Source organism: Micromys minutus, assembly GCF_963924665.1.
Source record: "Micromys minutus genome assembly, chromosome: 1".
Lineage (NCBI taxonomy): Eukaryota > Metazoa > Chordata > Mammalia > Rodentia > Muridae > Micromys > Micromys minutus.
This window is the reverse complement of record NC_137969.1, coordinates 231,310,490-231,422,454: the sequence shown is the minus strand read 5'-3', so window position 1 is coordinate 231,422,454 and position 111,965 is coordinate 231,310,490. Positions and strand designations below refer to the sequence as shown.

The 111,965-nt window shown below is 42.5% G+C and overlaps 4 protein-coding genes and 3 pseudogenes across 9 annotated transcripts; 4 read left to right on the top strand and 3 right to left on the bottom strand.

Annotated features, from left to right (window-relative positions):
* Positions 1–1,991: 1,991 nt before the first annotated feature.
* Positions 1,992–3,766, bottom strand: LOC308438333 (WW domain-binding protein 11-like; annotated as a pseudogene). Its single transcript has one exon. The product of its transcript is annotated as a WW domain-binding protein 11-like (transcript).
* A 20,881-nt stretch (positions 3,767–24,647) lies between these two features.
* Positions 24,648–47,766, top strand: SNW1 (SNW domain containing 1). Its single transcript, XM_080918569.1, has 14 exons — positions 24,648–24,688; positions 29,533–29,686; positions 32,889–33,050; positions 35,168–35,263; positions 35,353–35,459; positions 36,459–36,563; positions 37,758–37,827; positions 38,355–38,420; positions 40,254–40,370; positions 41,514–41,655; positions 43,393–43,489; positions 44,847–44,964; positions 46,702–46,865; positions 46,950–47,766. The coding sequence occupies exons 1-14, from the start codon at positions 24,675–24,677 to the stop codon at positions 47,146–47,148; spliced, it is 1,611 nt and encodes a 536-aa protein (XP_080774695.1). The 5' UTR covers positions 24,648–24,674; the 3' UTR covers positions 47,149–47,766.
* Positions 28,261–28,976, top strand: LOC308413802 (ATP synthase mitochondrial F1 complex assembly factor 2-like; the record flags this gene model as incomplete). 2 transcript variants are annotated; one of them, XM_080908886.1, is made up of 2 exons in its annotated part: positions 28,261–28,284; positions 28,431–28,976. In XM_080908886.1, the coding sequence occupies 2 exons, from the start codon at positions 28,261–28,263 to the stop codon at positions 28,974–28,976; spliced, it is 570 nt and encodes a 189-aa protein (XP_080765012.1). The 2 variants fall into 2 exon arrangements, with proteins under 2 accessions (XP_080765012.1, XP_080765013.1); XM_080908887.1 differs by lacking the exon at positions 28,261–28,284 and having other exon boundaries at positions 28,393–28,976.
* Positions 47,767–47,779: 13 nt separating the features above from the next.
* On the bottom strand, positions 47,780–53,734 carry SLIRP (SRA stem-loop interacting RNA binding protein). Its single transcript, XM_080918563.1, has 4 exons — positions 53,620–53,734; positions 50,046–50,104; positions 48,289–48,396; positions 47,780–47,891 (listed from the first exon to the last, which is right to left on the bottom strand). Exons 1-4 carry the CDS (start codon positions 53,705–53,707, stop codon positions 47,820–47,822), a joined length of 327 nt encoding a protein of 108 aa, XP_080774689.1. The 5' UTR covers positions 53,708–53,734; the 3' UTR covers positions 47,780–47,819.
* Positions 53,735–53,813: 79 nt separating this feature from the next.
* ALKBH1 (alkB homolog 1, histone H2A dioxygenase) lies at positions 53,814–72,000 on the top strand (the record flags this gene model as incomplete). Of its 2 annotated transcripts, none has more annotated exons than XM_080918552.1 (6): positions 53,814–53,996; positions 56,740–56,848; positions 59,857–60,019; positions 64,927–65,017; positions 66,688–66,881; positions 68,693–72,000. In XM_080918552.1, 6 exons carry the CDS (start codon positions 53,814–53,816, stop codon positions 69,120–69,122), a joined length of 1,170 nt encoding a protein of 389 aa, XP_080774678.1. In that variant the 3' UTR covers positions 69,123–72,000. The 2 variants fall into 2 exon arrangements, with proteins under 2 accessions (XP_080774678.1, XP_080774679.1); XM_080918553.1 differs by having other exon boundaries at positions 53,824–53,996; positions 56,727–56,848.
* An 8,843-nt stretch (positions 72,001–80,843) lies between these two features.
* LOC308417690 (E3 ubiquitin-protein ligase RNF115-like) lies at positions 80,844–88,883 on the bottom strand (annotated as a pseudogene). Its single transcript has 3 exons — positions 88,799–88,883; positions 86,995–87,279; positions 80,844–81,648 (listed from the first exon to the last, which is right to left on the bottom strand). The product of its transcript is annotated as an E3 ubiquitin-protein ligase RNF115-like (transcript).
* A 9,837-nt stretch (positions 88,884–98,720) lies between these two features.
* Positions 98,721–99,153, top strand: LOC308436875 (mitochondrial import receptor subunit TOM20 homolog; annotated as a pseudogene). Its single transcript has one exon. The product of its transcript is annotated as a mitochondrial import receptor subunit TOM20 homolog (transcript).
* The last annotated feature ends 12,812 nt before the right edge of the window (positions 99,154–111,965 follow it).

Below are 111,965 nucleotides of genomic sequence, written 5' to 3'. Positions count from 1 at the left end.
CACAGATATGTAGACCAAAAGCACTTTTCCATGCTCATGAGGTTTGTAAAAGGCCAGAGGGCTTAACCAATAAGCTTCTGTTCCCTCACATTCCTCCTTGAAAAATGTATTTAATCTCAGGCCTACCCTCAGAGGTGGGCTAAGGTTTTGTGCATCCACATTCTGCCCTAACAATAAACTTGTTTAGAACCATGGGATGTCTCTTTTCACCAGGATGGGGAGTCATGAAGAAGGCCTTCCCACAGCCCATGGAAGGATTCTCTGTGCTCCCAGCCACATATGCCACTGAGGCTGCATCCAACAAATTAAGGACAATCATTTCTGCTAGGAAAAGCCATTGGCCGCCTTGTAACCTGGCTCTGCCAGGGCTAAACGCTGTCCCTAGCCTCAGCCCCTGGACTCCAATCTCTGCACTTTCAAGACTCCCAGAGGACCCTGGCCTTCCTCCTTCTGAAGCTGCTCCTGCTCTTCCTGCTTCATATGGTGCTGCCTTGCCTCTCAAAGTTGTAGGTTGAGAATCTTGACTCTGTGCTGATGCTCAGCTTTCAGCTTCCCCTGACGGCCAAGGCCTTCTCTAGTGTTCTTCCCCATCATTTCCTGGAACTCTGTACTGGCTCATTTTATGTGTCAAATTGACACAAGCTGGAGTTATCACAGAGAAAGGAGCCTCAGTTGAAGAAGTGCCTCCATGAGATCCAGCTGTAAGGAATTTTCTCCACTAGCGGTCAAGGGGTGGTTGCCCAGCGCATTGTGGGTGGTGCCATCCCTGGGCTGGTAGACCTAGAATCTGTAAGAAAGCAAACTGAGGACTAGAGAGATGGCTCAGTGGTTAAGAGCACTGATTGCTCTTCCATGGGGTCCTGAGTTCAAATCCTAGCAACCACATGGTGGCTCACAACCATCTGTAATGGGATCTGATGCCCTCTTCTGGTGTGCGTCTGAAGACAACTACAGTGTACTCATATACATTAATTAAATAAATCTTTAAAATAAAAGAAAGTCAGGGGAAGCAAGCCAGTATATTAAATCCCTCCATGGCCTCTGCATCAGCTTCTGCTCCCTGACCTGCTTGAGTTCCAGTCCTGACTTCCTCTGGAGATGAACAGCGATATGGAAGTGTAAGCTGAGTAAACCCTTTCCTCCCCAACTTGCCTTGGCCATGATGTTTTGTGCAGGAATAGAAACCCTGACTAAGACACACTCCTTATGCGGCTTCAGCTCTTCGGCTTCTCACACCTCTTTAGCTGTTCAGATGCTATTTCTGAGAGGGCTGGCACCTTCCTCTCTTGCTCCTCCTGCCACTGCCTCAGACCTCTGTACCTCTCATTCTGTACATTCTGATGCAGCCTTGCCCTTTGATCGCCGGAGAGGACTGGGGTGCGATGGGTTCTAGGAATAGCGACTCATGTGTGCTCAGGTTCAACACCTTTGAACAAATAAAATTTTAAATAAATTTCCTTTGAAATCGATTTTGGATAAAGTTTTGAACTTGGTAGAGAACATTTTATTTCTTCATGAAATAATCAAGAGTTTAGCTTGTGGAAGTGAACTTTAATCCCAGAACTACATATCATCTTCCTACATATCCAGCTTTCAACTAGGAAAGGATATTGTAATCCATTTCACTATGAGGAAAATATTACAAAATATTTACGGGAAAATATTAAAAATAAACACAAAGGTCAAGATGAAATAAACTTTTTACCTCCAGAATTCTCTACTCTAGTGCCCATGGCACATGAGTCAAAACAAGTAACTTAAGACCTCACTGAGAGAATTCCCAAATAGAGAGGGAAGAGAGGCGGGAGATGGTGGTGTCGAAGGGGACAGAGGTCAAGCAGCTTCCCAACCTGGTCTATTGTAAAGAAACACATGTGTGGGGATCCCAGCAGGCAAATATTAGGAGGATCCTGGAAGTGGACGTTGCTCCTCACTCCTGTTCCACAGCCCAGTACTCTGAACAGAAGAAGCCAGTCCTGCAGGACAATCTGTCACAGCAGCCCTTCCATCTCTTTCACAAATGCTTCATAAACCTCATCCTTAGTATGTACTGGAACAGGAACCGAAGGACCAGGTCTTGAGGTTGCTTTGGTAACGGACACAACAGAGTCATCCTCTGATCTTCGGGAAACAGCAGTAGCCCCCTTAGTCTTGCAGGACACCCTCAGTGCAGTGGGCACAAACCGAGTGACCTCTACCTTGGGATTGGTGCTCTAGGGCTTGGCACTGAGGGTTACTGTCCCTTTCTTCTCAAAGGTGGCTGAACTTGAATCCTCTGCTTCCTGTGGCTTAATGAGGCTGGAAAGGGCACTCAACACCCCTAGGTTGGGCAAGGGAGCTGGTGGGAAGAGGTCAAGTGCAGATGGTCCAAAAGGAACCCTCAAGATTGGGTGCATCATGCTAGCCGTAGGAAGTATACCTGGAGGTGCAGGAGGAGGGAGCCTTGGTGAGGGTCCTTGAGCTGGGGGCACAGGAGGAAGACCTGGAGGAGGTTGTGGAGTTGAAAGTCTTGGTAAAGGCCCTGGGATTCCTCTCAGGAATGGAGAAGCCCCTGCAGGTGGACTAGGAGGCCATAGGGTGGGGTAGGAGGTGGTCCAAGAGGTGGTCATCCTGGAATGAAAGGCGCTTGTATCAGAGAAGTAGGAATGGACGGTGGAGGAGTCTGCTGCTGTGAGGAGGCAGCAGATGTGCCATCAGAGTGAAAATCTCTTTTAGGTTGCTTTTGATATTGCTTTTCTCCTTCAGAATCAGGGTAGTTATTACCCTCCTCTGAAAACTCCTCCACTTCTTGTCCTTCCTCAGCAACTTCCTGACCTGCCATTCGAAGCATCATGGCTTGAAAAAGAATCAGCTTCTTCATGTTCTTCTTCTTTATCTCCTTTAGTTTCCCGGGTATATCAACAAATCGGATGCTCAGACCTGACTTCTGCTCAGTGTTGTCACACTCACTGTCATCTGCGTGCCTGAGCTCATTCATGTCACCCTCTGCATTGGGTCTGTCAGTGTCATTGTCCTCAGTGCTGCCATCATGCTTATCGTGATCCCTGTCCTTAGGATTGTCCTCGTCTTCACTGGTGCTGGACTTGTCATCATGACCCCGCTGAGCAAGTTCTGGACTAGATAGCATGTCTTCATGTGGCCTCCGAGGGGGAAGACCTACAGCCGAGCCCACTTGAGGAGGTGGGCCAGGTGGAGGGCCGATGGTTTTCTGCCAAGAGGCAAATGTGGAACACCGTGTCCCAGGAGAGAAAGAATAGAAACTGCTCCAGTTGCAGGCCCATATGCTGAGGTTTTCTTCAGGCTGGAGGGTGGCAGGGCACCAGGAAGAGGAATGTTCTGGATCCAGATGTTGGAAGAAGCATGGGGCATGTCTGGCAAAGGAATGCTCTCTACGTCCACATGCTGAGCATTCTTGACGGCATCAAAGTCCTGGATCAGTTGAGCTCTCTTCTGTTTATTTTCTACTTGTAGCTTTCTCAATTTTTGGTAAATATCTGGGTTTTCTTTTTCATAGAGTCTTAGAATTCTCTCAAAGGTGTCCCGCAGCTTTTTTCGCTTGTCTTTCAGGACTTTCTCATTCAGCTGTGGCTGTTGCGTTGGGTTAAACTCCATTTCATCCAATTTCTCCATGTACTAGATAATGTTTTGGATCTGTCATCTTCAAAACCGCAGCTTGGACCATCAGCCGCTCTCTTTTGTTCTTTTTCAATTCCCTTCTCTGGGCTTCCTTTCTGGCTTGGTCTGTGGGGTTCATAACCTTCCCACTCTTGGTATAGAATATTGATCTTCATCCCATGTTGACAATTGATATGATTTACTTCTTTATTACAAAAAGAATGCCTTCAAAGCTCCTAGCGGGCTCTCCCCCGAGTACTTTCTGAAATGTGGCCTTCACCTCTAGATCTGGGTTAACCATCAAGGCACCGACAACTTGAAACCTCACGCTAAGCAAGTGAAGGACCTGTATGACAAGAACTTCAAATCTCTAAAGAAGGAAATCAAGGAAGATCTGAGAAAATGGAAAGATCTCCCATGCTCATGGATTGGAAGGATCAACATTGTAAAAATGGCCATCTTACCAAAAGCAATCTACAGATTCAATGCAATCCCCATCAAAATTCCAACCCAGTTCTTCATAAAAACCCTTTCAACTCCTCAGTCCTTTCTCTACCTCTTTCATTGGGGTCCCTGTGTTCAGTCAGATGGTTAGCTGCAAGCATTCTCCTCTGTATCTATATAACTCTGGCGGAATCTTCGAGGAGACATCCATATCTGGTTTTTGTATCAGTAATAGTGCTTGGTTTTGGTAGATGCATGTGGGATGGTTCTCCAGGTGAGGCAGTCTCTTTTTTTCAATCCCTGCTCCTTTATTTGACCTTGTATTTCCTCCCATGAGTGTTTTGTTCTTCCTTCTAAGAAGGACTGAGGCATCCACATTCTGGCCTTCCTTCTTTTTGAACTTCATAAATTCTGTGGATGGCTTCTTGTGTATTCTGAGCTTTTTGGGTTAGTATCCACTTATAAGTGCGTACATACCATGAGTGTGGTCTTTTGTGACTGGGTTACCTCATTCAGGATGATAGCTTCAAGTTCCATCCATTTGCCTAGGAATTTCATGAACTCATTTTTAATAGCTGAGTAGTACTCCATTGTGTATATGTACCACAATTTCTGTATCTATTCTGCTGTTGAAGGGTTCTTTCCAGCTTCTGGCTATTATAAATAAGGCTGCTATGAACATGGTTGAACATGTGTCCTTGTTAGATGTTGGAGCTACATTTGGGTATATGTATATCCCAGGAGTGAGATAGCTGGGTCCTCAGGTAGTAGTATGTCTAATTTTCTGAGGAACTGCCAGATTGATTTACACAGTGGTTGTCCCAGTTTACAACCCCACCAACAATGGAGGAGTGTTCCTTTTTCTCCACATCCTCGCCAGCATCTGTTGTCACCTGAGTTTTTGACCTTAGCCATTCTGACTGGTGTGAGGTGGAATCTTAGGGTTGTTTTGATTTGAAATTCCCTGATGACTAGGAATGTTGAGCATTTCTTTAGGTGCTTCTCAGCCATTCGATATTCCTCTATTGAGAAGTCTTTGTTTAGCTGTGTACCTCATTTTTAATAGGATTATTTGATTCTCTAGAGTCTACCTTCTTTAGTTTTTTGTATATATTGGATACTAGCTCTTTATCAGATGTAGGATTGGTAAAGATCTTTTCCCAATCTGTTGATTGCCATTTTGTCCTTCTGACAGTGTCCTTGACCTTGTAGAAGCTGTGCAATTTCATGAAGTCCCATTTGTGTATTCTTGATCTTAGAGCATAAGCCATTGGTGTTCTGTCCAGGAAATTTCCCCTATGCCTATGTGTTCTAACCTTTTTCCCACTTTCTGTTCTATTAGTTTCAGTGTACCTTGTTTTATGTGGAGGTCTTTGATCCACTTGGACTTCAGCATCCTACAAGGAGGTAAGAATGGATGGATTTACAATCTTACACATGCTGACTGCCAGTTGAACCAACACCATTTGTTGAAGAGGCTGTCCTTGTTCCATCAAATGTTTTTAGCTCCTTTGTCAAAGATCAAGTGACCATAGGTGTACAAGTTCATTTCTGGATCTTCAATTCCATCCCATTGATCTACCTGCCTGTCTCTGTACCAATACCAGTCAGTTTTTATTACAATTGATCTGTAATACAGTGCGGTAAGAAATGATGATTTTCCCGGACATTTTTTTTTATTGTCGAGAATGGTTTTTGCTATCTGGGCTTTTGTTATTATTATAAATGAATTTGCAAATTGCTCTTTACAACTCTATGAAGAATTGAGTTGGAATTTTGATGGGGGTTACATTGAATTTCTAGATTGACATAGGCAAGATGGCCAATTTTACAAGGTTGATCCTTCCAATCCATAAGCATGGGAGATCTTTCCATCTTCTGAGGTCTTCTTCAATTTCCTTCTTCAGAGACTTGAAGTTCTTGTCATACAGATCTTTCACTTGCTTGGTTAGGCTTACACCAAGGCATTTTTAATTCATTGTGACTATTGTAAAGGGTGTCGATTCTCTAATTTCTTTTTCAGCCTGTTTGTACTTTGCATAGAGGAAGGCTAATGATTTGAGTTAATTTTATATCCAACCACTTTGCTAAAGTTGTTCATTAGCTGTAAAAGTTCTCCGTTGAAATTTTTGGGGTCACTTAAGTATACTATCATAGCATCTGCAAATAGTGATATTTTGATTTCTTCCTTTACAATTTGTATCCCTTTGAACTCTTTATTGTCTTATTGCTCTGCCTAGTACTTCCAGTACTATATTGAATAGTTAGTGAGAGAGTAGACAGCTTTGTCTAGTCCCTGATTTTAGTGGGATTGCTTCTCACTATTTACTTTGATGTAAGTAAGTTTCTCACCATTTACTTTGATGTTGGCTACTAGTTTGCTATATATCTCTTACTATGTTTAAGTATAAGCCTTGAATTCCTTAACTTTCCAAGACTTTAAATGTGAAGGGGTGTTGAATTTTGTCAAATGCTTTCTCAGCATCTAGAGAAATAATCATGATATTTTTTTCCTCTGAGTTTGTTTATATAATGGATGACATTAATGGATTTCTATATATTGAACCATCCTTGCATCCCTGGGATGAAGCCTACTTGACCATGGTTAATGTACATTTTGAAATGTTCTTGGATTCGATTTGCAAGAATTTTATTGAGTATTTTTGCAACAATGTTCATGAGGGAAGTCGGTCTAAAGTTTCTTTGTAGGGTCTTTGTGTGGTTTAGGAATGAGCGTAATTGACAGATGACCAGACAGAATCATCATCAATCACTGTAATATTGCAAGCATTGTATCACTAATTTGCACAATTAACATGTGCTAATAATAAATTATTGATTAACTAAATTTACAAGCACAAAAAAAGGAATGAGCATAATTGTGGCTTCAATAAATGAGTTGGGTAATATTCCCTCTGTTTCTCTTTTGTACAATAATTTGGAGAGTATTGGTGTTAGGTCTTCTATGAAGGTCTGATAGAGTTCTGCACTAAACCCATCAGGTCCTGGGCTTCTTTTTGGTTGGAGGTTTTTGATGACTAGTTTTATTTCTTTGAGGGTTATGGGGATGTTTAGATTGTTTATCTGATCCTGATTTAAATTTGGTACCTGGTACCTGTCTAGAAAATTGTCCATTTCCTCTAGATTTCCTATTTCTTGATTATAGGCTTTTGTAGTAGAATCTGCTTATTTCCTGAATTTCCTTCATTTCTGTTGTTATATCTCTCCTTTCATTTCTGACTTTGTCAATTTGGATACTTTCTTTGCATCTTCTGGTTAGTCTGGCTAAGGGTTTATCAATGTTGTTGATTTTCTCAAAGAACCAACTCTTTTGTTGGTTCTTTGAATGGTTCTTTTTGTTTCTATTTGGTTGATTTCAGCTCTGAGTTAGATTATTTCTTACCATCTACTCCTCTTGGGTATATCTGCTTCTTTTTGTTCTAGAGCTTTCAGGTATACTGTCATATTGTTAGTGTATGTTCTCTCCAGTTTTTTGTTTGTTTGTTTGTTTGTTTTTGTAGGCACTCAGAGCTATGAGTTTTTCTCTTAGCACTGCTTTCATTGTATACCATAAGTTTGGGTAAGTTGTGCCTTCATTTTTATTAAATTCTAAAAAGTCTTTGATTTCTTTGTGTATTTCTTCCTTGAGCAAGCTATCATTGAGTAAAGCATTGTTCAGCTTCCATGTGTATGTGGGCTTTTGTTATTGTTTTTATTATTAATAATAATAATATTAATATTAATAAAAACCAGCCTTAGTCCATGGTGATCTGATAGAATGCATAGGATTATTTCGATGTTCATGTATCTATTGAGGCCTGTTTTGTGACCAACTATATGGTCAATTTTGGAGAAGGTGCCATGAGGTGCTAAGAAAGTATATTCTTTTGTTTTAAGATGAAATATTTTATAGATGTCTGTTAAATCCATTTGGTATATAATTTCTGTTAGTTTCACTGTGTCTCTGTTCAGTTTCTGCATCTGTGATCTGTCCATTGATGAGAGTGGGTTGTTGAAGTCTCCTACTATTACTGTGTGTGGTATAATATATGCTTTGAGCTTTAGTAGAGTTTCTTTTATGAATGTGCATACCCTTGTATTTGGAGCATAGATGTTCAGGATTGAGAGTTCTTCTTGATAGATTCTTCCTTAGATGAGTAAAAAGTGTTTTTCCTTATCTTTTTTTATGACTTTTCATTGAAAATCTATTTTATTTGATATTAGGATGGCGACTCCAGCTTGTTTCTTGGGACCATTTGCTTGGGAAGTTTTTTCCCAACATTTTACTCTGAGGTAGTTCTGTCTTTGTTGCTGAGATGAGTTTCCTGTATGCAGCAAAATGCTGGGTCCTGTTTATGTATCCAGTGTGATGGTCTATGTCTTTTTTTTTTTTTTTTTTTTTTTTTTTTTTTTTTTTTTTTTTTTTTGAGAATTGAGTCCATTGATGTTAAGGGATATTAAGGAATAGTGATTGCTGTTTCCTGTTATTTTTGTTGTTGGAGGTAGAGGTATGTTTGTGTGCTTTTCTTCTTTGGTGTTTGTTGCAAGAGGATTAGTTTCTTGATTTTCCTAGGATGAGGTCTTCCTCTTTGTTGTAGAGTTTTCCATGCATTATCTTTTGTAGGGCTAGATTTGTAGATAGATATTGTACATTTGTGGTTTTGTCCTGGAATTTCTTGGCTTCTCCATCTATGGTGATTGAGAGTTTTGCTGGATATAGTAACCTAGGGTGGAACTTGTGTTCCGTTAGGGTCTGTATGATGTCAGTCCAGGATCTTCTAGCTTTCATGGTCTCTGTAGAAAACTCTGGCATAATTCTGGTTTGTCTGCCTTTACATGTTATTTTACTACTTTTAGTATTCTTTTTTGTTTGTTTGTTTTGAGCATTTGTTGTTTTGACTATTATGTGTTGGGAAGAATTTCTTTTCTGGTCCATTCTATTTGGGGTTCTGTAGGCTTCCTGTATGTTCATGGTCATTTTTTAAATTTATTTATTTATTTATTTATTTATTTATTTATTTATTTATTTTGGTTAAGGAAGTTTTCTTCTATGATTTTGTGGAAGATATTTACTGGGTCTTTCAGTTGAGACTCTTTGCTCTCTTCTACACTTACTATCCTTAGGTTTGGTATTCTTATTGTGTCCTGAATTTCTTGGACATTTTCTCTTAGAATCTTTTTAATTTTTGCATTTTCTCTGACTGTTGTGTCAATGATTTCTATGTTATCTTCTACTCCTTATATTCTCTCCTCCATCTCTTGTATTCTGTTGGTGATGCTTCCATCTATGACTCCCAATGTCTTACAGAACTTACAGAGGGGCAGACAGGAACCAACCTCACCCCTGCCCCATCTCCACACTCACAGGCAGGGATCCAATCTAGAAACTCTTTTACTGGCCCAATCAGAGGTAGGCTAGAATCTCTCATCAGATAAGACAAGACTAAGGTAACAACTCTGCATACCCAGGGAGTGAACCAAAAGGTTTTTGCTAGTTTGCTTGTTTTATATATTTTTGGATGTGTAATTTATAAAACATGATCAAATCCTATATGGCTGCCTTTTGACTTTGTTCATTGTTTCCTGTGCTGGGCAGAAGCTCTTTAGTTTCACGTAATCCCATTTGTTTTCTGTTTTCAAGGCTGTGGTTGGTTTGCTTGGAGACAGGGTTTTATGTAGTCATGGCTGACTTTGGACACTCTATGTAGCAATGGATGATCCTGAACTTCTAATACCCCTGACATTTCTGTTCCTCAAGTGCTGGTAATTCAGGTGCATGGCATCCTATCAGTTTATGTTGGAGAATGCCAGCCTTATGGATGCTAAGCAAGTGCACCACAACCACAACTAAGTTACATCCTGTCTCTGAAGATTTTATCAAAAGTAAAAAATCAGTACTACATAAGCAACATCACTGGGCTATTCCTCATGTTCTCTTTCCTGATTTTCTTTTATGGTTTCAGTGACTTTGTTAGGACTACTATTGCTGTGATGAAACAACACAATCATAATCAAGCTGGGGAGGAAAGGGTTGATTTGGCTTACACTTCCACATCACTGTTCATTAATGAAGGAAGACAGGGAAAGAACTCACACAGAGCAGAAACCTGGAGGCAGGAGCTGATGAAGGGTCCATGGAGGCTGCTGCTTACTGGTTTGCTCTTCATGGGTTGTTCAGCTTGCTTTCCTACAAAACCCAGGATTACGAACCCATGAGGTATACCCCAAAAAGGCCTGGAGCCTCCCACTTTATTTGTTTGTGTATACACACACACACACACACACACACACACACAGTAATGGTTTGCATATGCTTGGCCCAGGGAGTAGCACTATTATAAGGTATGGTCTTGTTGGAGGAAGTGTTTCACTCTTGGGGATGCTCAGTTTGTTCCTGGCTTCCTTTGGATGAAGATGTAGAACTCTCATCTCCTCCTGCACCTACCTGCCTGGATGCTGCCATGCTCTTGCCTTGACGATAATGGACTGAGCCTCTGAACCTGTAAGCCAGCCCCAATTTATAGGACTTGCCTTGGTCATGGTGTCTGTTCACAGCAATAAAACCCTAACTAAGATGTGTGTGGGTGTGGTGTGTGTGTACACCATAGCTGTCTTCAGACACACCAGAAGAGGGCATCAGATCCCATTACAGATGGTTGTGAGCCACCATGTGGTTGCTGGAAATTGAACTCAGGACCTCTGGAAGAGTAGTCAGTGCTCTTAACCACTGAGCCATCTCTCCAGCCCCCACCCCATACCACTTTTTTAAGAAAATGCCTAAAGGTTAGCTTAAAGCCAGATCTTTTGGGGGCATGTTCTCAATTGAAGTTCCTTCCCCTTTGATAACTACAGCTTGTATTGAACAGACATAAAATTTGTCAGCATATTCCACTATTATATTTAAGTCCTTCTAAGAGAATATTTTTAACTACATGTATGTGTATGTGAGGGTGGGGATGCCCTCGTGACTGCAGTGCAGTAACCACCAGATGTGTGTGCTGGTAATGGAACCCATTCTTCCCGAAAAACATTTAAGTTCTCTTAACAGATGAATCACCTCTGCAGCACTACATTTAAATATTTTTTTACATTTAAATCTTTGAAGTTATCTGAGTGTTTTCTATAAGGAACAATAGAACAAGCTCATTTCATTACTGTGAATATGGATACCCAGTTTTCTAAGTACCATTTATTAAAGAGAATATCTTCCTCAACTCCGTCAGAGGTCAGTTTGTTGCAGATACATCGCTTCTAATTTTCTGCTGTGCCATAATCTAGTTTTGGTATTAGAATAATGTTGGCCTCGGGATGAGTTTAGAAATATTGCTCCCTCTTTCAGATCTAAAATGATGTTGCTGTGTCCATTAGTGTTTTCCTTTCAGGGCTCAGTAAACTGCTGTAGAGGAGGCAGAAAGATGTAAGAGCCAAAGGGGATGGAAGACACTAAGAAAACCATAGAATTGAAGCTCACATGAACTCACAGGGACTGTGGTAGCATGCCTGGAGACTGCACAGGTATAAGCCAGATACGGGTCCTAGCTGAGAGCAAGTACACACTAGGCCCCACCCCTAATCCAGACACTATTTCCAATAACTGCTCACAACGGAAAAGTTAGTTTTCTCCAAGGGAGTCTCACTTTGTACACAAACTACTCTTAAGGGAAGGCCCTATACCCAGAAGGGATGCCCAACAAAGATGTACTCAATAGTGTTCCTGGAGAGCTTTTGTTGTTATTGTTAATTTGTTTTGTCTAATTCTTGTTGGTTGGTTTGTTACTAAGTCTCCCTCACATCTTAAAGAGATGGAGATGAGCTTTCTGACTGGTCTTTGCTGTTATGTTTTCACTGGAGGCACCAGGACTTCATTAATTGTCATATTTGTCCATGTCAACTGCTTTCATGCATTATTTTTGTGTTTCGAACTAGAACTAAATAATAAAACCTATGGCCTCTTCAATTTTTCATTCATTTTATAAACTGAAAAAAAAGGCAATTTTTAAGAGTTATTTATATGAGTATACTGTAGCTATCTTCAGACACACCAAGAGAGGTCATCGAAACCCATTATGAATGATTATCAGCCACCATATGGTTGCCTGGAATTAAATCAGGACCTCTGGAAGAACAGTCAGTGCTTTCAACTGCTGGGCTGTTTCTCCAGCCCTAAAGTTGTTTTTATTATATATGCTTTGAGCATGTCAGTTCAAACTTGAGCAGTGCATATTTGTGAGTGTTCTTAAAATTCTATTCAAATGATATCTGATTCTATTAAGTGTTTTATAAAATCATAGATGCTATCATTCCTCGGAATGATAAGATGAAATTTTTATTAAGCTACAGAATTCAATATTATATGGAAGACACTTTGATAAGGAATTCTTCCCAAAATAGATTTCAAAGGACAAATTATTTAAATTTTTATTTATTAAAATTTTAATGTTTATTAACATAGAAATATAATGCTTATTAAAATACTTCTTAAAATATCTTATACACCTTAAAATATCTCAATATATTAAAATATATGTGATATTTTTTTAAATCTTCATTAAACTAATTGCTATATCCTTTATATGTAATTCTGACAAGCGTTCACTCATTCCAAACCCAGACAGTCCTCTGATACATATGTTAGGCCTCTTGAAACTAAATCTATCTACTCCTTCCTCTGCTTCATGTATTCATGCTGAAGTTCTTGGAGAAACTGCTTTCAGGGGTTTTTTTCCCAACGACCATAGCATTTTAATTCTTCAGAGAACTTGTCCAAACCAAGAGGATCATCTTCAAGCTGAACTGGTTCTTCTACGCCTCTGCCTCCAGTCTGAACCAGAAAATGCCTCATCAGCAAACAAATCTAGGAGAAAAAGAGAAGAGGTACAAACAGAACCAAACATCAACTGTCTGCATTGGTATTTGTTCATTTTTATCCTGGTTTCGAGGTCATCTCCAGCAGCCGGGGAAACCGGTAGAGATCTTAGTGTGTGTCTGTCTAAAACTCCCCTAGTCAACCAACTGCTGAGCTTCCAACTCAGTGACACCCTTTCTCAAAAGTACAAATAGGGATTGAGCAAGGACACTTAGTGTCACCCACTGACCTCTACATAAACATGTAATGGGTATGTTCATCCACATATCTACATCAAAATACATACACACCTATACCACACCACACAGAATTTTTAACAAATGAAAAGAAAAGAGAACCATGTTTAGGTTTTAGTTGGAGCTTGCTGCCCAGTCAGCCTAGCTTAAAGCAAGTTGTGAGCTTAAAGCAAAGAGCCTTTCTTTCAAGAACTAAGGTGACTGGCTGCTGGCCAGCTTTAATAGTGTCACAACAGCCACTGGGAATGGAATGATGGAATTCGTGGTTTATCCAAGTGCTGGACTCTGCACACCACAATCCCAACCGGTCTGGCATGATGAGCCCACTGGTGCAGTTGGGAAAGTTTGGGTCAGATCCCTAGCTATTCCGATACATTTCCTATGTTGAGAATCAGCTACACTGGGGCTAACTCCAGGGCTTTTGTAGTCATCTATATTTCCATCTGAAATATTTGGAATTTCTGCCTTTACCCATCAACATGAGTCATGGAGTAGGTCTCCAAGCCTATAAGTAACAGGAACTAGGACATGTACCTCATATTTTGCAGATCCTCGCTATTCTGGAAGCTCTAGCAGCTGAGATACATAGGATTTTTGTTTGTCTGTTTGTTTGTTTTTTGAGTCTCTATGTATTTGGGTCTCTCTATGCAACCTGGCTGTCCTGAAACTCACTGTTAGACCAGACTGGCCTCAAACCTACAGAGCCCCCTGCCTCTGCCTCAGGAGTCCCAGCAGGCCCTGCAACGCAAAGGTTTCATTTTTAGGGCTTATAATTTTAGGATCTTGCTATTCAGTCCAGAGTGGCCTTCAATCTGTTATCCTCCTGCTTCGTTTCATGTGTGCAGGAGTCACAAGCATGCAACGCCACTCCTGACAACACCGTGAACAGCAATGCTACACAGCAGAATAGCCAGAAATAACTAAAGCAGTGAATCCAGCTAACCACCTCCTTACCCATGAACACTCACTGCTGTCCTTTCTCATGTGAGCAGAGGTTGGTTCAATTATTTCTGGAAATATCTCTAACCTAGAAGTTTGACCTTCATGAAGAATTACATCTTCAACCAATAGAGTATCTCCTCCCTCTCCCTCTCCCTCTCCCTCTCTCTCCCTCCCTCCCTCCTTCCCTCTCTCTTTCTTTCTCTCTCTCTCTCTCTCTCTCTCTCTCTCTCTCTCTCTCTCTCTCTCTCTCATCTATGTGTTTCTGACAGCTATAATATACTAGAGAGATTTACATGGTAGTCAAGTGCCTGGTATAGCAACATTTCTTTATTTTTTTAAAGATTTATATATTTCTTATGTATGAGTACACTATAGCTGTTTTCAGACACACCATAAGAAGGCATCAGATGCCCATTACAAATGGTTGTGAGCCTCCATGTGGTTGCTGGAAATTTATCCCAGGACCTCTGGAAGAGCAGTCATTTCTCTTAACCACTGAGCCATCTCTCTAGCCTATTGTAATTTAAAATGGCCCATGGAGCTGTCTCTCCACTTCTTTGGGGGGTATACCAGAAAGTGCTGAATGTGTGCATTTTCACTGAGCTCTGCCCTCTGCAGTTGTAATTTCTTATTGGGAATGTTAAACTAACTTAGGAGCTAAGGCTTCAAGGAATGTCCCCAGGCTGCAACTCCTTTCTGAGCTATCTCCAAGGACAGTCTTAACAGACTTGTACCCCATACAGTGTGACAAGTAATCACCTTTCAGTTCTTCTACTTGGAAGTACAAGGAGCAATTTTCCACTCCTGCTGCTAGATTATAGTCTATGGAGGAGAGTTTATTATAGGTGCAGAAGGAGATGGTGGTTCAAGGAGTTTTATTAATTTTTGATTTCAGAGGCTCTGTTGGGTCTTTTAATATTTCTACTATCACCTGTTTCTCTCCAGAATTGAATGCTACTCCTTGCTGAGATTGTGTGTAACTAAAGAAAACAGATAAAAACTAAAGGTGTAATTAGTTTAAGCTTTTCGGTAGGTATTTATATTCTACTACAGTACAAAGTGAGCAGACTTTCTGTTCTTTGCATAAAGTTCTGATATAAAATCAGATTTTATACATTTAGGCAGGACACAAGGTACAGACCAGAAAAGCCAACAGAAACTGAATTACACACAAGATGTGCACATAAGTGCTTAGTGACATCTCTTCTTATCCTCTCTATATCCCACCTGGAAAGTGCACCTCAGCTTTGCAGGTCTAAAACTAGCACCTACTGTATATCTACATTATGGGGAAAAAATCACCAGGCTGTAAAGAGGGTGCCAGATTCCTAAATTGCAATCATAGATGGTTGTGAACTGCCATGTGGGTGCTGGGAACTGAACCAGGTCCTCTGCAAGAACAGCCAATGCTTTGAACCACTGTTCTCCAGCTCATGTTTGCTAGTTTTTATAAAGGACATTTAAAAACAAGTGAAAACTACCTGAAAGTTTGTAGTTTCCAAGCCTGGCCATTTGGAGACTTCATTTTCACTATTGATAAGATAAGCAAACAAGACACACTAGACCCCTGGAATTTTTCTTGTGTGCATTCATTTTTAATTCTACCGTTCCCCTCGTAGTCCAGAAGAAGACTCAGATGTTTGCTACTTGTAACCTTTAGTCAGCAATAACCAAGGACAGTTTCATAAAAGTAAGCAATCATCTGCTGGTTCTAGTTTCATTTCTGTTGCTGTTGTTCAAAAGCTCTAACAAAAAGAAAAAAATTAAAGCAGTGTGCATTTAGTAAACAGCAGCCCCACTGCTTGTCAATTTAATTTCTTTTTGGTAGGAGAAGAGTCACTGTACTCAGAGCATTTGGTAAGAACCCTCCCAAAGTCCCACAGCTGCCACTGGGAGCCCAATGGACTTGGGGACCCATCACACCCCAAAGCCCCCACCCACCAAATATCACTCCCCGTCTGCCTGGTCATTTTTGCTGGGACAGACAGCTAGCTAGTCTGATCCCCAGAAGAGGTTATATCCTGAGGCATACCATAAGAACCTCTGCACTTAGCATTTGATACCATATCCTGAGGCATCCTAGGAGATCTGCTACATCCAGGGCATCTGACAACACAACCAGAGACATCCCAGGAGATCCACTGCACTCAGGACACCACAGTTTGAAGGCATCCTAGGAGTGCCTCTGTACACAAGGAAACTGGACAACCAACACCACAGTCTGAGGACCATGCAGGGTCTCGATGGCATGCAAGGCAACTGACCCAAAAGACTGAAAGCCTCCCTGGAGTTCAGCTGCAAACAGTGAAACAGAAACCACAGTCCATAGGGCCCCCTGGAGAACAGCCTCGCACAGGACAACAGTTTGACTGCTCCTCTGAAGACCTAACAATCTGAAGCCCTCCAGGAGATTTACTGTAGCCAGGGCAACAAAGCAGCAGCTCTCTGCCCCTCTGAAGATCCTCAAGTTGGAAGGCCCACACAGGAGATCTGTTACAGCCAGGGCCACAGGCCTACCAAGAATGAATTGCAGGAAGCAGTCCAAGACTAAAAAGTGGAAGTAGAAACAATAAACACACACACACACACACAAATGGTGGCAAACCTGGAATTGGAAAAACCTAGGAAAGGGGTCAGGAATTATAGATATAAGTATCAACAGCAAATACAAGAAATAGAAGAGCATTTCCGGTATAGAATATATCATAGAAGATAGTGACACAACTGTCAAAGAAAATTCAAACATTAAAAAAAAAAAATCCTAACCCAAAACATACAGGAAATTCAGGACACAATGAAAAGACAAAATCTAAGAATAATTGGAATAGAGGAGAACAAAGATTCCAAGCTCAAAGGTCCTGAAAAAGTCTTCAACAAAATCATAGATGAAAACTTTCCCAGAATAAAGAAAGAGATGGCCATAAAGGTACAAGAAGCCTATAGAACACCAAACAAATGGGACCAGAAAAGAAAATACTCTTGTCGCGTAATAATCAAAACACTAAAAGCACAGAACAAAGAAAGAATATTAAAAGCTTCAAGGGAAAAGGGCCAAGTAACATACAAAGGTATTATTACATCAGATTTCTCAACAGAGACTATAAAAGCCAGAAATTCCTTGGACAGAGATCATGCAAACTCTAAGAGAACATAAATACCAGCCAAAGCTACTATACCCAACAAAACTCTCAATCAACATAAATGGAAAAATCAAAATATTCCAGGAAAAAACAAAAATTTAAACAGTATCTATCTACCAATTCAGCCCTGGAGAATCCTAGGAGAAAAACTCCAACACAAGGAAAATACCTACACCAAAGAAAAAACAAAATATTGAGCATCACGCAACAAAACCAAGGGGAGAAAACCACAAACACATAAAGTCACCTACGTGTAACAGAAATCAACAGTCATCTGTCTTTAATATCTCTCAATAGTAATGAACTCAACTCACATATAAAAGGACATGAGCTAACAGACTTGATACACAAACAAGTTCCAGCAATTTTGCTGCATCAAGAAACACACCTCAATGACAAAGACAGTAAAAGTTCTTCCAAGAAAATGGTTCCAAGAAACAAGCTGGAGTTGCCATCCTAATATCCAATAAAATAGACTTTCAACCAACAGTTATCAAGCATGACAAAAAACACTTCATATTCAAAGGGAAAATCAGCCAAGAGAAAGTCTCAATTCTGAACATCTATGCCCCAAATGCAAGGCACCCACATTCATAAAAGAAACTTTATTAAAGCTTAAAACACACATTGAACACCACATAATAATAGTGGGAAATTTCAACACCCCACTCTCACCAATTGACAGATCATTGAAACAGAAACTAAACAGAGACACAGTGAAACTCACAGAACTAATAGAACTTAGGAGCCAAATGAATTAAACAGATATCTACAGAACATTTCACTCTAAAACAAAAGAATACACTTTTTTCTCAGCACCTCATGGTACCTTCTCCAAAATCAATCATATAATTAGTCACAAAACAATGCTCAACCAATACAAGAAGATTGAAATAATCCTATGCACCCCATCAGATCTCCATGGCCTGAGGCTGGTTTTCAATAATAGCAAAAATAGAAAGCTCACATACATGTGGAAACTGAACAACTCTCTACTCAATGATAATTCAGTCAGGGAAGAAATAAAGAAAGAAATTAAAGACTTCCTGGAATTTAATGAAAATGTTGACACATCATACCAAAAGTTATGGGACACTATGAAAGTAGTGCTAAGAGGAAAATTCATAGAACTAAGTGCCCTGGTAAAGAAACTGGAGAGATCTTACACTAGCAACTTAACAGCACATCTGAGAGCTCTAGAACAAAAAAGAAAAAAGAAAAAAGAAAGAAAGAAAGAAAGAAACGAAAAGAAAAGGAAAAAAGAAAATTCACCCAAGAGGAGTAGAAGGCAGGAAATAGTCAAACTCAGGGCTGAAATCAACCAAATACAAACAAAAAAAACAATACAAAGAATCAACAAAACTAAAAGTTGGTTCTTTGAGAGAATCAACAAGATAGATAAACCCCTTGCCAAACTAATAAGCAGTATATAAATTCACAAAATCAGAAATGAAAAGAAAGACATAACAACAGAAACTAAAGAAATTCAAAAACTCATCAGATCCTAATACAAAACTGGAAAATCTAGATGAAATGGGTGGTTTTCTAGACAGATACCACATACCAAAGTTAAACCAAGAGCAGGTAAACTATCTAAACAGGCCCATATCCCATAAGGAAGGAAGAAGTCATTAAAAACCTCCCAACCAAAAAATACCCAGGGCCAGATGGAGTTAGTTCAGAATTCTACCAGAACTTCAAAGAACACCTGTTACCAATATTCCTCAAACTATTCCATAAAGTTTCATTCTATGAAACCACAATTACACTGATACATAAACTACACAAGGATCCAAGCAAAAAGGAGAACTTCAAAACAATCTCACTTATGAATATTGATGCAAAAATACTAAATAAAATTATTGCAAACTAAATCCAAGAACATATCAAAACTATCATTCAACATGATCAAATAGGCTTCATCCCAGGAATGCAAGAGTGGTTCAGTATACAAAAATCCATTAACGTAATCCACTATATAAACAAACTAAAAGAAAAAAATCACATGATCATTTCCTTAGATACAGAAAAAGCATTTAACAAAATACAACACCATTTCATGTTAAAAGTATAGGAGTGATCAGGAATTCAAGGCCTATGCCTAAACATAATAAAAGCAATTCACTGCAAACCAACAGCCAATATCAAATTAAATGGAGAGCTAATTGAATCAATCCCACTAAAATCAGGGAAAAAACAAGGATGCCCACTCTCTCAATATCTATTCAATATAGTACTTGAAGTGCTAGCTAGAACAATAGGACAACAAAAAGAGATCAAGGGATACAAACTGGTAAAGAAGAAATAAAGGTATCACTATTTGCAGATGATATGATAGTATACATAAGTGACCCCAAAAATTCTACCAGAGAACTTCTCCAGATGATAAACAACTTCAGCAAAATGACCAGATATAAAATTAACTCAAATCAGTAACCTTCCTTTATACAAATTATAAACAGGCTGAGAAAGAAATTAGGGAAAGAACTCCCTTCACAATAACCACAAATAATATAAAATATCTTTGGGTAACTCTAACAAAACAAGTAAAAGATCTGTATGACAATAACTTCAAGTCTCTCAAGAAAGAAACCAAAAAAGATCTCAGAAAGTGGAGAGATCTCCCATGCTCATGGATTGCCAGAATTAATAGTAAAAATGGCCATCCTACCAAAGGCAATCTACAGATTCAATGCAATCCCCATCAAAATCCAAAAACAATTCTTCAAAGACATGGAAAAAGCAATTCTCAAATTCACCTGGAAAGGCAAAAAATAAAAACAAAAAAACCAGAATAGCGAAAACAATTCTTAACAAGAAAAGAACAGCTGGGGGAATCACCATCCCTGACCGCAAGCTCTACTATAGAGCAATAGTGATAAAAACTGCATTGTATTGGTACAGAGACAAACAAGTTAATCAATGGAATAGAATGCAAAAGTATATGGAAAAATGTAAAAAAATGGAAAAAGAAAGCATCTTTAATAAGTGGTGTTGGTCTAACTGACTGTATGTAAAAAAAATGAAAATAGACCCATATTTTGTCACCTTACACAAAGCTCAAATCCAACTGGATCAAGGACCTCAACATAAAACCAGATACACTCAATATAATAGAATAGAAAGTGAGAAAGAGCCTTGAACTCATTGACACAGGGGAAATTTTCCTTAACAAAACTCCAATGGCTCACACTCTAAGATCAAGAATTGATAAATGGGACCTCATGAAACTAGAAAGCTTCTGTAAGGCAAAAGACAGCCAATAGAACAAATTGGCAACCTACAGACTGTGAAAAAAATCTTCACTAACCCCACATGATATAGAGGACTAATATTTAAAATATATAAAGAACTTAAGAAGCTAACCACCAAAAAAACCAAACAACTTAATCAAAAAAAAAAAAAAAAAAAAAAAAAAAAAAAAAAAAAAACTTAATCACAACAGAGGAACCTCAAATGCCTGAGAAGCAACTAAAGAAATGTTTAAAGTCCTTAGTTATCAGATAAGCAAGTCAAAACACCCTGAGATTCCACCTTATGCCAATCAGAATAGCTAAGATCAAAACCTCAAGTGATAACACATGTTGGCGAGGATACAGACTGGTACAACCACTCTGGAAATCAATTTGGAGGTTCCTCAGATATTTGAACATAGTACTACCTAAAGACCCAGCAAGAAAACTCTTGGGAATATACCCAAAAAATGCCCTACCATGCCACAGGGGCACGAGCTCCACTATGCTCATAGAGGTCTTATTTGTGATAGCCAGAAGCTGGAAACAACCCAGATGTCCCACAATAGAAAAATGGACACAGAAATTGGAGTTCCTTTACACAATGAAATACTACTCAACCATTAAGAATAAGGACATCCTGAGTTTTGCAGACAAATGGATTGATCTAGAAAATATCATCCTGAGTGAGGTAACAGACCCAAAAGGACACGGACTGTATGTACTCACTAATATGTGGATATTAGTTTTAAAAAAATTAAAAAAAACAAACCACATGTGGTCTACATATAAAGATAATCTTACCTCTTCTTTCCTAACATAGGAATCAAATCTCAGGTTTTCTTGCATATGTGCAATTGCATGTGTAATTTAAACTACACACGATATGTATGCATAGAGAGACATGAGAGCAGAAAGAGGATTATGGGAGCGGGAGGGTAGTGAGAGGAAGTGGAGAAGGGATGAGAGCAAAGAACAATCACTGCTAATTTCTTAGCTCCAGTTACCCATCAATTGTCCCAGTTGTCTCCATCTCCTCTTGACTATAAAGCCAGAGACACATGGCTGAAGCAGCCAAAGTTCTGCTGCTTGCTGGACTGGAACATGGCCCTTTGTTCTATGACGTTATCAGCACTACTGATCTCAACTACTAGACTACAACACGTGTGTTGACTCTAGACTTCAGTCAACTCTTCCAAGGCTTAGGCTATATCAAGGTTGTTATCAGCTGCTTCTGAACACAGAGAACTCAGGCTTTACCTGCCTGTGGATCATTGAGACCTCCACCTGCCAAAACCTGCAACACTGTCTAACACAAGATGCATTGCACATGTAGTTTTTGTTGTTCTGGGTTCCTCTGTTGAACTCTGCTTGTTCCAAGAACCAATGCTAATGATCCGATTAAAGTTCACTATGTATATGAAGCTATGTTAGTGGGGTTTGCTTATATTACATCCATCTTTCTTTTTTTAATTACGTTGAACTCAAGTCTTCCTGCTTGAGCAGTTAACACTGCACTGAGGAAGCTCCTGTTCAGCCCTGGTCAGCTCACTTTAAATTCCTCACAACTTCAAGTTTCCAGGGGGTAAACCTAAGATAGATGTTAGGTCTTTTTTTTTTTTTTTTTTTTTTTTTTTGTAAATTGCCAGGTGTGGGGGATTGGGGCTGAAACACAGACAACTTAGGTAACTTACCAAAATCCAGAACCAGGTAAGATAGGGAAGCTCATGAAATCCAGCACAAGTGAACCAAACCCACACCCACATAACTAAAGAAAAGCACTGCCTGTGCTAAGTCATTTAAACATAAATGTTATTTGGTTAAAGAGACCAGTTAAGAGCACTGACTACTCTCCCAGAGGACCTAGGTTTAATTCTAACACCTACATGGTGGCTAAGAAACATCTGCTACTTGAGTACCCAGGGGGTCCAATGGTCTCTTCTAACCTCCTTGAGCACCAGGCATCATGCATGTAGTTACAGACATACAGGCAGGCAAAACACCTTTATACATAAAATGAAATTATAAAATAAGTTTTGTTACATGTAGTGTGTGAGTGTGTGTGTGTGTGTGTGTGTGTGTGTCTGTGTGTGTGTGTGTGTGTGTGTAAAACTGCTACAACTGACCTGTGTGAAGGTCAGAGGACCACCTGAGAGAGTCTGTTTTCTCCATCTATCTATCTGAGACTGTACTCAGGTAGTCAAGCAGGGCACCAAGAGCCCTTACCCACTGTGTCACCAAATCCATTTTACAGATCTACTTTAATTGTGTTGTAGTAAAATTGCTGTTTTCTATATAACCATAGCACAATGAGGATCCATCACGGTACAAGCATCCCAAATGATTTGCCTCTGTGGAAAGTGACGCAAATGACTATAAGAACATTTATCCATTTCTTTCTCTCAATCCTACATCCCAGGTTTTGGTCTATGTTTGTATTAGTCGGGGTTATCTGGTCACAGAACTTATGGTAGTCTGTATATAGTTAGGTATTTGTTGGTGATTTACAGTCTGTTGTCCAGCTCTCCAACAATGATCAGCAGCAGTGAATGGAAGTCCAAGGATCTAGCAGATGCTCAGTCCCACAAGGCAAGCAGGGAAAGAACAAACCTTCCTTCTTCCAATGTCCTTATGTAGGTCTCGAATGGAAGATGTGTCCCAAATTAAAGGTGTGTACCATCACACCTGGATCTGGGACTTGATTTGTCCCAGACAACCTTAAGCTCAGAGACCTCCTCGCCTAAGATTCATAGCCTCTATGCCTCAAGATCAGGATCAAAGGTGAGCCTCCCAATTCTGGGTTGTGGTTCATTCCAGATATAATCAAGTTGACAACCAGGAACAGCCACTACAATGTGTTTCTGCTTTCCCACATTAATTATTTTAACATTGTCCTCAGCAGTTTCTTTTGTCTCTCATTACCATAGAAACCAAGTCTGCCTCAAGAACTGTCCTTTTCTTTGTTTTGTTGGTGTGGTGATGTGACTATGCTTGGCACAGGGAGTGAGTGGTACTATCCGGAAGTGTGACCTTGTTGGAAGAGGTGTGTCACTGTGGATGTAGGGCTTTGAGGAAATCTACATATGATACTCAAGCTCTGCCCAGGGTGAGAGACCCAGTAGTCTCTCCTTGCTGCCTTCAAATTGGGGTACAGAACTTTCTGCTCCTCCATCACCATGCCTTCCTGGATGCTGCTATTTGCTATGATAAGGAAGTGAACCCCTGAAATGTAAGCCAGCTGCAACTAAATATTTTCCTTTATAAAAGTTTACTTGGTCATGGTGTCTCTTCACAGTAATGGAAACCCTAACTAAGACAGTTTGCTTTTGAGACAGAGTTTCTCTGTATAGTCTTGACCATCCTAGAAGTAACTTTGTAGACCAAACTGTCTTGAACTCACAGTGATCTGCCTCTGGGATTAAAGGTATATGCCACCACTGCCAGACTAAGAATTGTCTTTCTTGAGCTGCATACAGTGGCAAACACCTTTGATCATAGTACTTGGGAGGTAGAAGCAAGCCAGTATCTATCTGATCTAGGCCAGCCTGGTCTATAGAAAGAGTTCCAGGACAGCCACGGATACACAGAAAAACCCTATCTCAGGAAGAAAGAATTGTCTTTCTAACATGTCTCAGTTCCACTTCGGCTCCAACTCATCTGCTGGATTAAATCTAAGCTCCTTGATACAAATGTCTAGCATCTTCTCTATGTGCCCCACCCCACACTTAATTTTTTAAATAATTCATTCATGAAGCAGAATTTAAAGTAGATGACTGTTGGCAGCACTTTTAACTATAAGCACGGAGGCTGGCTTATAGAAGGGGATCAACCAGACTATTCATTATACTTAAGCAGTACTAGGTGTTGCAGCCTTAAAGTGGAGTTAGATAATAGTATTAGCTTCCCAAATTAAGGCTTTATCTTGTATTATCACTACTTATATGTTAAACTCAGAGACCCTCTCGCCTGTAAAATCTACAGATGTGAGGAATTTCCTATGTTAAGGGAGTTGTTGGTGGCTTAGTTAACCCCACTTTCAACAGACTGACTGCCGCAATTCCCACACAAAGAACTACAAGACCCAGAAAGCTGTTCGGTCAGGACGCCTGCGCAATAAGCATTTTTTCATTGGGTTCCTTGTTCCCGGGCAAGACTCGCCCCGCGACGCTGTGGCCTGCGCAGGAAGAAGCGGAAGAAGATGGCGCTCACCAGGTGGGTTGTTGATTTGGGTCCTCGATACGGAAGGGTCTGGAGTACACATCTTTTCCCTTTTTCTGCCCGGACTCTTCGGGCTGTGACCTAGCCTGGAGCACAGAGTTAACCTGGCCAAGACCGTGGCTAGAACCTCTCGCGGGCCTCCTTGGCAACTAGGCCGCGCCGAAGCCGGGGTCTTTCCTTAAGGGTTTCGCGGGTTGAGTTTGCCCCCTCCCCGTTCCGAGAGCCGCTACGTAGCTTCGTCGCGAGGAGCTCACGTGTGCCTCGCGTAATCGGCGCGGTAGATTGGGGAGCGCCCGGTGGACTCCGGGCTGAGGTGGTTGCGATTCGAAGTAGCAGTTTATTTATGCTTACTGAGCAAAGCTCGCCAGTCTTGTGGGAGGCTTTCCCGCCGCTCGTTTGCTTTGGGCTTCTCATTTTCTCCAGTACTCTTTCTTCCGAAAGAAAGAATTTTGAAAAAAAAAAAAAAAAAAAAAACAAGAGTTGGAAACGTTCAAGAACCGACCAAAATTTTAAAATTTTGACAGCAGTAGGGCTGCTGTTTACTAAAATGCGCGTTGCGTTGTTCCGCGATTTAACTTTGGACCTTAGAATTACTTTTGTACTTAGAACCACCTCCGACTTCTGCTGTTCTTGGTTGCCCCGGTTACCGTATGTAAAGTGTTCCCAGCCTTTAAGAAAAAGATGCTAAGTGGGAGACTTCCAAAATGTTATGTAACTCCTAACTGCTCCAAGTGGAAAAACTTTCCATACGAACTCAGCTGGAAACGTCTGATTTTAAAGAAGGTGTAAAAAAGGACATTGGCTTGCACCTGTCAAATCCACTTCTCAGATTTTTTCCTGGCTCATTACAGTATGAATCCTAAAAATATTTTGGTCATGGGAATTAAGGTTCACTGTCCTGCTTTGCCCTAGAGGTTGTATATATAGAATTTCATTCATACATATATATAATTTATTTTCTTTTTAACCAGGAAGATGGACAAATAGATACACAGATGAAAATAGTACAGGCTGGAGGAATCGCTTGAGTTCCAAGGCCAAGCCATCTGTATAGGTAGTTTAAGGCCAGGATGAAAACAAACAAACCAGAATGCTGTCCTGGTTAGCTTTAACTGTCTGCTTAACACCTGGTAAAAAGATACCAGGCAAAAAAAAAAAAATTGCCTAGATCAGATTTGCTTATGGACATGTTTGTAGAGGATTGTTTTTCTTGCTGAGAGATGCAGGAAGATCCAAACCACTATGGGCAATCCCTAGGCAGGTGATCCTGAACAGTGTAAGAAAGCTAAATGGGCATTAGCCATTCTGTCAACCAGCAAGCAGCTTATATGGTTGGTGCCGTGCCTTGCCTGCTTCCCTCCCTCCTTCCTTCTCCGGGGAAAAAAAAAAAAAAAAAACAAGTCACTCTTACTTTTGATTGTGTGTGGGATTTCCCTAGCTGCCTTGACATCCCTTGATGGATTGTAACCTGGAATTGTAAGCCAAATGTACTGTCAGGTTTTGTGTGTCAATTTGACACAAGCTGGATTTATCACACAGATAGGAGCCTCCCTCCATGAGATCCACATACCTGGTGGCCTATGTTCTATTGATTGTTTGTTTTGTTTCATTTTTCTTTGCTTTTTAGGTTCATGAACTGTCCCAGCAAATGAAACTAACCCAGAAAGAGTAGGAAGTTGTTGGGTCCCAGTAGCTGCACCTGTAGAGATCTGCCACACCTTATGCTGTCACTGATAGGCTAAGCTCAGGAACGTCTCTATTAAGGGTTTTGGGTTTGTTTGGTTGGTTTTTTGAGATAGTGTCTGTGTAGTCCAGGCTGACTGGAACTTGCTCTGTAGACCAGGTTGGCCTGGTCATACAGATCCACCTGCCTCTGTCTCCCGAGTAGGATTAGAGTCTCCACCATGACCCCGCTTCTGTTACCTTTATTAAAGGAACTGGTCACCCAAAATTTATCTCAGCTCACCTCTGTACTGAAACTGAGGAGAATATTTAATATTTAAAAACAGTGGGGACCCCAGTTTGTAGTCAGTGGAACCAAAGTACTGGTGACCAAATCTCCAATTGCCATTGGAAGTAGAGGCAGTCCCTGAGAGACTGGGTCCTCAGTCTCTCATTGAATTCCTAATGGAATTAGGAAATGCCTAGCTACAGTCTTCTGGAATATCACATGTTTGCTTGGTGTGTAGGAAAAGTACTTCATATATAAGGTAACCTGTGTTCTATTGATTATTTGGTGAGATGGTAAGGTAAACTTCCTGTGTTCTTTTACTCAGTATCCTCATGAGCTTACTTCCCTTAGGAGAGAGATATGAGAAAATGCAATTGGTAATGCATTCAGATAATGAATGCTACAGCTGGAGTAGGCCATTAGAGTGTAACTTAGAAGTTTGGGGTACAGGGCCAGCAAGGGATGTCTTAGTGGATAGAGAAGCACTTGCTGCCAGGCTCAAAGACCTGAGTTCCATCTGTGGGAGCCACATGGTGGGAAGAGAGAACTGACTCCCACAGTTGTCTTCACCCTTCAACAGTGCCACCACACACACACACCTCTCCATACACAAACTAAATAAAAATGTGAGTCTGGCTGGGTGTGGTGCAGCACGCCTTTAACCCTAGGTCTTGGTAGGGAGAGACAAGCAGGTGTCTGAGTTTGAGGTCAGCCTGGGCTACATAGTGAGACCCTTAATAAGTAAGTTTAAAAACATTCCTGGTAAATCTTTAAATATTTTTTGGCAAAGGTTTTGAGATGGCTTGTTTAAGTAAAGGGAGAAGACTGCCCGTGATATAAAACCATGAATGCAAAGGGCAGAGTGAACCACTTGGAAATGTTACCAGACAGGGCTAGGACAGTTCCTATCCTCAGGTTGCTCAGTGTGGTAAATGAATAGTTAGTTAATCATACGGTAGAAAGATAGATGGTATACACATGGTCTAGAGAGCTTTAATCCCAGAACTGGGGAAGCACCTGGATCTGCTCAGTCTCCGTCTCCAGAAAAAGAAAAGAAATAAAACAGTAGCAAAGCACAGTAGCATAGTGCTCAATTCCTCTATGGTCTCAGGACTCTAGAGGGTAGCAAATCTAGATCTGCCCAGGCTTCCTAATTAGACCTTGTTAAACAAAAATTAGGAAGGATGCTTAGGAAACCCAGTACTGGAGATTGGTTTCTGTATAAAGTATAGAAAAACACAGAAATCTAGCTTATCAACTCTAGAGGCAGAGGCAGGCCCACAGACCAATTTTTAATCTAGTCAAACGTCATCAGGAAGATGGCGGCATGCTGAGGAGGCTGAGGGCTTTGAGCCCTTGGTGAGAGGTTTCTGTACGGAACCAGCGAGCAGTTTGGGAATCTCTTCGTTCTATTCCTGTACTCTCTTTTCATGTATGGGTACACCTATGCCCTTGGGCATGATATGGCGACTCTACCCTTGGCTGAGGGACCGATGGTGCGGTCTCTTGGATTGGCCTCTCAATGACTCCACCGTCTCAGTGTGGCCGAGGCCAGCTCTGCAGCTTCCGGCCCAGGCCTACATCCCGCCGACAGAAAGGAAGAGATTTTATCAGAATGTCAGCATCTCACAGGGTGAAGGTGGCTTTAAGATGAACCTGGACCACAGAAAGCTGAAAATTCCCCAAGCCAAGCTTTTTACCGTCCCCAGCGAGGCCCTGGCCATCTCGGTGGCCACTGAATGGGACTCCCAGCAGGATACCATCAAGTTCTACACCATGCACCAGGACACATTGTGCAACACATCCTTGGACAACCCAACCCAGCGAAACAAAGACCAGCTGATCCGGGCAGCTGTGAAGTTTCTAGACACTGACACCATCTACTACAGGGTGGAAGAGCCAGAGACATTAGTGGAACTTCAAAAGAACGAATGGGATCCCATCATAGAGTGGGCTGAGAAAAGGTATAGTATAGAGATCAGCTCCTCCACCAGCATAATGGGACCCAGCATCCCTACCCAGACCCGAGAGGTGCTTACCAGCCACTTGTCCTCTTACAACATGTGGGCCCTGCAAAGGATTGAGTTTGTAGTGGCCCAGCTCAAGTCCATGTTGCTGACCTTGGGCCTGATTGACTTGCGCCTGACTGTGGAACAAGCTGTGCTTCTGTCACATCTGGAGGAAGAGTACCAGATCCAGAAGTGGGGCAACATTGAGTGGGCCCACGACTATGAGCTCCAGGAACTGCGGGCTCCCACTGCTGCTGGCACCCTTTTTGTCCACCTATGCTCGGAAAGCTCTACAGTCAAGCACAAGCTCCTGCAAGAGTGAGGCCTGGGTGCACACGCTGACTGGGAGGAACTGCAGAGACACAGGCTCCCTGATGTGGGCCTCCTTGGCTGTTGGACCTCTGGATCCAGTGATGCTCTGTTGGCCAGTACCTATTGGGCTCCTTCAGCCTATACCTGTGGGGCTACCCAGCCTGTACCTGGGTCTTCCCTGACCTGTGTGGCTTGTCCTTAAACAGAAGCTCCATGAGATGCCCTGGGAACATAGTGTGTCTGACTTGAGGTCACACAGCTTCGAATGCAGGCACCCTTGGCCTGACCAGTAGTGAGGAGGGAGATGAGTGGTATAAGGATGGTCTCTTGACCCTGATGTTAATAAATATTTTTTCATTCTGGGGGAAAAAAAAAAGTCTAGTCAAGCATTTGCCCTTGCCCTTAAGGGGTTTTTACTGTTTGTTTCTGAGTAAATTTTTTCCTTTCACCACATAAGAATGTAATAAATATTGAATGCTTCTATAAATCATTGAAAAGTCAATGCTGGGCAAAGGAATATTGTAGCTGAATTTTGATAATTAAATTCTGACTTTGATTTCCTGTAGCTTTTTACCTGCGCCTACCCAGCTATCTCAGGACCAACTTGAAGCTGAAGAAAGGGCAAGATCTCAGAGATCGCGGCAGACCTCTCTGGTCTCCTCTCGAAGGGAGCCTCCCCCTTACGGATACAGGAAAGGCTGGATTCCCAGACTGTTAGAGGTAAATGTGGGCTGAAATGTATTATATAGACTTGTAAGATAAATTTGAACCCCCGAGGGACATTGTCTTTACAAAGACTTTCTTCTTATTGTTGAGGTCATCAGAGAATCACTGTTTTGCTTCTTATGGTGCAACTATTCAGCTTGAACAAAAGGGGCTAGCATACCCTTACTAATGTAGCTATACAAATGCAAGAAAGGGCAAATGGTCCAGCAGGCCGCAGCTCCTGATGCACAGACCTGACAACTTGAATTTGATTTCAGTGGAAACAGAGATTGGATTCCCAAAACTTTTTTACAAGCAGAGTGACGAGGACATGTGCCCTCATTCTTTCTGTCTGTCTCTTCCTCCCTCTCTCTGTCACACATATACTAGTAGTAGTAAAAATTTGAAATCTTTGTAAGAAGAATCAGAGTGGGTTTGCATTTGAGTTGTGTTCACTCCTACCCCACCTTCAACAATGAAAATAATACCATGTCATAACTGAAGAGATACCTTCTTCCAGGAAAGTCCCAGCAGTGTGTTCTTTGTGGGTTGATTTCTCTGTGTGCATTTTAAATCTTCAGTCTAAGAACATTAGCACATACCTGGTTATGATATTACACACATACATTTTCAGGAGTATGAAAGCTAAACTTTGATTTGGTGGTACCTCTGATCTGTCTCCAAAGAACAAATTTCTTTAACAACCCATATTTTCCTGATTACTCAGAAACCTGTGAGCATTTCATCACATATCTTTTTCCAGTTTCACATATTTGCCCATTGTCCTTACCTGGAAAGAAAAGTGAACATTTGAGGCTTAACCTGTCTGGGCTGAAGAGGTGGCGCTATAGGTAATAGACCTATATATTGTGTTTATATCAAAGGATCTCCCCTTGGTCTGGATATGGTGGTGCATACCTGTAGTCCAAGAACCCAGGAGGCAGAGGCAGGCAGATTGTAAATTTGAGGACAGCCTGGTCTACAGAGTGAGTTCCAGGACAGCCAGGGCTATACAGGGAAACTGTTTTAAAAAATAAAAATCAGAGTGAGGGACTAAAGAGATTAAGTTATTTTATACATCTGGGTGTTTTGCCTACACATACATCTGTGTAACACATTCATGCAGAGCCCTTGGAGGTCAGAAGAGAGGTCCTTGCAACGGGAGTTACAAGAGGGTCCTGGGAACCAAATTTGAGTTCTCTGCAAAGAACAGCCAGTGCTCTTAAGCACCGAGCCAACTCTCCGGCCCTGAGTAGCACTTTTATCTGGTTATGACATCTGCCTTATACATAAGGTCCCTGCCTTGTTTCGGTCTGCCTCTAGGTGTGTTTCTAGTGTCTTAGAATAAAAACATTGTTTAGCATCTTGCCCAAAGCCTTCTGCACTGTCTCTCCTGTGTTTGCCCTGCCTCTGTCCACTCTGTCAGGTCAAGAAACTGAGCACCTAACAAGACCCACCCTGCCTTACTGGAACATAGTCCTAGGTTTTGTTGACTTTTGTTTTGTCTGTGTTCTTATCTGGTCTTTATGAATCCTGATGTGTGAAGCCTGTCTTGCTGTTGTTAGGGATTTTGGTTTTTGTTTTGTGAAGTGCATGACAAGATAGGAAGAATTCCAACCTCCTGGATCATCTATTCCTGTCTACATCCAAAAGGTAGTGGTGGCAGGCATTATATAATTGTACTTAGTGTCCTTTTTGAGGGATTATAGTTATGTTTGGGGCATGGGACTCTCCCTGGATTACAGAGTGGGGAAAGCAGGCTTCATTTTTCATACAAGAAAGAGCTTTCTGACATCAGGTGGCTGTTAGCTTTTCTAGGCTTAATTGATTATCAGAGGTTTTATATATCCTGGCAGATCAGAGCAGTTCATTTGGAAATCAAACTCGAGTGACCAACTAATCTGAAAATGTCATGGTGCTTTTCGGGGAGTGGCTGTTCTCTGAAGAAAGCATTTTGTTCTAGTTTTCACACTAAAAGCTGTGATTTTCTGGCAGGGTTAATGACCACATAATGCTACAGCTACGGTCGTGAAGTGCTGATTACAGTCTAAGAACTCCAGGGAATCTGAGCTTGTGTCAGATTGATGGTCTGAGTACAGGAAGGCACTTTTCTTAGGAAGACTTTATTTCTGCGTAATTTACAAGAATATAGCTCCTTTTCACTCAGTTTGTTGGTTTTCAAAATTCTCAACCCTCTCCAGTAAATAAGCATACTGTAGCTAAAAATTCACATCCAAGATTTAATGAAATACTCTGTTGGGGCAGGGAGAGGGGGGCTACAAGAATGAGTCTTTTTTTTTCAGTAAACACCCTTTTGTTGATGAATTTCATTTTTTTCTAACATTCTTGGTAACAGGAGTTGAGTGTACCTTATATAATCTATTTAGTACCAAAAGAGGGTTTTGTTTTGTTTTGTTTTTCAGTTTTAAATCAACGAAGTCTATGTAAATCAATAAAGACTGTTGATTTAAAACTATTAGGGGTGCCAGATGTGGTGGTATATGCCTTTAATCTCAGCGTTCTCTCTCCCTCCTTCCCTCTCTCTCTCTCTTTCTCCCCCTCCCTTCCTTTTCTAGCTTATAAGAAAAAGAAAATGCTTCCCTTGTATATAAGTTTGGGTTTTGTTGCTGTGAAAAGACACTGTGATCACAGCAACTCTTGTAATGGCGAACAGTTACGTGGGGCTGGCTTACAGTTTCAGAGGTTCAGTCCATTATTATGGTGGGAAGCATGGCAGCGCCTAGGCAGACCTGAGAATTCTACATCTTGATCCAAAGACAGCAGGAGACCACACTGGGCATTGAGTGAGCAGAGACAAGCAAAGCCTATGTTTACAATGATAGACTTCAACAAGGCCACACCTACTCCGAGGCCACACCTCCTACTAGTGCCATTCCCTATGGGCCGTGCATTCACACACATTTGTCTATTCCAGCCATCACAGCTTGGATCTTCCTTTGTTTGCTTTTCTTGGTTGAGACTTTAGCTTGTTCTGTGAAAAGCCCTCACAGCCACTCCACTGAAAGTATGACAGTGCCTCTTCCCAGGACCTGCACATTCCTCAGGGTACTTCCTACACTCAGTCTGTTGCAGCCTGCACAAGATGAAAACTGTGCTTTGGTTTACTGCTGTCACTCATACCTAGCATAGATTTGCTAACTTGAATGAATTGCTACTTACTACTAAATGTTCTTTTTATTTCTTCTTTTATACACAGGATTTTGGAGATGGAGGTGCTTTTCCAGAAATCCATGTGGCCCAGTATCCTCTGGATATGGGGCGAAAGAAAAAAATGTCCAATGCTCTGGCCATTCAGGTAGATCCTGAAGGAAAAATTAAATATGATGCAATTGCTCGACAGGGACAGTCCAAAGACAAGGTAATCTCTCATTGGTTTTGTTTGTTTTTCTTATTGATAATATTTTTGTTGAGTGTATTACATCTTGTGGAAATGATAAACCACTTGCTGTTGTGGATTATGTAAAAGTAACAGTGAGGTTGGGGCTGGAGACATGGCTCAGTGGTTATAAGCACTTGTGTGTTTTTGAACAAACACTTGGTTTTACAAAGGATCTGAGTTCAATTCTCAGCACTCATATGTAACTCCAGTTCCAGGAGATCCAACAGTACTAGGCATGTACATGATGCCAATACATATGTGCAGGCAAAGCATTCATACACATGCAATAAAGTAAATAGACCTTTAAAAAAATAGCAGTGAAGTTAGGGAACTCACTGATAGTAAGTCACCTGCTTGGTGTATACAAAGCCCTGGGCCCAGAGGTAAAATCTTTATAAAGTATCAGTGACATTGTGCCTTGTAATTAAAAGAGTCTCAGCATATAGCCCAGGCTGGCCTTGAGCTCAGACATTCCTGCCTTTTACCTCCCCATGCTGTAGACCACACCCAGCAGTGACAGCTTTATACTTAGGTTTTTGTTTTATCTTTCAAAAGTAATGTTGTATTTCATAAGTGCTACCAAACTTTTAAAAGTCAGTAATCACAGACTCTTTTGAGAAAATCAGTTTTGGTTTTGATCTTGTTAGAGGCGAGACCCAGGGCCTCTTGTATGCTAGGCAGTTGTTCTGCACCTGAGCTGTGCCCCTGGCTCCAAATCAGCTTTTACTTTTGTCTGTAGACAAATATTCCCTCTGTGTGATTGAGGAAAACTCACACAGGTGCCCTCTACTTCTTCTGGATGGTATTAGTGATCCAACCCAGGATGTTTGTGTTATGCCAAGCTTAGGCTTTACCACTGAGCCATATCCCCAGTTCTTAATTTGGATATAACACAGACCACTCTTGGTAATCTCAGTGTTCTCTTCCACGGTGTTGAGAATTTTCAATTTGTGGTGGTGTAGATTTTTCTACCCTAAAAAAAGAAAAACCAAGACTCTTGAGTGGGTTACTGCTATGTGGTACCCATGTACTGATCCTTACTCTTCTCATTATTGTGTGCTCTGTGCTTCTTATAAAACGAGCACTCATAAAAGATGATGCTATTGATGGCTTGTGTGTCAGCAGTTAAACCTGGAATAATTCGTTTTTGTTGTCAATTTGCTATAACCTCAAAATGACTTGGGAAGGGAGCTTCAGTTAAGGAATTGTGTAAGTGGGGTTGGCCACATGTTTGTGAGGGACTATGTTGATAATTGATAGAAGTCAGCCCACTGTAGGCACCACCTTTCCCTAGACAGAGAGGTTCCTGTACTGTGAGAAAAGAAAAGCTAAAAGGGAGCAAACAGCAGAGGATCACTCATGTCTCTACTCCTGACTGCGTCTAATGTGACTAGCAGTGTGAGTTTCTGCCTTGATTTCTTTCTGTAATACTCTCTGACTTGGAATTGTAAGCAAAATAAACCTTTTCTTCCCTGAGTTTTTTTGGTCAGGTTTTCTCTTAAAAAGACAAAAATGAAACTAGAATACACATAGAAATATATTTGTTTTACTCTTGCAGAAGAAAATGTCCTGGTTTTTGTTTTGTTTACCTTTTTGTTCTTGTTTCCTTTCCGAGTTTGTAGATAGAATTGCTTCCAGAAAACACAGAAACATTATAATTAGGATGAGGTCAGTGGAATTTTCTAGGTTCAGTGAATTTGGAAATTACTTAGTTACCTGACTTAAATTCTGATGAGATTTTAATCCAAATAGTGGTGCCATAGGCAGTTTATATCATCATTAATCTCAAGTCCTAGTGAGCATCAAATAGAGATTGATGATGCATAAGATAATGTTGGCAGAATGTATGTGGATACAGGCTTGATTAGAAGATCTCAAATAATTTAAATACATGGGGTCAAGGGAAAGTGATTAGTTTGAAACCAAAGCAGTAGTTTGTGTTTTAAATAATTTTAGTTTTTAAATCTGAATGACAAAACTAGGTATCCTAAATGTATAAATATGCTACAAGGACGTGTTGACATCTAGACTGACTTAATGAGGCTGCTTTTTCCATTCTCTATATCCCTAAGCCTGCTTGTGTTTGAACACTCTAGGTCATTTACAGCAAATACACTGACCTGGTTCCAAAAGAGGTTATGAATGCAGATGACCCAGACTTGCAAAGGCCCGATGAAGAGGCAATTAAAGAGGTAACCAGGAGTTGATACATGTGATTATTTTAGATAACTTTATGTTCTTACTAGTTTCCAAACCACTGAACAAATGCTTCTCATTTCAGATAACAGAAAAAACAAGAGTCGCCTTGGAGAAGTCTGTGTCTCAGAAGGTGGCTGCAGCCATGCCGGTTCGTGCAGCTGACAAGCTGGCTCCTGCTCAGTATATCCGGTATGGAAGAGCTAGTTGCATGTCAGACTCAGTAGGTGGGGTTTTGACAACTGTCACCAGCCTATAAAGCCAGTTACAAGCACATTGTATTAATGGCTTTTAAAGCCTATTAATTCTTGCTTACAGAAGATCTTAAAAAGTATCCACGTTAAGATGATGACTGTTACAAGGTGGGTAGGATTGGACGTGTATAAGCAAGGTCGTGTGGATCTGTGAGTTGTAAAACTGCCAGGGGTATTTAGTGTGAGACCTGTCTCAAAAAAATTATGTTAACCATTGTGATCTTCAGACGGCTGTTTAGGGTTTTGATTTTTGGGGTGTTTTGTTCTGTTGTTTTTTTAGAGAATAAACTATTACCTGTGGTATATGACCCAGACCACAATTGTTTATCATTTTTATCACATTTAATAAGCCCTTATAATGTTGCTAAATGTTAAGGGCCTTCCATAGACTATGTGAGGAATGATTGGAACCAGATGTAAATAAATGAAAACTTGGAGTTAGTAGGGGTTTGCCTGCATGCCCAGTGCCCTACAAGGCCAGAAGGAGGGAGACAGATTCTTTGGAATTGAAGTTGCAGACAGTGTGATCTGACATTGGTGTTGGGAATTAAACCTGGGTCCTTTGGAAGAGCATTTAGTGCTGTTAACTGCAGAGACATCTTTCCAGCCCTGGCAATTTTTTCTGCCCATAATGTAGATATAAAGTAGGTGCTAGTTTTAGACCTGCAAAACTGAGGTGCACTTCCCAGGTGGGATATAGAGAGGATAAAAGAGATGTCACTAAGCACTTGTGTGCACATCTTGTGTGTAATTCAGTTTCTGTTGGCTTTTCTGGTCTGTATCTTGTGTCCTGCCTAAATGTATAAAATCTGATTTTATATCAGAACTTTATGCAAAGAAATGAAAGTCTGGTCACTTTGGACTGTAGTAGAAGACAAATGCCAACCAAAAAAAATCTTGAATTAACTCACCCTCAATTTTCATCTACTTTCTTTAGCTACACACCATCCCAGCAAGGAGTAGCATTCAATTCTGGAGCTAAACAGAGGGTTATTCGGATGGTAGAAATGCAGAAAGACCCAATGGAGCCTCCGAGATTTAAGTAAGTATATGGCTTCACAAGGGAGAGCTGCTGTTGGTTGGTTGGTTGGTTTGTTTGTTTGTTTTTTAAGAATTATTTATTTTAGGTATATAAGTACATTCTAGCTGTCCTCAGACATACTAGAAGAGGGCATCAGATCCCATTATAGGTGGTTGTAAGCCACCATGTGGTTGCTGGGAAATGAACTCAGGACATCTGGAAGAGCAGTCAGTTCTCATAACCTCTGAGCCATCTCTCCAGCCCCAAACTGCTGCTGTTTTTAAAGTATCAAACAAAAAGGAACTGGAGAGATGGCTCCATTGTTAAGAGTACACTGTGCTTCCAGAGGTCCAAAGTTCAATTGCCAGAAACCATATGGTGCTCTCAACCATCTGGGATCCAATGCCTTCTTTTGGTGGGTCTGAAGACAGCTACAGAGTGTGTGTGTATGTGTGTGTGTGTGTGTGTGTGTGTGTGTGTGTGTGTGTGGTGTGTGTGTCTGAAGACAGCTACAGTGTGTGTGTGTGCTCATGTGCGCATTTGCGTATGTGTTCATCAACAGGCGAATAGATAAGCAAACATGATATGTCGGTATGTGGAATGTTATTAGGCAGAGAAAAGTCTTTTCAGACTCATCTGAAAATAATTGTGCAACATGAAAGACAAAAACACATAATACAACGTTATGGTTCTGTGTATATATAAAACTCTAGATGGTGGCATCAGTTGGAAGGCTCAGAGGTTAAAGATACTTTCTGCCAAGTCCACTGACCAGAGGTCAGTTCCTTGCACTCATATGGCATAAGAAGAGAACCCACTCCTGCAGAGTTGTTCTCTGACCTCCATACTTCCCAGGGTACATGGATATCCACCTCACACACAGACAATAAATGAATTAATTTTAAAGAATTCTAGAAAATGTAAATTTACACTTAGTTACGGTCAATGAGGGGTACCCATGGAGAAATGGGTGGGGATGGAAGGAAATGGGAGGGACATGGGTCATGAACAAGTTGAGGTGATGATGAGCTTACTGTCTAGACTGTGACTGGATTGGATGTTTCATGTCTAATTAACTGAGTGTCAGTTACATTAAGCTGGGAATGTATTACACAGTGCTGTGTTAACGCTGTGAGGTGAGTAATGACAGTAGCCACATTTACCAACTGACAAAACCAGGCTTGGTGTTCTGTTTAATTCTGGTTTATTCTTCAGGATTAATAAGAAAATTCCCCGGGGACCACCATCTCCTCCTGCACCTGTAATGCATTCTCCTAGTCGGAAGGTAATCCTACTATAGTCAAGTATTCTCACTTTGGATTTCAGTTTTACAAACAGTCCCTCTGCCTTAGGTACATGTCACCATGATTATACTTGGATTTTTAGTGTATGAGACCAGATATGAACCCAGTTAGACTACAGTACAGTACAATGTGCTTATGAGAATGATTATGTGGGAGCAGCAGCTGATCTACCATCAGTTGCTTGAGCTCTGAATTCAGGGAAGTGGATAAGTGAACAGTGTGCATGTTCATCTGAAAGCTGCCACATTGCTCTGCTCCTCCAAGTCAGCCGTGTTTAAGTATAGAATAGTACTGTCCAGGATTTGTGATAATCTGAACTCTTCTTCACTGTTCACATTAGCGCTCCTGTGGCTACAGTCCATGCCAGAAACACAGTGTGCACTCTAGCAGAAATTTTGCTGCAACTGTCTGTCCTATGTCAGTGTATGTAGAGCTGCCCCTTGGGGAGGGTTTTATTTGAGGTTGGAGTTAGACTGTAATGAAAACGTCTCTTCTCACTTGTTTTCAGATGACTGTAAAGGAACAGCAAGAGTGGAAGATCCCTCCTTGTATTTCCAACTGGAAGAACGCTAAGGTGATTACTTTGGAACACTGTCTCTTAGGACTGTCCCTGGGGATTGCTCAGGGAGGAGTTGCAGCCTGGGGACATTCCTTGAAGCCTTATCTCCTCAGTTAGCTTAACATTCCCAATACGAAATTACAACTGGGGGCTGGAGAGATGGCTCCCTTAGTGGTTAAGAGCACCGACTGCTCTTCTATAGGTCCTGAGTTCAAATCCCAGCAACCACATGGTGGCTCACAACCATCTGTAATGAGATCTGATGCCCTCTTCTGGTGTGTCTGAAGAGCTCAGTGAAAATGCACACATTCAGCATCTGAAACCTGGTATACTCACAAAGAAGTAGAGAGACAGCTTTATGGGCCATTTTAAAATACACTAGATATGTTGCTATACCAGGCCCTTGAATACCATGTAAATCTCTCTGGTATATTATAGCTGTCAGAAACACATAGATGGGGGGTGGGGGGGATATCTTATTGGTTGAAGATGTAATTCTTCATGAAGGTCAAACTTCTAGGTTAGAGATATTTCCAGAAATAATTGAACCAACCTCTGCTCACATGAGAAAGGACAGCAGTGAGTGTTCATGGGTAAGGAGGTGGTTAGCTGGATTCACTGCTTTAGTTATTTCTGGCTATTCTGCTGTGTAGCATTGCTGTTCACGGTGTTGTCAGGAGTGGCGTTGCATGCTTGTGACTCCTGCACACATGAAACGAAGCAGGAGGATAACAGATTGAAGGCCACTCTGGACTGAATAGCAAGATCCTAAAATTATAAGCCCTAAAAATGAAACCTTTGCGTTGCAGGGCCTGCTGGGACTCCTGAGGCAGAGGCAGGGGGCTCTGTAGGTTTGAGGCCAGTCTGGTCTAACAGTGAGTTTCAGGACAGCCAGGTTGCATAGAGAGACCCAAATACATAGAGACTCAAAAAACAAACAAACAGACAAAAATCCCATGTACCTCAGCTGCTAGAGCTTCCAGAATAGTGAGGATCTGTAAACTATGAGGTACATGTCCTAGTTCCTATTGCCTGTAGGCTTGGAGACTTTGATGGGTAAAGGCATAAACTTTAAGCCAGGAATTACATATAAAATTTTATAGTCATCCTCCACTGGAAAGGCTCTAAACCATATAGGTTGATTCATATCTGTGTAACCCTGTGAGTTGTTGAGATGACTCTGAAACACTGTAGGTCTTCATTTATCTATGGATTCTTCTCAGACGAAAGGTTCTTTATATTTTTGCTTTGCAGCCAATGTCTCAGTCTGTAGCCTAGAACTTGCTATGTGGGCCAGGCTGGTCCTGAACCTGTAATCCTCTCAAGTGTTGTTGCAGACATGTAGCAGCACACCCAACTAGCACTGCTTCATGTTAGGAGGCAATGGACTTATGAGTAGTGTTTGACAGACGAGTTAGCAATCTGGGAAAATGAACCAGGCCTGAAGGATACAATTCCAACTGATGTTCAGCATAGTTCCTGGGTTCTAGCAGTTTGTCTGCATTCTTATGACTTCATTTTACTGTAGTTTGACTAATGGACAGTAGACATCTTTTTAATGCTTGGGATCTTGCATCATGTTAGTGATCCAGTCTTACTACAATGTACTGACTCCACCATCTCTTGGCACTCTAGCCCATCTTCCTGTGAGATGAAGAGTTGTGTTGCCAGCCTTGTGTGGTTACTAGGGTAATTAGAGCATGAACATAAAGCATTTCCTGTTAGTTGTTTCTCGTAATTGTTTAAAAGAATTGTGAGAAATAGAAATGTGAGTGGTTCTCAGAATGGGCATGCACCATTTAATGTTTCGTGATGACTGTGCTGACCTGTCTTTTGCTTTCATTTCAGGGGTATACAATTCCATTAGATAAACGGCTGGCTGCTGATGGAAGAGGGCTTCAGACTGTGCACATAAATGAAAATTTTGCCAAACTGGCTGAAGCGCTATACATTGCTGATCGGAAGGTTTGTCTTTTACAGTTTGCTGAATGTTCTTGCATTTGTGAGCCCACATTAATTTACCTTAGTTACCAGAGGGACGTGTGTGTGTGTGTGTGTGTGTGTGTGTGTGTGTGTGTGTGTGTGTGTGTATGCACAAGGGGGGTGGAGAGGGCTGGCAGCAAGGGCTAAGTGCAACTCTGAATGGACCTTTCCCTGCCCACACCCCCCCTCCACAGTGATAATCCCCTGTGCCAGCCTAACAGGTTCCTAGGTTGACCTAATTCTTTGAAGACTACCAGGTACTGTTGTGTGTTGCACAGTTTTCTTCTATTTGAGATGGAGGTGTTCCCAAAAGGACAGTTGTAGGAAGGAAGGGTAGGTAGACATTGTAATATAGTTCACTCCCATAATGGCACTGTTGACATTACAGATTTAGTGCTATATTGATATGCACATGCACACACAAATGAGTGGAGTATTTTTAGATTTTTTCTTTTTATTAAAAGTCTTTCATTTTAGGCAAAGATTTTGTTTTAGTGGACTTTGGTGTTTGAGACAGGATCTGAGTTTCAAGCTCAGGCTGTGCGAGAACTCATTGCAATCCTTCTGCCTCAACCTCCTGGTTTCTAGATTGCAGGTATTCTCTACCATGGCCAGCAACATTTATTTACCTAGTGACTTACTTTTTGAGGCTGGATCTCACCATGGTTCAATCTGGTTTCCTTCGTTGTGTTTTTGAGATGAATCTCTACATAGCCCTGGCTGACTTGGAACAAACACACACAAACTCAGCTGCCTCTACCTTCCAGGTGCTAATGTCATGCACCACCATGCCCAGTGGGTACCAGTCTGGCTTTGAACTGGTGGACTCAGATCTTCTTTGTGCTAGATGGTCACTATTGTGCTCAGCCAATTTCACTTTTGGATTGTTCATAAAACATCATTAATAATGTACTTGACTTATAGAAGTCAACTGGGCTTGCCCTGGTTGCACCATTTAAACATTCCCTAGAAACAAAAGACCAGCCTTCTAAAGTCAGTCTTTTTAGGAGCAACAAACTTGAAGTCTGGGCAGTTGCTTTTAGCAGACTTTAGTTAGGACTTTGAAGATAGCTGTAAATATATATCTCATTGTGAGTTCCACTTAACATCTCTCTTTACTAACAGGCCCGTGAAGCTGTGGAGATGCGAGCCCAAGTAGAGAGAAAGATGGCTCAAAAAGAAAAGGAGAAACACGAAGAAAAGCTCAGAGAAATGGCCCAGAAAGCCAGAGAAAGGAGAGCTGGGATCAAAACCCATGTGGAGAAAGGTATGACACTCTCATTTTGGAATTTACTTTGTGACAATGTGTATCTCATTTTAGAAAGTCTTCATGCACTGAGCATGTATGGGGGAGGGTATTTTACAGCATACAAAAGTAGTTTATTTGTACAAGAAAAATTGAGTTATATCGTAAATAATGAAGAACTAAGTAAGCTACCAAAATTGAAGAGGTACATATCTAAAAGAAGTCTTTAATGTGGCAGTAACTCACTTGATAATATACGTCTGCTCCCAGCACTGAGGAGTCTGAGGCAGGAGGATGGAAAGTTTGAGGACAGCCAGGGCTACATAGTAAGTAAGATCCTGTCTCCAAAACAACAACAACAAAAAGGCAAATGAAGTCAATCATATACTATATTATACAATGGATAAAGAAAAATAAAACACAGGGGATATAAAAATGCCAGAAGAAAAGGCCTGTCAGAAGAGACCTTGCTTGGGGACTGGAGAGATGGCTCAGTGGTTAAGAGCACTGATGCTTTTCCAAGGGTCCTGAGTTCAATTCCCAGTAACCATATGGTGGCTCACAACCATCTGTAATGGGATCTGATGCCCTCTTCTGGTGTCTGAAGACAGCTCAGTGTATTCATATATAAAAAATAAATAAACAACTCTTTAAAAGAGGAGGCCTTACTTTTAAAAGCTAGTATTAGTACAAAAACGTGGAAGTAAACCATGTGACTTTCTGGGAGAACATTCTAGATGGAAAGATAGATGACTACAAAAGCCCTTGAGTTTAACCTACTATAGCTGATGTGTCACAGTACTACATAGGAGATGTGTCAGAGTAGTTAGGGATCTGAACCAAAAGCAGGTCAGCCCCATGACAGTACTTAAATAACACCACTAATTCCCAAATTCTACCCAGTGGCTGTTGTGACACTATTGTAGCTGGCCAGCAGTCACCTTAGTTTTTGAAACACAGCCTCTCTGCTTGGAGCTCACAAATTTAGCTAGGTTGACTGGGCAGCAAGATCCATCAAAGGCCTGTGCGTGGTTCTCTTTTCTTTCCATTTGTTAAAAGATTCTCTGTGGTGTGGTGTGTGTGTGTATGTATGCTGATGTGGATGTGTGCATGTACATAACTGTTACATGTTCCTGTGGAGGCAAGGGGGGTAACATTGAGTGTCCTTGCTCAATCACTATTGTAGTTTTGAGAAAGGGTGTCACTGAGTCAGAAGCTCCCCAGTTGGCTTTCTAGAGGAGTTTTAGACAGACACACACTCCAACGTCTAGCCATCTACATGGCTGCCAGAGATCCACACTCAGGCCCTCATGCTTGAACAGCAGACACTCTACCAGCTGAGCCATTTCCCCAGCCCTTTCTTTGCATTTTATCCTGACAATGTTCAAGCACCAGGGGGAAGAGCTGAAAGCAATGAATGATGAAATGGACCTCTCTTCAGCTAGACTCTGGTTAATTTTGAAAAACAATTAAGGTGTCTGGATTTGCACCCCAGGCTCCCCTCTACTTAGGTGCATTTCAGTAACTGGCAGCTCATGGAGGAATCTCCAGTCCTGGATGTAAATTGACTGCAAGTAACTTTAAAGGGCTGGGTATAACCACAAAGAAGTGGTTGGGCACACTTGGAATCCCAGGTATAGGGTGAGACACGAGAGCCAGCCTAGGCATGTCTCAAGAAAATAGAAAAAGGTTCAAGAGTGTCCTGTGTAAACTGAATAGCTTATACAGTGACAAGCTAATTTTCAACTGTGTCCACAGAGGACGGAGAGGCCCGTGAAAGAGATGAAATCCGTCATGACAGACGAAAAGAGAGGCAACACGAGAGGAACCTGTCCAGGGCAGCTCCAGATAAGAGGTGGGTAGCTGTCTACATAAATGCAAGTCAGGAAGGTGGGCATTTCCTTACCTTGGTAATAAATTAGGAACTTTGCCAAAATCGGTTTGTCTTAACAGAATTGACACTCCTTAGAAGGCTCCCTGTTCATCCTACACCTTGTAGAAGTAGTAGTTAGGATTGACAATGTTGGGATAGGGACGGGCATCCAGATCCTATCTGCAGAAGAAGGAAAGGATAAAACTGTTCTGTTGTGTGCTTTTTGACTCCCAAGTGGTGCAATAAACTGCATGCCTGTGTGTAGACATAAAGTAGGAATCGTAGTTTGTGATTCACAAGTACCTGAGGACAGGATGCTTCAGAGTCCAGAAAATGCTGTGCTCCAAAAGTAGAATTTCGGGTTTGGGCTAAATGCAAATAAGAAAATTTCTTCCCATATGTGCAATTTTCCCATGCTACAAGCTGATGAAATCCAGTTTCAAGTTTAAATCTTGATTCTATCAACTTGGTTCCTTGTTTGACTGGCATAGTTCTCTCTGCAAAAGCTGAACCCATGGAGAAGAGAAATGAAAGAAATGTCAAGGTTGTCAATGAGTTGGGGAGTTGCCACATTATACGGTGACAGTGGACCTGTACAGAAATTGGGCTCTTAGAACTAGTAGAGTGACCCTGAACTTGTAATTGGATGGAAATAAAGTTGTTTACAGAAATTTTTTTTTCCTTAAGATTTATTTATTTATTATATATGAGTACACTCTAGCTGTCCTCAGACACCAGAAGAAGGAATCAGATCTCGTCACAGATGGCTGTGAGCCACTGTGTGGTTGCTGGGATTTGAACTCAGGACCTCTGGAAGAGCAGTCAGTGCTCTTAGCTGCTGAGCCATCTCTCCAGCCCCCTACAGAAATATTAAGACCTGCACATCTTGTAAAGTGTGACACTTACCACAGTTTCATAGAGATGATGATTGCATTGATACTAAAACAGCAGAGGAATGTACTCAGTGTCATGCTTCCTATGTCATGTCATAGAGTCCTGCTGGGGTAAAAATGGATAAAAACCAGTGTGTGTAATTAGGTCAGAGCTGAGTGTAGCCTGCTGAGAAAGCGTAGGTATGTGATGCATCCATTTGTATCCAAGAAGCAGTCCCTTGTGTTCTTCTGAGCTGAGAGGACCCAATTGTAGACTCACACCCACCTTTTCTAAGCATGCATCTGAAGTACTGTCAGGACTGCTCGTGTGATTGTGCATCATCAGACCATAAATGTTCGTGAGACATAACACATTCATTTCCTCTGCTTCCAAGAGTGGTTGTATTTATATTGCATATATTTCTCCTGTCTGTGAAGATGTCCTAATGAATCTGTATTTCAAATAGGTCAAAACTACAGAGAAATGAAAATCGAGATATCAGTGAAGTCATTGCTCTTGGTGTGCCCAATCCTCGAACTTCCAATGAAGTTCAGTATGACCAAAGGCTCTTCAACCAATCCAAGGTATGAGGAACTTAGGAAACACCTTTACCTTGTGTGTAGGTTTCTTGTGGTTTCTACTGCTGTGACAAAATACCATAACTAAAAAGCACATTGGGAAGGAAAGGGTTTGTTTTAAAGGCTTATTAACACTTCTGTATTGCTTTGATTAAAGAAAGTAAGTGCAGTGTTAGCTCTTTCTGTGGATAACTCGTTACTTAATGGTTTGAGACTTAGAGATAGCATGTGAGTAAGTTCTTCCAAGCAACACTACATTTTTTGATACTTATATTCCTGGCATTGTTCCAAGTCTATTCATTTCAATTCTTCAGACAAAATGGAGGGGGCCACACAACATATGAAGCTGGACTATTGTTTTGGGGGGGGTTCTTTATTTTTTCATTTTCATTTGTAGGCATGTTTGCATGTATAGACACGTGTGTGTATGCCTATGTTAAAAGTGGAAGTTCATGTTGGGAATTATCTTCATCACTCTTTTTCCACCGTAAACACTGACGCAGATGTCTCAGTCCATCCCAGAACTGAGAGTTAATTTTCCTACCCAGCCTGCTCTGAGATTTCCTGTCCAAGTCTTCAGAGGATGGAGTTACAGGCAAGCTTCCACATCCACCTATCATGATTTTACATGTGTCCTAGTGATCCAAGCTTGGGTCCTGAGGCTTATGTAGGAAATGCTTTAACACTGAGCCATCTCTGCAGCACCCTGTTACCTCTCATACATAATTGAGATAGGATTGAGTAATTGATGGAACTCAGATTCATCCTTGATGCTTTGACTCCAAAGCTTTGTTCTTAACTGCTGTGCAAAGTCAGCTATGTTGAGCAGAAGTCAGTCAGGGTAAAAGTTCCACTTAAGTAAATATTTCAAAATGGTCATCTCTTCTAACCTTAAGCTTAAACCTTTTAAGTCTGTATGAAAATTGTTAAGATTTTTATTGAGGACCATATTCTCTTGTGCTTTAGTTAATAGTGACATTCTCAGGCAGTTGGGGTAACATTTCTCAGCATCATTGTCCAGGGCCTACAATACAGTCCTTCAATTTTAATGATACTGTTGAGGTTGGGTTTTTGTTTGTTTTGTTTTGTTGGGTTTTTTTGTTGTTGTTTTGAGAATTTCATACAATTAAGTTTGACCATATTCACTCTCCTTCACCTCCTCCCAGATCCATCCCACCTTCTCTACACCCAACTTTCTGTTTTACTTTTCTTGGTTTGGCGTTTGTTTGTTTTAGTTTTGGGGTTTGAGTATGGGTTCTAGTTACATCCCTTGCTGTCCTGAATTCACTTTGTAAACTAGATCTGCCTACCTCTGCTCCTGAATGTCAGGATTAAAGTTGAGCACCCCCACGCCCAGCCATGTGTCCTTTCTTTTTTGGTTAGTCAAAACATTGTTTTAAGGAAGGGCGTATAATATAGCTCTGGCTGTCTTAGAATGTGATGTTTGGACAGGCTGACTTTAGACTGGGAGAGATTCACCTGCCTGCCTCATTAGCACTGGGATTAGAGGCATGCAATACCACACCCATCTTAAATCTAATGAATACCTTGATTTAATCTTAGGCTCCAAGTAAGACCTCAAATGTGTATGAACAATTTTATACTTGTCTATTATTTTACATAAATGTTGCAGTTGAAGTTTTTTTAATAAGCTATAAACATGGAACTATTAATTCCTAAGCATTCAGATTCAGCTCTGGGTAAGTATACATTTTTATTTGGTGTCATTCACTTTTTCCACAGGGTATGGACAGTGGATTTGCAGGTGGAGAAGATGAAATTTACAATGTTTATGATCAGGCTTGGAGAGGTGGGAAAGATATGGCTCAGAGTATCTACAAGCCCAGTAAAAATCTGGACAAGGACATGTATGGTGATGACCTCGAAACCAGGATAAATACCAACAGGTACCAGTGCAGACAGTTGATGCTTGGTCCTTTTAATGCCAGCAAAACAGAAATAGTTTGTGACCTCTTCTCTTCTTCCCCTAGATTTGTTCCTGATAAAGAGTTTTCTGGTTCAGACCGTAAACAGAGAACCCGAGAAGGACCAGTTCAGTTTGAGGAAGATCCTTTTGGTTTGGACAAGTTTTTGGAAGAAGCCAAACAGCATGGTGGTTCTAAAAGACCCTCTGATAGCAGCCGCCCCAAGGAACATGAACATGAAGGCAAGAAGCGGAGAAAGGAGTAGATGGGCTTCTAAATCTGATAGAGCAGAGACTGCCTGGTCTGGCCTCTCTGAGAGAAGATGTACCTAACCCTCAAGAGACTTGAGACCCCAGAGAATAGGGAAGCCTGGTTGGGGGGTGGGGTGGGGGGAGGACATCCTCTTGGAGGCAGGAGAAGAGGAATTGTTGGAGAGATGCCTGTGAGGGGGATAACAACTGGACTGTTTTTTGTTTTTTTTTTTTTTAATGGAGGGAAAAAACAGATTAAAAATTAAAAAAAAAAAAAAAAAACTGGGTAATATATCCCAGCACTCCTTTATTCCAGGAGATAGAAAGCTTGGACATTCTGTTTCGGAGTAGAGTGGGTTATGTTTGTGCTTCCTCAGTCTTGCAGCACTTATAGAAAATGCTTCCCCAGACAGAACTAAGACTACTTCAATGTGTGTATGTGTGTGTGTGTGGCACTTGCTAATCCAGGGGTAAATTTTCTGTAAGAACTTTATGAATAACATCACCTCAGGCGGTGAGTAGGATGTCCACACACTGGATCTATGCTAGCAGATGCATTTGCCCTCTTGTGCTCTTCTACCATGCAGTGGGGAAACCAAGGTCTCACTTACTGCCGCTCCTTTCAAATAAAACATTTAGACAAAGTCTAAGTTTTGTTCATTTAATGGATGGTACACTGATCATGTCAAAAATCTTTCTCTTCATCAGATGTTTGAGCCCCGTGAAAACTCTTTGGTTTTTGAGGTTGAACATGGATCTGTGGGAGGGAAAGTACTGTCAGAAAAGGCACTTTTTTTTTAAAAAGAAATATTAATAGCAGAATTTACCAATTTTTAAGATTGGAGACTCATACCCAGTGACTCAAGCCCCTGTTTTCTTCCTTCTACTCATTAACTGAAACTTAAGTCAATGGGAATTAAGGTTTTAGCCCCTCTGCCTACACTGCTGTTTTCACAGATCTGTGTTACATACACGCTGATAGGCCATGTGTGACTATAACTCAGAAGACCATGTGTATTTATATATGAATTCTGGATTCAGTCCTTAGCACCAAGACTCAAAAGGGGTCTTCATAGGCTTCCCTTTTCAGACCTTTTAAGACACCAACTACTCTTAAAAGGGGCACGAAACAAACATCAGAAAGAAATACATACTTTTACTCCATCAATAATATGATGTTCTTGTTGCAATGCATTCTGAAGTTCTTCCTGTGAAGAAAACTGAACCCAACCGATACCTTTGTGAAATCCAGTCTCTTTGTCCTAAAAATGGAAACAGGAAAGAATTAACCATGAACATCACATTTCCATAAGCTCCATTCACATAAAACTACCAACTTTGTCCCTTGCCAAAATCAGATCTCAAACAATACATGTCAGCAGTCCTTACTACATACCTTCCTAGTTGCCCAAGGCTAAATCTTAGTGTTACTATACTGGCAATTAAGGAAATACTAACATAGCTGTGTGCAAGTATATTTCTAAGACACAAACCACTGATAATTTTAGTTAAAAGAATCTCCACTGAAGTACTCATGTATCATTTTTTTCTTGTTTCTAATGAAGTATTATTAGAAAAGTCCCCAAAGGTGGGTGCATCTGAGCATTCCTAAGGTCAATGAATATCACCACAGCAGCACATGCTTTGTTCATGGATATCTGTCTGTGCAAATATATGCCGTGTGTATATAGGTCACCATGGAGGGCAGAAAAGGGCATAAGATACTGTGGAGCTGGAGTTAGAGGTAGTAGTGAGCCATCCCATGTGGGTGCTGGGACTCAAACTCAGATCCTCTGGAAGAACAAGTGTTCTTCACAACTCCCCTCTTCAACAAGTGCGCTTCACCAGCACCCTCACTGAAGAACGAGTAAAAGTAAAACCTCCAACATAGCTCCCAACTTCAGGTTAAACAGTTTGGTACCTCCCTTGTGGAAGAGGCAGAATGTTATCATTTAGCCTAGTATCAGGCATAGAAGAGACTAGTGTTTGGAGGCGCTCTCTCATACATCCAACCCTCTCTGAGAAGACACTGATGTATATTTAGTAAAGATGTATATTTGGCCCTTATTAGTCTTGCTTACAAAATTATACATTCCCAAAAAACAAACAGTTGAATATTACTCTGATACTTCAAAGGTAATTTTGTTAACATAAGATGTAGGAAAAGTTGGTGATCCAGACAATGATCCAGTCCTATCCATCTGATGCTCATCTGAGACCATTTTCACAAGCAAGGCATTAAGTTTGTGTTCAACCTGAGATGATAGTTGGATAGAATGGCACACTCCTGTAATTCTAGCACTGGGGAAGCAGCCAAGATCTGCAATGATTTAGGACCACCCCTGCTAAGCTAGTTGGAGTCCAGCCCAGGCTACCTGTCATCTTGTCTGCGCTAGAAGATTCCTTTGTGCTGTCTGGGTCTCATGATGCCATGTGGTACTATGTAGGCTGCTATGGGATAATCTGAACTATAATACCAACCTAAATTATAATATTAATGGGATACATGGGATGGGCTGGAAAGAGGAAGGGGAAGGGAGAAATTATGTAATACTATAATATTTTTCTTCGTTGTTTTCAAGACAAGGTTTCTCTGTAACCCTGGCTAGCCTCAACTCAGATCTACCTGCCTCTGCCTCCCAAGTGATGAGATTAAAGGCAGTTGCCCCTGCCTCTGCTGCCTCTATCACCACCACTGGATAGAACAAATTTTAATTAAAATGAATAAATATCTGTTGATTATTATATGCTTTAACCAGTATTACCCAATCAAGAATTAGAAGATCATTTTTTTCCTTCTGGCAGTCTCAATCTGAGGATCACAGATGCTCATACATACTAGGCCAGTGCTTTACCACAGATAAATGTCCCCACCCCACCCATGGTAGTTTTTTGGTATTTTAATACTCACAAAAGGTACAGTGCACCTTCTTACATGGCCAAACTGAGCAAAATGTTCTCTCAGCTCACCTATAAGAAGGGAGAGTGCATATTAAGGTCATGTATTTTGCATTCTGTATACTGTATTCTAGATTGTAGATAAAATCAGAAAGATTCCAGAATTCCTGAACTTCTCATGCACAAGAACTACTTTGCATTTCCTGAGTCTAAAGATTCCAAAAGCAGCTACATGAGTGAATGATGCTCTAAGGCACCAGACGTAAAGGTGGAATGTGACATGGACAGATAAACTGCTGACCTGGCTATAGTCTCCACAGTCGACTGATATCTCACAGCAGTAGGAACTGTGTACTGCACACTGGGTGTGTGAGTACAGTCCCTGTAACCAGAAGGCACGAATTGTGCCAGCCCAGTGTCCTACCAGACACATTAGAGATTTCCAAACAAGATCACAACTTACTGGTCTTAGGTGAGTCCTACCACTGCTGCCTGCATTATTCCTGTTGCTGGCCTAGTTACACAGCAAACTCAATTTTCTGGTTCTATCCTGTGGATTCCATCTTTGTGTTTGTGGGTGCTCTTCCATATGCCAGTACTCTCATCTCCTCTGACCTAAATTGTAAGATTTTTTTTCCAGCCTAAGCTAATATATTTACTATTATCTTACTGAGTTCATACTAAATAGAATATAATACTCTTCCCATGAGATCTCAAAAGGTTTCCAGTACCTGATCTTAAAGATAAAGCTACATGGTCCCTTTCTCTCTACAGTGGTTCTGCTTTGCAAATTTACATTTTAATGTTACTTCCGTCTCTGTGGCAGTTTGAATGAGGATATCCTTATAGGATCATGAATTTGAATACTTGGTCTACAGTTGGTAGAACTATTTGGGAAAGGTTAGGAAGTTTGGCCAAGCAGGAGGTATGTCACTGGGGACTGATACTGAAGTTTCACCAGCCCACACAATTCTCAGTTGTTCTTTCTCTCTTGATGGTTGTCTCAGGCTATAAGCTCTCAGCTACTATTCCAGTATCCTGCCATCCTGCCTGCCTACCTGCCTGCTGTCATGCTCCCCACCATGATGGTCATGGACTCATGCTCTGAAACTGTAGCCCCTAATAAATCCTTTTAAATTGCCTTAGTCACAGCATCTCATCACAACAACAGAAAGTAAGGCAGTTCTGAGTTCATCTAAGCATCTCTAGTCTAACTGCTTGTACTTCTTGTTTGTGAGTCTCCATGCCATCAGTACACTACAAGCTGAACAAGGAACTCCATGCTAATAGGGTGTTGTATAGTAAAGCTTTTCAATCCCGGCTGAATAAATGATTAAATATCAAATAATCCTTCAAGAATCAGAATCTAAATTTTGAAAGGCCCTAATGATTGGCAATATCAGAGCCTCAGAAAACATTAACTGGAGATTAGGCCAAATACCTAACCACCAAACAAACATGTTAAACCCAGACAGTAAACATTCTAGGAAACACTTCCAATCTTATGGTTTGGATCTTTTGTATCCTCCATTGGCCCCTTGGTTGTCAGCCTGAGGTGCTATTGGAGGTGGGAACCTTTTAGGATATAGGGCCTAGTTAGTGGAAGGATGTCATAGCAATGGGAGGGGCCTGCCCATGAAGGAACATTGGGGCTCACTTTTACTCATTCTCTCTTGAAATAGACAGCCTTCCTCCACCTTCTGCCACTAGTGTGATATACAATGTCGAGACAAACCCAAACAAACCTGGGTAAAAATGGACTGAAAGAAAGAATAAAACTATTTCTTCCTTTAAACTGTTCATGTCAGATATTCTGTCAGGGCAACAGAAAGCCAGCACAGTAAAGAAATGTTTGCTAATGAAAGGATGAACTGGAAAAAAAAAGCCAAATTGTTTCAAAGTTGCAATGTTAAGGAGTTTTAAAGGTTTCAAGCCAACCCTTGTAGAATAGAAATTTGAACCTTCCTGGTGGTGGTGAAAATCCTCAGGCTCTCTACAATATTTAATAGAATGTAAGGGAAAACAACACTACAGTGGGTTTGTCATTCACCAAGAAGGGACACAGGTCCTATTTCCAATCATATAACTACATCTGAGCCACAAAAAACTATATGCTATACTTTTAAGGGGGCTGATCTATACATTAATAATTACCAAAAATGCTCTTGGATTTTAAATCTTGATAAGCAAATTTAAAATCTGAACTTAGCAGGGAAGGCACAGTGTCTCACCTATAACCTCAGCACTGAGCTATAGTACAAGATCTGCTTTAAATAAAGGCTGGAGAGATGGTTCAGCGATTAAGAGTACATACTGCTCTTACAGAGGACCCAAGTCCAGGTCTATGGATGCATGTCGGAAAAGCTCAAACTACCTGTTAATCCAGCTCCTGTGGATGCAACACCCTCTTCTGTACTACATGGGGCACCTTCATTCACCTGAACATACTCACACTGACAAACAAATATACATAGATAAAAACTTTAAATTGCACCTGACAAAAGCAAAAGTGGTACGTGACTTTGGAACTAACCAGCTATCACCAGACTAGTCTTTTCTGTGCATCAATTTTAACAACCACCCAAGCCAAAACACAATCACTAGTTAAGTGCTTATATTCTAGCATAAATCTACCAGGTTCACATATGAACTTATTTATTCCTCTCCCCAGTTCTATGGGGAAGGTATTATGTATTTCACTTTTTAGGAAATTATATGGGTTCTCCCTTTCTCATTTTGACTTCAGTTTTTTTTTTTTTAATTATTATACAACTATTTAAATGACTAGTTTGGAATTCAAACCCCGGCAGTCTGACTTCAAGAGTCCATTTTCAATCACAAGCTACAATCTCCGTCCAAATGCTGTCCAGAAACCCCACAACATCTCAAATTCTCACACTGAAACTTTTACTCTTCATCTTCTCTGGGTTTGTTCTTCCTAAATTCTAAAACCACAGGTCATCTATGCTAGAAATCTGGAATATACACCTTTCTCCTCAAACCAGGAAGAATGCTGTCGATTTTACCTTAAAAACTTAAGTGATTCCGACTCCTCCTCTTTCTCAGTTCCCTGGTCCAAGTTTCATCTTTGAACCAAATGAAATCTTTTCTTTCATCCCACCCCTATATTCTTGCCACTTTAAAGCCAAGCTCCCTGAGGTCAAAATAGCTCCTTCTGACTCGTGAATGTCCAAGTGAGCAAATAATAAATCCACCAAATCATTCCGAATCGCTGAGTACAATCGACTCTCTATCTAAAAGCTCGGGCGGGGGTTGGGGGACAGTAGAGAGGATAATGCCTAACAGCTAACCGGAAGCAAGATTTTCTGCGGAAGGATTTACTCAAGAGCAAACCATTAGTGTTCTTTTCAAGAGTATCAGCATGGGTTCCTGCGCAAGGCGCAGGGGTGACACGCAAAAAATCAGGAAGAGGGGAGAGAGAGAGAGAGAGAGAGAGAGAGAGAGAGAGAGAGAGAGAGAGAGAGAGAGAGAGAGAGAGAGAGAGAGAGAGAACAGTCTGTTTGCACATAGGTTTCACGCGTTACTTAAAACATAAAACTGCGCCCTTCCTCATCTCCGTCACTCACTCGATGTCGCGGTCCAAGGAATTTTTCTGATAAACGCAATCGGCCGACCAGTACTGGAACGCAATGCCTTTATGGCGGAGGCTGCCATGTTAAAACCTGAATGAATCAAAACCTGGGGTCGTGACCTCGGAAGAATCTTGCCGGATCCGGAATTTGGAGTTCTACTTCCGGGCCAACCTGTTCGCAGCGTCGAGATGGGGAAGATGGCGGCTGCGGTCGTTTCATTAGCCACGCTGGCGACAGAACCCAAAGAGGATGCTTTCCGGAAGCTTTTCCGCTTCTACCGGCAGTGCCGGCCGGGGACGGCGGACCTGGGAGCGGTCATCGACTTCTCAGAGGCGCACGTGGCTCGGAGCCCGAAGCCCGGCGTGCCCCAGGTACGAGGGGTGGGGGGAGTAGTGTGCGCTGCTCTGCACGCCTAGCGGCCTGCTGGGTCTCCCTAGACTTGGCCGCCTCCGGACCGGTTTCGGAGGGAAGCCCCTGCTAGGCCTGTGCGACGAGCTGTACTGCCGAGCGATGAGTGACCAGCTTGCTCGCTGGCTCACTGCTCCCAAAGCTCTGAATCGCAGCTTACTTCCTGCCGCCATTTTCGCCCCAACCCACGCGACCTTACTCAAATAAAGAAAGAAAAAAATCTGGGAATTGCTCGGACTTCTTTAACTGCCCGCTTAATACTAATATGTTATTTTGTGTGTGGCCCAAAAGAACGTCTTCGTGGACGTTAGGGTAGCCCCACAGCTTCAAATAAAACCAGCCATAAGTCTCAAAGCCTTAATCCGTTGGGCCTCAGACTCAGCCTGACTTCTCTGAGACTTAGAAAAGAGGTGAAAGTAAAAGTAAAAATGGCAATTTTTGTCCTAAGAATCTAAGAGTCTAGAAAGATGGCTCTGTTATTAAGAGCACTTACTGGTGTTCCAGAGAACTTGGGTTTGATTCCTAGCATCCACGTGGTAGCTCACAGCCATTTGTAACTCTGCTTGAGAGGATCAGACATCCTCTCCTGAGCTCCACCAGCAAAACATTCATACACATATAAATAAATAAGTTTCTAAGCTGAGTCTAAACAATCTTTGTACCCTGTCTATTTCTGTGTAAAGAGAAGATGATGAGAAGGGGGGGAGCAGAGAGTAATGCGTGGGGGGGGGTGTTCATTTCCTATGGTCACATTTTAAATTTTGATTTGTGGTTTTTCAAGACAGGGTGTCTATATGTATCCCTGCCTGTTCTGGAGAGCACTCTGTAGACTAGGCTAGCCTCAAACTCACAGAGATCCCTACTTGCCTCTACCTCTGAAATAAAGGTGTGCACCACCACCGCTGCCTGGCCTTAGTCATATTTTTTTAAACTTCATCTTGTTGAGTCGGAGTCTCATTTGGGAGCCAAGTTGGCAGGTAATTGAACCACCGTACCAGGGTCAGGGTGTCTTTGCAGTCACTTAAGAGGGAAAATATGTAACTGCTTATTTGGCCTTGGTATTTACTGTGCAGGAATGTTCACATCAGAACTTCTTAACTAGCACAGAGGTAAGTAAAATTGGAGTCCAGAACTCAATTAGGAGAACATGTGCCCTGAGATAACTGTCGACCATTCCGCTCCTTTATCGCCATTCTACCATAATGCACATGCTCACCCCTCCAAGAAGCGCTCTTTGTTGCACAGTGCTTAAGAATACAGTGCATGCTAATTAAATAAAAGCTTGTGGTAGCATTTTAGAGAAGCTGTTGTCACAAAGCACCGGGTTAGAGCAGTGGAGGAAAAAATGGCTGCCAGTCTGACAAGAGAAAAATCAGGGGAAATTTTCTTTTTCCTCAAAAAGCCCAGTGACTTGGTTCTTTAGCATGTAGAGTAAGTTTGTAAATCTTAAGGTTTGAGGGTGTTTCTGAATTATAGTACAGTGTGGCCTATTTAAGAACTCATGACCAAATATTTTGCCAGCAATGAGCAACTAGAAAATTAGGCTGATCAAGACTAAGACTCTTGAAGTTTCAGATAGTCATTTTATTATAAAGATAGGTGGCCCTGGCATGCAGCTGTGTGGGGGGAGTGTTTACCTATGTGTTTAAGGCACTGGATTTGATTTCCCAGTGACAACGAGAAAAGGTCTTTTGCTATTGTTTGAGGCCTGTTTATATGCCAGTCATTTAGTCAGGAAATTTTCATCCTTGGAGATTGTTTGAAACAGAAGCTCATTTCTCAAGCCAGGTATATGACACACACCTTTAATTCCAGGAGTTGTATGCAAGGCAGGCAGAACTCTGAGTTCCTGGACATCCAGGACTACCATAGTAAAAGATTCATCTCCAAAAACCATCAACAACAATAACAAAAAAAGAAGCTCATTTATCTTTGGAAAAAGAGGCATTTTAAAGCAAGCCACTTCTATTATTCATGAGAAAATAAAGTGGTTTTATTTGTCAAGCTTCCCAGGTGCTGGGGTATCTGGCTCCTCACTGTGTCTTAACCAGTGTAATGAGTTGTCTGTAAGATGCCCTATGAGCAAAGAATCATCCTAAGATGCCTTTATGAACTCCTAATAATTTATGTTTTTAATAGTAAAAGCAAAGTTTTAGCGTTAGTATTCCATTAAAGTGTAGCAATGCCAACAAATGGGGGCCCTGGTGTTTTATGGAAATAATTTTGTGGCTATTCTATTTTCTCAACCTACTCCTACCTGATGTTTCCCTATTGCCAACTCCAACAACATGCTTCAGAAGCCATGGCTTTAACACTGGCCAGACCAAATGGCATTGTGACCTGAAAGAGGTTATACACTTGCAGATGTTTTTATAAATCCTTTTAATTAACAAAAGTGTTCTCATAGGAAAAGGTTATCTTGGAAGTCAAAATTAGGGGCTGGAGAGATGGCTCAGCAGTAAGATCACTAGTCTCTCTTCTAAAGGACCTGGGTTCGGTTCCCAGTGCCTACATGTCAACTAACTCATAACCATCCATAACTCTAATGCTAGGGAATCTATCTGATGACCTCACCTCCACAGGCACCAGGCATGTACATGGTACACGTGCATACAGACATGACTCATACACATAAAATTAATGTCTTAAAAATAAAAGCCAAAACTTCCAAGATAACTTATCCTCTGACATAGGTTTGTCTTGCAGGTCGTCAGAGTCCCTCTGAACGTGTCCTCAGTGACTGAACATGATGCCTGTAAGGCAGGACTTCAACCTGTGAGCAAGTGGCAGGCCTATGGACTTGAGGGCTATCCTGGTAAGTGCGCCTGAGAGAGTGAAATTGTTCAGTCCTTCTGATTTCATAGGAAGAGCTGTTAACAGATAACAGAACATACCTAAAACACATTAATACCCCACCCTCGAACCTATCCTATTTGTGCCTTCTCTGAGGAGTCTATTTAAAGTTAACAGAGACTAAGGAAACTCGCAAGTGCCATAGCAAATTAAATGAAAAAAATTAAAGACAGACTCTAAATTCTGCCACAACTGTGAACCTCAACTCTGCCTGGATTTTAAAGGATAGAATAATAGACTGACTAATTTAGAATTTTCTGGTTTTGTGAAAGGTACATTTGTCCCTTGTATGAGTGTTTTGCCTGCATGTATGTCTGGTACTTTGAGAATCAGAAGAAGTATTATATATGAGGTGGAGAAGGGGTACGTGCATGTGTGCCTTTGCCCTTAGAGGAGGTATATCAGACCCCTGGAACTGGAGTTACAGACAAATGAGCCAGCTGACGTGGGCACTGGGAATCAAGCCCTAGTTCTCTGCGAGAACACTGTGCTCTTCACTGCCTACTCGTATGTATGTGCACTGGGTTCAGTCCTATCTCTCCAATCCCTGCCGGCTGCTCTTAAACTTCTCTTAACTGTTGGTCTGGGCCTCTTGCCATGTAGATTGTTCAGAGGACACAGTTATCAGGCCCACTTTGGTTCTGTCTCATCAGTGGTGTTTCAGGTTTGCAGAATTTTGTACGTCAACTGATCACTTAGGCAGGTACTTCACTGGTTCTCAGAGCCATGGTAAGCTCCATTTGGTACAAGTATAATATGCAAAGTGTGGAGTACTCTCCTTTCGGGGTGATAAGAGGACTTTCTTCTGGATCCTACTTACTCTGAGGGAGCTTGTGTGTACCTGTCTTTACTTGGAATGAGCAGGAAGAAACTGGGTGGGGTATGGGAAAATAGGTTATTCACAAAGGATAAGACTCAGTGGATCAGTGGCTAGGACAAAGGTTCTGGTTCCCATTGATCTGGCCTCATACCTAGCTCTTCTGTGTGCTGATACAGGACAGATCTCTTCGTTTCCCTTGTCTTTTAATTTCTTCAGGCATAAAATGTATACAAAAATGGAGTTCCCCATAAAATTAAAATGAGGTTTGGAACCTAGCAAGAAAGATTATTCATATTATATTTCAGGAACCTTAGTTCAGCTCCCAGCTTAAAGCTCACTGTGACTTGATTGCTGGAAACATACATGTGGTCAAAATTAATACTGTAAAGGATTATGGTGGTTTGGTTTGAACATATATGTAAAGTGCTTCAATAAGCACCTGAAATGTGCTGAGTTGTCAATAAATGTGGATTCTAAAGCTGTAGATGTTCAGGTAACAAATGTAGGTAAGAAAAGTGAATCTGAGAGGGGTTGGATGGGGAGGTGGTGTTTGGGATGTAATTAAATAATTTTTTTTTAAAAAAAGTGTTTTGGAGCAGGTGTAGTAGTACATGCCTATAATCCCAAGGTGCTGAAGCAGGGGGATCACTGCAACAAGACCAACTTCAGAGTGGGGTATAGGAAAGACAGTTCAACTACAGTAACAACTGGTTTGGAGTTATAGGTGTCGAAATCCCTAAACAAGTTAAAGAAAAGCAAATTTTTAATAAGAGAAGCTTAGAATTATAGCTCAATGGTAGACTTTTAGCCTAACAAGTACAAGATCTTAGTTCAGTTACCCTTAGGAAAAAGGAAAGCCAGGCGGAGTGGTGTACAGATATTAGCCCAGCACTAGGGAGGTAGAGACACACAGATCTGTGAGTTTGAAGCTAGCCTGATGAGACATACCAAGTTTCAGGACATCCAGGGCAATGTAGTAAGGACCTATCTTTAAAAAAAAAAAAAAAAAAAAAAAAACCACAAGAAAGAAAAAAATGACTTAATCTGAACTAGACTGCCTAAAGAGGCATTAAGTTGCAACTTACTTTGAAAGTGTACACCAGCTTAGACATTCTTTAATGTGTTTTTTGAAAATGTTAGAATAGTGTTTTGTTATGGGTGTGTGGTTCTGCCTGCAGTCTATGCATGACAGGTACACAGTGCTGGTCAAAGCAGGCAGATGGCATCACATGTTCTGAAACTGGACTTACAGGTTTTTACATGTTCAAGAAAGGCAGATTTGATTCTGAGAAACAAACCAATAACGTGTTCCATTTGCTGGATGAAGATGTATAGTTAATTAAATCCAGTATTGGGGGTAGCCTTTCATGTGTGCAGTAAGTGAAACAAAAACTTGGGGTAGTCTTGTGACTTATTGGGACTGGGTAAAAATCTAAGGGTGAACTTGGGGTTCTAAAGCTGCTTTAGGATAGCACCATTGACAGCTAACCTTGTAGATTATTTATTCCTCTTGAGAACGTCCCCCAAAGTCAGATATTTACAGTGTCTCATGTTCTTCAGAAGTTGGTTTTCATTAAATTTAAGTAGAAAGTGTTTCGGTAAATGAATGGCTTATCTCTTTATTGGCCCCCACGATCTCCATACCGCTCTAGTTTGGAGTCACACACACGGACTCTGTCACTCAGTCCACGAGCTACACTCTCCATGAGATTTTCTGTGAGGAGCCTGCTGCTTCTGCCCCATGTTGTTTCTTTACCCTACCAACCAACACAAACATGACTCTAAGGCCTGGTAACTTTTCATTCAATGTATTCAATCCTCAATTCACAAACCCTCTATACCATTATATCAAATGGACAAAGATACAAACTGCCCTTCAATATGAGATTAAAGACCTATAGAATCCCTTAAAATATACCTGTATACCTATTGCCAATTGTGGCCACCAGGATCCAGGTCTGCTTTCTCAATCTCTGCTCCTCCATTTTCCTACCTTTTCTCTGCCTACCTCTCTACTGTCCAATCATGTATTGCCTTAAAATAAATCTACAAGAAAGGATATAGAAGTAAATGAGAGAATTGTTGACATAAGAATGTGAAAAATAAACCAGAACAACTTTAGCACACACTTCGTCTTTTTTCTTTTACAGGATTTATTTTTATTCCAAATCCCTTCCTCCCGGGATGCCAGTGGCACTGGGTAAAACAGTGCCTTAAGTTGTACTCCCAGAAACCTAATGTGTGTAACCTGGACAAGCATATGTCTAAAGAAGAGACCCAAGGTCTGTGGGAACAGAGCAAAGAGTTTCTAAGGTAAGTAAGTGGCTGCCTTGAGTTTTGTTTGGTCGGTCCATGTCTCTCCCACCCACAATCTTTACACAGCACTTTTCTTCTCTTTCCCCAAGAACATTTGGACAGATGTTTTGACGGTTACATTAAACTGAGATCCACTTAGAAAATTTTTACTCATAGCATAGAAACTGAGTTTATACACATTAGTCATCACATGATGTTTTTATTCCACTTTGGACATTTTTATAAAGTATGTTCCTTTAAAGACCCAGAGAAAGAACCATTGCTTTACATGAAGAAAGCACTTGTGTTTTACATGGAGTTCTTTTGTGATAGGTCAGTTGTTGCCCATGGAAAAGCTAGTGTTTCAGCATTCATTCCACAAATACTCATTGGAGAAATCAATTGGGGCTGAGGAGATGGCTCAGTAGTTAGGAGCACTGACTGTTCTTTCAGAGGTCCTGAGTTCAATTACCAGCAACCACATGGTGGCTCACACCATCTGTAATGGGATCTCTTCTGGTGTTTCTGAAGACAGCTACAGTGTCCTCATATACGTAAAGTAAATAAATATTTTTGAAAAATCAATTGAGTACCAGGGTAGGTATTGAGACTCAAAACTTAATAGGATATGGACACTCTTCTTAAGGAATTACCTATGACAGTAATTAGAATGAAGCTGAGTACCAATGTAATATTGGTTAGGAACTTGGAGAACACAAGAAATAATTCTTCCAAACAGGATGAAGGTATCCAGTAAATACAGTGTTTTATAATTGTATCTATTAATCTGTTTTTTTCTCTTTCTCTGACTATTTCAAATATTCTTCAAAATGAGTAGGGATTTGTCATCAGGACAGTGGATATTCTGGTTAGGGGTATTAATCAGCCTTAGCAGAAATGTGGTTGATATTTGAAACAATGTGTTATGTGAGGTGTGTATTTAGAAGATGAGAAATATTTGCTAGGCATATCCGTAGACCTTGCTTGATTCTGCCTGTGGCCAAGCAAGGGGGACAGCGTATGCAAGAGTAATTGGAGTTCATGCAAGTTCTAACCAGCTTAATCCGTAGCTGGGTGAATTGCAGTACTCCAACATTCTGCTTCTAGCCTCTTAACAAACAGTCTTCATATTGCAGAGTAGTGATACTTAACCTGCTTGTTTATTTCAGTTCTAAAAGGGAAAACAAAAACAATTCCTGTCTTATGACTTGTAAAAATGTAAAGAAAATAAAGACATTTAAATAGATTCATTGGCAGAATCAAGTGTGGAATTTATACATTATGAGAATGGTCAATCCTGTGGCAAGGTTGGAATAATTTATACAAAATACTTCCTGGAAGGCACGGGTACAGTAGACAAAACAGGAAGTGGGCATTTTAGGTAGAGTACAAATTGTACATGGTTTACAGTCTAGAACAGCAGCTCTGGAGTCAGGTTGGCTGTCTTTAGATCCTTTCTCAATCCCATAGTGGCTGGATAATCTTGAGTACGTTTCCTGAGTGTTGTGAATGTGGGTGAGAAATCCTTAGAAGATGCTTATTGGAATTTTATCAACTTGATACCTGTCCTTCATGCCATAAACTATTTATGCTGATTGGGGAGAGATCTCAACAGCTTCATTCTGAGATGGCTCAAGTGAACCTCTGTAATAAATCTATCAATAGGCAATGGGGAGATAACTTTTCTGTCTAATAAATTAGCAAAAATAAAAATGGTGGTCATACCTTATGTGGTCAAGGCTAGAAGAAATTGATATTCTGAGACCTTGGGCTGGCAGCATTAAAAATCAGTTAGGTCTCTGGTTCTCATCCTGTCACTGTATGTTTCTGTTTCCTCATGTGGGAAATGAAGGTGTTGGATGGGATGAACCATCCAGGTATTTGAGTCATAATCTGCTACACTCCTGTGAGCAGTATATGAAGTTCTCTCTACTCCTATGGTATGTAGAGTAAAAAACGTCTACTGTCCAGGAAGTCCCCCAAGAGAATCTGTTTACCCCAACATCCTCCCACATTGGGAACCAGAAGGACCTCTAAGGAACCTTTACTTTTATCTCTGTGGAACTCTGGCTTATTTTTAAAGGAAGTAAAGATGTAGTGCATGAATGTTCCAGAAAAATAGAACTTCAAAATAATATTGCTTCAATTCTGTGCTCTTTGTTTGAGGATACTGTAGCTAGAGTCTTACACGAAAGCACAGTTGGGATTGGGTGATATAGGTATATTTGTCTAGGCCCTGTGTTTTCAGTATGATGTGGATAGATGTACAATTTCAAGTGCAAGCACCTTTATTACAGCCTTGTTCATAATCAGTCATGACGTGTCCCAGAAATAGGATATCTCCATTAAAAGACATTAAATTCGTCTTTTGTAAACAAAGTAGGCATTAGAGTCAGATTAAACTATCATTTGTTGCTATCTTTATCCCTACTTTAGTCCAAATCACAATCACACATTTTCTACAGAATGCCAAAGTGACCTTCCCAGCCATCTTCCTTTTGCCCCCCTTTCAAACTGCTTTCTACATGGAATAAGGAAACCATGTGGCATTTCTCACAGCCTCTCATCTGTAGTGTAATTCTGTTGAAGCTGTCCAAAGTTAGCGCAGACTCTACTTTTTGGGGACTTTCTAGGCTGCTCATACTTAGGACAACTGATTATAGCCTCGGGGGCATTTCATGGCCCCTTCATGTTTAGTAATTCACTAGAAAAGGCCCTAGAACTCAGGAAAACACCGTGTGGGTACCCTTCAATATCAAATCAGGATATACCACCCTACGTGTTGATTGGTAAACCAGCCAGTGAGTTCCAAGTTCTAGTGGCCATAATTTTTTTTAACATTTTGTTAAGTAGTCGCTGCTGATTAAAACATTAGCCATTTGAGCTTGGGGGATGGCTCTGAGAGGAAAGTTTTTCCCTATTAAAACATGGACCTCATGAATACATGTGGTTTGGTTTGTTGGGGGGGGGGGGGCAGGCATAGCCTTGCAGTGATGCAGAGACTGTGGAGATGACTGATAATTTAGTTGATAAAATGACTGTCACTCGATCTGAATTCAACTGACCCACATTAAGGCAACAACAAATCGCATGGTCCGTTTACTTGTAATCCCTGTGTTGGGAAAGTAGAGAAAGTAGAAAGTAGAGGTGCTGGGGCTTACTTACTGGTCTAATCAGGAAGCCCTTGTTAGATAAAAGCAAGATAAACACCTTAGAAGTGATGTCCAAGTTAACCTCTAGCCTCCAAGGGCATGCTCATACACACACACACACAGGCACTTAAACATGAATATATTGTGTGTGTGTCTAATGTCACTATATATGGATTCAGTTTTAAAGCCACACCCATTCTGGAAGTCCAGCTAATACCATTTAACATAAAACTTCACCGCTCTAATCACATGATTGGCTTTTGTGGAATTGCTAGCCAACATCCTGAATCATCACTCCTTAGCATAATAAACCCAGGTGTGTTGCAACCGCCCACCACTGTTAACAGTGGGATGCTGTTAACTGTTAACAGGAAATTCTGGGGGTCTAGAGTTGGGTGTAGCTCAGTGACAGCACTTGGCTAACATGCATGAGGCTCTTGAGTTTTAGCCCCAGGACTAGGAACATAAGCAAAATTTCTATTTTAGAGCCAGAGCAAAGAACTAATCAGATCTTTGTTATATGATACTATAGACCAAATTAAGCATGAACCTTATCAGTTCCCCTTCTAGCTCCCAAATAATTGATACAAAGACCTATTAAGTTTATTAACGAGCTACAAGCCTAGGCTGAGCAAGTTGAATTAGTCTAACCCTCTAAAGCTCTGTTACTTGCTATCTGGCTTGCCCAAACCCCCTCTGGTCCATGTGTGTCCTCATATTTGCTCTTTCATGGCAACCTCATGGTCCTCTTCCTTGGCCCAGGGCTTCCTGTCTCTTCTGCCCAGAACATTCTTTATACAGTATTGATAGAGGAGATGATTCGATAACAATGACAGTGCTCACATCTAGACTGGTACCAGATTTGTTGACTCAGAAATCAGCAACTGGATGTAGCATGCATAAGGCCAACCCCAACATGACACCATCATAGTTTGTTTTGATATAATGTCTTTCTGTGTGGTCCTGGAGCTTGCTATGTAGATCAGGCTAGCCTTGAACTCATAGAGATCGTCCTATATCTGCCTTCTGAGTGCTGAGATTAAAGGTATGTGCCACTATGCCCAGTACCATTGTGGTTTTTTAAAAAGTGTGCCACAGCACCACTGACACACCGATATTTTTTGTGAACAAGAAAAGAAAATACAATGCTTGCTTACATAACCCAGACTGCCCGATGCAGAGGGGACAGCTGTCCAGTCCATTTCCATATAGTTGGTTCTCTTGAAAGCAATATTATAACACGGTTGCTAAGAAAAATGCCTACACTTACATAAACTCTTAGCCATGAGAGAAACAGCAAGCTGCTGTGGGGGCACATTGACCAGGGGAGAGAATGGCCAGTTCACCCATACATCATCCTGCTGACACCTGGGGGAAGCATCAAGGGCAGAGAGCAGAGTGTGTTTCTGTTTACTATGAAAGTCAGTAATTGGGGCTATGCATTTTTGAAATAAGGTTAAATCTAACACTTCTAAGCTAGGAACAATGGCGTACACCATAAATACCAGCACTCTGGGGGCAAAGGCAGGCAGGTTGCTTGAGTTTGATGCCGTCTTTGTCTGCCTAATGAGTGCTAGCCTAGCCAGGGCTACATGGTGTATATAGACTGACTCAAAAGTAAACAGAAATCTTAATTTCAGTCTTCATTCTCTTAATGTCGGCCTTACCCAGCCGTGGCTAGCAGCTTAAACTAAATGCATAGGCTCAGGTTCATGGAGAGAGCTGTTGCTGCCATTTAAGATGACTAAATTCTCTTGGTTATAATCTTTGCAGGTCTAAAGACATGAATAAGCGGAGACCCCGAAGTTTACTAGAGAAACTGCGCTGGGTCACTCTGGGCTACCATTATAACTGGGACAGTAAGGTATTTGCTTTATTCTTTGTTGTACATTTATAGGTTCTTGGCCCCGTGTGTTTGTTCCTGAACAACTTGAAATACCAGGGCCATTGCAGAGACTGTCAAGAGTATGACTGTACCACTTAGAGAGGGGCTGTGATTATTACCTCCTTTACTTCTCCCTCGGAGAGTGCTGGTGGGAGCATGTATCTTATCCCACCTCTAACCTCAGGGTTAGAGGAGACAGGAGATGTACTAGTTTAAGTCCAGTGTGGTCTATATAACAAGATCACTCTCAAAATTAAATTAGGAGACAGAGATGGCTCAGTGGTTAAGAATATTTGTTGTTCTTACAGAGGCTTCAACTTCCAGCACCCATATGGTAGCTCGTATCTACCAAGAGAGCTGATGCTCACTTCTGGCCTCTGGGCAGTGAGTACACACACATGGTGTAGACGTGAATGCAGGCAGAACACTCATGCATTTGAAATAGTCTTGTAAAAGCTTAGATTAGGTGATTGACTAATGTTTGTGAAGTCTTTCTAGCAGTACCTCCCTGTTCCAGCCAATTAGCTATACTGTCAAAAGCCAGTCAATGCATATAATGATATTTTCATTTGGCCTAATCATTTTTGTGTACTTGAAAGTTACCCTTTCTTTACTAAGAAAATGAGAATTGAAAATTACGAAGAACTACAAGAATATTCAAAGAAAACAGCAGGCAGTAAAAAAGAATAGTGTGTAGACAGTGTGGTTGTGGCTGAAGGTCTCAAGGGGCACGACTAAAAACAGCAGCCATGGGCCCATCCTAGAGCGCAGACTGATTAGAGTTTGTCCAGAGAGGTGTCCAGTAACTCACTGAGGAAGCAGGGGCAGGCAGATCTCTACAGAATGAGTTCCACATTAGCCAGGGCTATTACACAGAAACCCTGTCTTGTAAAAAAATAAAAATGGGGGGGGGGCAGAAGTAAAGGTGAAGGAGCATCTGACCTGCAGGTATGCACAATCCAGAAAGCCCCAACTCCTAATGGCATATTTGTCATTGTTAAGGAGTGTATGCTGAGGGTGAAGGCTAAGAGAAACTAACACTTCTGAAGCTCACTAGATCACCAGAAATGTGAGAGTAATGAGAAGACTTGACAGTGGAAGAGCAAAGGGGCAAGGAGGCCACATCTATAATAAACATGCTAACACAAATATTCACATATACAAAATTTGAGGTGATAGTACAAGATGCCATACCCGACTGTTTGTCTCAGTGATCCACAGTAATAGTGGAGGGTATAGTTCTTTCAGACTTCCTTAGTTTTTAACTAATACTCTTTTCTGTACAGAGTATGAATTGTGTGACCTACCACTACCTTGCATGGTGCCTGTCAGTGGGTGCACAACATAGTGAACGGTTCATTGTTAGATCTCTGTGTTGCTCAAGGGTGGGAACACACCCGGTCAGGCATCAGGGCTCACACTTGTTTCCCAGCACTTCGGGCAAAGCCAGAAAGATCACTACACGTTGGAGACAAGTCGAGTGTGTATAGCAGGTTCCAGAGAGCCAGGGCTGCTTTTCAAGAACTTATTCAAGAAAGAATGGGGTAGGAGATTGATAGGCACCTGTGTGAACAGTAGTTAGGAAAGGACGAATTCCTGTGTTCTGAGATCGTTGTTTATTTTTCCCATTTTCTCTACTTTTACCAAAGAAATACTCAGCAGATCATTATACACCTTTCCCTTCTGACCTGGCTTTCCTCTCAGAGCAAGTCGCCACTGCCTGTGGATTTCAGGGTTTCCGAGCAGAAGCAGGTATCCTGAATTACTACCGCCTAGACTCCACACTGGGAATCCATGTGGACAGATCTGAACTAGATCACTCCAAACCCTTGCTGTCTTTCAGGTAATTTCAGAAATTTCAGTTTTCCTAAGCCAATTTAAAGCTGAAATTAGTAAACATTTAAGTTTTATAATGAGAGATACTGCCATTACTATATATAGTAAGTTAGAAGCAGTTTTTGTTATTGTTTTGGTTTTTTGTTTTTGAAAAGCAGAACAAAATACAGAGTAAAACATGAAGCCTGTGTGAAATATTTAAAGAAAATATGCATCAACAAAACTTAGACGTGTTGAGATTCAGTGCCTGCTTGCACGCCTGCTGCATCACATTTTATTTTGCCGCAGGTCTGTTCACTATCATAGTAAGTATGGGGAGCAGAGCATAGGTTGGTCACTCAGAAACAAAAGCTAGGGTGGTTTCAAAGTGATGACTTGTGGGCTAAGGAGATAACTCAGTTAAGTAACTTGCAGAACAAGTATGAGGACCTGAATTCAGAACCCAAATCCAGGCATAAGAAACTTCACATGCTAGTAATCCTGGGGGCAGGGGTGTGAGGCTCATCAAATAAAAGCTGCAAGTCTGCCGACCTAAATTTACTCTTGGGATCCTGTTGCAGGATATTTGATCACACTGTGAACCCTAAGATTGTGCTATTTACTGGGGATGGGGGGCTTTTTATAGTTCTGTGGCTCACCCTTAGCACACACCTTTAATCCCAAACAATGAAGGCAAAGTTAGTTTGTAGAAGGAAGTCCCCATGTTTAAAGATGATATCTAATTGAGTGGCAGACATAGTGTCAAGAACAGATTGATAGAGTTAGTCTGAGACCAATTCAGTAAGAAACTGGAATAAGCTGGATTAAATCAGTCAGCATGGAGAGGAGTTTTGAGCTAAGAAACATAACTCAGAATGAGCTATTAAGGTTAAGCTTATTCAGCAGCAAATCTCAGAGGCCTGGATTAGATTGTACAGAGGCTAGAAGCTTCCAGGGCTGGACTTAGATTAGCCGATGGAGGGGTTGGGGATTTAGCTCAGTGATAGAGCGTTTGCCTAGCAAGTGTGAGGCCCTGGGTTCGGTCCTCAGCTGGGGAGGTGGAGGAGATTAGCAGATAGAGGCAGTAAACCAGGAAAGGACAATTATTTCAGGCGAATAATGGTTACTTTTATAGGACTCACCTGAAGAGAGGAGTAAAGCAACTCCTCCAGGAGTTGCCCTGAACTTTCACACATGCACTGTGGCATGAGCACCACCACACAGAAAATAAGGAAACCATCTAAAAGACAATAGTAAAATGGCTTGGTGGGCAAAAGCACTTTTATAATTAGTAATCTTGATGGCCTGAGGTTGATGCCCAGACTCTACAGTCATAAGAGACTCTTCTAAGTGTTCTCTGACCACCATGTGTGCTCCAGAGCACATTCACACTCAGAAATAGTGCAGTATAAATTTTAAAATGCAGAGCTAGGGAGATGATTTGATGGTTAAAACCACTTGCTGCTCTTCTAGATGACTAAAGATGATTCTCAGCACTCTCGTGGTAGCTCACAACCACCTGAAACTCCAGTTACCTGTTCTGGCTCTGAGGACACTAGGCACATGTGTACAAACATACATGTGGGCAAAACCCCCGTGCACATTTGGAAAATAAGTAATGAAAAGATGGAAGCACAACATAAGAATCATGAGGTGTCTCAATGGGTGGGGTCACCAGTTCCTGGGACTTGTCCTGGCTTCCAAGATGGCAGATTAAGTAAAGAAACATAACAACTTGGAAACAGTGCCCCTCTGAAATGACAAAAGAATACAGTTGTCAGTAACTTTCACAAATGTAACTGACAACAGATTAATTGTTTGTTTGTTTTTGTTTTGTAGCTTTGGACAGTCTGCCATCTTTCTCCTGGGTGGCCTCAAGAGAGATGAAGCCCCTACAGCCATGTTTATGCACAGTGGTGACATCATGGTAATGTCAGGTTTCAGCCGCCTGTTAAATCATGCTGTCCCTCGAGTCCTTCCACATCCTGATGGGGAGTGCCTGCCTCACTGCCTGGAGACACCTCTCCCAGCTGTCCTCCCTAGCAGTTCATTGATTGAGCCCTGTTCTGTGGAGGACTGGCAGGTGTGTGCCACCTACTTGAAAACTGCTCGAGTTAATATGACTGTTCGGCAGGTATTGGCCACGGGCCAGGACTTTCCTTTAGAACCCATGGAGGAGCCAAAAAGAGACATTACTGCAGATGATTTGTGCCATCTGCATGACCAGAATAACCCAGTAAAACGGATAAGGTTAAATCCTAACAGCTAAAACTTGGGGGCTAGATTCTCTTATTCGGGCAGGCTTTTGTAGCCTCACACGGGAGCATTGAAGTCGTCATCTGTCATGCTGCTGCATGGGCCCATCTTAGTGCGGACTGGTTAGAGTTTGTCCAGAGAGGTGTCCTGTGTTCTACTCGGTCCAGTCCTAGCTCTTCTGAGGAGTGTCTGTTTGTCATACCACATCTGAGGGAGGGAGAAGTGAGGTCATATGACGGACGCCTCAAAATTGCCTATGTGATCTGTGAACCAGCCACCAGAATTCCTAACTTCTAGTCATCAAATTCTTTGGCTCTTTGATCTTTTCTGCTCTCACAGAGGAATCTTAAGCAGATAAAAAACAATGGAATTAAAGTGTCCCTTAGGAGCCACATTTGTCACTTGATTGGTAGAGCACATGCCTGCTATGCACTAAGCCCTGGGTTCAGTGTCCAGTACCACATAAGTCAGATATAGTGCCTGCCTGTTTCCTATGCACTCCAAGGGTAGAGATCAGACATTCAAGGTGCATCTCTAGACTCTTCCTCCTGATAGGTTTTTAATTTGTTTTAAATAACTACAACTCTCTAGGGTGTTTTGTTAGCTGTTTTCTCCATGAATAAACTTGCTCTATTTTAAATTAAAGATCTGTATCTGCCTTTGAGGGTTAGTATATCAGGGATTCACTTTTCCCTCGTTTTATGTTTTATATCATTCATGCTATTTAGGTCGCTAGCTGTTTCTCCCCTAAGTATTGTGTTGTTGAAGGAAAACTGTTCTTTGACCATCCAGTCACTGGTGTCAGAAATACAGTGTCATCTCCGTGGGGGGATTTTTGTGCTCCTTTCTAGAAACCGGGGGCACCTGTTAATTTGGAACACATGGACTAGCTGGAAGCCACTGTGTTGTCTGCTGCCTGCAGTGCGATTTGTTCATTTCCATCTTTCTCTGCCCTGTCCCTCCACACCCTTTATTTATTTGCACTTAATCGTTGAGTTTGAGAACAGCAGGTGTGGTATTTATTTAAAAAGAAAACATGCCAATTCCTTATATAAACTGGATTCTAAAAATTAGTGTGTGATAGGAGACTTATGTGATTTACCTTTGAGGATTTCACCTTAACTTTTGTCTAATAATTCATTAAATTTGGCCCATATGAGACCAACAAGCTGGCTTTTTTATTTTGTTTTGGTAAACCCAGCAGAAAGGTCATCAGTGCCATTAAAACAGACTCTTTAGCTGGGTGGCAGTGGCACATGCCTTAATCTCAGCACTCAGGAGGTAGAGGCAGGGTGGATCTCTGAATTTGAGGCCAGCTTTGTCTACAGGGTGAAATTCTAAGTCAGCCAAGGCTGTTACACAAAGAAACCCTGTCTCAGGAAGAAAAAGAAAGTAGGGTATCAGATAAAGGCACTCTCCTGTGTTTAGGGCAAGCAGGAATAGGCTGGCCAAGAGCATCCCATGTGCAGGCTCATATAGGAAACATACATGCTCAAGTAAGTTAGAGATCCGCAAACTTTAGCTCATTTCCCGTTTGTTTGTTGTGTGCAAGCCATTTCTAAATGGCTGTGGGGAGGGTTCATAAGAATATTCTATAACACAAAAACTCTATAAAGTTCCAACATTCAGGATTAATTGCTTGAATGAGAAGCATCTGGAGACATGACCTGGAAGAACTCAGGTTCAGTTCCCAGCACTCATGTACATGACAGCTCATAAGTATAACTCCAGGGGATCCAACATCCTCTCTGCCTCTGGTCCCCAAGCACACATGTGACACATACATAAAGAGGCAAAACACTCAAGCAAAAAGTTTGTTTAGTGAGGTTTGTGTATGTTAAAGATTTTAGAAACAAGTACTTTTAATTGGATTAAGAGTGCAAGGTTGGGGCTGAAGAAATGGCTCAGTGGTTAAGAGCACTGACTGCTCTTCCAGAGAACCTGAGTTCAATTCCCAGGAACTACATGGTGGCTCACAACCACCTGTAATGAGATCTGATGACCTCTTGTGTGTCTGGGGACAGCTACAGTGTACTCATATCTAAAGTAAAAAAGAAAATTAACAAGAGTGCGGGGTTGGGGAGTCCTACAGAAACTAAGTTGGCACCTTGACAGAACAAGTTTACCGTCCTAAGAAACTGTATCTGAAGGGAAAGCCTGTCACCTAGGAAAGGTCAGTGGGAAGTACTGTTTTCCCAAGAAGGAAACTAAAATGCAGTTGGTGTTCTGCCAGTGCAGAGACACAGGGAGGCAGGACAGTGCTAATCTGCTCTGCTGTAAGGATGTAAATTGCTGGCCCCTAGAGTGTTTTCCTTGTGTAACATGGTCCCAGGATGTGTCCTTTTTCCCTCTCAGAAATCGTTTTAGAAATCATGTGACCATTCTAAATGTTTTCAGGCATGCTCTTGGGCCTAATAAATTTCACTACTGAGATTTGAGTCTATAGAAGTTGTCAGAGCCGTCCTGGAAGGGTTTTTGTTTAAGAGTGTTTATCAGAGTGAAGGTCTGAAGCAGGTCCCATGTCCAGCATCGGGAAGTGGCTGCTCAAATTCTCATTTCTCCACAAATGATTCTGGAGCTCCTGCAACTAAGCTAAGTGGCTCTCTTCCTGGAATTGACACCCAATTACGGAAAACTAGTTGCCTTTTCAAGGACAGCAGGAAAATGGGGAACCATGCTGTAGAAAGTGATCAGTAACTGCAGAGCAACATTCTGTACAGAAAGTTAAACATTTCTTAAATTAAAATTCTGTTTGGTGTTTTGCCTGTTCCTGGTATTTCTTTTTACATGTTTCTAAAAGAGGAACTAACTGTTCGCCAACATGTGAGTAAATTTTATGCTTCCCTGTATAATACTTGTTTAAAAAATAAAAGTTTATTTTTTTAAAGGTGGCACTTTTATTTCATTTCATGTTGCAATGTAAATGTCTGAGTAGCATTTCCTGTATGTATGGTGCCTGTGAGAAACAGAGGAGAGTATTGGGTATCCAAGACTTGGAATTAAGAGATGTTTGTGAGATACCATGTGAGTGCTGGGAATCACTCTGATATTCTGGTGGGCCAGCCCTCCAACCTGAAAAGCATACTTCTTAAACCTGGCTGATTTACATCAGTCTGAACTTCAGAATGTAAATCTAGGAACAACAGCATTGTCTAGCAAAAAGGATTTGTTTAATGAAATTACGTTTTAAAGTGCTTGAATCATACCAGGTGTAGTTACGTGTGCCTTTTTTAATTTCAGCACTTGGGAGGCATGAGCAAGGGGTCTATAGTAAGTTCCAGGTCTTTCAGAGCTACATAGTCAGACCCTGTCTTGAAAAAATACAAAGTACCATTACCTTTTTAGGGGGTGTGGGGGGATTTAACTTTGAAGGAATTCCTAGTAGGTTAAACTGAAAGAGCTCCCTGTCCCATGTAACTTCAGATCCAGGGTATTCAGCCAGCACTCTAACCCCTGAGAGCACTAGTGTAGTACATAGGTGTGGTGCAATTAAAGCACCCATGCACACAAAAAATAACATGTTTAGCTGGGTGATGGCTGCTCATGCCTTTAATCCCAGCACTCAGAAGACAGAAGCAGTGGTGTTAGAAGGTCTAGAGTTCCAGGACAGCCAAGGCTACACGGGAAAACCTTTACTCAGAAGTAAAAGGGAAAGGTTAAGTGAGTTTGTGCTTTTCTTTTGTAGCCAGCATAAATAACTCTTTCAAAAAGGCCTTTATGAAGGGAATCCATTGAGTAATGCATATGCTGAACTCAGCACCAACTGTCTGGTGAAGAGTCATGGTCAAGCATCCTTCCTAATGTCTTTCCTGATCAAGCATGATAGCTCTCTGAGTTTAGGGATCTTACACAAAAACCTTACTGGGCAACTCTAATTACTGCTTAGTTCCTGGAAGTAGAATGAATGCAAAGGGTCTACTTCTGAAAACATGGCAAGGCCACATGATTAACTGGATCCCCTATGCTTTCTGCCTGTTGTAGTGTCTCTTCCCTGGTGCCATTTTCAGCCCATGTCTGGTTTTCCCTAGAGGGGTCCCAAGGCCTCTGAGACACAGACACATTGCTAAACCAGACAGAGTTAACTTTCCAATTTTCTTAGTTCCTTTTTCACTGAGATAAGCTGGTCTTATCCTCTTTCCCTTAATCCCAAGGCTGTTTATTAGAGTTGAGAAAAGAAAAAGAAAAACCCTAAAACCCTAGAGGAATTCAACTGAGGCAAATTTGAATGGTAGTGAGAAGCCTGGGAGAATGACTACTGATCTCAGCAGCCCCCAGAGGCTGGAGGAGCTGGGAAGGAAAGACTGTCATCCAGGATTCCAACTCACAGGACAGTGGGAAGAACAACAGAAGCCTAGTCACCAGCCAGGCTTTTACTGATTTAAAAAAAAAAAAAAAAAACTCCCCTGAAGATGGGCTTGTAGGCTCTGTTGGCTTTACTGGTAAGTCAAATTTCTCCTAAAATAAGATGACGTGCTAGAAGGTAAGATTTAATACCTAAATCTTAGTGACAGTTCCAATACTTAGCAACAACCTCAGAGAGCTGGTTCTCCTCTTCCAGTGTGTGAATCTGAAGTTACCAGGCTTGCCTGGTGAGCATTTTCCCCACTGAAGCCATCTTCCTTTCTCCTTTATCCTGTATCTAATCCCAAGAAACTTGGCCTTAAAGTTTTCACATTCTGGTCCCTTCTCAAGTCATTGTTACTCCCCTGACCCAGGCCCTTGTCATCTCAGTGCCTCACCGGTTCCTCTCCCATTCCAGACTCTCCCCCCTGTTTTCATATCCCCTTCTCCCTAAGTCCAAGGCAGAATGTCTACTGTCACCTACAGTTGCCCCTGGTAGCTCTTGGCTTCTCCCATCCAGCAGCTTTGACCTCATTCTTCCTCTGGTCACTGTAAAGTCTGCATAGGTTACTAAATACTGTAATGAAATAGGATAAGTAATTTAAATATAGCTCACGTAGCTGTTCAGTGTTGGCATGGATGTGTAGAAAGGATGTGATCCACTGCTGTGGGGATGTAAATTGGTAAAACTCTGGTAGCTGATTGTCAAGTATTGACCCAAACCTTAATCCAGTAATTGAGGTCTTTTTTCCTATAGAACCTCCACATGAGTACATACTGTGTAAGAAGATATCATAATAATGAAAACCTGAAGGGTGGAAAGATGGCTCAGTGGTTAAGAGCACTGGCTGCTCTTCCAGAGGACCTGAGTTCAGTTACCAGTAACTACATGGTGGCTCACAACCATCTGTAATGGGATCTGATGCCCTCTTCTGGTGTGTCTGAAGATATAAAGACACCAACATGGGCTGGTGAGATGGCTCAGCGGTTAAGAGCACTGACTGCTCTTCCAGAGGTTCTGAGTTCAATTCTCAGGAACTACATTGCAGCTCACAACCACCTATAATATGATCTGGTGCCCTCTACTGGTGTTTCTGAAAACAGCTACAGTGTACTCATAAATAAAATAAATAGATCATTGCCTCCCAATTGCAATAAAAAAAAAAAAGACACCAACAGTATACTCCTATACATAACACAAATCTTTTTTTAAAAAATGTAGGGCTGGAGAAATGGCTTAGTGGTTAAGAGCACTTGACTATTCTTCCAGAGGTCCTGAGTTCAATTTCCATCTGTAATGAGATCTGATGCCCTTTTCTGGTGTGTCTGAAGAGACCAACAGTGTACTCATATACATAAAATAAGTTAATCTTAAAATGAAAAACTGCTAACTACCCAAAAGTTGGTAGCAAGGAACTAATAGAGTAGTGCATATTAATACACATTAATACTGAGAAGGACATGGTGGCCCAGCACTCAGGAAGAGGACGCAGGAGGATAGAAAGTCTGAGATCACCCTGGTTCCAGACCATTGACTTACAAAAAGAAGAAAAAAGACAATAACAACAAAAACGGGGGATAGTACTCACCTTTAATCCCAGCACTCAGGAAAAGGCAGGTGGATCTCTTAAGTTTGAGGCCAGCCTGTGAGTTACAGGACTCACACAGAGAAACCCTGAATGGAAAAACAAAACCAATCAATCAAACAAAAAAAAAAAATTGACTTGCAAAACCATTACTCTTCAAATGTTTATGGAACAAGTGATTTTTTTTTTTATTTTTGTTTTGTTTTTCCAGACAAGATTTCTCTGTAGCCCTGGCATTTCTGGAACCCAGCTGGCCTTGAACTCAGAATGTGGCTGCCTCTGCCTCCCATGTGCTGAGATGAAGGTGTACACCAGACTGCCCAATGTAAAGAAACTTTGTGACATGTTCACGTGTTGTTAGTACTTTTGTGGGGATTCATCCAGGTGTTATGGAGGAAACATTGGGAGGTGGTGAAAGAAAAGACTGTATAATTTTGTACTCTCTGATTTTTCTTATAGAAATACATTCATGTATTACCTATGTGTATTTTTAATTGCAAAATAACAAACCTTATAAACAATCCTATGCAGAGGTTCAGGCATGGTGGCTCACACGTGTAATCCCAACATCCTAGTGGCTGAAGAAGCGGCAAATAGCAAAACCAGTCTGAACTACATAAGACCTGTCTTTAAAAACAACACCATATTCAGGATTAAAAGTAAAATTGAGGTTTGTCTCTCAAGTGTCAGCCTACCCTGATTCTGTGTTTATAAATAAAATCTGGTATCGGGTCGTCTGTTGTAAACAGCTGACAGGCTATTCAGGCTTCTTGCCAGGCTGGCTGGAGAATTCGTGACCCCACCTATTCCAATAAGAGAATCAGCCTCTTGCTTTTCTGCATCCCAAACTGACACCTCACTGTCCTGGCAAGCTTTGGTCTGTAAGTACTATGTAAGTACCAATTCTAGAGTACCAAAAGTTGTACTTGAGGTTGAGCCATTTTGTAAGGCCTTCAGTACTATCCTGGAAAAGATTATGATATTCTGGGACATGCCTGGGACATTGAAGACTACAGAGCCCTAAGACTGCATTTCTGTGAGCCCTGTGTTAGTGGCAGAGGGAAGGAGAGGTAAAGCTCCTGTCTGGACACACCAGGAGGTGGCTACACTGTGTGCCTCTCTCTCATTAGGTATTAGATGAGACTGGATTTCTGTTGTAGCTGCAGGTGTAGCTTTAATTGGTTCTGAGAGCACTGGATACTGGACCTAAGAACTCTGCTTTTGTTGTGGTGGCACATGTCTTTAATCCCAGCACTCAGGAGGCAGAGGCAAGCCTGGTCTGCAAGAGCAAGTACCAGGACAGCCAGAGCGACACAAAGAAACCGTGTCTTGAAAAAAACAAAAACAACCAAAAAAGAGCTACTCAGCAGAAGGGCCCCAGGCTCAGCCATGGAGATAGAGTGGACAATCCTGCTCCTGTGTTTCTGAAGCTAGTCATGTTCTATCTGGGCCACTAACTTACCTCTTCGTTACTCGGGCAGGATCGGATGTGAAAGAGCTATCTAAGGACAAAGCAAAGTATGAGCGGTGCTGATCAGGCGTCCGGCCCTGGTTCTTCCGGCAAATCTTGAACATTGGTGGAGGGATGTCATGTAGGTTGAATGCCGCCCAGTATCATTTTTACCCTCTGGTCTCCTGGGGGGTGGGGAAAACACCTGGATGACATAAGGATATAGTAATGGGCCAGGCACAAGTTGCAACAGGACAGACCTCTAACCCAGAGCTGAAGGCCCACCTCCCTGCAGCAAACGATGTAAAAGCTGACCCAAAGGAGGAAACTTGGTCTCACTCTGCTACTATTTAGGTCAAAGGGCAGCTAAAGTTTCTCTCAGTTGTTTCATCCCTCTTGTGAAAACCAAAGCACCTCCAGCATTTGAGGCCACTTTTAATCTTAATGTAACAGATTATTTGTGACTCATCCCTAGAGTCAGTCTTTATATTCATAGCCCACAGCACTACCTGACAGCTTCTGTCCACCCATGTGTGTGTCCAGAGAATAAACTCCACAAACACACCCTCCTTTGGAGCTGCTTCCCTGAAGCGGCGTGCAATGCGCATCAGCTTCTCAGGTGAAGAAACCCAGAAACACTCCTCCCCCCATGGTCACAGTCTTGTCATGACACTGATCCCACAAAACTCCTTGCAGATCAGTAACCGAGAGGGAGCGACATCAGCCAGTGTTTGTGTGTTGTCAAGCCAGCCTCTTGTTACTGTGGGTGGGACTGTGGTAGAAAAGACACCTTGGGCATCACTAGCAGAACTTCATCCAAGTACTCAGGCCCTTAGGTAGGAAGCATGTCAAACAGAAAACAGCCAACCACAGGAAGCAGATTGTATCGGAACACACTGGGAGTCCTCGTCCCTCCTATACTTCCCCCTGTGGTCCGAGCTGCTTGTGTTTGCTGCCTTAGTCCAACTCTGATAATTTTGCTTATGCTGGGCTGCCACTACTTGACCTGAATTGATGGAAAACAGGTTGGCCACAGACGAGTGACCTATGATGAAGGAGGCAGAGATGCTTCATGGCACATAGGACCTAGCTCTTCAAAAGCCAAAGGAAAGACAATGGATAGGCAAAGGAGGGGATTACTGGAAAAAATGATTGACATGTCTGACCACGTTCATTGTACAATCCTCTTAGACTAAAGTGCTGGAAGACATTAAGCCCATATCACTGGTCCAGAGACGATTGACAAGGAGCCTGTCCAGCCTCCTTAACTAATGGCTACTTACAGGCCCTCTCCCAAACAAAACCCCTTTGGGCCCCCACATATCACCCCCTAGGCTCTATTTGAAGGCTGAAAATGAGGTTGAGGCATCTGGTGTCCCCACAGCCCCAATGCTTTGGAGACTAGAATCAATTGAAGTGCTTTCAGCCAGAAAAATATAATTTAAGGGCTTGGCATCTGGCTGGGAGCTGAGAGATGCGTTGCCATGGAAATGCCTCGATTCATTGAACAGCAGCATATCCCTGAGTTTGGTCACATCCACCCTGTCAGCAGACCCCGGGTAGCATGCACACACCTCTGGCAGAAATATGTCTGCAGGATGCAGAGCCCGTACTCGGCACCCTCCTCCCTGTCATAGATAACCCATACTCCTCACCCTTTCCTGAAATCACCTCCATGCAGCATAGAGCCCTCTAGGGACAGTAGAGTGACACATGGCTGCAAATTTTCTTCACTAATCTTATGCCGCATAGAAGGCCACTGGGTCCATATGTTTTTCTGGTGGCCCCAGAATGCAGATGAATCACCACCCTCATTAAGTCTACTCCATATATATTCTTCAGCTCTTTAACAAAGTCAAGAAGACGACTTTCAGGGAGGGGAGGGGAGTAGTCACCACACCCAAATGTTTTTCTATTTGCTTAAGAGAACAGGGGTTGGGGCTGGAGAGATAGCTCAGTGGTTAAGAGCACCGACTGCTATTCCAGAGGTCCTGAGTTCTAATCCCAGGAACCACATGGTGCCTCACGACCATCTGTAATGAGATATGGTGCCCTCTTCTGGTGTGTCTGAAGACAGCTACAGCATACTTGTATATAATAAATAAATAAATCTAAAACAAAAATAAAAAAGCAAAGAGAACAAGGGTTAACATCTTCAAAGCTCCACAATGACCCAGAAGACCCTATGTGTCTCAAGCCATGCAGTGAACACCCACTCGTAAAGAAGTAAATGAGGCTCAGCTGTACAACTCTGTATAAGGAATCGTAAAAAGCTAAGTAGTCCATGTATGTTCACATGAATATATTTCAGCATGAAATTATATGCATGTAAATACAATGTGTATGAAGGAGCCTGAAACATGGGAAATTAATAGAGAAGTGATGGGAACTCTCAGCTAACAATGGCTTATCTTTCCAAACCAGCGAGTCAGTGAAAGAGTTCCCAAGAGCTCCTGCACACTGCAGGGGCCTACACATGGCCCTTCCTCATACTGTGATGCGAGCAGCTTCTCAGGGACTCCAGGACAGTGTTCCAACAACCATTAGGACTTTCAAGGGTCGGGCACTGGTCTCCCCCGCCCCATCCCATCTGATGAGACATCCTACTGGTCAGAATTCAGCCCGGTGTCCCAAGGGAAAGGGAAACAGCCTCTTGGTGCCACAAAGAGCAGAGTCACATCAAGCTAGAGGGCTGGCAGACTTTTTTCATTAGGAACATGTGTGGACATATGTATATTGACTCTGAGTAACAGGAGATAACGGGATTTTTTACTCTCTGCTAACCAACTGTGTACTCAAAGAAAAGCCGGATATGGCGGTACATGGCTTGAATCATAGCTCCTGGAAGGCTGAGGCCGAAGGATTGCAAGTCCCAAACCAATCTGGGTTGTAAAATGAGAATCTGCTTCCAAGGAAGGAAGGGAGGAAGGAAGGAAAAGGAAAGAAAAAACGTCAGATCCACAGAATGCTATTTCCTGATAAGGTCTTTGTTTTTATTTGTTTGTTCTTATGTATATGAGTACACTGTTCCTGTCTTCAGACACCAGAAGAGGGCATTATTGGATCCCATTACAGGTGGTTGCTAGGAATTGAACTCAGGACCTTTGGAAGAGCAGTCAGTGCTCTTGACCACTGAACCATCTCTCCAGCCCAAGTTCTTGGTTAAACTGATTTTACATTTGTATGCTATTCCCGAGGAAGTGATCTGCTCTGTGAGTCTGGATGATCTAACAAAACTTCAGATTTGGGGGGAAAAGATAGGCAGAAAACAAAATCACTATTTTTTTTTCTTTTTTCTTTTTTATAAAGGAATTTATTGTATTTTTGAAGAAAATTATTTTATGAAGAAAATTATTGTAAGGTTACTAGTATGAAAGACAATAAACAGTGAGTTGAAGGTCATTAAAAATCATGTCAGTAGTAAAAATCTCCTACATTCATCTTTCCACTCTATATGTTGTTCAGTTTAATGTCACAGAGGAACCAGAATCAGATTCCTACCCACCCAAGACTAAGTAAGACTTGCCGTGGTGGTTTTTAGGAAAGCTGCTTCCTGAACTAAAATAAGAAAACCCGAGTGTACAGTGAGAGGCCGTTTGTCCTTCCCACTGTTGTTTTCTTCATTTGCTCTCTGATGATCAGGACAAAACCTCATTAGAGGCTCAGACTCCTGAATCAGTCGGACCTTGCTAATGGGGCCAAGTGTAGGTACTTGTACTCTTGTACAATCATGAAAAAGGACTTTATGTAACAGGACCTTAGGGCTCTGGCTTTTTCTGTATTTGCTGTGAAAGTCATTAATGGTAGGATAGAGATTGGAGGAGGAGGTAGAGACATCCACTACAAGACAACTTGACAGCAGATCCCCACCTAGACTTTTAGGCAGGAGCAAACTGACATGAGTAAGTTTCGCACTTATAAAACTACCACTCAGTTCAGGAACAAGAGGCATTTGGTTGTTGATACAATTTTATCTGTAAGTCCTAATTTTAAATTTAGAGAAGAAATACGCTCTTTGCATTAATATTATGGGTTGAAGCTTCTTTCTTTTTTAAGATTTATTTATTTATTATATACACTGTAACTGTCTGAGACACACCAGAAGAGGGCATCAGATCTCATTACAGATGGTTGTGAGCCACCATGTGGTTGCTGGGATTTGAACGAGGACCTCTGGAAGAGCAGTCAGTGCTCTTAACCATTCAGCCAACTCTCCAGCCCTGGGTTGGGGTTTCTTACATGATTCCTAAATCCATCTACTGTTTCGTTTGTGTAGTTTTGAAACAATTTGCAGCTATCACAGGAATCACACAGGCAGCCCTGGTTCAGGGGTGGTCTTTAATTTCAGAAAGTCCTGTCAGTAATGTAGCTGGCTGTCACTGCTAAATCTGCTGCTTGCAGAGGCCTCAGAGCTCTGGCTTTGCGGAGTAGAGTTCTCACCATTTAAGCTCTTCCTACATGGGCAGGTGTCATGCAGCTCCAACCAGGGCACAATGCAGCTTCCGTGAAAGATGTGCTTGCAGGGTAACTGCCTGACCCTTTCCTCTGCTCTGTAATCTCTGCACACTGGACATTCCAAACCCGCACTGCCTTGTTCCTGAGTTACTGTCACTGTCGGGAGAGATGTGATCTTCTCCTTATCAGCTGGAGGGGTTGGGGCTGTTTTATCCAGCTGTCCTAGAAGCTGGGTTACAATGGCATTAAGCCCTGTCTGACCCCAGGCATAGTCCCCAGGGTTGGAATGCGGCATCCGGCTCCAAGAAAAGGGGCAGGGAGATCCAGACATGGCAAACTTTGCAAAGAATCCTGTAAAAATTGACCTGTCAGAACGAGTACTTCCTTGACATCTGTATCTTCTTGTCATTGGCAACCTCGGAGGCTGATTTGATCCCCAAAAGTCAGTGTGAGTTTAGTGACCTCTCTCATTGGTTCTGTTATCTTGGTCCAGTAGATTGCTACTTAGAAATGGTCTAAAATCTTGTAAAAAAAAAAAAAAAAATGTTATCCAGATGGTTCCAGAGCTCTGCAAAAAGTGTTTGTGCTATTGTCTGTCCAGCTTCTATCACCACCTAAAAAACTGGAATCATCTGCCACTTCCTCAATAAAACCTGAATCGTTTTTCCTCTTGACACAGCTTTCCTTGTAACCAACAGCTGCAATCCCTTATAAAGAGAAGACACCCCTGGCCCCCAGGTTTGTAGGCTTAAGTGTGTCCTCCCAAGGAGGACATCATGACAAAAGAGGAGGAGGAAGTCAGAGCACCTTTTATCTAGTTTCTAACTTTGAATATGGACACTTCTGTTTTAGTTTTTAGGCAAGCAGTTAAACATAGCCCAGGAGGGAACATGGAAGCACCTTCGTTTGTTGGGAGCAAAGAATCACAGAGCCCTCAAACAAAGGAAAGACATGCAAAGACAAATATTGGGCTGAGATGGAGCTCAGTGCTGGAGTTCTTGCTTAGCAAGAATAAAGCCCTGCGTTGAATCCCTATCATTACAAACAAAATGGATGGAGAAGAGAGATCAAGGGAAGGGAGAAGAGAGGGGAGGGGATTGAAGAGGTGATGGGAGAGGGTCGAGTGAGAAACTACAATAACCCTTTGCTTCAGAGTGAATGTAAAAGGACACATATCCTTATGTTCTCTGATGAGGTTTGGTCTTGCTGCCTATTGTAATGCTAAGTGTGGGCCCCCAAGAGTCTGCACATAGACCCAAGTGACACTATGTTACCCAAGTTATTTCTTATAGGTAAATAAAGATGCCAACAGCCAAAAGCTGGGCAGAAGGGACATAGGTGGGGTTTAGGATTTTCAGACTTGGTGTCAGAGGAAAACCACAAGGAGAGGAAGGTGGAGAAGGAAGAAGAAGCCATCATGGGTTAGGAGTGAAGAAAACATGGTCCCGAGGGCTGGCATATTGGAGTTAAGAGCAGCCCAGATGAAACATAGTAAGTAATAATAATTTGGGGTTACCTGTAGGAAATTAGATTCTAATAACACAGAGGGTAGATCTCTGTCCTACTCTAGTGCTGATTAAGGCTTATTAAATATAAAGGTTATATGTGTTTTTTATTTGGGAATTAAATGATCAAAGCAGGGTAGAATTTTCAGGACTGAAAATTTCTACAACTTCTCACTTCGAAGATGCCTCCTCCTTCCTCTAGTCACACTTCTCCTCAGGGACTCAATGGAAGTTTTTACTCAGTGCCCTCTAGACTGTCCTCTGAACCCCAGAACTCCAGTATTTTGTTCCCAAGACACTTAACTCTGCTTCTTCTACCTGGGTAGGCCTTGTCTTAAAATTTACCTTTCTGGGCTGGAGAGATGGCTCAGTGGTTAAGAGAACTGATTGCTCTTCCAGAGGTCCTGAGTTCAATTCCCAGCAACCACATGGTGGCTCACAACCATCTGTAATGGGATCTAATGCCCTCTTCTGATGTGTCTGAAGACAGTTACAGTGTACTTATACAAATAAAATAAATCTAAAAAAATTTTTTTTCTGCTAGTTTTTTCCATGGGCCCAAGAGGCCCTCTGTATCAGTAAGAGTGTCTGTTGTGTTTTATAAAAAAACAAGAGGAAGCCAGGTGTACTGGCTGGTGTTGTGTGTCAACCTGATACAAGCTGGAGTTAATTACAGAGAAAGGAGCCTCAGTTGGGGAAATGCCTCCACGAGATCCAGCTGTAAGGCATTTTCTCAACTAGTGATCAAGGGGGGAGGGCCCAGCCCATCGTGGGTGGTGCCATCCCTGGACTGGTAGACCTGGGTTCTATAAGAAAGCAGGCTGAGCAAGCCAGTAAGTAACATCCCTCCATGGCCTCTGCATCAGCTCCTGCTCCCTGACCTGCTTGAGTTCCAGTCCTGACTTCCTTTGGTGAACAGCTATATGGAAGTGTAAGCTGAATAAACCCTTTCCTCCCCAACTTGCTTCTTGGTCATGCTATTTTGTGCAGGAATAGATAACCTGACTAAGACACCAGGGATATGTTTGGTGGGGAGGGGGGCTCTGAGGGGCCCATGCTGAAGCTTCTCTTCTTCCGGAGGTACCAGCCACACAACGGATATGGTATGAAATAAAGTTTATTTAGGGCAGGGGAAAGGGAGTTGGGAAGGGAGTAGGGACAGAGAAAGAGGAGAGAGGAGTAGAGGCTGGCCATGAACACATGGAAAGAGGGGGGAGGGGAAGGGGAAGAAAGGGCAGAGAGGGAAGAGGGAAGAGAGTAAGAGAGTGCAGATGGGCAAGCAGCACCTTTGATACTGAGTCAGGCACTCCTGGTTGTTGCCAGGTAACTGTGGGGCAGACCTAGAAGGAATGCTAACAGTGTCTACACATGGCACATAGGAATACAATGAAAAGAGAGTTTTGCTGAAACCGAAGTACCAGGTTTTCCACAGCACATTAGGGGACCTTCCTCTTCTTCCTACAGCAAACTCACCTCTTCTTGGGTAAGTAGGGCTCTGGCCACATCAATTGTCCACTTTCTCCTGTGTAGGACCTGACACCCCTCAACAGGCCAATGCAGTGCCACTTCTGAGCCCAGGTCTCCCTCTAGTGATCATTCAAGGGACAGCAGGCGGGCTCTTGCTCCTCTACAAGACAGTCTTTCTATTTTCCAAATCATGTATCTTGCCTCTTATCCTTTGCTTAGAACCTTAAAGACAAAGATCCAAACCTCCAAAGCTCTCCCTTTCTCCATAGGCCTTCGAGGAGAAAAAAAAAAAAAAACCATCCAAAGCCCTATATCCTTGTCAATACTGTAATAGGAGTACAGGTTATAGCAATGCCCCTGCCTCATACCTGGGTCCTTTTTTCACATTTCCAACACCACTCGGACTTAGCATCCTCCACACACATTCACACACACACACACACACACACACACACACATCCCACACATTCACACACACACCCACACACATTCACACACACATTCACACACACATTCACACACACACATTCACACACACATTCACAAACACATTCACACACACACCCACACACATTCACACACACACACACATCACACATTCACACACACACCCCACACATTCACACACACACACACACACCACACATTCACACACACACATACACACCGTCTCTGTTTGTACATACCATACACCCCTATGCTTAAGTCATGCTTTTCAGGACCGCGCCTTGGACACCTCTCTTCATTGTCTAGTCCTACCCACCCAGCTTTTTTCTGCCATTAATGTTCATGTCACAACTTCATGAAGCTTTCTCTGGTCCCTGTGGGAGCAGAGTTGTCCTCACTGGATTTTCCAAAGGACTTATTATTTACTTATTTATTTTCAGAATGACTGCTGACATTTTTAGACTACAACATTGCCTTCTGTGTGCTTGACAGGTACCATCTCACAGAAGACCTCCACTAGCTGTAAAAGCCAGATGCCAGCTGTTGACGGACACTGTTACCCCCTAAATCACAGCTCTTAACATAGGCCTCTCTGTTCTATTCCGCTGGGTCTCTAGTGAGAGCCATGTCCCCCAGCTTCTGAGGTCCCCACTGGAAACCCCTCGAGCCTTGTCTGGGGCCTGGGCAGCTCACAGTCCATCTCCTGAACAAAATGGCCCACCAAAAGAGTTGGCATTGCCTACTATATCTCTTATTTTTCTCTGCTCTTTTTGGTTTGAACCTTGAACCCCAAGGTAAGAAACCCGTTGCTCCTCATGAAGCCAGTCAGACATAATTAACAGGGTAAGAAAGAAACTCTGAACTTCACGTGTAAGTCCAGAACACTCAGCTAAGAGTAAGAAGCAGAAGCCAGGCGGAGGCACACTCCTTTAATTCGAGCACTTGGGAGGCAGGGGCAGGCAGATCTCTGAAGCCTTGTCTGCAAAATCCAAAAAGAAAAGAAAAAAACAAACAGGTAAGTGTGGGGTGCCTAGACAGCTACCGGCCATTTTCCCTTTTGCATCCTCTGCAACAAAGGAAAGAAAGAAGACTTCCTGTTGGGCTGTGACTGGTCTCTTTGCTTCTACACCAAGGGTTGCTTCACTTGGCAACACTGGTGAGGGAGATGGTTAACTCTCCAGTCCTGCTCCCAGGCTTTGGCACCATTTCCGGCCTCTGCACAGATTGGGAGGGGGCTGGGCTCAAGTACTGTATGAAGAGTTAAACCCCCAAACACCTGTTGAAAGAGCTGTGCATTCCCACTACTGGATTCACAAAAATTGATGCGTTAAAAACTGGGACAGTAGCTGGGGGTGTGGTGACCTTTAATCCCAGCACTGGGGAAGCAGAGGCAGGTGGATCTCTGTGAGTTCGAGGACAGCCTGGTCTACAGAGCAAGTTCCAGGACAGCCAAAGCGAGACACTGAGAAACCCTGTCACAAAAAGAACAAAACAAAACAACCAAAAAATAAAAAAAAAAACACAAAAAATGCTGTAAACAAACAAAAAATAGGACAGTAGCTTGATCATTTTTTTAAAAAATACACATTTTCAAGATGCATTTTATTTTCAATAATGTGTGTGTGTGCACGTGCGCGAGTGCCTGTGTGCGAGTGTGTATTCATGTGAGTTCAGTCACCCTTAGAGGCCAAGAACCAGTATTGGATTCCTGGAGGTCAAGTTAGAGGCAGCATTGAGCATCCCAACATGGGGGCTGGGAGCCACACTCAGGTCCTTTGTAAGCACAGTAGACACACTTAATTGCTGAGCCAGCCCTTCAAGAATCAAAAAATTAAAAGTTTTATATTCATTTTTGTGTATGTGTATGGCTGTGTGTACATATGCCATACAGTGAATAAGGAAGTCAGTGAACAGTGTGCAGAAGTCAGCTCTCTCCTTCCATCGTGTTGGGGCTCAGACTGAACCCGAGTTGTCAGGAACACTTGTTACTAAATACGAAGCTATACACTCATTTTCCCCCCTTTTTGGGGGAGAGGGTGGGTTTTTTGTTTTTGTTTGCTTGTTTTTTAAAGATTAATTTTAGTTATAACAGTACACTGTTGCCATCTTCAGACACACCAGAGGAGGGCATCAGATCCAGTTACAGAAGGTTGTGAGCCACCATGTGGTTGCTGGGATTTGAACTCAGGACCTCTGGAAAAACCAATCAGTACTCTTAACCACTGAGCCATCTCTGCAGCCCAAGTTTTGTTTTTTGAATTGAAGTTTCTCAGTACTGTAGCCCTAGCTGTCCTTTAACTCTATCTGCAGACTATAGGTTGGCCTTGAACTCACAGATCTGCCTGCCTCTGCTCCCCTAGTGCTGGGATCAAAGGTGTGCGCTGCCACCACCTCTCCTACAACACTGTGGGGAGGGCACTGTTTTATGGCCACTTTGCAAATGCTTAGAGCACATAAACAGGGACTTGGGACTCAGGACTCAAGCCCAGCTCTTCCTTCCACTAAATCCCTCATCCTGAATTACTGGCTTTTCCAGACTCGCATCCAGCAAACCTGACTGGGATCTGGACTCAAAGCAAGGTGGGGACTCAGTACAACCCAGGTGTGACCCAGCTTCACGGGAGCCAAGCTCACAGTGCTGTATTCTCCTGTAGGCCTGGCCGCCAAGGCACCGGTGCTGGAAGTCTGCTCTCCTGATGGTTCCACACAAATAGGATGAAGACTTCCAAAGTGCCTGCATCCTCAGTGTTCCTCTCTGATGGCACTGTTCACGAGGCTGGTCCCTCTCCTTGTTGACCTCAGCCCACTTCTTTATTCTTGGAGGTTCTCCTTTTCCACCTCCCCTCGTACCCCCCTTGCTTATCTCAGAGACTGCGGTCAGGTGACCCCCATCAGCCTTCACAGTGGCTTTCCTTGCCACTAGTAAATTAAAACTAGTAAATTAAATTTCACATAAAAAGTTAACATGTAACTAAAACCAACAAACACCCCCCTCCCAATCACCACCACACAGCACCACTGGAGCTGCCCATCAGGCTGTCTTGTCTTTTTTTTTTTTTTTTTTTTTTTTTTTAATTTTAATTATTTGGGGAGATTGTTTTGAAACATGGTTTGCTGAGTCATGTGAGTTGGCTGAGAACTATCTAACCTAGACTGGACTCACACTCATGGTAATCCTCCTATCTCAGTTTTCTTTCTTTCTTTTCTAAGATTTATTTGTTATATGTAAGTGCACTGTAGCTGTCTTCAGACACATCAGAAGAGGGCTTCAGATCTCATTACAGGTGGTTGTGAGCCACCATGTGGTTAATGGGATTTTAACTCAGAAACTCAGGATCTTTGGAAGAGCAGTCGGTGCTCTTACCCACAGAGCCATCTCTCCAGCCCCTATCTCAGTTTTCTAACTGTGGGATTGCAAGTCTGGCACGAAGCCAGCTTTGCTTAGTCCCCTCCCTGAATGTTGCTTTGCTGACCCCAGACTGAGGCCCTTAACTGTCCCCACCCGACCCCTACCACTCGATATATTGCTGAGGATGACCTCGAACTCCTCCCCATCCTCCTTCTCCCATCCCTTCACTATCGAAGCCTTGGCTGACCTGGAACTTGTTATATAGACCAGAACTTACAATGGTCCTCCTGCCTCTGACCCCAGCATGTATTTGAACTTCAACTCCAGTGGTAATTGGTGCAGCTACACTTTGGAGTCAACCGTGGGATGGATTTCTCCTACTCCACATATCTCCTCGGGTTCTTTTTGAACGCATTTCAGGCCTGGGCATATCTGCTCACATTAAATTCTTTAAGTGGGAGTGCCTGGGAATACTTGCACCCTGAACTCAGTCGAATACCAAGCATCCAAATGGACTATCTAAGAACATGGGCTTATAAAGCAGGAGTCAGCTAAGCAATGGAAAGTAAATGCTCTCCCTCAGCACTCAGGAAGCAGAGGCAGGTTGCAGACCAGCCAAGGCTGCAATAGTGGGGTTTGGGGATTGGAAAGCTGGACGATCAGGAGTTCAAGATTATCCTCAATAAGTCAAGTCCCAGGCCAACTTGGGCTGCATGATGTCCTGTCATGCAGAACCTAAAAGAAATGTCTTTTTAAATTTAGAAACAAGAGATAGCAGAGAGCTTATTGGTGATCTCTGTGGTGATCTGCCCAGAGAAGTCACACAGTGCAATGGAGCTGCCTATAAGTCAAGGGAAGAGGCTTCAAGATAAAACCTTGCCAGGCCCTTGATCTTGGATTTCTACCCTCCAGAGCCGAAAAGAAGTCGCCAGTGTCTGAGCCATTCTGTTTGTTTATTTTATTACAGCATCCCAGAGAGGCTAAGATCGCTCTACACTTGCGATACTGGTAGCACCTGGATGTTTCACACTGGGTGCTTCCTGTGGGTGCCTCAACCCTTCTATCACCAGTTCCTGGCATTAAACTCACTGTTTGGAGTCCATTTTGTATTAATGTCCTTTTCCTTGGTTGGACCTGTTGTGATCGACTGCCCTCTGAGCAGACCCACTGCCATCATGGGGAAACTCTAGCCTGTGCCCTTTTGCACAAGGATCATCCCAGCTGGGGTTGTTGACCCAGGAGGGTTGGGAGGGTCAAGGAGGCCCTCAACTTGCTCTCCACAACCTGTTATATGCAACCACGCCCTAATTGTACATGGCTTCTGGGAGGGGTTAGAGTATAGGGGGGAAGGGTGGGGCTCATCCCAGCTGGATAAAGTCTTTTTCAGCTTGTTGCCCAGAGCAGTATCCACACCCCTGCGCTCTGTAAGGAAGCACACAATAAGCCTGCTGGTTCCCCAGGTTTTTGTTGGAGCCTTAGAAGGAGCATATAAGTTCTTTCTCCTTCCGAGAGGACATTTTAGCAACAGGACCACTTAACATTCTTGCAGGCATTACAGGAACTATATTTAATTATAGTCGTTGGAAAGACAATGTGCCACATAAGAATGAATTCTAAATGAGGGCTGGGAGTGCAGCTCAGTGGGCACAGCACTCGTGGGTATGCTCAAGAACCCAGCATTGCAAAAATAATAATAATAATAATAAAATTATTACACCGGCTCATGTTTGAATGATGATTACATTCATTTGCCAGCTGTGTAGCATTGGTTTCCCTGTGCTGTGTTTTTCTCGTCTGCAAAATGGGGACAATACCAAAAGCCATCTAACAGAGCAAATAGTGTTTTCATTAGGTGTGAACCAATAAAACAGGAGAAAGGACAGAGGCTGGAGAGGTGACAGTGTCATTTTGAGTGTTCTCATAATTCACAAGGTATACGGATGCTCCAAAACAGCATATGGGTTCCTTGGAATGTGGCCTAGAAATATGTTTATAATCCTCCACAGTGCTCAGAGAAGGGCATCTTGATAAGTGTTGTTGATTTTATAATTCCCACAGAATTCCTTACATGAAACCTGTTCTTTCATCCACACTTCCCAAGGCAAGCCCTGAACTTGTCGTTGGTGTTTGGGCTTTTTCCAAAGGACTTGGAACTACTCTTGCCTTCTTCCCTCCCAACTCTTACACACCCAACGCTGACCCTCGTGTTTGACCTGATCTCTCATCCGAAGGAAGTGCTCAGAACTCCAGAACAAAGGTCAGCAAGCCATTCCTGTAAAGGGCCAGGCACTCACTGTCCCTAACTGGTCCAATGGTCGGAACACTTTCCTTCCTCATTTTTTTTTCAAGCATAAAACGAATTCATCAGTAACAATTCTGTGGAATAAAGGCACAACAGAAGCGCACAAGTTCCTTCCTCCTGCATGGCGCTCTGAAGAGCGTCCATGCATTTGTGTGCACTGCAGGTCCTCAACCTGTGACCGAAGTGTTTGCTGAGCCTCCGGTCCAGGAGCAGTGCTATCTATGTGCTGTGGCCTCCTCCAGAGAGGCCGCTAAGTCATTCTGCAAAAATGCAGGGGGGTGGGGGGAGGAAGAGATGTGGAGAGGTGGGAGGGACCCCTTCTCTCTCCCGCGGACCAGCCTCTGTTCCCAGAAATCACGCCTGCTGCACTGCTATCTGGCATCCCTGATGACTTCCTTCCTCATGCTTATCCTTCTCCCACTTTGCCAGCACGCAGAGGCCCCGGAGCCTTGCTGGAGGTGGTGCATTTATCCCATGGTCCTCCTTCCGGTTCCCTTACAAAGGGGTCACGGAAGGATTCTGCCACCCTGTCCTCCAGTGTAGTATTCCGATCTCTGCAGGAACCACCGTCAGGGCTAACCCCAATCTGTTTCAGTGAACTTTCTAGAGAGAAAGGTTATCGACATTAAGTGCCTAGGGACACGCAAAACAGGCAGGCGATGGAAGCCTAAAATAGCCAGCTGACCTGATTTTCACCCTCTATGGGACCTGCTCCTCGGTTTCCTGGTGACAAGGTTTTCTATTCTGGACCCATTCCCTTCCTTCCTCTTTTATCGCTGTTCTTCATTACTTAATCAAATCCTTAAGAGCCTGGAAATGAAGCCCATCTGACAGAGGACCTCTTAGCCTAAGCATGAGCACAGACACGTGCATGCATGCACACACGCGTGTGTAAACACACACACAGACACACACAGAGCAGGAGAATCAGAAGTTCAGGGGTCATCCCTGGCTATAGAGTGATATCCAGCCTGGGCTATAATGAGATTGTTTCTAAAGGGACTGAAATTGTCCCCTTCATTGTCACAGTTTGTGGGTGGTGACACTTTGTGGAAGGTCAAGTGGGCCTATCACAGGGATCATCTAAGACCATGGGAAAGTACAGATACTTACTTACCTTAGGTTTCACAACAGTAGCAAAATTACAAAGAGAGGAAGAAACTGAGGAATTTCCCATCTGAGTTGGTTCTTACTGGGCTTAGCTTTTCCATCTGCTGGTGTCTTTCTCTTACCCCTTCCTAGCACTTTTACACTTTCTGCCTCAATATAGAAGAAGAGACACTCCAGAGAGGTCTTTTAATCTACACCTACCTTTTTCAAAAGAAATCCTTGCGCCTAGAGGCCAGCCTGGTCTATAGAGCTGGTTCCAGGACTAATTGTGGTGGCACGTGCCTTTAATCCCAATCCTGTAAATTCAAGGCCAGCCTTGTCTACAGAGGACTAAACAGAAAAACCCTGTCTCCAAAAACAAACAAAAGAAGTAGAGGCCAGCTGAGCCTCATAGCAAAACCCTATTGCAAATAAACAAAATTAAAACCTTATATACACTCCTGGGGTGGGTGTTTCACAGCTGAATCTAAGCATGTCCCTTCACTCCCATGGCCTTGTTCACTGGGTGTAGATGTCACAAAGCCAAAGCCACACACTCTTCTGGGCTTTGGAATGAGGCTCCATTAGTAACTGCAGGCCTAGCTGCCTAGGATACAGGAAACCCAGACCCAGCTCTGCCTGTGGAAGGTTGAGTCAGTGGAAGCTGGTCTGCAGAGAGAGCTGAGGACTGACACAATGCTCCGGGAGAAGTAGAGATGAGGCTGGAAGAGCAGCCACACCCAGTAGTGGGCGGGCTTTCCAGGTCCTACTTCCTCAGTTCAGGAGCAGCTCCCTAGTAACTCACAGTGAGCGTGGCGGGCATCTATGTGATTCTGAGTGTATCTGAGGACAAACAAGAGACAACCTAAATGATGACTTCATCCCCAGGACAAGTTGTGTCCTTGGGAAGGATGAAAGAGGGTGGAGCCAGAGCTTAACTCACTGAGGACCTCCATTAATTGGCCTCAACATGTTGATTTATCATTCAGCTTGTTTTCTCATAGTCTCTCTCTATAGCTCCAGACATCTTGTCCCTCATATCACAGCATCAAGTAAGGAAAGGAACCAGAATGAAAGGGGTTGGGTTTTTTTTTTTTTTTGTTGATAAAGACAAGTCTGTCTTAGAGGCCCCATAGAAGGGCCCACTGTGCCTAGAAGTGGGTCACTGACCTTATACAAGGAAGACAAGTGAAGGTGTGGCAAAGGAGAATTGGATTTCTGTTATTACCTTAACCCAGTTATGAATCATGAACTGGCAAGACTCTGATCTGAGATCAAGGGTTTCCTCCCTGTACCCAAACAGAATCAAGATGGGGAAAGGGAGGGAAGCTGCTATCAAGAGAGAAGCTGGTGTTACATGGAAAACAGTATCTGTCACACCTTTCCCAAACTTTCAGTTCCACTAAGGCTAGCTGAACTGTATTTGTTGTTTATAGCCAAGACTCTTGAGTAAGATGTCTATGGGAGGGAAAAGCCTTCACAAAACACACGTACGTACAGCTACTCCACAGTGACTTGGGAAGGAGGCTGTTTTGAGTCCATAAACTCGGAACCACTGGGCATTATTATAGAGAGACTTTATCTCTATTTTAAAAATGGACAGGAAGCTAAGCATTGGTGGCTCATGCCTTTAATCCCAGCACTTGGGAGGCAGAGGAAGGCAGATCTCTGTGAGTTTGAGGCCAGCCTGGTCTACAGAGTGAGTTCTAGGACAGCTAGGGCTATGCAGAGAAACTAACAAACAAACAAAGGCAGGAAAGTTCACACTGTATTTTCAGTGCTTGGGAGGTAGAGGTGGGAGAATTTCCAGGAGTTTCAGGAATTCCAGACCACTGTGGACTACACAAGACCATATCTTAAAGGAGGAGGAAGAGGAGAAAAGAAAGGGGGAAAATCTAGTAGAGAGGAGGGCAGAGGCTGGGGGTAGGGGTAACGTAGTTGGTAGAGCATGAATGAATGAAGACCTGGGTTCAAACCCCAGCACTGCATAATCCACTCATGGATGTGCAAGCCTGTAACCGCCACCTTGGGAGGCAGGATAATCAAAGTTCAGGGTACTTAATGTAATGACTTCAAGAACTTAGTAGTCTATGGCCAGCTTGAAAGAGCTGACACTCTCAAAAAGGACATGGAAGAGGACAGGTAAACAGGCAGGAGGAAATGCACCCCCCCTTATCTAGCTAATCATTCCAGGTCTCTCCTGGATGGAGTGGGTCCTGACCTATTTCACACTTGCCCAACAGGGAAGAGTAATGTTCAGCTTGGGGACCCGGTTGCTGCCTTTTTCCACTCTACCAGGACAGTGAGAGAGAGCAGCCAAGATTTACCTTAGGTGGGCTGCCCCTGGTCTAGAGAGGAGGTCCACAGTTGTCCTTCACATGCAAGCCACATTTTCTGGGGTTACATGGGAACTGCAGTAAAGGTTAGATGTTTCCAGGTGACTTTATTTTCTGCAAATAGTTATTTACTTTACAGTACTTCAAGAAAGTGGGACGCAACCAAATCATCCGGTGACACTGTTGTCAGCTACACAGGTTGTGGGGTCCAGTAAAAAAGAAAAAAGTACTAAGACTTTTAAGATGTGACAGCTGAGAACCGGACACTATGCAGATCCTGGGCAGCTTGTCCCCGCCTTCAGCCATTTTCTTTCTTTATGTATTAAATGGGCATTGATGTTTTCCTGCACGTATGTCTGTATGAGGGTATCGGAGACACTGAGACAGTATCGAACTGCCATGTCAGTTCTGGGAATTGAACCCAGATCCTTTGGAAGAGCAGCCAGTGCTCTTAACCCCTGAACCATCTCTGTAGCCCTATATTATTTCTTATTTGAACCAGAACTTTGAAGAGGAATGGGATTATTATTTCACCTCCTGAGTCCCAGCAACACCTAACAGAAAATTTTGGAGCATACCAAAACCAGTCTCTCCCTTGTTCCACTTCCCACCAGCCTGCAGACATATCTATCTACAAACCTCTTGCTCATGTCAAAAGAACTTAGGCTCACCCAAATATTTTTTAAAGATTTATTTTATGTATATGAGAACACTGTCACTGTCTTCATACACCACAGAAAAGGGCATTAGATCCCATTACAGATGACTGTGAGCCACCATGTGGTTGCTGGGAACTGAAGTCAGGACCTCTGGAAGAGCAGTCAGTGCTCTTAAATGCTGAACCATCTCTGTACCCCCCTCACCTGAATATTTTTTAATTCAGTCTTTAAACCTCAGCATTAAAAATATAAATATGAATATGCAGAATATCGTCTGATTCAGACTTGGCTTCTGATATTTTTCCTCCACTGACCACCAGTGTCTGAATCTGTCACTTATTAACCCTTTTTAAAAAAGCCAATGTCACCAGGAGGTAGTGGTGCACACCTTTAATCCCAGCACTCCAGAGGCAGAGGTGAAAGGATAAAAAATATAGCCTAACCCCTCCAAGGACCCCAAGCTAAAGGAGCCTTAACCCCCCACCCTAGTGACTTCTGACCGCCATTGCCACCCCTACCCAGGAGACCACGCAAATACAGACCTCTGATACTATAGAGAAATGATTGGTTTGTGATTCACAGGTTTTGCAATGATTGGTTGTAACTCACAGGCTTTTGCTATGAAATGATTGGTTTGTGATTTGCGGGCTTTGTCATGATTGGCGGGCTTTGTTGTGAGCCATATAAAATCTGTCCCGATTCTGCCCTTGTGGTCCGCAGCCCTGAACTCCAACGTGGTGTACAGGTTGTGGGCCCCAAACCTGCTCGGAATAGAAATTCTCTTGCAGTTTGCATCAAGACTGTTTCTTGTGAGTGATTTGGGGTGTCACCTTTCCTGGGAGGTGTGGAGAACCAGCACTTTGAGGTTTGGAGGATCCCCGACCCAGGAGTCCGGCCTTTCAGAGGTAGATGGAGTTCAAGGACACCCAGGGCTATACAAAGAAAATGAGAGACCCAGTTTCCATCCTGGTGGTGGTGGCAGCGGCGGTGCTTGCCTTTAATCCCATCACACATGGATCTGTGTCTGCAGACTGAGTACCAGAACAGCTAGAGCTACACAGAAAAAACCTGTCTCAGATTAAAAGGGGGGAAAAAGTATTTCCCGTGTAGCCGAGGCTATCTGTGAGCCACTGTCTCTGCTTCTAGTGTTGGAATTAGAGATATATCTACCATATTCTGCTCAGCCCTTTCTTTTAGTTACTGTTAAGTGTTTTATTTCAACACATACTGAACATACTGGAAATTACAAAGTTTAAAAACCTAGTGCCTGAGCCAGCAAGATAGCTCAGCAGGTAAAGGTGAGTGCCACCAACTGATGACTTGATTCTGATATTTAGGACGAATGTGGTGAAAAGAGATCAAAGACCTGTGACTTCCATATGCATGGCATGCCCCGCCCCCATACACAAATAAGTAAGTACAAACAAACTTGTCCGGTGTGTTTTAAAATAGGTATCTTGGGTCTTTGTTTTTCTTTTGTTTTTAAGTTAAGAACTTAATAAAGGGCTGGAGAGATGGCTCAGTGGTTAAGAGCACTGACTGCTCTTTCAGAGGTCCTGAGTTCAGTTTCCAGCAACCACATGGTGGCTCACAACCATTACAGACTTCTGGTCTATAAACCTTGCCCTAGAGACCCTGGCCACCTCCCCAAGGGCATAAATACCCCTTTCTTCCTCCTCCCACACTAACTGAAACCAGTTCTCTGAAAGTGTCCCTGGGTGTGTGTGTACCCCGGCTAAGCTTCTCTGCCCCCATCCAGTCCAGGTAGCACAAGGATCCTCACTTCTCCCGGAATGGGAGAAGTGGGCTGGACCTGCAAGCCTTTTCATCAGAGCAAGTTCCAGGACAGTCAGGGTAACACAGACCCTGTCTCAAAAACCAAAATAGATGATAAACACACAAAATAAGTAAATAAGCAGATAAATAAAACTAACATAACAAAATCCAGCACATGGTAGAGAGAACGGTGCTTTTTAGTGTACATACAGTTTCCCAACCGTCACCGTAATTTAATTGTAGAACAGTTTTCCCCAAACTGTATACACTAGCTGTCAGTCCTGTTCTACCTCCCTCTCCCGCTGAACTCACCTCATACTCATCCTCACCTAGGTAAACGAAACCGCTCCTGAGCCTTGGCCATTTTTAGAACCGTCTGCACTTCTTTGTGTGTAAAGCCGAATGTTTAGAGTTCTTGTCTCCTGAATTAGTATCTCATTTCTTTGCGTTGCTGAATGATATTGTTTTTACGATCATCTACCTTCTGTTTATCCACTCATCAGTTGGTAGACATTCGAACTGTGTCCACATTAACTACTGTGAAAGATCATGAACACTTGTGCGCACGGTTTTGCGTCGACCTATTTAGTTTCCCCTGGGTAGAGTTAGGACTTAGGATAGAGTTATAGGGTTTTATGATGACTGTTTCGCACTTTAAGGAGTTGGACAACTATTATCTAAAGTTGCTACCGCACCGTATATTCCCACCAACAAACAGCTCACCCATACTTGTTACTGCCGGTCTATTGTCACCAGCTTATTCCTAATGTGTCTGAAGTGTCACCTCACTGTGCTGTCTGTCCATTTTTGTGTTTGTTTTGTTTTGTGGAGAGAGAGTTTTATTATGTAGCCCAGGCTGTTCTGAATTCTACAATCCTTTCTGCCTCTGCCCCAGAGCAGGAATTCCAGACATTCCCCCTCATGCCTGAAAGCCTTTTATTTGACCTTCCCTTTTAAACTGCCCTGGCTCCGAGCTGCAGAACACTGCGGAGCACAAACGGTGACCGGTGACCTTCGAGTCGTGGTTGTGATCCTGAGGGGAAAAAAAAAGCCAGACAACCCACTGAAGTAATTCTAACTGAATGTGTTTCATGAATGCTCTGTATGAAACTGATGAAGCTGGCTTTTCCTAATGTGCTGAAGGCTTTATCACTTCAAAGAAAAAAAAAAGCTAAATGCTTTTTGGTGTCTACTAAAATGATTCTGAGGGGTTTTTTTTGTACCTTATTAATGTCTTACTTAGTCAATTGTTTTAGTTATTAAAGCAAGCTTGTAGTTCCACTATTCCTAGGTTTTAATTGCAATTAAAGATAACTGCAACATTAAAACAGAGGAAATACTTAAAGGTTGGAAGGAGTTCGATATTTTTGTGTCTGATTATTTGGTATATAAAGGCACAAAAAAAGGGGGGCTGGAGAGATGCTCTTTCAGAGGTCCTGAGTTCAATTCCCAGCAACCACATGGTGGCTCACAACCATCTGTAATGGGATCTGATGCCCTCTTCTGGGGTCTGAAGACAGTCACAGTGTATTACTTATATATATAAAATAAATAAATAAATCTTTAAAATATAAAGGCACAAAAAGAAACAGAAATAGCTGTGCATGGTGACACACACCTTTAATCCCAGCCCTCAGGAAGCAGAGGCAGGTGCAACATTGAATTTAAGCCAAGAGTGACCTCAAGGACAGCCAGGGCTACACAGAGAAAACTTGTCTCAAAAAACAACAATGAAAAAAAACAAAACAGAGAGACAGAAATGATCCCACCTTAAGTCAGGCATAGTAATTTATGTCTACAACCCAGCACTTGGGAGACAGAGGTGGGAAGATTTTGAAGTCTAGGCTAACCTGAGCTACATAATGAAGAGGGTCTCAAAGCAACAAAAACAAAACAATCCCGTGTGAGCACGTGGCAGCTGAAAGTGTGGTGCTTAGCTTGGATTACCAATTTGAACTGGATTAAGAAACCAACACCCTGGGGTCTGGCAGCCTGCTCAGCAGGTAAGAACACTTCCAGTATGAGCTTGAGAACCTGAGTTCAAGGCCCCCGTCTTCCCCAGAAAAGTCAAGCATGACTGCCATATCTGTGACTCCAGTTTTTGAGGAGCACAAGCAGACAGACCTAGGAGCTCAGGCTAGCCTAAAGGGCAAGCTTCAGGTTCAGGGAGATGAGCTCTTCCAAGGGAATGAAGACAGAAGAGGAAGGTATCCTTTTGTGGTCATGAACATGCACGCAAGCGCCTGGGCACACAGCACTATCCATACTCACATGTGAGTACACAGACATGCGCCACTACCACCATCCCCACATACACACACAGGCGCAGACAGCATAATAATACCCAGCCTGGACAAGTAACATGCACATACGAAAATGCATCACGTTCTGCATTTGAATATGTGTAGTTTAATTAAGATTCGATCGACCTTTTAACTGCTGAGCCAACTCTCCAGCCCCTCAGTAGACCTCAATAATGTTATTAAAAAGATTTTGATGAACTGGAAATACAGCTCAGTAGGTTTGGGGGGGGGCGTCTAGCATTCACAGAGCCTGCGTTCAATCACTAGCACTGCATAACCGGGTATGGTAGTTTATGCTTGTAATCTCAGCATTAAGGGAGAGGCAGAAAAATGAGGCATTCAAGGTCATTCTTGACTACATAGTGAATTTTATGCCAGCCTGGCCTACATTACACCCCGTTTCATTAAAAATAAAGGGGGGGGGGCGCTTTTCCGTCTGGACTGCAAACTGGTGCCAGCAAGCAGCCGGTGTGCTCAGATCCGTCTGAGCTAACCGCTGCCAGGCGGGCTACTGCGGCCGGGCACACACCCCAGTGGCAGGGGAAAATGGTGGGCGGGAACAGCAACGTTGCCCGCGGGCGTCTACGGTGCCTTCTTCCTCCGGTACTGCATTTACCTGCAAAAGGCAGAGTGACCCCCAACTTCAAGAACAGACTTAGAGAAGAAGAAAGAAACAGAAGCTTGCTAAGGAGAGAGCGGGTCTTTCCAAGGCTACCTGATTTAAAAAATGCTGAAGCTGTTCTGAAATTCTTCCTCGAAGAGATACAGCTTGGTGAAGAGTTATTAGCACAAGGTGACTACGAGAAGGGTGTGGACCACCTGACCAACGCAGCTGCTGTGTGTGGACAGTGTCAGCAGCTGCTGCAAGTGTGACAGCAGACCCTTCCACGACCAGTGTTCCAGATACTTCTGGCCAAGCTTCTCCATTAGTCAGAGAACTGTAAGTGCTCAGAGCTTGGCTGAAGATGATGTGGAATGAACCCGATACCGACATGATTAATCTTAGTAAAATAATTTAACAGTTTTCTTGGAGGTTGATCAGCTCTGGGGGAATAAGAGCAAATCGTTCTTGAACTGTCCCACACTGACATCTGCCAAAGGGAATGTGAGCTTTGGTAGATCCATTGTCTGTTCTATTTATTTTTCCAGTGAAAAGTATTTTGATAGAGCTTTTCATTTTATAAATACACTCAGTTAACCAAAATACCACAGATTTCATTTGTTCTTAAGACATGCAATTCAAGTGCAAATACAGTAGAGTATTACTTAGGTAGAAACTCCCAGTGATTTTAACAGATTGGAAAAGACTATGAGGAATAGTTTTAATAATGCACATTTTAAAGACTAGAACATTTTATTGTACGTTGCAAAATTGGATAGAAACTTGTGTTTGAAAACAGCATCAAAACCTTAGTGAGACAAAAAAATAAAAATAAAAAAAAAAAGGAAGCTGGGCAGTGGTGGCCCTGTCTTTAATCCCAGCACTTGAGGCAGGATCTGTGAGTTTGAGGGCAACCTGATCTAAGGCGTGAGTTCCAGGACAGCCAGGGCTACAGAGAAAACTCATCTCTAAAACCAAAACCAAAAATAAAACAAACAAACAACAAAAGGATTCTGTTGAATAATTATAACAGCTATGTGCTTATAGTCACACACGCACATTCAAGCACACACACTCACATATACACTCTCACACTCACTCACACACATACACACCCACACACACTCAAACACACACACCCACACACACTCAAACACACACACTCACACACTCACATACATACTCAAACACACACACACTCACACACACTCAAACACACACTCACTCCCACACACCCACACACACTCACATACACACTCTCACTCACATACACACCCACACACACTCACACATACACACTCTCACACACACTCACGTACACACTTCAACCTACCTCTTCTGGTACAGCAGAGCTGACAAGTTTAGTGCACAGTGCAGACATCCTTCAACTACATCAGCCTCCTGCTTTGTCAGTGAGTCCCCCTCTTGTACTTAGTTCCTCCATATTGAAACAGTCCTCCCTGGAGACAGGCAGGAGCTCATACCTCTCAGGAAGCTAACAAAACTCAGGGATCTGAGAAAAGGACCAGATTCACAAGACACCTTCCTAAGGATTCTTAAGCAGTGAGCTGCTGCTCACAGGAGGAAGAAGGAAACCATCCAGTGGTACTGCCTGCAAGTAGCGTGGGGGGGGGGCAGCTTCCCTGAGTCACCTATGCTGGGCTGGGCTGTTTCAGTGACACAGCTGCCTTGAGTCACCTATGCTTCAAGAGCTACCCCAGTTAACTCACTGTTCACTAAGTTGGACCGGACTGTGTTCGCTCGTTCGTCTGGGGGCTGGTGTCCTGATGGTGTCCTGACTACGGAATGGGCCTTTGATCTGTGCTGGAAATACCAACACTTCTGGTGTTGGCTTTCCTAGAGGTTCTCTGTGGTACTCAGATGGCTGTAGCTTATGTGAGCCTCACATTTCCCGGACACACCTCTCAGAGCAAACAGGTTTCCTTCCCTGAGCCATGAGTGAGTCAACAATATCCCTGTTCTGTGCTTGAGCAATCTTCAACTCACTCAAGACATGACCCCTAACCAGAGAAGCAAGTATGAGACATACTGGCCAGGCCAAGATGGTGTTCGTCTTTTCTGAACGCTTTGGGAGGCAGAGGAAGGTGGACCTCTGTGAGTTTGAGGCCAACCTGGTCCACAGAGGGAGTTGTAGGACAGCTAAGGCTACACGTCTCCAACAAACAAACTATAACAAATAACAAGAAGAAAAAGAGGCATACCAGGGGGATGCATGAAGACTGGTCAGCACAGGCTGACCCGCCAGTTGTGGTAGCACACTCCTTTAATTCCAGCACCCAGGGGGCCAAGGCAAGTGAATCTCTGCATTTTAGGGCAGCCTGATCCACAGAACAAATTCCAGGACAGCCAGGGCTACACAGAGAAACCCTGTCTCGAAAAAACAAACAAACAAACAAAAAAGATGTGTGTGTGTGTGTGTGTGCGCGCGCTTGTAGAGCCCAGAGAACAATTTGTGAGAGTCGATTCTCTCTACCCGTGTGTCTGGGGACTGAATTCAGGTTTGGCAGTAAACGCCTTAACCCGCTGGACCATCTCACCAGTCCATGATCAAGGTCTTCAAGCTGGTACAAGAGTTTCTCTCCCTGTTCAGCCTTTTGGCTAAACTCTCTCCTCTACCCCTGTGCTTTTAAGAAAACCTTAACTGAGGGGTTTGAGGCATCCTGGGAGCATAAACAAGAAAATATCACCCTTCAAGACGTAGGTCAGTGTGGTTCCTCCAGACAGTAGGAGCCAATCAAAAGTAATTGGCTATGAGGATAATACAAGAAGCAGAAGAAGAAAAAAAGAAGAAGAAGAAGAAGAAGAAGAAGAAAATGAGGGAAAATCCCAAGAAGATCATTTTAAGGAAAGCTAGATATATTGTTCAGAATGCACAGTTACCACGTAAGCGTAGAGCGTGAGGGAGAAGACATCTTTGGAAAGTTCTGTAATGATGTGAAGAGAGCAGGGCGGTGCCTGCCTTTAACCCCAGCTCTCAGCAGGCAGAGGCAAGCAGATCTCTATGAGTTTGAGGCCAGCCTGGTCTACAGGGTGAGTTCGAGGACAGCCAGAGCTACACGGTGAGACCCTGCCTTGAAGAAATTAAATAAGTGAGGAGAAACGACACGCTTGTTTCTAAACCATGCTCCTATTTTTAGTGCTCTGTTCAGTTTTTGAGCCAGGGTCTCATGTTGCATGGGCTGGCCCTGAGGATCCCTTGACCCTTGACCCTTGACCCTTGGCCTTTACCTTCCCATTTCTGAGATTATAGGCCTGGCTATTTAGCCTCCTTTTACAGGAAAATTCTGTCACCCCAGGAAATAGGCACAGACATTGCCTAGGAAGGACACTCCTTCTTTATGGCTCCTCTTCTCTCCAAGACAGGAAAGATTTGTTTTGTTTTTGTCTCCCTGTCTACAGTCTGTCTTGCCAGGGACAACACGGTCACTGCCGTGTCTCATGGTTTACAGTGAGGGGTGCTCAGGCTGCTGCTAGCTCACAACCCCATGAACCGGAGAGCAGAGACAGGCTGAGGATCTTGTTTTTATTTCAAAACATTTTGGGGATATCCTACTGATATTTACTTCATAGAGAATGCACTCTAATTTTTTTCATTTTAACTTTTAAAAAACATTTTTGTATGCTGGGAATTGAGCCCAGTGCCTCATGCATGCTGGGTGCTTACTCCACTGGGCTCTTTCTCTACCCCTGTGACACTTTAAATTGACAATGATGCTCTTAGAGCCAGTACAGTTACATTCAGTCCTCTGTTGTCATAAATGCTATTTTAAAAGATTTGGGTTTTTTTTTTTTTTTTTTTTTTTTTTTTTTGGTACTTATTTTTGCTTCCGTGTTGTTTTGTTGAGACAGTTTCTCTGTATAACGCTGGCTGTCCTGGAACTCATTTTGTAGTCTAGGCTGGCCTCGAACTCATAGAAATCTGCCTGCTTCTGCCTCTTGAGTGCTGGGATTAAAGGTATTTGTCACCACCACAATAGGTTCCTTCAATTGTAATATTGGTACTCAGACCGCAGTGCATGGTAATTTCTCTCTCTCTCTCTCTCTCTCTCTCTCACACACACACACACACACACACACACACACACACACACACACACACGGCTATAAATTGACTACAAAAGTATTAAACAGCCCACAGAGTTCAAATGGTAAAGGGAAAAACTCAAAGAGACTCCTGCAGTGGTTTATCTTTTATTTTTTCTTTTTTTGGATATTTTATGTATTTACATTTCAAGTGTTATCTATCCCCTTTACCCCTTCTTCCATATCCCCTCTCACCTCTCCTTGCTTCCATGAGGATGGCCTCCTCCCACCCACCCACTCCCACCTCATCTCTCATTGCCCCGGCATTCCTCTATCCTGGGGAAATGAACCTTCACAGGAACAAGAGCTTCTCCTCCTATTGATGCCAGACAATGCCATCCTCTGCTCCATATGCAGATGGAGCCATGGGTCCCTCCATGTGTACTCATTGGTTGGTGCTTTAGTTCCTGGGAGCTTTGGGTGGGCGGGGGTGGTTGGTTGATATTGTTCTTCCTATGGGGTTGCAAACCCCCCTGTAGTGGTTAGATAAAATGCTGAGGCCCTGGCTGTAGAGCTACTGGAGATACAATGTTGAAGAACAGGTACAAATAGACCAATGGATGACAGACAGCAGTTCAAGTATGCCATATCAAGCATGGGACATGGAGGTGAGCTGAGGCACCAAGGACAGTCAAGAGTTCTTTGCCTGTCAGGCCCTTGGTGGGCACGGCAGGTAGTGAGGTCACAGGTTAGTAGAGCCATCCAAGTGTTAGGTGTCCTCTTTTATATGGGGTCCAGGTGAGGGTGTTGTACCCTTCGCTAGTCTGTTCAATGCGATCTCAGATCTCAGCCCAGGCTAGCTTTGAACTCACAACAATCCTCTTACCTGAGTCCTGCTCTCCAGTACATAAGCCACTGTGCCTACCTTTTTTCTCTTTTTCTTTTTCTACTTGGAATTAAACCCAGGGTCTCAAACATGCTAGAGAAACATTCCACAACTGAGTTACATCTCCAATCTCTTGGGGTTCAGTATTTGTTCATTCATTTATTTACCTATTTATGGACAGGGTTTCTCTGTGTAGCTCTGGCTGTCCTGGAACTCACTCTGTAGACCAAAATGGCCTTTAACTCTGATATCTGCCTGCCTCTGCTTTCTGAGTCTGGGATTAAAGGTGTGTATCACTACTGCAGGCATGAATCTGGTATTTCTAATATAGCTTTAAATGAAAATAAATTATAAATTTATCAATTATATATATTTTTAAGATTGATTTATTTATTTTGTATATGTGAGTACACTGTTGCTCTCTTCAGACACACAAGAAGAGGGCACTGGATCCAATTACAGATGGTTGTGAGCCACCATGTGGTTGCTGGGAATTGAAGTCAGGACCTCTGGAAGAGCAGTCAGTGCTCTAACCACTTAGCCATCTTTCCATCCCTATAAATTATAAATGCCCAATGTATTCATATGCTCCCTGTTGACTTTAATACATTTATAGTGTAGTATCCTTTTTACTTTTAGGAATAAGTTATATGTCTGTGTCTCAGAGGGTGCCTGCCCTGCCAGACAGCTGCTTGCATTAATAAACACAACAAGGTGTGCAGTCATTCTGCCTCTGTACATTCAAAATAGAGCCAAATGTGGAAAGACACGCCCTGGAAGCTGCTGTTTATTTTTCCACTGTGGAGTCCGGGTACTGTGATCTCCACACCTGGACAGTCACATTCAATCTTCACCTGAGGCGACAGCAGAGAAAGGCCTGCTTAGGGATGGCAATGCCCTAGACTTAGGTAGTTTTCCAATTCTCTCTCTCTCTTTCTCATTTAAAGTGATTTGCTTGCTCAGATACACAAGAGAATCTATGCCACTAGAGCAGAGGTTGTGGACAACTCACATTTCCAATTTGGTGGGAGAACCCACTTTTCATAATGAGCCAACAGGTAAAGTCTGCTCTCTATCAGAATCAGGAAAATTTAGCATCTTTTTCTGTTCTTCTCAATATGCCTGTGAACTTCGAAATCTTTCTTTCTTTTTAAAAATATTTTTTTCCAGGCAATGTTTTCTTTCACGAACTTGTCACCCCTTCATTGGTTCACTAGTCCCAGGAAGAGAAAGGACTCAGCCTCCCACAATAATGTAATTAATAGGGATGTGGATCAGTTTCACAAAGAAGCCAATGAATCCCATGGTAGCAGATCCTAACACTATGGCCATGATGATCTTCTGGAATTCTTTTCTATTGGGTTTGATAGATAACCAGCCAAACTGAGTCCTTTACAAATTGCTGACTTGGCTCAACAAAAAGCATCACCTAATCTATGTTTGTGGGATGGCGGTTTGAGAGTATAGAAACGTGTAGCTTAGGAGAGACTTGAGCCCAATGGAACCTTAAAAATATTTTTTTATTAATTTATTTATGTATTTACATCCCAAATGCTGTCCCTCTGGTCCCCTTCCACAGGGTTTCTCCCCCAGCCCTTCTCTCCTTCACCTCTGAGAGGGTGCCCTTCCCTCACCCTAGTGCATCAAATCTCTACAGGATTAGGCACTTCCTCCCACATTGAGGCCAGACAAGGCAACCCTCTGCTTTGTATGTGCCCAGGCCTGGGACTAGTTCATGTATGCTTTATTTGGTAGCTCAGTCTCTGGGAGCTCCCAGGGGTCCAGATGAGTTAACACTGTTGTTCCACGTCTTTCTTAATCAAACAGTAGAGAACCCCGGGAAGATCAGAGGCAAAGCCTTTGGACTTAAGGATTCTCAAGATTTTATTATGAGTCACAAAATGGACTTGTGCCACATCACATGAGTCCCTAAAGATCATACCTGTTTGGGAGAGAGTAGGGATTTTCTTGGCCAGTTTGTAAATCTGTTCCTTTACATCTTCAGATGTGAACTCCAGCCAGGTAGGCACCGATGTAGTAGGGTGATGTCATTATGCAACAAGGCAGATCCAGGCTAAGGTGAAGCCTATCATTGGATGAGAAGAAAGGGTAGGCGGGGATAAAGTCTAGGAAGGAGGAGAGAAGGAAGAGAAGCGGGAGATTTCAACATGGAAGATGAGGATGACCCATCTCTGTCCTCAGGGCTCCAAGCAGCCATGGGTAGATATGTATATTTTCTAGGGATGGACTTCTATGGTTCAATTTATCTTATGTAGGTGGGCAGTTTATATTTCTGTCAACTGGTTGTAAGCTTATTGTGTGGATGGATTGTGGATTGAGAATTTAACACATAAATCTGTTTGATAAATTATTGATAGTTGAGTCATGATTTTACTGGGCTGTGGAAGACAGTGTGTAAATGGCTGAGAGGCAGCTGGAGTGTTCAGAGCAGGGGCGAGGCCCGTGAAATGAGTTGTGTGTGTGCAAGGCTTGGTAACTAACCACCTAGAGGACTGTGTGGTAGAGAAAGAAACCGGTAGCAACAGAACCTTTATTAATAGTTACTGCAACAGACAGGGCCTTTGCAGTTAAGTGCATGCAACCCATGGTGGCCACGGTCTGGCAGCAAAGAGAGCTAGTTTCTCACTTTATGACAAATATTCCCCAATTTCTTCTGTTCAAAAGTACTTTGAAACAATTCCACTAGCCTTAACAGATCAGAAAATAAAATCATATGATTTGCTCATCCTGTGAATGGTCCCCCCACCCCCAAGAGAGCATAAGTTTTAAACTTTCCAGTAAACCTGCCAGTGATCAGTATCTCTGTGAGTTCAAGGCCAGCCTGGTCTACAGAGTGAGTTCCAGGACAGCCAAGGCTACACAGAGAAACTCTGTTTCAAAAAGCCAAAACCAAATCAAATCTGCCTGTGATCTTGTCAAATGCAGCCACATGCATCTGGATGGATGCATGGTCCTTGGCACCAATGATGCGGTTGCTCTCAGAGAATTTTTGTGTCATTTACAGATCCAAGAACTAGCCAGCCTGGTTCCACACAGAGAAGCTGTGCCTGTTCGCTCCAGTGCAAGCACAGAAAGGAAAGCTGTTTTGCTTTGCTTTGTTTAACTTTGTGGTGCTGGGTTAGCACTCCCAACTAGAGTCTCCACATAGTTGACAGGCCCTCTAACCCTGAGCTAGAAACCATAGTCTCTGGGAGATTCCAAGGGTATTCCAATGAAAACATATTTTTCAGGAGCCTAGTCATCATAAGGTAAAAGCACCAACTGAGAGGGAGCCTGTGTTGGTTAGTTTTTGCCAACTTAAATTAGAATCACCTGGGAAGAGAACCTCCATTGAGGCTCTCCATCATACTGACCTGTTAGGCATGCCTTGTGGGACATTTTCTTGATTAATGATTGGGGAGGAAATCCCAGTCTACTGTGGGAGTGGTCCTCCTGCCTAAGGACTCCCGGTTTGTGTAAGAAAGCAAGCTAGCTAGCCATGGAGAGCAATCCAGTGAGCAGGGTTTTACATGGGGTCTGCTTCAGTTCCTGCTGCTTTGAGTGCCTCTCCTAACTTCTCTGAGAGATGGACAGCTACCTAGAAATGTTAAGTTGAAATAAATCCTTTTCCTCTTCAAGTTTTTTTTTTTTTTTTTTTTTTTTTTTAATCATAGCAAGTACCTAATACAGATGCCAAACCAAAGGTAGAAACATATCCCCAGTGATATTATAAGAGCACTTGGATCCAGTCTTAATTATTTATTGATTAGATAAGCTAATAAATCTTTCCTGTGCTTAATCCAATTTGAATTCCGTTGCAAAACTCGCTACTCCAAATCTCTGGAGCCAGAAGCAAAAGTCCACTTCCTGAAGCTCAACTCAGATGATTGCAACATCTTTCTGGCTGAGCACCCACAGGAAGCCTAGGGTAGCAGCTTGGGGTGTGGTGGTTGGATAGGAAGCTCTGAGGTTCTTCCAGAGCAAAGCAAACATAAAAGCACAAACTTGCCATTAAGACAAACTCTGGCCCATTCCCAGACTTCATTTCTTCCTTCAGAATTCCTGTTGTCAATGCTCGGTAAGATTCAGATTAAAATCATTCTACAGCAAACTCCGAGGGTACCCTATAGGGTGTACCCAGAAACCATTATTGCTTCAACAGCCTCATATTTCCGTGCATTCATCTCTCTACATAGCCCAGTCCTCCTTTTAAGGGTGAACTTGGGGAGGCCAGAAGTAGGATTCTTGTCCTACCTTGGAAGATACAGCTATATAGTACTGAGAATGGAGTAAGAAATCCAGGGAGAAAGTCTCTTTCCTTGGCTGCATCTTATTAAAGAGGAAATGGAAAGGAAATGACCAGTCCATCCCTTGCAAATAAAGTCTGAAAACAGACATGGTGTTCTATCTCTGTAATCCCAGCACTGGGGTAGAGAGGCAAGAGGGCCAGGAGTTCAAGATCTTGTGTTATAAAGAGAATTCAAGGTGATTAGGCCATACAACAGTATTTTTGTAAATAAATAAGCAAGTAAATATAGATAAATAGACTGGAGAGGTTTCTCAGTTTACCAGTATGCAGGACAATTTGAGTTCTTTCTTCAGAATTCTCACAGAATGTCCAATGTGGCTGTGAACCCTTATGATGCCAACTCTGGGAAGCTGGGGATATAGGTGACTTCTAAAGGGCTCTTTCTGTCCTGTTAAGTCTTCTGCAGTCTCTGATGAGGTAGGATAGAACGACAGGGAAAATTAAGGGACATAAGAAGCAGGGAAAACCCTTGCTCTGGAACCTAATTTGTTTTTCTTGTTAATGGACAGCCAAGATAGAATTGCTTGTAAAAACAACGCTGGTTTTCCTCAAATGAGGATATTAAAAACAACAAATGAGGGCTGGAGAGTTAGCTCAGTGACAAAGGGACTGGCTGCTCTTCCGGAGGACCCAGGCTTAATTCCCAGCACCCACATGGCAGCTCACAACTGTCTGTCAACCCAAGATCCAACACCCTCATATAGGCATACATGCAGGCATAACACTAATGCACATCAAAACAAAAGATGAGATGGGGAGTGGTGGTGCAGGCCTTCACTCTCAGCACTCCGGAGGTGAGTTCAAGGCCACCCTGGGTCTACAGAATGAGTTCCAGGACAGCCAGAGCTACACAGAGAAACACTGTCTCGAAAAGACAAAAACAAAACCAACAAATGAGCTGTGTCCAGAATTTTTGTAACCTTGAATCTTACTGTATTAACACTCTTCTCATCCCTATATTTAAGCAGTATACTTCCTGAGAACACTTTGCAATGTTATTTACAAACTAAAAATATTTTTAAAAATTTATTTGTTTGTTTGAGACAAGCCTGGGTTAAAATTCATTTTTATTTTGGTGTGTGTGTGTGTGTGTGTGTGTGTGTGTGTGTGAGTGTGAGTGTGTATACACAGGTTCCTGTGGCAGAAGGCTAAAAGAAGGTATTGAATCCCCTGGGTCTGGAGTTAGTTTGCCCAGCACAGAGAAGTACATGGATTCCATTTTACAGAAAGAGGAGTTGAGTCACAGAGAAGGGAGGCTGCTTTGCAGAGTCACAGGTTTGTAAGTGCTGGAGCTGGGTTTTCACCTCGGTGTTTGACAACAGAGCTCTTGTCTGCAATCACTCCCTCTCACAGAATTCCAAAGCCATGTGACACAGGCTCTGTCTAATTTTATAGGGATGATAAATTTCAAGAAAAACTTCACAGTTGAAGTGGCTTGAACCATCTTGGAAGACAAGGAGAGCTGTGTTCTGGCACCTAGCATACGAGTTCTATAAAATGAGAAGGAGATAGCTTATGCCTCTGGAAGGGACCCTTTTCCTGTTTTTGTGGATCATGGGGGTGTTTCCGATGAGGAATCCTTTTTGTGATGTAGCAATGGCCTATTGAGTAATCAGATCATTTGGGTATTATATCATGGGTGCGCACAACCCTCTACTGAAGGGAGAAGTGCAGGAATTAACCTCAAATGGGGAGTGAGGAAATCAGAGCTGTGTGTGCATGACTCCTTTGAGGCTAGTGTGAGTAAGCAGCAGAACAAGACAAGAAGCTGCTGGTGTCCTGTCCTCACGAGGAAGGAACAGGTTCTTCCCAGGATCCAGGCCAGGGCAACCTCTGCCCAGCTCTGTACATGCTACTGTGGGTCCGTCCCCTACCCAGAACAAACGCCCCTGCTCATTCCGAGCCAGTTTTTAAGTCTTGCTCATCCTTCTAGGTCCAGCTAACTGCACATCTTCCATCCAAGCCACACACCCCATTTTTTTTTTTTTAACATTCTTTCAGCCCACTATCTAAGTGTCAATCAAACCTCTTAGCTTCCCTTTCAATCAGATTTCTGCCCTGAGCACTTCCACTGCATGGTAATCTGATTAGCTGCTGTCATCCAGAGTTCCCCATTTGGAATTCCTATTGCCTATTTCTTCTTCTTTCTCTTCCTCCTCCTCCTCTTCTTTCTCTTTCTCCTCTTCTTCCTCCTCTTGCTTCTTCTTCAAAAGTTTGCCCTTTTGTTTTATATAACTTCATGTATGTCTTTTCAGGGCATCAGAGTACCAGTAAAGATGCTTATGATCAGCCAGGTCGGTTCAGGCACTCAAGTCTTTATTTTCCGGAAGAGCAGCCAAACTGAGCCATCTCGTTAGCCCCACATCTCTATTCTTGAATGTAAGCATGTGCATGTGTTCATGTGTATGTGCACAAAAGTCAGATATCAGTATCAGGTATCTTCCCCAATCGTTCTCTGCTTTTCTTTCTTTCTTTCTTTCTTTCTTTCTTTCTTTCTTCCTTCCTTCCTTTCTTTCTTTTCTTCTTCTTCTTTTTTTTTTTCAAGAATGGGTTTCTCTGTGTAGCCTTGGCTGTTCTGGATTTGTTCTGTAGACCAGGCTGGCCTTGAACTCACAGAGATCTGCCTGCCTGCCCCTGCCTCCTGAGGGCTGGAATCAAAGGCATAGACTCCCATCACCCATCATCTCTACCTTATTTTTGAGACAGGGTCTTTGACTGACGTTGGAGCTCACCAATTCAGTGAGACTGGCTGGCCAGAGAACTCTAGGAGCCCTCTCATCAATGTATCCCCAGAACTAGGATTTTAAACTAGATGCTCAGAATCTCACTTAAATCTTCTTGTTTTCCTGGCAGCATTTCATTGATTGAGTATTCCCACCCCCTTATGTTTAAGACAGGGACTCCTATATCCCAGGCTGGCTTGGAACAGGTTATGTACCCAAAGATTATCTTGGACATCTACACTCCTGCCTCCACCTCAGCAGGGCTGAGATTATATCTATACATTACTATGCTTGGCTTAAGGGCATACAGAGCTTTAAAATAAAAACCCGACTTTTAAAAAGGAAATTTTATTTTATGTCTGTGATTTGCCCATAGGTGTATGTGCACCAAGTTTGTGCCCTGGGAAATCAGAATAAGGCTTTGGATCCTCTGACACTAGACTTGTAGATAGTTGTGAGTCACCATGTGGGTGCTAGAACCAAATCCAAGTCATCTGTGCAAGCAGTGAGTGCTCTTTACTGCTGAACCATCACTCCAGGTTCCGTATAGTTCTCATGTTCACTTCGGGATCACAAAGTTTGTGACTTGAAAGTTCTGTCCTCTCCACTTCTGTTAAGAGGAGTCCTCTCCTAAATAGAGCAAAACAAATACCTTGCCAACGCGTTTCTAAAGCTGCAGGGAAGTAGGGGCTGTGTGATGTAGGGATTTACACAGATGCATTCAGCAATTAATAATAACCAGCACTTAATGAATACTTACTAATTGCTAGATCCTACACAAAATACATCCCATGTATTAACTCATTAGATCCTCTTACGGCAACTGTTATTATCCCCCTGAGCAGAGGAAGGCACACAGAGGTCACTCAGCTAATAGGTGAAGCAGCCAGGATTCAAACCTAGACTGAGTCATACTCTTAATTATGACACTAATTTTTTTTTTATGGGTAACTAAAGGTCTCCATAATGCTAACGTAGATCGATTTCTTTTCTTTTGCAACTGGTTTGGATTAGGTATTTTGTATTTTGGTAAGTGATTAGCGCTCTACTAATGTAATTCTTGCAAAAGAGTCTATGAAGCAGGAAGAATTTTTTAAAAGAATTTGGCTCTTAAAGTAGTTAATTCCTCAAGTTTCAGTTATCACAAGATCTGGAAATAGATCAGGTTTCCTGACTTTCAAGGAAAGTCTTCAAAGGAAATTGCCCTGGGAAAACCCGGATAGAAACA

Bases quoted from the DNA above. Each gene is read 5' to 3' on its own strand.
- SNW1 (XM_080918569.1), top strand. The intron at 29,687-32,888 runs GTAAATGTGGGC...TTTTATACACAG, and splicing joins GGATTCCCAGACTGTTAGAG to GATTTTGGAGATGGAGGTGC. The intron at 40,371-41,513 runs GTTTGTCTTTTA...CTTTACTAACAG, and splicing joins TATACATTGCTGATCGGAAG to GCCCGTGAAGCTGTGGAGAT.
- SLIRP (XM_080918563.1), bottom strand. From the start codon at position 53,707: ATGGCAGCCTCCGCCATAAAGGCATTGCGTTCCAGTACTGGTCGGCCG. The intron at 48,397-50,045 runs GTGAGTATTAAA...TTCCATTTTTAG, and splicing joins GAAGGTGCACTGTACCTTTT to GACAAAGAGACTGGATTTCA. The intron at 47,892-48,288 runs GTATGTATTTCT...TCCCTCCCACAG, and splicing joins ATATTATTGATGGAGTAAAA to ATCCATGTTCAACCTCAAAA.